General features: G+C 52.9%; 4 protein-coding genes across 15 annotated transcripts; 2 read left to right on the top strand and 2 right to left on the bottom strand.

Annotated features, from left to right (window-relative positions):
• Positions 1-34,477: 34,477 nt before the first annotated feature.
• On the bottom strand, positions 34,478-72,370 carry CLCF1 (cardiotrophin like cytokine factor 1). Its single transcript, XM_030562650.1, has 3 exons — positions 72,306-72,370; positions 41,880-42,046; positions 34,478-35,634 (listed from the first exon to the last, which is right to left on the bottom strand). The coding sequence occupies exons 1-3, from the start codon at positions 72,331-72,333 to the stop codon at positions 35,131-35,133; spliced, it is 699 nt and encodes a 232-aa protein (XP_030418510.1). The 5' UTR covers positions 72,334-72,370; the 3' UTR covers positions 34,478-35,130.
• Positions 72,371-85,408: 13,038 nt separating this feature from the next.
• RAD9A (RAD9 checkpoint clamp component A) lies at positions 85,409-92,331 on the top strand. 9 transcript variants are annotated; one of them, XM_030561016.1, is made up of 12 exons: positions 85,409-85,508; positions 87,478-87,681; positions 87,941-88,011; positions 88,321-88,455; positions 88,941-89,055; positions 89,534-89,633; positions 90,366-90,475; positions 90,744-90,850; positions 90,954-91,018; positions 91,281-91,403; positions 91,651-91,870; positions 92,038-92,331. In XM_030561016.1, the coding sequence occupies exons 2-12, from the start codon at positions 87,648-87,650 to the stop codon at positions 92,140-92,142; spliced, it is 1,185 nt and encodes a 394-aa protein (XP_030416876.1). In that variant the 5' UTR covers positions 85,409-85,508; positions 87,478-87,647; the 3' UTR covers positions 92,143-92,331. The 9 variants fall into 9 exon arrangements, with proteins under 9 accessions (XP_030416876.1, XP_030416885.1, XP_030416883.1 ...); XM_030561023.1 differs by having other exon boundaries at positions 85,468-85,487; XM_030561022.1 differs by lacking the exon at positions 85,409-85,508 and adding an exon at positions 85,516-85,540.
• A 1,212-nt stretch (positions 92,332-93,543) lies between these two features.
• PPP1CA (protein phosphatase 1 catalytic subunit alpha) lies at positions 93,544-100,531 on the bottom strand. Its single transcript, XM_030561026.1, has 7 exons — positions 100,373-100,531; positions 98,754-98,885; positions 98,252-98,482; positions 97,570-97,674; positions 95,414-95,637; positions 94,422-94,556; positions 93,544-93,972 (listed from the first exon to the last, which is right to left on the bottom strand). The coding sequence occupies exons 1-7, from the start codon at positions 100,425-100,427 to the stop codon at positions 93,862-93,864; spliced, it is 993 nt and encodes a 330-aa protein (XP_030416886.1). The 5' UTR covers positions 100,428-100,531; the 3' UTR covers positions 93,544-93,861.
• Positions 100,532-100,594: 63 nt separating this feature from the next.
• TBC1D10C (TBC1 domain family member 10C) lies at positions 100,595-117,737 on the top strand. 4 transcript variants are annotated; one of them, XM_030561014.1, is made up of 11 exons: positions 100,595-100,676; positions 101,638-101,814; positions 103,092-103,312; positions 108,712-108,811; positions 109,185-109,292; positions 110,768-110,874; positions 111,692-111,806; positions 112,393-112,458; positions 112,752-112,941; positions 115,930-116,084; positions 116,599-117,093. In XM_030561014.1, the coding sequence occupies exons 1-11, from the start codon at positions 100,674-100,676 to the stop codon at positions 117,091-117,093; spliced, it is 1,737 nt and encodes a 578-aa protein (XP_030416874.1). In that variant the 5' UTR covers positions 100,595-100,673. The 4 variants fall into 4 exon arrangements, with proteins under 4 accessions (XP_030416874.1, XP_030416875.1, XP_030416872.1 ...); XM_030561015.1 differs by lacking the exon at positions 100,595-100,676 and adding an exon at positions 100,825-100,836; XM_030561012.1 differs by lacking the exon at positions 100,595-100,676 and having other exon boundaries at positions 101,504-101,814; positions 116,599-117,737.
• Positions 117,738-120,423: the final 2,686 nt, after the last annotated feature.

Below are 120,423 nucleotides of genomic sequence, written 5' to 3'. Positions count from 1 at the left end.
CCACCCTATCCCAGACTCCCAAGCTGTGGGATTGCTTGGTGACAAATTGCTCACCCTCAGTTGGGTGGTACTGGCTAGACATGGGACATGGGTTCCAAAACCCAGAGAATTGAGAGAGGCCTGGGACAGGTATTTGTGCCTGGTGGGGTAGTCTCCTTGTGGAGCCAGAAGCACCAGTTGCACTCTCTCCACCATGGAATGTCAGAGTTGATTTTTTTTTATTCCCTTAAGGATTTAAATACAGGTTACTGAACTGAAATCACTTTGGGCCAATGGTGCACTTGCACTGGGGCTCCCCCACTAAGAGTTGAAATCACTAAAGAGCTGAAATAACTGAGCTGTGAGCACTGAGTACTGTGCTAACTAGTGGGGGAGCCTGAAGATATGCTGTGGAACAGAGCAGCTGGTGGAGTGGAGCAGTTGTGGGGTCAGCTGGAGCGGATCGCAGGACAACTGGTGGCAGCAGAGCGGCTGACAGAGCAGAGAAGCTGTGGGACGGGTGGAGCGGCCCACAGAGCGAGCAGAGCCAAGCAGTTTGCAGAGAGAACTGGAGCAGCTCATGGAGCAGAGCAGCTGGTGGAGCAGAGCAGTTTCTGAGGACAGCTGGAGGAGCAGCGTGGAGCGGCTGGTAAAGCGGAGCAGTTCGTGGAGAAGGCGGAAGCAGAACCCACGGAGAGGCAGGGCAGTTGGCCCTGGACCACGTAAGGTGCCCCTTTCTATCCAGGCTGGGGGGGGGGGAGGGACCTCTACAGATAAACACTCGAACTCTGGGGTGGCATTGACCAGAGACTTTTGGGTTGTTGGACTTTGGGGTGATTGGACTTAAAACCCTAAGGAGAAAAAGGACAGTGCCAAACATACTTGGAGGTGGGTTTTTGTTTATGGTTTGTGTTATAACCCTGTTTGTGGTGTTTCTCCAATGGGATGCCACATTAATTCCTTCCTTTATTAAAAAGATTTTGCTACACTCAGACTCCGTGCTTGCGAGAGGGGAAGTATTGCCTCCTAGAGGCGCCCAGGGGGGTGTGGTATGTGAGTGTCCCAGGTCACTGGGTGGGGGCTCGAGCCGGTTATACATTGTGTTACTGAAATGGAACCCCTGGATACTGAACCCGGCCCTTGTTGCTGCCAACTCAGAGGGGCAGAAGGGTTACATTTTTGGGGGCTCGTCCGGGATACCTGGGTCAGTACCCCTCGCAAGCACCTGTTGAGTGTTCCACTGTAATGGGAAATAATTGTGTTTATATTTTGAGGAAACTACTGTTTGTATAATGGCTAATATGTCGGGTTTGTTGGGCTCCAGTCCTGCAGCCTCTAGCTCAGGGGCGGCAGATTCAGCCTATGATTGGGCAAACGCACTGGGGCATATATTGGAAAAGATTGTGTTGGCCTATGCTACGTCGAACTCTTGTCGTAAGTTAAGGTTATTTGATGGGGAAGAGGAGTTTGAACTCTGGTCGGAGCATACTACTGAAATGCTGCGGGATTGGGCCGTACCCGATGTAGAAAAGCGACGATGTCTAATAGAGAGCCTTAGTGGCCCAGCATTAGATGTAATTCGCACCCTGAAGCTCATTGACCCTGAGGTCAGTGTGAAGGACTGCCTAGAGGCCCTTGATAATACCTTTGGTAGCGTAGAGGGCCCTGAGGACAGTTACTGTAAATTCATTAATTCCCAACAGCAAAGGGGTGAGAAAATTTCAGCCTATATACAGAGGCTGGAGAGACTACTTCAGAGAGCTGTTATGAGGGGAGCAGTGACTGCTGAGCAGATGGATCAGACCAGACTGGCTCAAGTTGTAAGAGGGACTCAGTATCAGAACCCGATCCTACTTCACCTCCGACTAAGAGAACAGCAGGAACATCCCCCAAGTTACTCCCAGCTGATAAAGGAGGTCAGGGAAGAAGAAGAAAGGCAGGCGGCCAGCGAGTGTTGGGAAGCCCAAACATTGGAACCAGCCAGCACGACGCCACCGCCAATGGCCAGTGTACTGATAGTGAGCACCACAGAGGAACTTGCCCAACAAATGCAGGTCCTGACAGAACGGATAGCTGAGCTGCAAAGCATCATTGACCAAGCTAAGATTTCCAGGAATAAGGAGCCTCAGACTGTGATGATAGAGAAGTCAGTATCTAGAGTCACCGTCCCACCTCGCCGAATGGGGAAAGGAAAATTCTTTTGCTACCGGTGTGGTCAGGATGGGCACAGTGCTGCTAACTGCCATAAGGAAGAGAACCCCTCCTTAGTGTATGAAAAGCTGAGGATTAGTTGGAAGAGATCCAGTAGCTGTCAGAAGGTCCGGGGACAGAGACCACCTAGGCCTAGAGGATTTGAAGATTCCCCCAGAAGAGACCATCCAGCTGGGATCCCTGCAGGACTGATAGGGCCTCGAGCAGAGGTCATGGTGAGGATTGAAGGGGCGGAGTGTAAAGCCGTGCTTGACACTGGATCTCAAGTGACTATTATATTTAAGTCATTCTACCAACAGATGCTTAGGCACCTGTCCATACAGCCACTGACTGGCATTGGTCTGTGTGGCCTCAGCATGGATGAATACCCCTATCAAGGGTATGTCATAGTGCACCTGGAATTCCCAGAGGAGGTTGCTGGGGTAAGGCAAGAGGTAGACACCGCTGCCTTAATATGCCCTGACCCGAAAGGGACCTCTGATGTGTCTGTGCTGATAGGGACCAACTCCAGCCTCTTTAGGATACTGGCCGATTACTGCAGACAGCAAGCAGGAGACCAATATTTCAACACCTTGGTGATACACACACACTGTGCCGCGGCTTACAGAAAAATTGAGGACACAAGAAAAGTGATGCCTGATTTGCCAGTAGGAGCACTGAGGTATGCAGGCCCGGTCCCTTTAGTGGTGCCTGCCATGTCAGAAAAGGAGGTGATTGTCAGGAGTACCTGCCTAAAAGGCAGTAAGGGAACATTAGCTGTGGTAGAGCAGCCAACCAAGGGAGGGCTCCCAGAAGGAGTGCTGGTTCTCAGTGGAGTCATAACCCTACCTGTTGAAGCCCAGGAGGAGGTGACGATACTGGTTGCTAATGAAACACGCCGTGATGTGTTTGTAAAACCAGGGCAGAAGATTGCAGACATCTTTGAGCCTGAAAGCGTTGTGAGACCCCAGTGTGAAGCTGAAGTTCCAATGATAGATCCTGTGAAGTTTGACTTCGGGGACTCACCGCTGTCTGAGGAGTGGAAGGATCGCCTGAGGAAGAAGCTTTGCGAGAGATCCAAGGTGTTCTCACTACATGAGTGGGACGTGGGATGTGCAAAGGGAGTGGAACACCATATCAGGCTACAAGATCCCCGACCCTTCAGGGAGAGGTCTAGGAGGATTGCCCTCTCTGAGATGGAAGACGTGCGCCATCATCTTCAAGAGCTGATCGCAAATGGTATCATCACAGAGTCACGAAGCCCCTATGCCTCACCCATTGTGGTCGTTCGTAAGAAGAGTGGAAAAATCCGGATGTGTATTGACTACCGCACCCTAAACAGGCGCACTACAGTTGATCAATACACCATGCCTCGAGTACAAGATGCCTTGGACTGTTTGCTGGGTAGTCAGTGGTTCTCTGTGTTGGATCTTCGGAGTGGATACTACCAGATCCCTCTGGGAGAAGAGGATAAGGAGAAGACAGCCTTCATCTGCCCGTTAGGGTTCTACCAGATCGAACGCATGCCACAAGGGATTTCTGGGGCCCCTGCCACATTTCAATGACTTATGGAAAAAGTCGTGGGAGACATGAATTTACTGCAGGTGTTAGTTTACTTGGATGACCTGATTGTGTTTGGAAGAACCCTAGAGGAACATGAAGAAAGACTTCTTAAAGTGCTCGATAGGTTGGAGGCATACGGTTTGAAGCTTTCAATCGATAAATGCCAGTTCTGCCAAACCTCAGTGAAGTATGTAGGTCACATCGTGTCCCAAGAGGGTGTGAGTACTGACCCCGATAAAATAGAAGCACTCACTACCTGGCCACGTCCCAGTAACTACAGAGAACTCAAGACGTTTCTTGGATTTAGTGGCTACTACCGCAGATTTGTGAAGAACTATGCTACGATTGTAAAACCTCTGAATGATCTTACCAGGGGATACCAGTCCAACAAGAACAAATCTAAGACCCAGAATAAGCGGAGGCCTCCAAAGCCTCCTTTGCAGAGACACTATGGCCCCTTCGAACCATTTGGGCCACGGTGGGATGAAAGATGTGAGAGGGCTTTTCGGGAAATCATTACTTGCCTAACTCATGCTCCCATCCTAGTCTTTGCTGACCCAAGCAAACCGTTTATCCTGCATACTGATGCCAGTTTGGAGGGTCTGGGAGCAGTACTGTATCAGGAAGTGGAAGGCAAAAGCAAACCGGTAGCCTTTGCCAGCCGAGGACTGTCTGACAGTGAAACTCGCTACCCCATCCACAAGCTGGAGTTCTTGGCCTTGAAATGGGCCATCACTGAGAAATTTCGAGACTACTTGTACGGTGCTCAGTTCCAGGTGTGGACAGACAACAACCCATTGACCTATGTGTTAACAAGTGCTAAATTGGATGCTACAGGCCAGAGATGGGTGGCCGCCTTGGCTAGCTATGAGTTCAGCATTCAATACCGATCAGGGAGGAGCAATGTAGATGCAGATGCCTTGTCCAGACGTCCGCAGGCACCTGATGTCGCTGTGATACCCACGGATGGCGTGAGAGCTATCTGCAGTGTGAGTTGCCGAGAGCCGGAGGCCCCTGAGAGCCTTCATGGATGTGTTGCTGAAGCTTTGGGCCTGCCCCCTGAATGCGTGCCTTCTGCTTCAGTGAACTATATTGCTTTGGACCATCTCCCTTGCCCATGCTCAATGCAGCTGACTGGCAGGAAGCCCAGCTGCAAGATGTTGACATTTGTGATACACTACTTGCCAAAAGAGAGGGGCGAGGCCCAGCTGCGGTTGTCCCACATACCCCAGAGGGTAAACTACTATTGAGAGAATGGACCAAACTGAAACTGATTCAGGGAGTGCTACACCGCGTGACCACAGACCCTCTACAAAAGCAACGGAATCAACTAGTGCTGCCAAAAGAGTACAGAGCCCTGGCCATGAGGGCCCTGCATGATGACTTTGGACATTTAGGGATGGAGAGGACCCTGGAACTTATCCGCAGTAGGTTCTATTGGCCTCGGATGGCCGAAGATGTTCGCAGAAAATGTGACACCTGCGCTCGATGTGTTCAAAGGAAAACTCTGCCCACAAGGGCCGCATATCTGAAGAACATCACCAGCAACAAACCTCTGGAGCTGGTTTGCATTGATTTCTTGTCCTTAGAAGTAGACAAGAGGAATATTGGGAACATTCTAGTAGTGACCGACCATTATACGCGATATGCACAGGCATACCCCACACGTGATCAGAAGGCCACTACCGTCGCTCGAGTACTGTGGGAAAAATATTTCTCAGTTTATGGATTCCCAGCCCGGATACACTCAGATCAGGGACGAGATTTTGAGAGTCACCTTCTGAAGGAGGTGCTGAGGATAGCAGGTATTAAAAAGTCGAGGACAACGCCTTACCACCCACAAGGTGACCCTCAGCCAGAGAGGTTCAACCGAACCCTATTGGATATGTTAGGAACTTTGCGGCCAGAGCAGAAGGCAACCTGGAGCCAACATGTTGCATTTCTGGTGCACGCCTACAATGCCACAAAGAACGATGCTACGGGAGTCACCCCATATCTTTTGATGTTTGGGCGAGAACCAAGACTACCCATAGATTTGTGCTTTGGTGTATCAGAGGATGGCGATAGCTATGAAACCCATCAGCAATATGTATCCCGACTACGAGAAAAGCTACGGGATGCTTATCACTTAGCTATGTCTGCAGCTCGGAAGAACGCAGACCGCAACAAACAGCGATATGATGCTAGGGTGCGTCTGCAAGAGCTCCAGCCAGGGGACAGAGTCCTGCTGCGAAATTTGGGTATTGCTGGCAAGCACAAGATAGCTGACAGATGGAAGGCAATACCTTACTTAGTGATGGAAAAGCTAGGAGATCTGCCGGTCTACAAGATCAAACCTGAAGAGGGTCCAGGGCAGACCGAAACCATGCATAGAAACCTTTTGCTTCCTGTGGGAGAATTGGTAGGCAGCCCTTATGAGATGGGCCACAACAGGGCAACTGGGCAGAACGAAGGTGCTGTACCAAAGCCGCCTTCCAACGTGGACAGCCGGCCTCCTGCAGCTAACCTACCCCTACTCAGCACATCTGACAGTGAGTCTGAGGAGGAAGACACAACCATGGTGTATCCTGGGATGAAGACAAGATTTCAGTCTCAATCCGCTGAATCAGAAGAGAGCACATCCTCTTCTGCCCTAAACCCTATGGCAGAAGTATTTAGGCCCAGTCCTGACATCCCTGAGCCACTGGTGGGACCCCCGTGTAATGACTTACACAGACTATTGGACAGTGGTGACATACAGATGGAGGATGTCCAGAGCACCTGCGACCCTCCACTGTTAGAACTAGAAATGCAGGGGCCTATGCCAGTACTCGAGGGGAACTCACAGGAAACCTCCCCATCCATCACTCAAGAGGATGTCCCCTCTACCATAGCAACAGAGATTCTCAATAGGCGAGACAGGGTAATAAGACCAATGAAACGGTTAACTTACGATGCACCTGGGGTGATTAGTGAGGAGCCTATACATTTAGCACACAGGTTTGTGAAAGCTAAAGTGGGCTATGTAATGCCTTTTGGAGGGGACCAATAAGTTGGTATAGTAGGGAATGTGATTTGTCGGGATGACAAATTCTTGGCTGGGGGGAGGATGTAAGCAGAGTCAGGATAAGCTCTACACTGACATCTGGTGGAAAGAAGTTCAGAGAGTGTATTTGCATAGGTACGCCCACCCTATCCCAGACTCCCAAGCTGTGGGATTGCTTGGTGACAAATTGCTCACCCTCATTTGGGTGGTACTGGCTAGACATGGGACATGGGTTCCAAAACCCAGAGAATTGAGAGAGGCTTGGGATAGGTATTTGTGCCTGGTGGTGCAGTCTCTTTGTGGAGCCAGAAGCACCAGTTGCACCTCCTCCTCTCTCCACTGTGGAATGTCAGAGTTGATTTTTTTTTATTTCCTTAAGGATTTAAATACAGGTTACTGAGCTGAAATCACTTTGGGCTAATGGTGCACTTGCACTGGGGCTCCCCCCACTAAGAGTTGAAATCACTAAAGAGCTGAAATAACTGAGCTGCGAGCACTGAGTACTGTGCTAACTAGTGGGGGAGCCTGAAGATATGCTGTGGAACAGAGCAGCTGGTGGAGTGGAGCAGTTGTGGGGACGGCTGGAGCGGATCGCGGGACAACTGGTGGCAGCAGAGCGGCTGACAGAGCAGAGAAGCTGTGGGACGGGTGGAGCGGCCCACAGAGTGAGCGGAGCCAAGCAGTTTGCAGAGAGAACTGGAGCAGCTCATGGAGCAGAGCAGCTGGTGGAGCAGAGCAGTTTCTGAAGACAGCTGGAGGAGCAGCGTGGAGCGGCTGGTAAAGCGGAGCAGTTCGTGGAGAAGGCGGAAGCAGAACCCACGGAGAGGCAGGGCAGTTGGCCCTGGACCACGTAAGGTGCCCCTTTCTATCCAGGCTGGGGGGGGAGGGACCTCTACAGATAAACACTCGAACTCTGGGGTGGCATTGACCAGAGACTTTTGGGTTGTTGGACTTTGGGGTGATTGGACTTAAAACCCTAAGGAGAAAAAGGACAGTGCCAAACGTACTTGGAGGTGGGTTTTTGTTTATGGTTTGTGTTATAACCCTGTTTGTGGTGTTTCTCCAATGGGATGCCGCATTAATTCCTTCCTTTATTAAAAAGATTTCGCTACACTCAGACTCCGTGCTTGCGAGAGGGGAAGTATTGCCTCCTAGAGGCGCCCAGGGGGGTGTGGTATGTGAGTGTCCCAGGTCACTGGGTGGGGGCTCGAGCCGGTTATACATTGTGTTACTGAAATGGAACCCCTGGATACTGAACCCAGCCCTTGTTGCTGCCAACTCAGAGGGGCAGAAGGATTACATAGACAACCCAGCAAAGTCCAAATACCAAGTTCTTTATTAATGTATGCACACAAGCAAAAAAGAACCAGCCAGTTTTCCACACAGAACCAGCCCCCCCTTCTGCAAATTCAAATTGCTTTTCTTAGCTGCTCCGTTGCATCATCACTTACTGTCAGGGTAGTTAAACACTGGAATAGATTGCCTAGGGAAGTTGTGGAATCTCCATCTCTGGAGATATTTAAGAGTAGGTTAGATAAATGTCTATCGGGGATGGTCTAGACAGTATTTGGTCCTGCCATGAGGGCAGGGGACTGGACTCGATGACCTCTCGAGGTCCCTTCCAGTCCTAGAGTCTATGAGTCTATTACGTTGCGTCATCACTGTACCTTCCCAGTTATACTTTCCCAGCATACAAGAGAAAAACAAAGAACAACTGTTATTTCTTGATAAGCTTTAAAAAGGTACAAGTTGTTTCACAAAGTGTCTGCAAGCATTTTTCCCATACTCTGCAAGCACTGTCTTATCTAGCAAGGTCATAAATTTGGCCTCTCTACCCCAGCCAGTAAATTTATCAGTAGGCCTTGCTGTATTATTGCTAAGCAAAACAGGCCATCAAGGCAAACTCATCAAGTCCCCCCTTTGTCCCTAGAGGACCCACCAAGGGGATTCGAGGAACACAACTTAGATTACATGATAAGGTCGCCTGACCTTAGGGGCTGTTCTGCACAGTTGAGCAGCTATACAGCACCCACATTTTATAATTAAATAAAGCAGTAGTAACCCACACATGAAAATAACAGCACTTTTAAGCAAGTTATGCAGCTATTCACCTACATCAGGCAACCAGCTAAATAAATCACTTTACCAGGAGTTTCAGCTTGGTCGTTTCCCTTCATGATTCCTTGCAATTTTTTCAAGATGTTTTGCTTTTTCCCATGTGGCGTTATAAACATCAGGAATATACACGCAACATTCTTGTCCTATTAAGGCACATGTCCCTCCTTGTGAGGCTAACAAAATATCCAGGGCCATTCTATTTTGAAGAACCATTTGCCTAAGCTGTTTTTGCTCGGTAGCCAGATCAATGAGGGCCTTACCAGTGGCATTATTTCTAACACTCCTTGTAATCTCATTATACCTTGCCCGATACGGTAAGTGGCACCTTTATATGCAAAGAAAAAGGCTCTACAGCTTTCTGTCCAATCATTAAGTGCTTTTCAGATAAGGGGTCGAGACCAGTCAACATTCTTTTTTGCACCTTGCACATTTCTTAAACGTCCAGAAGGAAGGTGATCTCGATATAAGACAGGGGTTCTAACCAGGCCAAATAGCATGACCCCTTCCAGGAGACAGGCAAGCTTAAATAAGCCTTTTCTCCACAAACCCAACAGACTCCAAAAAAGGGATTAGATATAATAGATGCAGTATATTGGGGTTTGTAATAACATCCAGTCCAGGCAGAGAGACCTCGAAAACTTTTAGTAGCATTATCAGTACACTGACACATAGAGTACTCAGTACCCGAAGAATTAAAAGAATGCTTTTTTATGCAGTGTATGCGAATGATTTCTGAATACTCCAGCACTGCGGTGCAATGAGTGTGCAATAGATCTGGTGCTATAAAGCAACCTGTTCTGGTAAATACATTAGGTTTATCCAATACCAACCGATTAATCAAGCTGCAAAAGTTAGCAGGGAAAATATACCAGGATTTTCCATGTCGGGGCAAACCTTGTACAAGAGTACAATCAGGTCCCCGTCTTTCACCAAAATGGGTTTCATTAAAATAGGCTTTACAATTGCTAATTCCTACAGGCACATTTCCTGAGCCCAGGAAGCACCACTCACCAAGTCACTTCCACACCGTAAGGTATCTATTAATCGGATTCCTGAATCTGCCCAGGTTAGGTTTTGCAAGCTTGAGGAGTCCTTTCATGAAGGAGTCCATGTCATATTCATAGGGTTAAGAGGTATGGGGATCATGGAAAGACCTCGGTGACTATCTACTGGCATTAAGGAGCATGCCCAACACGAAATGTTATTCAGTGCTGGCATACGGACTTCCATTTCATGAGCAAAGCGAATAAAGGCCTTATATTTATATCCCCTAGTTAGTCCAACCACCACAAAAGAAAAACAACAAACAATACACAAATGAGTCCACCAACTCCCCAGGGAACTGTTCATTGCCATTCCTTGGGGAATGGGCACCAATATACTTCTTCTTGAATTTTAGCCTCAGGTCGCCCAAAGGGGTAGCAGTCCATTTGTCCTGGGCATGGAGGTCATCTGCTTCTGGCTCACCCGGTTCATGGTGGAGTGAACGTGCGTGGCTCCCTCAAAGTCAGACGCCATCTGCTTCTGGGGAACCCTTTACGAGTTCAGGCTCCCTAGCGAGGCTCCGTTTGACTCTGGAATGATGAATCCAAGTGGGAAGTTCCTTGACCCGAACAGCAGTAGGGCTCACCAGGATAGTCTCGAATGGTCCCAGCCACTGGGGTTGAAGTGGAGTCTTTCGGTAAGCTTTGATTCACACTGGGTCACCTGGCAAAATATAATGAACAGCTTCCCACAATGGTGAAGATTGAGACTGTGCTGAGTACTGTTGTAATGTAGTTAAATGCTGCTGCAAAGCTTTTACATAAGTTTTTATTTCACAAGTCAGATCAGTGTCACTAGCTATTGAAACCAGAAAAGTAAATAAAAGGTGGTACATATCCAAAAAGTATTTTAAAGGGCGCTAGCTTAGTCCTAGAATTCGGAGTAGTCCGGACAATATACAAAGCCAAAGGAAAAACTTTAGTCCATTTCATCTTAAGTTTTTTACACAACTTAGGGTGATCTTTAGAGTTCCATTCATACGCTCCACCTGGCCTGAGCTCTGAGGAGGCCAGGGGGCATGAAAAACCCATTTTTTTCCAACTGCTTCAGTAAATTTCTTGCAAATTTTTGCTGTAAAATGCATTCCCTGGTCAGAATTAATTTTTCAGGAGGGCCAGATCTTGGCATGATCTCATTAAGAAGCACCTTGCAAACTGCTTTGGCAGTGGCTTTCCTTCTGAGGGGGGGTAATTCAGTAAAATCAATCTGAATGTTGCGCATGGGCCTATGAGCCCATCTGTGCCCACTAGGTGGCACCTGTTGGCGTGTTCCCTTAGGATTACATTGATGACAAAGAACACAACTTTCCAGTACTCTTCTGGCCATTTCACTTAATGCAGGAGATACAAACTGCCTAAGAATGATTTGAACCATTTTATTCACTCCTAGGTGGGTGTCGCTGTGAATCTTTTGTAGCACCTCACTTTTCCCTTGTTGCCTTTTCAGTATCTGAAGCTTGTAATTGCCATTGAGCTGGGGAGAGTATGTGTGTGTGGGGAAAATCAAGTCTAATTGGGCTCCCTGTAGGGCCGCTGCCCTGGCCACCCTGTCAGCCAAGCAACCTTCCATTGCGACAGGATCAGTCTGTCTGGTATGAGCCCTGCAGTGTATCACCGCAATTTCCCCAGGAGCCTGAATGGCTTGAAGCAGTTCAGCAATTTCCTTTTCATGGGCAATCTGAGCTCCAGATGAGGTAACGAAACCTCGTTCCTTCCAAATTGCACCCGTGGCATGGCACACCCCAAAAGCATATTTTAAGTCCATATAAATATTAGCCCTTTTCCCTTTAGCATGAAGGCAGGCTGCAGTTTGGGCTTTTAACTCTGCAGCTTGGGCACTCACAACGGGAGAAAGAGCTTCCCCTATTAATATAGTCTGCCTATCAGTAATTGCATATCCAGTGTCTGATTCCTTCACAAACAAATGCAGATCCATTCACAAACAACTTTTCTTTTCCAATGTCCTTCTGCACCACAATAATGACAACCACTACTTCTAACTTCTTCTTCACGTCCCCTGCCTCTTGCTGCTTTTTCTTTTTTCCATCCATTCCATCCACCTCTGTTCCCCCAGTCATTGTTGCTGCCAACAGTGACACTTGCTCCTTTATATCCTTCTGCCTTTCCTTCCTTTTCTCTTTTTCTTTCTTCTCCTCTCTCCTATTAAACATTCTAGTAGCAATGCTAACTACTTCAGACAAACTTATCCCTTGCATACCATCTGGATGCTCTCTAAATCTCTTTGCAATATCCTCTGCACATTGTGACATGAAAACCATTTTAACCATCTCCTTTCCATGATCAGTTTCAGGATTCAAATTACCATGCTTTCTAACTTCACAAATCAGTTGAGCACAAAAGTCAGAGGGGTGCTTGTCTGGACACTGAATACAAGCAGTCACCTTGCTCCAATTTGGAGTAGCCTCCCCTGCATCTCTAATGCCATTCAAAACAGCTTTCAAAAATCCATCCAACTTTGTCTTTTGAGCTGGATTGTTGGGATTCCAATTAGGGTCAGTAAATGGCCAAGGTGCATTCAAATGACCTGCAGATTTTTCTTTTACTTTTTGTCTTTCATCTTCTGTCATGAGAGTACCCAATAACTGATTTACATTTGCCCAAGTGGGCACATGAGTGAAAAAGATTGTACAGAACATTCTTTCTACTGCCTCAGGATTGTCTCATAAGTGAGGCATAGTACACTGCCAGTTAAACAAATCTGAAGCTGCAAACAGGGTATGGGTAAAAACCATCTCATGTCCCCCAGCAACCAGTGGAATCGGATAAGTTCTCAACGGGGCTTGTAATATCAGGAGTGTCTCAGAAATATCCTCCCTCATGGAGTTAAGTAACCTAGTGGGGGTCCACAAGGGCGAGGACGAGGGCTGCTGTAATATTGGGAATGTTTGAGAAGCAGCCCCTGGCCAAGTTTTCAAAAGGCTGGCTGGAGGCTGCACAGAGGGGGTGAGGCAGCGTGATTCCTCTGAAGATGAGGGAACATCACTCTGAGACCTCCCTTGATTCTCCTCTGTCCCTGAACTGTCCCTAACCTGCTTTTGAATCCTTGCACTCCGCCGGACAGGGGGAAGAACAGGAACAAAATTGTCCTCCTCCCAGTGCGGCTCTGGGGCATATGGTGGGGGATTTTTACAAGAGCTCTCCATACAAACAGCTTCAGAAGCTACCCAACCCTCCATGGGTTTATAATTATACCACACAAACAAACAATCCATTTGTCCCGGCCTAAGATCAACCAAAACATCTCATAAGGAGTTCATCCTATCTGTGGAAAAGGTTCCACCCTCCGGCCAATCTCTAGTTGGGGACAAATGAAAGGTAAATGACGGCCATTGGATCCAACACAAATTTCTCATCTTAGCCTTGGACAATACTGCCATCCCAGATATATCCTTCCAATCTCTCAGAATGAGTGATAATGGGGCGTCCCCCGGGCATTTACTGCCACCTTGTCCCATTTTCCTGTACTGAGAGCTCACTTAACTAGTTCCTGGGACTCCTGCTCAAAGGGCAGGTGAACGTTGCTGGATTTAAACGGGCTCAGGCTGGTTCATGAGACAACGTCTTATCGCCAACGTGAGATCTGACTCCTGGGCAAGGCTCCTCTCAATCGAAGGATGCGCGCTGCATTGCGTCGGAGACAGACCACCTCGCCGGAGAGTCAGACGGGTCCCATCTGGAGTGCCAAATCTGTCGGGGTTATCTCTATCCCAGACTTTTTAGGTTCGTTGTCTGACCGCAAAATACAGACAACCCAGCAAAGTCCAAATACCAAGTTCTTTATTGATGTATGCACACAAGCAACAAAGAACCAGGCCATTTTCCACACAGAACCACCCCCTCCTTCTGTAAATTCAAATTGTTTTTATTAGCTGCTTCGTCGCATCATCACTTACGTTGCGTCATCACTGTACCTCTTATACTTTCCCAGCATACAAGAGAAAAACAAAGAACAACTGTTATTTCTTGATAAGCTTCAAAAAGGTACAAGTTGCTTCACAAAGTGTCTGCAAGCATTTTTCCCAGACTCTGCAAGCACTGTCTTGTCTAGCAAGGTCACAAATTTGGCCTCTCTACCTCAACCAGTAAAGTTTTCAGTAGGCCTTGCTGTGTTATTGCTAAGCAAAACAGGCCATCAAGGCAAACTCATCACCAACATTGATGCTGAGATGGTGAGGGATCCCACGGATTCCCCTGCCTCCATCCAGAGCACAGCATCATGCCAGAGATCAGGTCAGCATCTGCTCCCACCACACATCTCCTGTAGGGTGGGAAGGAGCCCAGGGCAGCCTGAGAATCACCCAAGATCTGGCCAGCTGTCTCTGTCCTTCACCCCATGCCAGGGCCTATGCACAGGGGACTTTATGGCATCAGCAGAATCCCAGCAGGATTAGCACTTAGCCCTGCCTCCCTCAGGGAGCATAACCACTGGGGCAGAATCATGGGGTGCAAGATCCCTGCTTTGCCACCTGCACAGGAGCCCCCCATCCTCAACCAGGAAAAAGCTGATTCAAATGGATTCAGTGCCACCAAAGGGGCCCCTGGTGGACCGGGCACTCCTGCCATCAGCCATGGCAGGGCTTGGGCAGGGAGTGGCCATATTCTCCCCATCCCTGCACCACATCTCACCTGGCCCAGGATGGAGAGGAACCTTCCCTTGTCTAGAGCCCATGGAGAACAGATGGGCACGTGGAGACTAGGCAGATGTGGAGGTAGGAGCTCTAGCAGTGGGAGCCCAAATCACTGTAATACAGTTTGGAGTGTTGGTAGCCCTAGAAGTCTCACCTACACTTCTGGGGACTGGGCAGCTAGGGGTTTGACACTCCTCAGACAGACTGGAGCACACAGTGTCATCTGCTTTGTAAAGAATCTCAATATTTTGGGGCCTGACAGCCAACTGCTGACCATGGGGGCAGGGCCTTGCTGCCCGAGGCTGTACCCAGCATGAGGCTCTTGTTCCTGGACATCTCCCATTCTGACCTGCTGAACAAGATGTGGGGCTATAGGCATAACGAGCACAGTTAGTGGTTCCTCTCTGGCCTGATCCACCACTTTCCCTGCTCCTTCCTCCTGGATGGTGCCAGCCCATCAACTAGAACCTCATGGACCTATTCTTGTCCCAGGACAGGGGCCAAGGGAAGCCAATGGAGAGAGTTTGCATAGTTCTGGGGTCAGCATTGAGCCCAGTGGGATGCATAATATCTTCCAGCTCCATCACCATGGGGCCTGCCCTTCCCCTAGCCCCATAACCAGCCTTACAGGGTCTGTCCTACTCTCTCAAAGAGTTCTGGGTGTGTCATTCCTTCTGAAGATGTTGTCTGCAGCAATGAGGACAGGTTCAACTATCTAGCCCTTCCTTTAGAAAACTAGTGAATACCACAGGCTCAAGCCCCCACCCAGAATCTTTGAGGTCACTAATTATCTTCCCTGGGAGGCCTTAAAAGGCAAATATTTCCCCACTCCCAAGCCCTGAATCTATGTATGAAACAAAGAAGGCTTCCATGGTGGGAAAGGGAACCCAGCATCATCTTGGGAAAGCACAGCAACAGTAGGTATCCATGCCGTGAATAATAAGTAAACACCTGCTCCCACTGCATGGTATCTTCAGCTGTGTCCTCTGACTCATTCCTCCCCTACTGGTGTGAATGACCAAATACAAGTGTCCCGTCAAAAGTTCCTTCCCTCCTTTGCTATGTTATGGGCAGCTGGTAGTATTACCCCAGGGTCTTTGAGCACATTCTATAACAGAGGTCGGCAACCTTTCAGAAGTGGTGTGCGGAGTCTTCATTTATTCACTCTAATTTAAGGTTTCATGTGCCTGTAATACATTTTAATGTTTTTAGGTCTCTTTCTATTCGTCTATAATATATAACTAAACTATTGTTGTATGTAAAGTAAATAAGGTTTTTAAAATGTTTAAGAAGCTTCATTTAAAATTAAATTAAAATGCAGAGCCCCCCCAGACTGGTGGCCAGGACTCGGGCAGTGTGAGTGCCACTGAAAATCAGCTTGCGTGCCGCCTTCGGCATATGTGCCATAGATTGCCTACCCCTGCTCTATAAATTCCACCTCTGAAATCACCTCTGGTGATTGTAGCTTGTTAGCACAGGTATTAGGGCATCATTAGACTTCACTCTGCCATAGTGTCACTTCCTGTAACTACAGGAAATGATCACCACCTTTTCACTACCTCAGAACAAGGACATAGCCCACCTCTTTGCAAAATCTCCCAGAAAAAAAGATCCACACTACAGCACAAACTTGAGCAAAGTACTTACCACAAAGCATGTGGCCATAACAAAAAAGCACCATTTTTTTCTCTTTTTAGATTAAGTACCCCTGCCTCCCACAATGCCAAAACCAGTGATGCATGATTGTGTTTTGGTTAGGGTGACCAGCTCCCCCAGGGTATACTCAGCACAGCTCTGTTAACCAGCTGTTGCACAATAAGGAAAATAACAGTTTATTGAGCCCAAACCTAAAATATAAAAGAATTTTAAGCAAAATGACTCAAATGTTCATGCTGGGACAATGGGTAATAAAATGCAAATAAGTTTAGGCTCACTCTGTCTCTTCCCCCAGACACTAAAATATGGCAGCCGAGAGCCCCATGGAGCATCTGCCCCTCTGGTGTTCTCAAGCAGCTCTGGGCTGCTCTTCCCCATGCCCACCAACAGGTGGCAGCAGTGAGCTCCCCCTCTAGAGCATCAGGCCACAAGCCTAACAGGTTGATTGGCCAAACACTGTAATAGATTGAGTCAAAATGGTGCCATAATGCATCATGGAAGTTGTAGTTGGGTTGCCTTATGCTGCCATTCTCTTCTATGGCCTCTCTGGCTAGACTACATTTCCCATGAAGCATCATAGCCTGGGATATTTATTATAGGTTGTTCACACCAGTGGGCGGCACACTGAGTCAGAGCTGCCTATAGCATGAGATGGGGTAGTGGGTGTTTACTTAGGATGTGTATGGCTATATATAGTCAAGTTGGTATTGCCATGCTTTCCATGCTAATACTGGAATCCCCTTCCCTCTACAAAGCTCTCGTTTCATACACAGGGCTTGGCTACACTAAAAACTCCAAAGCGCTGCCGTGGGAGCGCTCCCGCGGCAGCGCTTTGAAGTGCGACTGTGGTTGCAGCACCAGCACTGGGAGAGAGCTCTCCCAGCACTGCACGTACTCCACCTCCCCATGGGGATTAGCTTGCAGCGCTGTTTACACTGGCGCTTTGCAGCGCTGTAACTTGCTGCACTCAGGGGGGTGTTTTTTTCACACTCCTGAGCGAGAAAGTGGCAGCGCTGTAAAGCGCCAGTGTAGCCAAGGCCACAGACTCAGTGCTCATGCAGCAGGAAGTATTTACCTATTAAGGATGCCTAATGGAGATGTTTAGTGATCCCAGAAATTCTGGGTGGGGGGCTAAAGCCAGGAGCATATGTTACTTTTCAGAAGGAGTCTCTAGATCAGGGATCAGCAACCTTTGGAATGCGGCTTGCCAGGGTAAGCCCCCTGGCAGGCCAGGCCGGTTTGTTTACCTGCCACATCCGCAGGTTTGACTGACAGCGGCCACCCTTCTTGCAACCTCCATCGGCCTGGAGCGGTGAACAGGGACAGATGCTCCTGGAGAGGAACAGATGCTCCATGGGGCTTTCTGCTGCCATCGTAGGTTTTCGGCCAGTAGGAGGTGCAATCAGCCGAACCTGCGGACGCGGCAGGTAAACAAACCGGCCTGGCCTGCTAGGGGGCTTACCTGGCGAGCTGCATGCCAAAGGTTGCCGATTCCTGCTCTAGATATTTGAATTTCAACTAAGTGCTTCAGCCAACACCCAGCAGCTGGGGTTATAAACTCTGTTTTTTCAGGGCTCCTGTATTCTGATCATATATCGATGCAGACCCTTTGTGTGGCAAAATTTCATATGTAACCTCAATTTTCTTGCCAAAACCAGAACACTTCTGAGCAGCCCTGATTGGACAGCTGCCATCCCCCTCACCCATGTGGTCCCAGCCATGCCAGGGAGCGATGCCACAAAGGAAGAAAACTCAAAGGTGTCTTCAACAATCAGTTTAATCACAGATGGGATCACAAACCCCAAAATACTTCCAGCAATCTGCTGATGATGGTGGATGCAGTTAAGTGGATTTGGGTGCTTTAGCAACACGTCCGCGTTGATTTTGATTGTAACCTCAGCTTGGGATTCCCTGGGGCTCCCACGGTGAAGAAAACTGAGTGAAAAGATCTAATGAAGGCAGGATGCAGTGGGGTGACAGGGAGTGTGATAAATGAAAAGCAGGGTAGCTCCCTTTTATGGACCCAGACAGCCAGTTATCTATAAAACTCCCCTTAGTAGTTGTTCTCTACTTGCTTCACCTGTAAAGGGTTTAATTGTGTCTCTGCATAGGTAAAAGGAGGGAGTGGGCACCTGACCAAAAGAGCCAATGGGAAGGCTAGAACTTTTTAAAACTGGGGGAAAAAATTCCCCTTTGCTTCACTCTGAGAACAACACAGACAGGCAGAGACAGGGCTGGAACTATGAAAAATCACCTGAATCATACCTAGAAACTACTCGCTTGAAACCCCTAGATATGCAGGACTCTGCACTTGTCCTTGTTGAACCTCATCAGGTTTCTTTTGGCCCAGTCCTCTAATTTGTCTAGGTCCCTCTGTATCCTATCCCTACCCTCCAGCATATCTACCACTCCTCCCAGTTTAGTATCATCTGCAAACTTGCTGAGAGTACAGTCCACGCCATCCTCCAGATCATTAACGAAGATATTGAACAAAACCGACCCCAGGATCGACCCTTGGGGCACTCCGCTTGAAACCGGCTGCCAACTAGATATGGAGCCGTTGATCACTACCCATTGAGCTCGACGATCTAGCCAGCTTTCTATCCACCTTATAGTCCATTCGTCCAGCCCACACTTCTTTAACTTGCTGGCAAGAATACTGTGGGAGACTGTATCAAAAGCTTTGCTAAAGTCAAGGAATAACACATCCACTGCTTTCCCCTCATCCACAGACCCAGTTCTCTCCTCATAGAAGGCAATTAGGTTAGTCAGGCATGACCTGCCCTTGGTGAATCCATGCTGCACTGTTCCTGATCACTTTCCTCTCCTCAAAGTGCTTCAAAATTGATTCCTTGAGGACCTGCTGCATGATTTCTCCAGGGATTGAGGTAACGCTGACAGGCTTGTAGTTTCCCAGACGATCTTCCTTCCCTTTTTTAAAGATGGGCACTACAGTAGCCTTTTTCCAGTCATCCGGGACTTTCGCCATGAGTTTTCAAAGATAATGGCCAATGGCTCTGCAGTCACATCCATCAACTCCTTTAGCACCCTTGGATGCAGCACAGCCGGCCCCATGGATTTGTGCTCATCCAGCTTTTCTAAATAGTCCCGAACCACTTCTTTCTCCACAGAGGGCTGGTCCCCACCTCCCCATGCTATGCTTCCCAGTGCAGCAGTCTGGGAGCTGACCTTGTTCATGAAGACAGGCAAAAAAAGCATTGAGTACCTTAGCTTTTTCCACATCCTCTGTCACTAGGTTGCCTCCCTCATTCAGTAAGGGGCCTACACTTTCCCTGACTTTCTTCTTCTTGAAAACATACCTGAAGAAACTCTTCTTGTTACTCTTAACATCTCTTGCTAGCTGCAACTCCAAGTGTTATTTGGCCTTCCTGATTTCACTCCTGCATGCCTGAGCAATATTTTTATACTCCTCCATGATCATTTGTCCAAGCTTCCGCTTCTTGTAAGCTTCTTTTTTGTGTTTAAGAACAGCAAGGATTTCACTGTTAAGCCAAACTGGTCACCTGCCATATTTCCTATTCTTTCCACACATTATGATGGTTTGTTCCTGCAATCTCAATAAGGATTCTTTAAAATACAGCCAGCTCTCCTGGCAGGGGCAGCTCCAGGCCCCAGCATGCCAAGCGCATGATTGGGGCAGCAAGCCGCAGGGGTGCTCTGCCGGTGCCACGAAGGCGGCAGGCAGGCTGCCTCCAGCGGTTTGCCTGCGGAGGGTCCGCTGGTCCCGCGGATTTGGAGGACCTTCTGCAGGCACACCTGCGGAGAGTCCACTGGTCCTGTGGCTTCGGTGGACACGGGAGGTCCTCCGAAGCCGTGGGACCAGAGGACCCTCCACAGGCAAACCACCAGAGGCAGCCTGCCTGCAGTGCTTGGGGCGACAAAATCCCTAGAGCTGCCCTTGTCTCCTGGACTCCTTTCCCCCTCATGTTATTTTCCCAGGGGATCCTGTCCATCAGTTCCCTGAGGGAGTCAAAGTCTGCTTTTCTGAAATCCAGGGTCTGTATTCTGCTGCTCTCCTTTCTTCCTTGTATCAGGATCCTGAACTCGACCATCTCATGGTCACCGCCGCCCAGGTTCCCAGCCACTGTTGCTTCCCCTACTAACTCTTCTCTGTTTGTGAGCAGCAGGTCAAGAAGAGCTCTGCCCCTAGTTAGTTCCTCCAGCACTTGCACCAGGAAATTGTCCCCTATACTTTCCAAAAACTTCCTGGATTGTCTGTGCACCGCTGTATTTCTCTCCCAGCAGATATCAGGGTGATTAAAGTCTCCCATGAGAACCAGGGAGCAATCAAAGCAAGCATATCTATCACACTGAAGAGATTTAAACTTCAAGACTCCTTATAAGAAATGGAAAGGGAGGTGGATATTTTTTGCTGGTTTTAGCATTAAATAGACAGCTAGTATTGTTTTTAAAATTATTGTGAAGAACAAGTTTAAGCTTTGTTGTAAGGTGCGTTGTTTGCCTGGACTGCTCAAGACCTGAACCTTGTGTAGGAGGAACTCTTTCAGTAGGCCTTTTAAATACCTTCATGCTGTTTCACATCTGATACGCCTTGATGAAACATAGGAGCCTTGACACAGGCTAGGAAGGTGAGATCTTGGAAGAGTGTTGCCATTTTCATAATGTAATAAAAATACTGTAATGATAAATAGTGTTTAATAAGCATGTCATAAAAACAAATTTTATATTCCCACAATCACCACTTTTATAATATATACTCAGGTAAAGGAGAAAAATCTCTGGAAATATTTGTTTTTAGGAGAGGGTTCACAAGACTTGACAATTTAGTCAAAGGGGTTCACAGGGTTGTTAGACTTTGGGAACCACTGCTCTAGGGGGCACAGGCTCAGAGCCAGCCTCAGGGCAGGGGACAGGCTAGCTTGGAGGTGGGGAAGGGAGGGAATGGGACACAGGGCCTTTCCCCACTAACCCACACGGTGGCAGTGCTGCCTACTGTCCCTTCTCATTACAATTGAGTATCTCATTTCCCTTCCTGATAGAGATCCCCGCCCCCATCCCAAAAATGCCCCAGGGTATCTAGTCTGCTCCTCCCTGAGTCCTCCATGAGGAGTGGAGGTCTGAACAGGCTGTGGACAGGGAAGGCTCCTCTCCATCCTGGTGAGACATGGTGCAAAGATGGGGAGAGCACAGCCTGTCGCTGCTCAAGTCCTGCCAGGGCTGATGGCTGATTGAAGGACTCCCTGGTCCTGAGAGGGCACAGAAGCCATTTGCATCAGGGTTTCCTGGCAGAGGCAGGTGGTCCTGTACAGGAGCTGAAGAGGCATTTCCCTCCCCATGGCTGACTCCACCTGATGGTTACGCTCCCTAGTCCCTGCAGGGTCCCTGAGAAAGGTTGGGCTGAGCGCCAATCCCACTGAGATTCTGCTGGTGGTAACAGGACCCCAGTGCCCCAGGACCTGCTTGGGGAATAGCAGGGCCAGGCCTTGGGAATCCCAGTGCCATGCTGGTCAATGCCCCCACCTCTCAGGCTGCCCCTTTCCCTGCCACACCCCCCATGGGGCCACTTGGCACAGGCACACACTGACCAGATCTCAGGGATTGAGGTAGGTGAAGTAGCAGGGTGCTTCCAGCTGGACCTCCTTAGCCTCCATGATGTTCCTGGAGGCCTCATACATCCCATTCTGGTGCCCTGCAGGGAGCAGCAACGGGGCGTGAGCAGTGTGGAAAGGGACTGAATGGTGGTGAGAAAAGGGCCTAGATAGATACAAAGAAGCCCAGCCTGGTACAGGGGATGGAAGGTGCAAGAGTCTGAGCTTCTAACCCCCCTCCCCGCCAATTCTTGGGGAAGAGAAAGTTGTCAACTTTCTAATTGCACAAAACCAAACACCCTAGCCGCTGCCCCTTCCCAGAGGCCCTGTCCATGCTCTGCCCCTACCCAAAGACCCCACCCCCGACTCACTACATTCCCCCTTCCGCCATGGCTCACTCTCCCATAGCCTCACTCACTTTCACTGGGCTGAGGCAGCAGGTTGGGGTGCGAGAGGGGGTGAGGGCTCTGGGTTAAGGGGTTTAGGGTGCAAGAGGGGGCTCCAGGCTTGCGTTGAGAGATTTGGAGTGTGGGAGGGGGCTGTGGGTGAGGCAGGGGGTTGGGGTGCAGGACAGGGTGAGGGCTCTGGGTTGGGGCCAGGGATGAGGGGTTCAGGGTGTGGGAGGATGCTCTGGCCTGGGGCATGGAGTTTTGGTGCAGGGGTGTGAGGGCTCTGGGCTGTGGGTGCAAGCTCTGGGGTGGGGCCAGAGATGAGGGGTTTGGGGTTCAGAAGGTGGCTCCAGGTTTGGGGGAGCCTCAGGGTTGGGGCACAGGCTTCCCTCTGGCAGCTCCCAGTCAGCAGCACAGCAGGGCTAATGCAGGGTCCCTGCCTGTCCTGGGTATGTGCTGTGCCCTGGAAGCGACCAGCAGGTCTGGGTCCTAGACGGGGAGGCCAGGAGGCTCAGCATGCTGCTCCTGTCCAGAGGCACCAACCCCCAGCTCCCAGCCAATGGAGCTAGTGCTCAGGACAGGGGCAGCATGTGGAGCCCCATGGCCCCCCACCTAGGACCCAGACCTGCTGGCAACTTCTGGGGTGCAGAGTGATGCCAGGACAGGTAGGGACTAGCCTGCCTTCACCCAGCAGCACTGCCAACTGGACTTTTAATGGCCTGGTCAGCAGTGCTGACCGGAGCTGCCAGGGTCCCTTTTTGACCAGGTGTTCCGGTCAAAAACTGGACACCCTAAGGGAAGAGGATATGGTCAGGTGAGCTGAACCCAGCCCAGCCCTGGCATATGTTCCTGCCCTTCATAGAGCTGGCAGCCTGAGAGGAGATGAAGGCTTTGGGGTAGCACAGTAGGGTGGAATCCTAGGGTTGGGCCCAGACAGGACATATATGCTCAGTCACTGTGGGGGGTCTCCCCAGAGTTGTGGGGCCCATGTTACCATAAATGCAGAAGACCTGGCCCCAATTGATGGCCCTGCTGAGCAGGGCCCAGTAGGCACCCAGGTCCCAGTAGAACGATGCATATGTGGTGGTATAGAAATCAGGGTCGTCTGCTCCATGTCTCCTCCAGCAGGTGGTATCAGAATGAGGAATTCCCAATGGAATGACAGATCTGCCTGTCCCACACCCTCACACTGAACCAGCCTGGCCCCTGCCTTGGGCCCCCTAAAAAGGAAGGGACCCAAATCCCAATTTTCCCTTCCGAGCCAACCTGGCCCTGGAGTCCCCACCCTCTCCCCACCCCCTGAAGAGAGCCAGGCTCCCCAGGTGCACCGTGGTGGCTGAGAGGCAGCACCTTTCTGTGTGGCTGGATAAGGACAGCTTTGAACTCACAACTTCGTCAGGAGCCTCCCAGTGTTTATTGGGGAGGTTTCCAGCATCTTATAGCTTTTGCACATTGGTAGAGATTTTTCTTCTTTCTCCAACATGTCAGCACCATTGGCAGTGATGGAAGAGGGTGGCCACCACAGGCTGCCCTTATTGTAAGATGGTAGTCATTTTGACTGAGTTCAGAGGACTAAGACCAGAGAAGATGGCTGCCCCAGGCTCTGAGGACCAGAGACAGTGGGCAGGGGAATGTGGGGAGTAGCAAGGAGAGGGGATGTGGGAGCACACTAGGGATCAGTGTGAGGGGCAGGGAGGGGGAAGGTATGTGGAGGGGGTGAGAGTTGAGGGGAGACACCGGGCCAGGCGTACATGTGGGAAAGCTGGGAGGCCTGCCTCCCCCACCCCCCAGGTTTACTCTCCTGATTTTGGGATCTGACCCCTGAGTTGTGTCCTCTGTCCTGGTATTGCAGGGGAGACCCTGAGCGCAGAGGAGGGGGGGAAAAAGGGGCTGGTGACCCCCACCCCACACACATACATTTGAGCCATGTGATGGCATGGAATCATGGAGGGAGCCAGAGCTACCCTGGTCTTGGCTGGCACGGAGCCTGCCCATGAAGTGACTTGCTGGCATACCACCCACCTGTGCTGTAATTGGCTGATATGGAGCCTACCTGCCCTATGATTGGCTGGGGAGGTCCCGCTGGCTTTGCTGGGTGAGCAGCAGGAATTGGGTTTGGACTTTGAGAGACAGAAGAAGCAAGTGGGGAGGGGGGAGAGCAGCCAGCACCTGGTGGGAGGTGCCTGCCTCCCTAGCCCAATCTTTAATCCATCTCGCAGGGAAGACAGACTTTCCCTGCTTTCTGTTCCATCCTGATGGGTCTTTCCCTTGGAGGCTGCTCCAGCCTCTTATCCCTGAGCAAATGAACCTTAACAGAGTCTGTGCCTGGCCCAGAGCTGGGTACAGCAAAGTTCCTGCAGCTGCAGGGCATGATCAGGCATTTTCCCTGGTCATAGATGGAGGGGCCCCCAGGGAAGTGCAAACACACTCAGAATACACCAGGGCTGGGGGCAGAGTGAAACTATGAGAGCAGGGCCCCCCTCCCCGAGCTCTGCTAATGCCCCTCAGCTCCAGCTCTGGGCTCCCCAGCTCCAGCTCCTACTAGTGTTGTGGGCACTAGTCTGGGTCTGGCTCCCTGACTGTGGCCTGGCCTTTGGCCTGTGTATTCTTCCTATCATCAATTGTTGTCGGTGCAGTACGTGGCCCTTCTGGTGCTAACTAGAACCTGACCTGTCACCCACTTGGATTCCCCCTCCAACTTCAACATCCCACCATGTCTGAGGCCCACCTGAATGTGATGGTGGTGGATTCAAGTGCTTCCTTTGAGCTCATGGACTTGGATTTTGTGCAGTCCTTCACATATGGTCCCCATGCAGCAAAAAAGCTCTCCAGACTTGGTAGAGTCTGTTGATGGATGACTCCTCTTCTCAGGCCTGGTTACTCACCAGACTGCCCCTGGGAGGTCACTACCCCTAGGATCACCAAGAAACCTCTAGTCTGGGCTTATCCAAACCACAAACTCTCCACTTATTCTCAGCATGCTGCCCACAAACAGCATATCCATTGCTACTGTCAGGAGTCTTGTTTCCCATAACCAACTCATGGGCCAGAAGCCATCTGCACCTCTGTCTACCTTCTCAGAGAATCCAAAAGCCATTAGCTTGCATAGAATCTCAGCACCCTCCACATCTCCTATCACCTCAGCAATATCTGCTAAATACCAAGAATTCATGAACATGTTCAATAAGAAGATTGTGGACACCTTTCTGCCCCATCATAGTTACAACTGCCCCATTGACCCTCAGCCAGGAGCAGAGATCCCTTTCTGCCACATCTACTCTGTCTCTGAGCCTGAGCTATAGGCACTCTAGAGCTACCTTCAAGAGAACCTTCAAAAGGGTTTCATCCATCCATCCACATCTCACCAATCTTCTTGGTAAAGAAGACGGATGGATCCCTGTCTGGACTACAAGGTGCTAAACAAGGTCACCATCCAGAATCAATAACCCCTTAACCTTGTCAATGAGCTTTCTGAATGACTTTGTTCCACCAAGGATTTCATGAAGTTGGACCTCTGGAGTTTATAATCTAGCTTAGTTTAGGAAGGAAGATGAGTGGAAGACCACCTTCTGTACCTGATACAGACATTAGTACCTAGTTATGCCATTTGGCCTGTGCAGTGCTCTGGTGACCTTTCAGCAATGATATCTTCAGGGACATGCTAGACCATTTTGTACTTATCTGCAATGACAATAACCTCATATTTTGGGGAGACCAGGCCCTTCACAATCATTGTGTATGCAGAGTCCTAGAGATAATCTGTCAGAATCATCTGTATGCTAAGCCTGAGAGGTGCAAGGTTGACCAAGATATAGTTGAATTCTTTGGGTATATCATCCCAAGGAGCAAACCATTGACTCGTGCAAGATGATAGCCATATCCAACTGGGTTGCACCAAAAGACACCATGGGATACAGCAATTCCTGGGCTTTGCCAATTTCTACAGTTGATTCATTAAGGTGTTTTCTAGCGTATGGCTGCCCTTCTGCATGAGGGAGCCCAGTTCACATGGTGTCCAGAAGCCCAATCCACCTTCAAGCAACTAAAATAGAGATTCACCTCAGTACTCATCCTGATCCCACAAAACTATTTACAGCACAGGCTGACACAGCAAAGTTTATACTGGGCATGGTGTGTTATCCCAGCAAGCAGGCCCTCCCCCCACCATGGCTGACTGCACCGCTGTGCCTTCTCACATAAAAGCAGGCAGAGAAGAAGTTGTTAGCCATCAAAGCAGCCATTGAGGAATAATGCCATTGACTAGAGGGGGCCGGACTCCTAGTCCAGTTCCTTATAGATCACAAGAACCTGGAATATACCCGGACAGCCAAGCACCTTAACCAACATCAGATCCAATGCCTCTTCTTTGAGCAGTTCAGTTTTATAGTCACCTATTGTCTGGGGGACAGAGACAGAAAGGCTAACACATTGTCCCGTAAGGAGGAATAACTTGACTCTGCCTGGGGAACACCTTCCACAGTTCTTAAGGCATCCAATTTTGTTAATGGGATAATAGACAGCAACCTGATATTTTCCATCTGTTTCTTGCTGCCTGCTGATCCATTCACCTCTCAAATCCGTCCTGCCTTGGCTGGTACCAGTACCCAACCCATTGCCAAGTTCAGATTACAGGAGGACATCCTCTACCACAAAAGCCATGTTTATGTTCCAGAGGAACAACTTCAGTTGCAGGTCCTGAGGTTACGCTGTGATAAATGTCTCGTTGGTCCCTTCTGCCACTTCAAGACCTGAAATTTGGTGTCAAAGACTTTCTAGTGGCTGGATGTGTCTATCTCTGTCAAAAAGGATATAAAATCTGTCCTCTGACTCTGACCCTCAGCTCCATTTCCTGGCTCCCGCTCCAACCACTGGGAATAACTCTTGCACCAACTACTAAGCCAGATCACCCCTATCCCAGCACAACTGGGCCCTCGATCTCAGTTACTCCATGTCTGTGCAGCACCTGGCACAATGGGGTCCCAACTTCAGTGACTCCGTGTCAGGGCCATGCCTGGCATGATGGGTCCCTGACCTCAGTGACTGTCTGAGCAGGGCGTGGCACAGACTCCTCCCCTTTGGCTTAGGGGATGGCATGGGGGGTGGGGGCAGTCTGACTTGACCCTAGAGGGATGTGCCCTCTGGAAGGGGACGCTCCCAGAATAGACAGCCCCTGCTCCCCTTCACTGTGAGCGTCCCTCTCCCCTGGTGCCAGAGCTACTCAATGACAACTGCAGCTTTGAGGGTGACAGACAAAGCTGATACTACCCAGGCACCCAGACCCACTCTTTCCCCAGCACCTCCTGGCCAACCCGCCTGGGGATCCCTACCTTCTGGGTCCTCCGAGACTCTCTGACCTATGGCTACATGAGAACTGTGCTGCTGGGCTGAGCCGAGCCATCCTGAGCCCCCTGCACTGCCTGGACTCCCCTGGGTCCTGTACACTGGTGATGATGGCACGGCCTCTCTGCCCCACAGGGACTAGATGACATGACCAACTCCAAGGGGGAGGGGAGACAGCAGCACTTGCACACCATGTAACATTGGTGAATGGAAGAAGGGGTGTCCTGTATCCAAAAGATGCTGTGCTTTGGGAAGAGGAGGGCTTAGCACCTGCTACTGAGCCCCTGCCCTCCCAACACAGCCCCCTTCCCTGCTTCTCGTAGCACAGCACCCCCTACTGAGCCTCTGCCTCACTCCCACAGCATAGCACCCGCTACTGAGCCCCTGCCCCCCACAGCATAGTGCCCCCTACTGAGCCCCTGCCCCGCTCCCTACAGCAAGAGGTGAAAGTAAGCCGGTATGGTATGGTATGGTACAGCGTACTGGCAAGAGCCAGAACGCCATGCCAAACTGGACCAGCTTCTCTGGTGGTGATTTAAAGACCCAGGGCTCTAGACACGTTTAAAGCACCACCCAAGCTGCTCCGCTGGAGCTCCAGCGGCACTTCAAAGGGCCCAGGGTCCCCACAGCAGCTGGAGCCCTGCTGCCGCTACCCTAGTGGCAGCAGGGCTCCAGCGGTGATTTAAAGGGCCTGGAGGGGTCCCGCAGTGTCAGGAACCCCAGGTCCTTTAAATCCCCACCCAAGTCCAGCTGCCAGAGCCCTGCCAGCCAGGCTTTGGCAGGGATTTACAGGGCTCGGGGCTCCCCGCAGCGGCCAGAGCCCTGCTACTGCTGCCTCAGTGGCGGCAGGGCTCCAGAGGTGATTTAAAGGGCCCAGAGCCCTGGGCTCTTTAATTTGCCCCAGGGCTCCTAGCCGCTTCTGCAGCTGGTAGCTCCAGGGTGATTTAAAGGCCTGAGGCTCCCAGCCATTGCTGGAGCCCTAGGGCCTTTAAATCTTGAAAGGCCCCGCCTCTTCCAGTTGAGGCCATGCCCCTGCTCAGAACTCCAGTGTACTGGTAAATCCTTTAAGTTACTTTCACTCCTGCCTACAGCATAGTGCCCCTCACTGAGCCCCCTGCCCCTCTCCCCACAGCACAGGGCCCCCCACTGAGCCCTCTGCCCCACTCCCAGCACAGGGTCCCCCACTGAGCCCTCTACCCCACACCCAGCACAGGGTCCCCCACTGAGCCCTCTGCCCCACACCCAGCACAGGGCCCCCCCACTGAGCCCCCTGTCCTGCTCCCCACAACACAGGGTCCCCCACTGAGCCCCCTGCCCTGCTCCCCACAACACAGGGTCCCCCCCACTGAGCCATTCCAACCCACCCCCTGCAGAGTGAAGTGTGTGTGAGCTGGACAGTTTAGCATCAGCTCTTTACAGTGCCCCCTACTGACCTGGTGCTGCTTCTCTTGCCCCAGAGGCGTCCCTCACATCCCACCCCCGCGGTGGGGCAGGGGCTCAGCTACACACTCGAGACTGTAAAGTCAGTGCTGGAAGGGCCCCACTGCCCCTGGGCAGGTGAGTGAGGGGAAGGATCAGAGCAAGTGCTACTGGGTCAGGGGCATATGGCAGCGCCTGGGGACAACCGGGGAGCATGCTGGGCTTTCTCTGTGCTAGGGAATCCCTTCCCTAGAGAGAATGGGGCACCAACAGAGCGCGGGGGGGAGGGAGCCCAGGGCTGGGCTAGCAGGGGATGGAGGGAGGGGCTGTAGGGCAGGACTGAGGGGCACAGGCAGAGCTGTGCGGGGAGTCCAGGGCTAGGCTAGCAGGGGACAGAGGGAGGGAGAGAGGGGCATCAGTAGAGCTGTGGGGGGAGCTCAGGGCTGGGCTAGTGGGGGATGGAGGGAGGGGCAGCAGCAGGGCGGGGAAGGGGCATCGGTAGAGCTTGGGGGTAGCCCAGGGCTGGGCTAGTAGGAGGCTGCAGGTCGGGGGCACAGGGCTGGGGGTTTCCTGGGGATATCTGCTCCGGCGAGGCGCATTATCCCATCTGGCCACTGGGTGTCACTGTTACTTCCAGGATTCGTAGCTCCCTGCCCGGGAGGAAGCGGACGGCTCGGAGTTAACCCACTCCCCGCCGAGGGCCTTGCCGCCGCCTCCATACTGGACACGCCGGGGGTGAGGGGGCGGGGCGCCAGGGTCTGATTAGCTGGATTGGCTCTGGGGTGGTGGTTTCTCTGACTCCTTGTCCGCATGTCTCTCCAAGGCCTGTTGGAAATACAAGAGCCCCTCACCCCCACAGGACAGGGGAAACTGAGGCACAGGTCTGGCAGTGATGCCCCAAGATCATATGGGGCCCTGCCAAACCTGGTCACCAGTCATGGGTTCTCCCTTGGCCCATGTAGCCTTCCCACCTCCCCCATATCAGTCAAGTATCGGGGGTAGCCATGTTAGTCGGTATCTGAAGTGGGTTTTTTTTTTTTACCCATGAAAGCTTATGCCCATATCGTCAGTGTTATTTTGGCTCCATGCCCTATTCTTTCACAGCTCTAGACTTTGCTGCATTGTTAACTCTGAAGCTTGGTGATTCCAGATTAAATGCCTGTATTGTTAACACTTTCATAGCTGATCATTTACAAGTCTAGCTGATGTGTGCCACATCCTCCCCATTACCAAACTACCCCCCCATCTTGGGCACTGAGAGGCCCAACTGCCCCCCCCCCATTCATGGCAAAGTCATGTGCTCATTTAAAAGATTGTTTATGTGAGCAGTTTAGGGATTTCAATATAAAGAGGATGGCCTGTTAGAGCAGCACCCAGAGTCCCCAGTCAGGAGCAGGGCCCAGCACTGCACAAACACACACAGACCCCATCCTGAAAAACAGTTTCACTCAGTGAAATCTATCCCAGTTCTAATCTCTCTGCTGCTCCTCACCCAGTGCTGAGATGCAGCCCCTTCTGGGGAGAGGTGCAAGAACTGTTTATACAGGAATCTTTTGCCAACCACTAGGATACAGTCCTCTGTGGGATGGGGCACAGAGGCTGTTTATACAGGTATCCCTTGCCCAGTGAGGAGATGCAGCTGCCTCTGGGGAGGGCCCCAGCATCTGTTCTACACCTGCAGATTATTTTAAGACCATAAGCAATGGTGCATGAGCGCAGCCAACTGAGGAAAGCAGGGCAACTGAAGGAGGCAGAATGGATGAACCAGAAGGGGTAGGGGAATGGGGCCCTGGGTCTGGGGCTGATGCCATAGAAGCTGGGTGGTCTACTTCCTAGAGTTAGCCTACCCTGAGCCTGCTTAGCTTCAGGGCTGTGCAGAGCTTGTGGTCTGGGGGGCACAGTGACTCACTTGGGATTTTAGTCTTCACCCCCGCTCCCCATTCCTGACCCAGGGCAGCTTCAGCTTTGTCCCCTGCCAGGAACAGGGAGGGAATCGGGGCTGAGTCAGTCGGATTCTGGGAGCCCTGGCTCCAAGAAGACAAAGGGAAGCAGCAGGGGGCACCGACCCCAACCCCAGTCTGGCTCTGTTGGGGGTGAGGCACCCAACATGGTGCTGAGTCACCACCAGCCCCTGGGGCCGCCTCACCCCCCCAGCTCTGCTGGTGCCCCCTCAATCCCAAACTAAGGGAGGGGCTGGGACAGAGACAAAAACTCCTAGGGGGAGCCATGAGAGGGTCACCCAGCTCAGCCAGGATTCCCCACTCTCCCCAGCTTTCACAGGAGTCTGATATCCCAGCATCCCTCCCCCTTCCCCCTTCCAGGGACATGCGGAGGGTGCCAGGCTGGAGCCCCACTCTGAGCCCATTGCTGACCAAGAGAAGTATGTCAGCCACAGATGAGGGGGCAGTGGGCATGAACAGCACACAGACACACCCAGCTATGCCAGCCCCTCAACCCTGACCCACAGCCCCTGCCAGCCCAGCCTTGAGCTCCCTGCACTAGGTGTGGATTATGCCAGGCTGCAGTGTGTGTATGTGCTGCATTCCCCCCTCCCATTGATTTGCTGCAGTTGCTGGGTGAATTTACAAGGCAAGAAGGCAGCCTTGAGGCTCCACAGGCAGAACGAACCCAGCTAGCAAGAAGGGGAGAGGCTGGGGACCTGCCCAACGCTAACTCAAGTGAAAATGAGCAAGAGCCACAATTCTGTACATCAACCTCATGGGACATGTCAGTGTATGGATGCAGGGATGTGTCACAGTGCAGGACTCACCTGTGTGGCGCCTCCTGCTGATCATCTCAGGGAATTAGCATTTCCAGCCTCCAGAGTGCCTTCTGCAGGCCGATGTCCCACTACTGCTAGCCCCTGTGTCCCTCCCAGGACCCCAGTGCCCCTTGCCTTTGGGGTGCTGCCCCCTGGCAATACCCCTGCAGTCTCAGGGTCTTCCCACCCAGGGGAACCCCCAACCTTCTATCCCCACCTTGCCTCAGTCATGGGCTACTGCCAATCACCATCTAACCTCACTCACCTGGGAAGACTGCAGTGTAAAAGCCACTCATCATAGGCAAGGGGCATTTGGATCTGCTATCTCTGCCTTCCTGTGGGCTACCCCCTGCAACCCCCATACCTAATTGGCCTTCCACTAGGCTGCAGCTTAGGGGGTTTCCAGGCCAGAGCTCCCTCAGCCTTCTCCTAGCCCTGCTCCACTCCAGATACCTTCTCTCAGCTCCTTGCAGCCAAGTCCTTCCTTCTCAGTTAGAATCTTTCTACCTCTGGCTTCCCTGGCCTTTATAGGGCCAGCTGGGTCTGTTTGGGGCGCAGCCCCAGCTGCGGCTGCTTCCCAATCAGCCCAGCTTTTCCCCCTGCCCCAGCCCTCTCCAGGGCTGTTTTAAGCCCTTCCAAGCAGGAGTGGGTGAACACCCCACTATAGGATGGATGGAGGGGTATATGGGGACAGATGAAGGGACGTATTGGGGGAGGGAGGGAGGGATGGATGTGTATGGGGACAGATGAAGGGATGTATTGGGGGAGGGATGGATGGATGGAGGGATGTGTATGGGGACAGATGAAGGGACGTACTGGGGGAGGGATGGATGGATGGATGGAGGGATGTTATGAGGACAGATGAAGGGACGTATTGGGGGAGGAATGGATGGATGGAGGGTTGTGTATGGGGACAGATGAAGGGATGTATTGGGGGAGGGATGGATGCATGGATGGAGGGATGTGTATGGGGACAGATGAAGGGACATATTGGGGGAGGGAGGGAGGGATGGATGTGTATGGGGACAGATGGAGGGATGTGTACGTGGATGAGTGGATGCCTAGATGGATGGGTGTGTAGGGACTGGCTAGAATAGATCCAGAAGCAGGGAGTTAGGGGGCTAGCAGGTGTTTTGTCCCCATAATCCCCATCATATTGAACTCTTTGGTGAGTTCTACACTGGTAGGAGATGCCCAATGGGCCTGAACCTCCCATTTATCCTCAGAGCAGGTGCAGCAGTGTCAGCTCCCCCAACTATGACATTTTAATTATGAAGCATAGGAGTGAGATCTAGTGGGTAGAGCTGCAGAGGCAGGGTGGGGTGTGGTGAGCGCCAGCACATCTGGGTTCCATTCTCAGCTTTGCTTTTAACTGGCTATGACAGTGCCCTATGCCCTCCCTGTTCCTCAGTTTCCCCCTTGGACATAAGGAGCCTGCTGTCAGACACACATGGGGAGGGCTTGTTCCCTGCCAGACATGTCATCTTGTACAGGTAGGAGCTGCCAGGATGGGCAAAGGGGCCTGGGACTCGCCTTTCCATCCAGCCCCACCCCTGCATCCATCTCAGAGCCACTCCCTACATTACTGTTCCATGCTGATAAGCCGTCTCCCCACCCCCCTGTCACATTCTCTTTCCCCACCCCTAGTGCCCCAGCCATGTTGTCGCTCTTTCCCCTCTCCCCTCCTGCATGCTCTCCTGCCTGCCCAGTTCTCCTTGACCCTACAAGTAATGCCCCTCCCTCAGGTCCCCATTTCTTTCCCTTCCTGCCAGGAAACCCCCATCTTTACTCCCAAAGCCTCAGGATGGCCAACCTTCCAGGAGAACGTGTGTGACACAGCACATGGTGCTGGTGTGGGGAGCAGATCAGGACCTGGATCAGGGGCAGAGACCTGGGGAATGGATGGGGTGGGGGTGGATTGGGGTTGTATTTACATGGGTTAGGGATCTGGGGTGACTGCTCAGTTTGTGGTAGAATCTGGGGCAGCTGATTGGGGTGCGGTGAACACTAGCAGGCCAGTGAGCTCTCAGCCAGTCCCAACTCAAGATGCCAGTGAGCCAAGCTCATGGAGGAAGCCTTTTATTTGTTAATACAAGAATAGAAATTCTGCAATAAATACCATCTAATAAATAACATTTCCAAATAAATAAATATTAATATAGATAAACCAAGAAAAACACAACCCAACAGGGGGAATGTGGGGGTGGTAAGAAGGGTGGGGTGACAGGCCCTTAACCCTGATTCCACACCTGGAGCATGGGCAAGGGGCTGGGCAGCAGGGCCTATGCCAGGTAAAGAGCCCCCGCATCTGCCACCATGTAAACTTTAAGGAAATGCTCCATGTGTCATGGTATGAAAGGGTGGAGGGATATTGCCCCACACCTTCCTGGTTTAGCTCCCCTGCTTTCCTGGCCCTCATGGGTGTTTTGTCAGGAGATGGGGCCACAAGGTGCAGCAGCATTGCAATTGGAGGTCCGCTTTCAAACCCTGCCCCTAGTTTGGACCCCAACCTTTCCTGTTCCAAATCCCGCCCCTTCCTGGTTTGGATCTCCAGACTTTCCTGTTCCCCCCTTATCCTTCCTATTTCTAATCTGTCTTGCCCCACGATGCTGCAGTGTCATGGGGTGAGATTGCTCCATTCATAGGTGTGACTGGAGGGCTGGCACTGGTGGCATTGCTCACCTCAGCTCCTGCCCCCAGGCATGAGGGAAGTGATGCATGTAGGGCAGAATTAGAAGCACCCAAGGAGACATGGAGGCCAGGCTGCATGCCAGTGTCAGGGGCTCTGAACCTGAGGAAAGGCTGGGTGAGTTCAGGTCTCTGTGCATGAGAGGAGGGGTGGCGGATCGCAGCAGGGGAGGGGGACGCAGAGGAAGAATTGGATCAAACCAGAGGTACAGAGTATGACGAGCAAGAGACAAAGCCAGACAAGGCTTAGGGCTGCCCCTGGTAAATAGACAGTGCTGACTGCTGCCCAGAGCACATGGGGATGGGGTTTATTGTTGCTCTGGGTGAAATGGGATGGGCTTATTGCTGTCCAGATCTGGGGGTGGGGCTTAGTGCTGCTCTGGGCTGTATTGGGAGAATGAGGGTCATTTCCCTGTTTTGGAAAGCAAATAGGTCCCTTGCTGGAGAATAAGGGAAAAGTGGGGGCAGGAGGGCACAGAAAGGGAGGGAGGAGGATGGGGACATGCTGCATGGCATCACAGATGGGGAGGAGGCTGGAAACCATGGAAGGGAGAGAGATGGGTGAGGGGTAAAAGGTGGGAGGCACAGTGGAGCCTGGGTTTGGAGGTGCGGAAGATCTGGGAGGAGGTGGAAGTCAGAGGCCCCTTATCTTGAGGCACAGCATGATGAGTGGGGTGGGAGTGGGCAGATGCCCCGCACCTTGAGGCACAGCGTGGTGATGGGATGTGGGGGGGCAGGGGTCAGAAACCCCGCATCTCGAGGCGCAGCATGAGGGCAGCAGGCGGCACCTTCTTCTTGAGGCGGTTGAAGTCCTTGGCGGAGCGCCACAGCCAGGTCTGCAGCTCCTTGAGCAGCCAGAAGTCATCCATCTTCTTGAGGAAGTCATTGTGGGGGCTCGTGGAGCCTGGCCCCTGGGCCCAGGTGGGGTTGGCACTGCCCAGCGGGCTGGGCAGCGGGTAGCCCAGAGAGGACATGACGCTGGCAATGCTCACCACCAGGCCCTGCAGGCTGGTGCAGAAGTGGCCCAGGTTCTTGCGCAGCTCGGCCTTGGCCACCTGCCCATCCATGCTGCGCAGGTAGCACAGCAGGTGCGTGTAGGCCCGATAATTGGCTGCCAGCCGGGCATTGTCATTCAGGCTGCGCCACAACTCAAAGTCCACAGTGGCACTGGGCACCATCTCGGCCCTTGTCATCCGGGGAGGGTTGAAGTCTGGCTCATTGAAGGGTGGGCCAAGGTAATTCAGCTGCAGTGGGCGAGAGAGTGGAGAGAGGGCATTAGATTCACCCAGACAGAACTCAATGTGACCCTCGGACACTTCTGCCAGGGTCAGGCCTGATCCAAGGATGGCCAGAGACTCTGAGGGATCAGCATGTGGACACCTCAGCTGCCACTCGGCCCTCCTAAGTGGCCCCAAGGAGATGTCCATGGGAACAAGTCCCTCCTAGGAGAGCCTGGGGGTAAAGGGGAGGCACTGGAAAGGGCCAGTGATACTCAAGAGCCCTACAGCTCAGCCCTATCCACTGCTGGAAGGAGACCTTCAGTCATGGGGCACAGTGCAGCTGGGTGATGCTGGGAGTGACTGGGGGCATGTGTAGCCCTTAGCCCAGGCCCTGCAGCTTCGGGATGGAGTGCTGCCTGGGGGGAGCACACGGTGAGCAGGGTCTGAATCGGTTTCTCTCCCAGGGCCAAGGGCTCCCTAAACCCCTCAGCTGCTGGTGGCTTCAAGCCCAGGAGGGCATGGCTCCTTCTGGCATAACTGGTTGCCAAGTAGGTGCCTCTAGTGAGGAAGGGAATAGGGGGCCTGTCCCGGGCCAGGGGCAGGGGACGGGAGGCCGGGGTCTCAGTGGACTATGGCTCTGAAGTGAATTCCATGAGGATCACAGGCTTTGGCCTATGCACCAAAGAGCCCAGCGCCAGTCCATGCATCAAAGAGGATGTGGGGGGGATAAAGGCCTTTGGGATTAGAGCCCCTGAGCCCCATAGCCAGAGGGTATGGCCAACCAAGGCAGGGGCACAGAGCCAGGGAATCCCTGTCGGGGCAGGGGTGGGAACACTGGCACCAAAATGCCATGAGGCGGGGGAAGCACTTCTGGGCCTTGGGGGTAGTAAGTCTCAGGGACTGTGCCCCCTGGGAAGGGCTGCTTCTGCCCCATCATGAGCTGTGGAATTTCCTGTGCCCCCTGGCGCAGGCGAGGACACTTCAGAGCACGGCAGGCGGCTCTCAGGAATTCCTCCAGGGATGATGGAGGGAGGGAGGCCCTGTCTCGCAGGTGAGGCCCTAATGACGGGGCTAGGAAGCAGGCGGAACCAGCTGTCAGCCCCAGGGATGAGATAATTTACGGGCTGCTGAGTGGGGAAGTGGAGGTGAACCAAGGCCATCGGAGTGCGGTGTTGCTGGAGACGGGGGTCCAGGTGTGCCCCCCACAGACAGTGAAAGTGGGGGGGGCAAGGGGTGTGTTCTCCACCTAAGTCTATGCACAGGATGGAGGACAATGCAGGGCTGGGGAAACTAGTCAGCCCCAGAACCCTCCCTCATCGCATGCAGACACACACTGACCCCACCCCCATCATGCAGACACATGGTGACTCCACTTCCCCCATGAAGACACACACTGACTCCTCACAGAAATGCTGACCTCCTCGCCACACAGACATATGCTACCCCCTCACCCCATGCAGACACACACTGACCCCTCACAGAAATGCTGATGCTCTACCCAACAGACACATGCTGACCCCGCTCATCCCTCATAGACATACACTGACTCTCCTCGCCCCACACAGACACATGCTAACCCCCCACCCCATGCAGACACACGCTGACCCCCCCTTGCCCCTCACAGACACACACTGACCCTCCACCCCACGCAGACACACACTGACCTCCACAAACACATTCTCACGTACATTTCACACATCTGCACATTCTCATGCCCAGGTACTCCCACACTCCATACATACATGCAGTGACACACCCTCCCACATGCATGCCCATTATCTCACACACATACATAACACACCAATTTCCACACCCATGCACATCCTGCATACCTGCGTATTATCACCCCCACATCTGAACAGTGACACACGCATACCCACATTCACCCTCATACAGACACCCCACACACACACTGACACACATACACCCCCCCACACACTGACACACATGCACACCAACACATACCCACATGCACCCCCCCACACACAGTCACACGTGCAGCCCCGATGAGCGCACACACCCCACACACGCCCATTTTCACCCTCAACACATGTACTCATTCTCTCACACATGCTTGCTAACATGCCTCCACACATGCAAATTCCCATACCCATCCTCCAAACTGCTGCTCCCCTGCCTCCCCACACCCAGGGATTCCCCGTCCCCCAGGACGGCATGGGGAGCAGCCCCCGCAGCAGGGGAGCCCTAGCAGGCGTTCAGGGAGAATCAAGGAGGTCTGTCAATGCCGCAGGTGGGGCGGTGTGGGCACCTGAACAATCTGACAAGCTCAGGAGATGAATTAATTTCCTCAGTGTTGCCCGGAGGCGAATGGAGATGTCTCTCCCCATCCGTTGCGCAAGCCTAAGCGGAAGCTGGTGGGGGCGCAGGGACAAGGTGAGCACCCTAGAGTGGGGGAGGGTACGGGAGTAGAGGGGGAGACATACACAGAGGTGGGGGGGCAGACAGAGTGAGCTGGAGTGAAAGTAGAGAGACTGAAGAGCACTAACATGCACTGACATGTGAACATGGAAGCAGGGAGCATGCCTCAGTCACACATGTGACCAGAGGGAGAGAGGTGAAACAGAGACACAAGCCGGATTTCCCCCTGCTGAGTGCCCTCCAACCTACCCCATGATCCTAGAAGAAAGGAGAGGTCTAGCAAAGGCCAAGGACATCTCCAGGGTGCAGGCAGCTGACAAGAGATGTCATAGGGTCAGGTCCTACACTGTAGCTGCCAAGAACTCAGATAGCCCTAGACTTTAAGGCCAGAAGGGGCCACTGAGATCATCTAGTCCAGAGCTGAGCAAACTACGGCCACATCCAGCCCACAGGACCCTCCTACCCAGCCCCTGAGCTGCTGCCTAGGGAGGATAGTCCCCGGCCCCTCTCCTGCTGTTCCCCCTCCCCCACAGCCTCAGCTCACTGCCTTGCTGGTGCAATGCTCTGGGTGGCAGGGCTATGAGCTCCTGGGGCAGCACAGCTGCAGAGTCGGGGCCTGACCCAGTGCTCTGCAGCTGTGCTGTGGCATGGCTGGCTCCAGCCAGGCGGCGCAGCTGTAGTGCTGCCAGCCACTGGTGCTCCAGGCAGCGTGATAAGGGGGCAGGGAAGTTTGGGGGTGGTGGTCAGGGGGCGGGAGTGTGGATAGGGGTCAGGGCAGTCAGAGGACAGGGAACAGGGGGGTTGGATGGGGCAGAGTCCCGGGGGGGTGAGGAGTCAGGAATGAGAGGAGGGGTTGCATGGGGCGGTGGGGGGCAGTCAGGGGAAGGGGTTCCGGGTGTGGTCAGGGGACAAGGAATGGGGGCGTGGATGGGGCAGGGGGCCTGGGGGGGCTGTCAGGGAATGGGGGGGTTGGATAGAGTAGGAGTCCTGGGGGGGCATCAGGGGGCCAGAAGCAATGGGGGTCGGATAGGGGGCAGGAGCTGGGCCATGCCAGGCTGTTTGGGGAGGCACAGCCTCCCCTAACTGGCCCTCCATACAATTTTGGAAACCTGATGTGGCCCTCAGGCCAAAAAGTGTGCCTGCCCCTGATCTAGTCGGATTTCCTGCATAACCCAGGCCAGAGAGCCATCCCCAGGGATTCCTGCCTCCAGCCCAGAACTGCTGCACTAGAGCAGATCCTTTAGAAAGAGTCCCACTGTGAGAAGAAAGAATCCAGGGAGAGGAAGCTGCTCGCCAGGCCCTGTGGGAAGCTGCCCAAAGGACGGCACATTGCTTAGTCTGGCGACATACTGAACAATTGTATCAGTGTCCAAAATGGCCTTTTGTCCCAGAGATGCATATTTTCACCCCCAATGTTCATTTTTTCAAAATTTTCCAGTTTTCATCACTCTCCCCACCCCCCCGAACATTTGAGGTTGGATTTTTAAAGGTTTTCCTCTCTCACCTGCATTTTCCATGTCAAAATGGAAACACCATGAAAGGAGGAGGAGGGAATCGAACATTTTCCAACCCAAACGTTTTTGAGAAAAATGTGTGAAGAATTTGGAATAAAAAATAAAAGTGCTGCTGTGTGACAGTTACTGTGAAATCATCAATAGTATTCACGGAACCTCGGACAAGGTTGCGCCTCGTTCCCAGTTTGCGCTTTGCTGACTTCATCCATCGGATCTCATTCTGCCTTTGCTAGTTTAAAGAGCTCTCCCGCACCAGAATCATCTTCTCATCTTGGTACTTATTGACCAGGGTCAATCACCCCTTAACCTTCTCTTTAACAACCCCAGGTAGATAAATACCATCACACAGACTTTCCCAGAGTTCGCCTCATTCTTTTCGCTCTTTCCTGAACCCTGACCAGTTTTTCTGATATGGTTACCAGAACCAGACATGCTGTTCCTGTAATGGCCTCACTAATGCCATACACAGAGGTAACACCATTTCCCTCCTCCCACTGGACATTCCCCTGCTTGTGCATCCAAGGATCACATGAGCTATAGCATTGAACGGGGAGCTCATGTTTGTTTGGTTATCTACCATGACCCCCTAGTGCTTTTTCATTCCAAGATATGGTCCCTCCTCCAGTATGCATGGCCTACACCTAGGAACGAAGAATGTATGTTCTTGTATTTGGCTCTGTTAAAATGCACCTTGTTCACATGAGCCCAGTTTACCAAGCAATCCAGATCAGTCAGTCTAACTAACCTGCCCACATCAGTATTTACCACTGCCAATTTTGGTATTATGTGCTAACTTTACCACCAGTATAATTTTGTATATTTTTCCAGATCAATGATAAAAATATCAAACAGCTTTGGGCCAAGAGGGGATCCCTGCAGGGCCCCAATAGAAACACCCCTATTGGATGAGGATTCTCCAATTATAATTACTTTTCAGCTCTATCAGTTAGCCAGTTTCTAATCCATTTAATATGGTCTACGCTGATTTTGCACCATACTGTTTAATCAGATTATCCTGCGGGACTAAGTCAACTGCTTCACAGATATCAATGTATGTTACATCAGCATAGTTGTCTTTACTATCAAATTTGTGATTTCATCAAAAAACAGGATATCAGGTTTGTCTGACGAGCCCTATTTTCCAAAACACGGCTCCCTGGCATTCATCATGGTACCACACTTTAATTCTTTGTTGTATTCCATTTAAACCTTTCCATGATTTTGCCCGGGATCGGTGTCAGGGTAACTGGCCTATAGTTACCCAGGGCTCCTTATAACCCATTGGCACAAAACTCTAGAGAGAAGTGGAATCCACAGGCCAGGCTGGACAATATCCATGGGAAGTTTTGGCATTGGGCATTGCCAGGGAGACGAGGCTAGAAGGGCCCGTAAGTCTGATCCAATATGGGGGGATACAAGGCTAGATGGGCCCAAGGGTGTGATCTGGCCCAGCAGGAGGAGGGAGATACAGATTGGATGGGCTTGTGGGTCTGGTCTGGCAGAGCAGCGGGGAGAGGGATACCAGGCTGGATAGGCTCGTGGGTCTAATGCGGGCGGTGTCCCCTGTTGCCATGGTTGGGTGCCTGTTCTGTGCGTGGTGGAGCGTGGCCCAGCCGGGGCGTCTCCCAGGCGAGTTCTGACACACGGGCCTCACCTCACCCCATGGAGAGACAGCACAACAGAGTGTAAACAGTGGGAGACTCCCCCGGTGCCCGAGGACAGGGAGGGGGCATGATGCAGGGCATCCTGCCAGGGCTAGAGCCACGCAGCGGGAAGGGTGTGAGCTGGGAGATATGCATGACAGAGCAGGGGCAGGTGGGTGCAGACAGGGAGAGTGGGAGCCCCAGACCCCAGAAGGGGATGTTGGCGGGGTGGGAGGGCAGAGAACTGGGCCCAGAATAGAGAGGGGGCTGGGGATGAGACAGAGACCCCAATCAGGGAGAGGCAGAGGATTTGCAGCTCTTCCCTGCACTCCAAGAGCTGCTTCCTGACTCAGCCCCCAGACCACATCAGGATGATACAGAGCCAGATCCTATAACAGAACATGCCTCAGCCATTTATCCTCCCTGCTCTCTCGTGTGCGGGGGGTGGAAATTGAGTTACAACCCACCGTCCCCAGGTCTCCTGGGTGGGAGAATCACTTTTGGGAGCCTATCATTTACCAAGACCTCCCCAAGGAGGACAGAAAGGAATCAACCCCCACCCCTCTGGAGAGACATCTAAGTTGGGGGAGGGGAGGAGAGCGACTGCACAGGAGGCATGGGTGGGAGAAAGGGGCAGGAGAGGGGGAGAGCTAAGGACAGGCAGGGATGGGCGAGGAAAGGGGAGATGGGGTCACAGGGTTGTGCCCTGCTCCATAGCCCTCCCTGTACTCACATAGGTCCCGGCGAGTGTGCGCAGCTGGTGTTCCAGATACCTGGTGAGGTCGTAGGTCTTCTGGATGGACTGGCCGGCACCCACCTCGTCTGTGCTGTTCAGGGCGGGGATCGCAGGCAGGTTCCAGAGTGCGGCACACAGGAAGGCAAAGATCCCCCAAGAATCTCCTGCAGGGAACACAATGACCAGCTCAGGGGGCTGCAAGGGGCGCTTTGACACAGGCAAGGGCAGAGCCTACCTCTGTTGAGCCCTGTCCGCCCCAGCAGGGGGCGCTGGGACATTGGGTAGGAGGAGGCCTGTGACTGCCCAGCCCTGCCCTCCCCAGCAGGGGGCACTGTGACACCAGAGAGAGGGTGGCACTTCCTCTGCCCAGCAGGGTTATTGTGACATTGGGTAGGAGGAAGAACCTGTGGCTGCCTAGCCCTGCCCTCTCCAGCAGGGGATGCTGTGACATGAATTTGTCTCTGAAGCTGTCACCCCACTGCTCTGCCCCAGGGCTGTGTTCAGGCTGGGTCTGAATGTGCTCTGGCTGGTGGTTGAGAAGAGACAGGTGGGGTGCACTCTCTGGGGCCATCCAGGCCAGTTCCCCAGCCCAGGGAGACAGGATGTCTCACATTCTCCTCCACACTGCCCTGAATGGCCTCCAGCCCCAGCTGCTCAGCCAGGTATTTTTATGGGTGTCTCACACACCTGTTTCAAATGAGTGATAAAGCCTGTAGTGCACTCAGGAAAGAGCTGGGAGCAAGAGGCAGATGCTGTGGGTGTTGGGGAGTTGAGGCCTAACTGGTCTAACAGGCCTTCTAATGTGTGCCTGGCCACCTCTACTCCTCCTCGGTCCAGGGCTGAGTATCTCTTCTGGGTCCCAAACCCCAAGGGAAAGGAGGGTCAGAGGGTTCACAGCTGGAGGTAGAGGACTCTCTTACTGCTTCAGAATGCGTGATTTGGTTTGATGCTCAGCTAAACATGGGGCCAGAGCCCACTGGAGGCATGGAGTAGTGGGTGCTGCAGGGCCCATCAGGAGCTCAGCAGCTGTCAGGGATTCAGTGTGGTTGGAGCTCTTGGGGCTTTAGCGTGTAGGGAGCCGACAAGGTTTGTAGGCTTAGAGGTTCAAGAGCATGGTGGTTTCAGGCTCCAGAACCATGCAGTGTTCCAGTGTCTCACTGCAGCTCCGCTGGGATTGGCAGGAAGGAGATGTAAAGGGAGACATGCCTGCGTAGGCTGCTGGCTCTTGGCCATGGAGGGGACGTGCCCATTACTCGTGCTGGTGCGTGAATCCTGCTCAGGAAGGTGATTCTCACCTGCGATGAATCACCTATGAGACACAAAGCCCAGGCCCTGGCCACTTGCACGCTTCATTAAAGAGCATCTTGCAGCACTTTGCCTCAGTCAGGTGTTCACGCCATGCCCTGGACCAATCCCAACCTGGGCAATTCCATTCTGCCTCCCTATACCTCTTGCACTTCTTCTGGAGATGGCCTCTCCTAGACAGCATCACAGTTGAAAAACAGCTGATAAACAGCACCATGCCCCACTCTAGAGGAGGTTGCATCTTAGCACTGCATGAGTAATCCCTGTTTATACAGCTGCTGGGCCCCAACCCAGAGGTGGCTACATCTTGGCACCAGACAAGGGATCCTTGTATAAACAGCTGCTACATCCCCCCAGAGGCAGCTGCATCTCAGCTATTTTAACTAAGCCAGGACTAGCCAGCACTCCATGGACAATATGACTACTCTCAACGTCACAGCATCAGTGGGTATAGCACTTGGATCCTCCTACTGATGAAGCCCATGTGTGGGCCACTGAACTAATGGAGAATCCCCATTTGCTATCAGAAGTACAGAACCTATGACATACAGCTGAACACTTTCAGTTCAGCTCAGCAGATGGCAATAGTCTCTGTCATACACCCCAACGGAAATAAAGTCAAATGAATCAGAGATGACATCATGCTGTGACTTCATAGCATGAGATCTCTCCTTGCCCCAATGCCCCTGCAAAGCAATCAATAGGCTGACAGCTTGCTAATGAGTTATGGTAAGCTCCATGCTGACTGGCTGAGGTCTCTCTGATATCACAGCCTCTCACACGTTAACAAAAGAAACATCCCAGACATGTTGTAGAACAGCAACTGGAATTTAACTAATCGGAGGGGGTGAAGGGTGAGGGCAGGGAGAGCTGGGGGTGGCAGGCAGCAAGCAGGCTTCTTCCCTCCTGCCCTGCTGCCTCAACTCCCTTTCATCCCCTCTGCACCCTGCCAACAGTTTGAGGGCCGGAATGCACTCCTGCCAACTCTTAATCGAAAAAGTGTGTCACGCTCGCAGAGCTATTTTCCAGAGCTGGGGTTGGCAGAGCCCCGTGATTTCTAACCCAGTGTGGGGAGGGGCTAGACAGCAGGGCCAGGCCAAGAGCCAGATCAAGGAGTCACCTGCCAGAGGGTTCTGTTTCCACAACCCCCCTTCTTCTCTGGCCCACTTCTCCCTTCACCCTCTGCTCCCTGCATAATCCCTCTCCTGCCTCCTTCCCTGGTTTCCTCTCCCGCTTGCCCCCTCCCCTGTCCCCCATCACCCTCCTCCCCCCATCCTTCCCTCCCCCCCAACCCCCTGCAGTGAACCTTCTGGCAGCCCCTCCCTGCCTGTTTGGCAGGGCAGAGCGAGGCTGGAACATGGGCCCAGAGTGGAGCTGGCCTCAGTTCAGGGGAGGAAACAGGCAGCCCATTAAAGCGAGGTGTCACATGTTCCTTCACCTGGGTCACTTGGCCTGTGCAGTCGCTGTGCTTTCCCTTTAAGAGCCCAGTCTGCTTAGCTGCCTGGGAGGCACAGACCCAAAGGCTGCAGCCAGCAGCTTCCTCAGTGTTGTGCATGCGTGTACTGGGGGTTGGGGGACATGCGCTCCTACCTTGGTGCTGACCAGCTAGGGAACCGCCTGGAGAGCCAACCAAATGGCCCAGCTATCCTTACGTTGCCCCCCACCGCCCCAGACACTGTAAGAGACCAATGTGCCCATCTACTCTGCTATCCCTCAACCCCTTGCTGCACCCGATCACACCAGGGCTGGTCTAGCCCCCATCCCTCTCCATGCCATGCTGGATCAGAACAATAAGCCCCCTAGCCCAGTACCCAATGCCCATTCCTTGTTACACTAAATCAGACAATCCCCTTTCCTACCAAGCCCAGATCAGCCCAACCAGCCCACCCAGCATGATATTCCCTCTCTCCCTCCAGCCCAGCTACTACCTTGCAGACCAAAGGGTCCATCTAAGCTGGTATCTATCCTCACAGACACCAGGTTGGATCAGACCAATGGGCCCTTCTAGCCCAGTAAGTACCATTTCCCATCCTGCTGTGCTGGATCAGACCAATGGGCCCTAGACTGATATTCTGCCTCCCTCCATCTGTTTCTTACAGATGGTGCAAATCACCCAATGCACCTCACTGCACCGTCCTGTGCCATGGTGCCTAATTCTTTCCTGTTCCCCAGCTGGGGATCAGCTCAGGCCCAGAAGCCTGAGAGTGCAGAGCCCACCTATCTCCCCTCTCTGCAATCTCTCCCTATTCCCATGAGCCTATACTCCCTCTTCTAGGAGTGCAGAGAGCTCTCCACCTCAGGACCAAACTGCAGCAGTGAGTCCTGCAGGTGGAGGCTCAGTTAGGAACATTTGTCTGAGTGCTCCTTAATCATGGGTGAGAGTTCCATCCCAGCCCCTCGCTCACATCTCCCCACACCAGCCTGAGTCTCTCTCCTCTCCTGGCACATCTCCATGCTGGTGAGCAGGCCCTGTCTCTTCCCTATTCTGGCAGCCAAACACTTTTGGGCCTCCCCACAGACCCCATTGCATGGTGCCTGGCTCTTTTCTATGCTGATCAGGGCCTGTCAGTGCCTACAGGTAACTTCTTTGCAGCATGGAATTCTGGCTGCGAGAGCGTCCCCCCTGCACCTGCCCTGCAGCAGCTGAATTCGAGGAAAGGTCTGGAGGAAATATGCCTCAGATTGTCCCCGTGTCCTAATTAAACTGACATCACTGGCTGGTGTTAACACGTTCCCCAAACCTTGGAAGACCAGGTGCCCCCTTCAGGCAAATACAAGTAATAGCATCTGCCTTGTGGTTAAGGGCCCATATAATCTTACGCCTGAAAAATATGCTCCCCTCCAAACTCTTTCTGACATGCTCTGACCAGCAGTGAAAGAGTTAACAACGTTGACACTTAAAGTGGCATCTTGGGCATGTAAGTGAGTGCCCAGTGAAAGCAGCAGGGCAGTTCACACCTCAGCACCTTTCTCTGGGGCTCTCTGCAAACTCAGGCTGCGTCAGTTACACTTGGTTCATATTTACAAGGTTTTGTTCCCTGTCGGAACAGCTGGAGTCTTACTCTTTTTAAATGAAAGCTGGCACCCTTGGGAACAATTGGGAGGCCTGCCTATCTGCCCAGAGCCCCCTGTTATTCCAGTCCTTGGCTTTCTTCCCTCCCCCAGATCTGCTAATGCCTCTCAATCTGGATCAGCGGCCCCCTGTTGTCGCAGTTCTGGGCTCCCTCCACAGTTGTGCCAGTGCCCATCAATCCAGATGCATAGCCCCTCTGTTATCCCACTCTTAGGCTCCCCTCTCCACAGCTCAGCTCATGCCCCTTGATTCCAAACTAGTTTTTCAGCCCCCCACACTCAATACATTAGGAAACACTGTGTTAAGACTGGTCAAACCTCAGCATTTATGCATCCTCCTCCTCCTTTATATGTTGCTTCTATCTGTAATACTATGATGATAGCAGCACCTAGTGGCACGAACCAAGATCAGGCCCCCATTGTGCTGGGCACTGCACAGATACACAGCGAGTGACAGTCCCTGCCCCAAAGAACTGAGTCTTAAAAGACCAGACACACAAAAAAGGATCATTATCTTCATTTTCCTGGTAACTGAGAGGTGAAGAGCCTTGCCCATGCACCCACAGGAAGTCGGTAGTAGAGTGAGGAACTGAACTCACCTCTGGTGGGTTTCAGCCTATGAGTGCAATCACAAGCCCAACCTTCCTCCTTAAATCACAGAACCAAATCCAGTTTTTTCAGGCAGTCTGCTCTTCCCAGCCAGTGATATACCCTTCCTTCCTATTCCCTGATCCTCTTCTCTTAGCAACTTCTGCACAGAGGAACAGCTTTTCACACCATGCACACTTAGCCTGTGGAACTCACTGCTGCAAGATGTTACTGGAACTAAGAGCTCAGCAGGATTCATAAAAAGCTCGTGCATTTCTAGGGAGAATGAGAACATTCAATTAGAACAGCAATGATGTAAAATAGGCAAGAGCTTTGGGAAGGACCAAACCCCTCCTTCCGCAGGGCAAAGCCAACCCCCAGCTGATGGGAGCTAGAGACTACATGGATGGGCATGTTATCCTGTAACTCCCCACCCCAGGGTTTCCTGCAGCTCCCTTAAAAGCAGGTGGTATGGAGCACTGTCAAAGATGGGATACGAAGCTAGATGTGCCCCTGCTCTGATAACTGCTCTGTCTTTACCCATCTCGGCGGCACCCCAGGATTCCACACAAGATCCAGAGAGGGAGCTTTATTGTTAAGCCTTTCCAAGGACTCAGTGAAGCTAGAGAGGGCCCCATTATCCTACCCACCCCCAACAGCCAGGCTGCTGTGTCCCTCTCCTACTCCCAAGCAGGGGTCTCTTCTCTTTGCCATGGTAGTACTAAGAGTAAGAGGGTTCCTGCTCTGGGGTGATGCAGACCCCCTCACTGACACTGTTTTGTGAGTGGTTCAGCCTTGTCACTCTTGGTGAGGTCATCAGCTCCCAGGGATTTATTGCCCTCAACAACTCCAGCTGTTCTACTGCCTACTGTCTCTGGAGCAGGGCCCCTCCCTTGCTCCCCAGACTCCACATTTAACAACACCTTGCCTTTCAACAGCGCCGTCCAGACTGCAAGAGCCCCATGGGCAGGGGTGGAGGCTGTGAGAGGCTTCTTTAGAAAGGAATGTAGCTTCACAAATCTCATGAGTCAGCCAGTCAGGATCACTTATGCCCCCCTCTTACAAACAGGGAAACTGAGGCACACAGAGGGGAAGGGACTTGCCCCAGGTCACACAGTGGCAGAACTTGGAGAGAATCCAGGAGTCCTGCTGCCTAGTTTGGTGCCCTATCCTTTCTCTCCTTCTGCCTACGTAGTAACATCCTACAGTAGGTGGATTGCCTTCAATTGTCCTCTATCCTGAGTGGGACCTCATGGTCTTGACTCTGCCTTTATGTCTCTTTACCTTCTTATTTTAGAAAACTGGGGACTCACACTGAACACTGAGGGTCCATCTATACTGCATTTAAAAACACGGGGCAGCAAGTCTCAGAGCCCAGGTCTATAGACTTGGGCTTGCACTACAGTGCTAAAAAGTGCAATGTAGACATTGTAGCTCAGGCTCTGAAGCACAGGGAGGGGGGTGGACCTTAGAACCTGAGCTCTGTAAGGATGGCCCCTCAGCTTTGTTAGGATAAGACTGAGCTCCCATAAAGGTGGGGGCTCCTCATGGGAGGAAATGATTTACCATGCCCTTAAGGAACGTTGGAGACTGTTCAGGGAGAGAAGATAGATATTGTGCCATAGGGAGGTGAAGTCCTGGGAATTAGGGGGTAGAAGATGCTCTAGGACTGTAAGGACCCCAGCTCATGATGGAGTGAGCACTTTACCTGCAGTCAGATGGCAATAGTTTTCATTTGAGGACAGAGCCCTTTCTGGATTGTAAGAGAACGGCTTGGGCCCTCCAAGAGTCGAAACAATCTACATTGGTCAGCAGGTCATCTACCCTTCACACTGCTAGGGGAGTGTCTGTGGGTTGGGATGCAGACTCCTCCCTTGCAGTTGACTCAGGAGGCCTGAGAACAGAGGCAAGCAGATAAGGTTACTCCTTGGTCAGCTGCAATGCGATCTGGACAATAGTGCTGATGAGGCCACAAAAAGGCTCTTAGTAAAACATTGGCTTTGTCCAGTCTGCTCTTCCTTATGACTCTGGAGATCAGAGGAGGATCTAGACTGTTCTCAGTGGTAGCAGATGACAGAACAAGGAGCAATGGTCTCAAGTTGCATTGGGGGAGGTTTAGGTTGGATATTAGGAAAAACTTTTTCACTCGGAAGGTGGTGAAGCACTGGAATGGGTTACCTAGGAAGGTGGTGGAATCTCCTTCCTTAGAGGTTTTTAAGGTCAGGCTTGATTTAGTTGGGGATTAGGTCCTGCTTTGAGCAGGGGTTTGGACTAGATGACCTCCTGGGGTCCCTTTCAACCCTGATATTCTATGATGGGTCTCAGGTCGTTGCTCTTCTTGGAGAACAGAATATCCACTGGAGATCTGCGGAACCTCTATGGCTCCCTTCCTGAAAAGGGAATCCAGCTCTTCCAATGAGACTCTCTGGTGAGACGAGTGCCTGAAGAGGCAGGAAAGAGAGGGAGGTGGCCTGGTGCAGAACTGGGTGGAATATCTGTTGTAGATGATATCTAGTACCCAGAGAGTGGAAGTAATCATGCATCAGGCACTATGGAAGGAGGAGAGACAAGGTCAGGAGAGAAAGAGAATGAGGGACAAAGGACTGGTGATGTGATGTATGCAGCTCTTGACTGCACCATCAGAGTTGCTGTTTAGAGGCTGATGCTGGGGGCTGAGGATGTGTGGTGAGGAATCCTGCTCCAGTCCTGCTGAGGTTGTTGGCCAGAGCAGGTTTTGGAGGCAGGTGATATTACCTGTGAGACTGTGTCCCTTGGTGCTGTGAGGGAGCCTGTCTTTGGAAGAGGCCAGGGCCTTGTCAGGTCTGTCACTCAAGAGGTCCATGCCTTCAAAGGCAGGTCTTTAATTTTCCCTGGGGAGGCAGGTGTTACGCCATTGTACTTCAGCAAGGAGTACCTCCTGAGAACCATTCCTGTGGCCATTGTTCTTGCTTTGGTGTCTGAGATATCATGACCTCTCCAAGTGAAAAAGGAGCAACTATATGACCCTCGGGGTGAGTTTGCTCTTAGTTTGTTGTGTCAGATGATAGGTCTGGGGTCGACAATGAGGGTAATGGTGCCTGGTGTGGAGTAGGTATTGAGGCTGGTGCCTTCTGCCATAGTGCCAAGGCTACTGAGGCCTTAGTAGGCAGTGCCAAGTTTGTCACTTTAGAGTGAACTGCCCCCAGTGACACTGAGTGAGGGATCCGCACCATGCAGCAGGCTGAGAAGATTCCCATCTTGAGCCTGTGATTCAAGGCAGTGCTGAAGCTGAAGTGGTAATGTGTGCAGCACAGAGGCTGGTTTCGATACTCCAAGGGGTCCATCAAGGGTATCACAGGCTGCAGACACTGAAAAGCCAGAGGAGCCTCCAGTATCTCTGCTGTCTGTCATGGGGGATGAAGACATGACAGACTGTACCTAAAGTTACCCAATGGGTTTCACCATGGCATAAGAGGCACCAGATGTGGGTGTTTGTCTCCGGTATAATTGCTGGACAAGAGGCACGTCTCTTGAAGTTGTTGTGGGGCCTGACGTGGCCCCAGTGAGGGATAAGGGAAGGACTATCACCAATGGAATCACCTATACTACCCTAAATGCTATCTTTTACAAGGAAAGATCAAGCTAGAGTTAGAGAGCCTCTAGCCTGAGTTCCTTTAGCTCATTGCCTCAGTCCTTCGCCGCCATCACAGAGAAGGGTATATGCCTTTACATAGAGTAAATGACATCACTCTCACACGAGATATCGCATGCACCCTCCTGTAGACATGGCTTTTCTGGGCAGTTCCACAGCTGGACACCAAGGGCACTAGGCCCCACAAATAGGAAGCACAGAGGCCCTCAAAGACCTGCCCAAGGAGAAATTTAGGTTTGGTTATGTCTAGATTTATAAAGGAAGCGGGGCAGGGTTAGCTGGAAGTAGCTCACTAGTCCTGACCTAACCATGACTCTTTCCCCCTTATCTAGACAAATCCTTAGTGGTTTGCAGGTGGGCTTAGGTCCCTTAAACACATTCAGACGGCCTAATGCAGCAGCAGAATCTCTTACGACCCCAGAGATATCTTATCCTTTGGTGTGAGCTCTCAGCCTTGCTGCCATCCAGTTCCATAGGCTAACTGCATTGTTTAATAGAGTCATCACTCTGTAGTGATGCAGGGGTAGGAAATGACCTCTGGAAATGACTCCTCGGGCCCCGCTGCCCTCCCCTTGCTCTCCTGATCCCTAAGGACATGGGTTGGGCCCAGGGCTGTTGCAAGGATGTTTTGCGCCATAGGCGAAACTTCCACCTTGCACCCTCCCCTCACTCCGCCCTGAGGTGCCCCCCCACGGCAGCTCTCTGCACTCCGCCCTGAAGCACCCCCCCACCCCAGTTCACCCCTGCTCTGCGCATGAGCACGAGCACCAATCGGCTTAGGCGCTGCAAGCCTGGGAGGCGGGAGAAGTGAAGCAGCCACGATGTGCTCGGGGAGGAGGTGGGGCAGGGGTGAGCTGGGGCAGAGAGTTCCCCTGCGTGCCGCCCCCCCCTTACTTGCTGCAGGCGGCCCTCCCCGTACTCCCCTGCCCCAGCTCTTTCCGCCTAAATGTCGGCAGCGACTGGGGCGGCCGAAGATCCGGCTGCCGCGGTCGCTGCAGAAGAAAATGGTGCCCCCCAAATCCTAGTGCCCTAGGCGACCGCCTAGGTCGCCTAAATGGTTGCACCGGCCCTGGTTGGGCCTTGCTGTGTTCTTGTATCTACCCACTGGCTGCTACTGTAGTTGCTCCTGCTTCTCCTTCAGGGCAGTGACTCTAGCAGTGGAGCCCTCAGCAGCCTCCCTGCTGCTTTGAAGGATTCGTTCCCTCCTGCTCCCCTTTGGGCTGCTTCTTGCAAACATTGACAGTTTGTTCTGCTCCCCTCCTGGCCATTTGCTTTCACCAGGCCACTGCGGACAACACTATTCCTGCCAGCACATCAGACTCAATTACACAGCAGCGCAGTCAGTGAACCAGCGACTCCCTAACCTGACCCAGCTGGGTTGCTCAGAACTCAGTCCAGAGCAGCCTCTCTTCTCAACTGCTCCAAAATGAGAGACACAGAAACAATCCTTTATATGGTCTTGAGAAAGCATTTCTCCAAGGCCATTCCCGACGGGACGCCTGGATGGGTTATATTTGGGTACTCCGAGTCACCTACTATTAATGCTGTAGCAGACTTTATTGCCTTCCTAATCGCAACATCCCTGCATTCCTCATCTGTGGTGAGGAAGGCTCTAGGTTCTTTCATTAGCACCTTGCGAGGCTTTGCAGATATGTCAGTCTCAGCAAACCACCCTCGGCTACCCCAGCCCTGGGCTCCGCCTCTCCCCACAGCTTTGCCAGTGCCCCTCAACCCTGACCCACAGCCATCTGCTACCCCAGCCCTGGGTTCCCCCCTACCCCTAGCTCTGCCAGTGCATCTCAACCCTGACATGCAGCCTCCTGCTGTCCTAGTCCTGAGCTCCCCACTCCCAGCTCTGCTGGCTCCCCTCAACCCTGATACAGCCCTCTCTTTTCCTATAAACAATGTTCACTTTCATTAAAAGGCAAAGGCCCCTCTGCAGGATGTTCTTGGGGGCAAGGTGGGGGAAAACAGCCTTGGTTATGGAGCTGCCATTTTAGGCCACAGTCAGACAAAGGAAACAAGATCTGAGCAGAGGGAAGCACCAAAGCCCTTTCCCTGTGACCAACCACTATAGGTGGTGACCTCAAGTCCTGTTCTAAAGTGTGTGTGTGGTGGGGGAAGAGCTGTACAGAGGGGAATCTCTGGGGGGATATACACTGGGGCTGGGGGATCCCCACTACAGGGTTTCACTGGAGTAGGGAGAGGGATAGCTCAGTGGTTTGAGCATTGGCCTGCTAAACCCAGTGTTGTGAGCTCAGTCCTTGAGGGGGGCCATTTAGGGATCTGGCACTAAAATCTGTCTGGGGATTGGTCCTGCTCTGAGCAGGTGGTTGGACTAGATGACCTCCTGAGGTCCCTTCCAACCCTGATTATTCTATGACGGTGACACTGGTCAGCTCCAGAAAGAGAAGGCTCTGGGGAATACTGGCTGGAGGGTGGAGGCAGAGCTCCCTTTGGCGCCTGCTCTCTGCATGTCAGCCCAGGGTAGGGCTGACTGTGCGGGATGTGGATGGTAGAGGGGGTGATGGATGGGGGAGGCCAGGACCTGGCTGGGCTCATGAATGGATTGATCCCGACAGATGTTTACAGAGGCAGAGAGAGAGCAGCCCAGTTCGAGGTGATTAGGGAGCCACAGACTAAACAGACCTCACTAATGTGACAGACCCGGAGGGTGGGGGGGAGAATCTCCTGCAATGCCCTTGAACCTGATCCTATAGTGTGCAGGGAGGGAGGGTCTCTCTGGGGCATGGTGGGGGGTCTCATGAGGGGAACAGTGTGGGGGAAGGGGATCTCTCTGGGTCAAGGTCCAACAGAGGGAATAATGTGTGGGGAGGTGGCAGGCTCTGGGGCAGGGTTGGGGTTCCTATGAGGGGAGCAGTGTGTGAGGAGGTGGGGTCTCTCTGAGGCAGGTTGTGGGGATGGTGGAGGGCCTTGGCAGGGAAGACAGGTGTCAGTAGGGTCAGGCAAATTCTATGCATCCCAAACCCTGGCCTCAGCCCCCTGCTACTCCCTTCAAGGGGAGGCATCCAGGCCAGGCTGAGATGAGCCCCAGCGGAGTGTGATGGGCTGGGGTGACACATGAAATGCTCACAGGAGTCTGAGATGGGTAGGAGGCAGGGAAAGGTCCCTTGGTAAGCAATGTGGACATCATGTGAAGACCTCTCAGCTAGTATACCAATGCTAGCAGGGGTAAGAAGTGGTACTTGATAGTCAGGGGCCAGGCCTGACTTGGAGAGGGGCCAGAAGTCATACTGGGTGTGACATGGAGAGCCCCAGCTCAGAGAGGGGTCTGAGTCATATTGGGAATGATGAGGGAGCCCAACTTGGGAGGGAGGCGTCATGCTGAGGCACAAGGAGAGACCCTGACTTGGGGGAAGAGCTGTGAGTTGTATTGGGAGGTAGGAGGGAACTCCAACATGGAGAGAACCCAGGAGGAATAGTGAGAAGTAAAGGGGGAGAGTCCAACTCAAGGCAGGTCTGGGAGCTATACCAGACTGCTAGGGGTGGGGAATCCCTTATTCAGGGATGGCCAGAGAGCCCTGTCAGGGAATGAGGGGAATCCTGACTTGGAGAGGGTTTGGGAGGCTTACCAGGGTGTGAGGGGGGAGACCCCAACTCAGGGATGGGCTGAGAGCTATCCTAGAGATGAGGGGGGACCCCAACTTGGGGAGGGACTAGGAGATGTCCTGAAGTCAAAGGGGGCACCCAGACTCAGGAAGAGGCTGGGAGCCACTCCAGAAGTGAGGGGGGACCCCTACTTGAAAAGGAGTTAAGAGCTGTCCCCAGGAGTTATGGGGGGAGACCCCAACTTGGGATGGAGCTGAGAGCTGTTCTGGGTGAGGGGGGAGACCCTAATATAGGGAGGGGCCGGGAGTGGCCCACAATGACCTTTGCAGAGGCCTGCAGGAAACCGCAGGCTGGGTTCCCGTCATCTTCCCTGACGTCAGGGGCAGGTTATGAAAGACAAACCAATTAGCCTGTTATTTTATAAAGGTCACATCTCGTTTCCAAGACTTTTCCTGTCCAACTGGCACCTCGCTCAGCAGCCGAGGGAGCTGCCTTCCCCAGACTCCACTTCCCATCACAGCTCCAGGAATCTCCCCGTCATATCTCCCGTGGTGGGGGTGACAATGATGATGCCCCTAAACCCTGACTCACAGCCTGCCTTTGCTCCCCTCCCCCACAGCTCTGCTGATGCCCCTTAATTATGACTCACAGCCACCCAACTATTCCAGGCCCAGACTCCCCCTCCCCCGCACTCCACTAATACCTCTAAATTCTGCTTCACAGCCCCTCAGCTATCCCAGACCTAGACTACCCCCCCACAAAAAAAAAAACAGCTCTGCCAAAGCCCCTCAATCCTGACCCACAGGCCCACAGCCATACCAGCTCTAGGCTCGCCCCTACATAGCTCAATAGATGCCCATAATCCTGACTCACAGCCCCCCGCTACTGCGATTCTTCTGTATCCCAGCAGCTGGGAGTATTTGGCTGCCCTGCTGGCGGAAGTACCGGGATGGTTATTACAGGTGGAAGCTACGTGATGCCCTTTCACATCAGATTTCACAGTCAAAGATGCAAAGAGATTAAGAAACAAACTACTAGTCAAGCTCCAATGACATGGGCATCTGGGAAGGAACTCTCCCTGCTGGCACCAGTCCATCTGGCTGTGCCTGCTCTGTAATGGGACCCCTTCACACTGCTCCCCCCATGGGACCCTGCCCCCAAAAGACCCCTCACTCTGCCCCTCACATGGGTCTCCCCATGGGACCCTGCCCCCAAATGTGGGAGGCAGGATCCTGCGCTGGAAGCTGCAAGGAAAGTAAAGCTCCCTCTACACTAAGCACATTGGGCCGGGAGTGAGCACATCCATCTAGCCACTTTGGTTGGCTGGGCTCTTCTCCAGTGCTGACAGGTTGAGGTGCTTTATGCAAAGACTGCTCCCCCGAGGTGAATGGGAGAGCTCCTCTGGGTGTGCGTGGGCCTGGGAGCGCACAGGCAGGTTGTGTATGTGTGTACCCCTGCCTCTACAAGCGTATACGGGGGAGCTGTTCACTGGTGTGGGTCGGGGGGTGCTAATGTATAACTCCGCCTGCCTCCTGTGTTTGCACTGGCCCAGTCCATAGTGGCGTGAGCCCCAGCACAGAACTTTTATGGCCCATTTTGACATGTTTTCCTGCTCGCTGCATGAGGGAGGGCTGCGCAGACAGGGCTGGGACAAAACCCTGCGTCCATTGCAGGATCAGGTTTCTAGAGCTTGCCTTGCACAGTGAGACCTACATTTACGCCTGCTGCGTTCCAACCCGAATACAAACACAGTGAAATGGAAGGGACAGAACTGGTGAGGGGGATGGAGAGAGGGGGAACAGCAGAGAAAAAGAAAGAGCCAAGGCAGTAAAACAGAAGAGTGAGAAAGAGGGACTGGGGAGACGCTCCTGCACTGGGGGCCACAGCTCCCATCCAAAGCACTTCTAGGTATGTCTACAGTGCAATTGGACCCCTGCAGCTGGCCCATACTGACTTCGGATCGGGCTAAGGGGCTGTTTAATTGCAGTGTAGATGTTCTGGTTCAGGCTGCAGCATGAGCTCTGGGACCCTCCCATCTTGCAGGGTTCTAGATGCCGGACTCCAGACCAAGCCTGAAAGTCTACACCTTAAACAGCCCCTTAGCCTGAGCCCGGAAAGCCCAAGTCAGCTGGCACAGGACAAGCACAGGTTTTAATTGCAGTGTAGACGTACCCCTCCAGACCTCCTGGGGCCACGCTGCAGGTCTATGCCAAAGGGAAAAGGGGTAGGCCTAGGACTAGTGGGAGGGATGGCATTATGCTTGGGGCTGGGCCTGGTGCTGGCATTGAGAATAGGTTTGGGATTAGAAATGGAATTGAGGGGGAATGAGAGTGAATGTGGTTAGGGATGGGGTCAGAGGAGGGCTGAGGTGAGAGCAAGGAGGAAATCATTGGGAGTAGGGTGGAGGTGACATTGTGTTTAAGGTTGGATTATAGGTGAGTGTTAGGGCGCAGATAAAGCTGTTGCTAGGGTTTAGGGAAGCACTGGAGGAGGGCCCAGGTGTAGGTGAGTATTAGGATGCAGATAAAGCTGTTTGCTGGGTTTAGGGTATAGGGAAGCATTGGGGAAGGGTCAGAGTGATTAGGGTTGGGTTTCAGTGAAAGTGTGGGTTGGATTTCTTTTCTAGTTAAGGGACAGGATGTCGGCTGGGGCAAGAGTTAATATGTTGGTGGTGGGAGGGAGTTGGAGGTGGGCTTAAGGGAATGTGCGGGTTAGATCATGAGTGGGATTGGCTGCAGGTTAGCATATTGGTTGGGGTGGGATTGAGGTCGGAGTTAGGGTGAGATTAGGGTTGTGTTCGCACAATTAGGGTGAGGGTTAGGACACTGGCTGCAGTTAGGATGTGGACTGGACGGAATCAGGGTGAGGCTTAGGGTTAGCAGGGCTGGTGCAACCCATTGGGTGACCTAGACGGTCGCCTAGAGCACTAGCATTTAGGGGGTGGCATTTCAGGTCCTTCGGCGGCGACCGTGGAGGCCAGATCTTCGGCTGCCCTGGTCGTCGTTGGCATTTAGGCGGAGGGACCTGGGGCAGGGGGGCGCCAGGAGGACCGCCTGCAGCAAGTAAGGGCTGGCGCGGCATTCAGGGGAACCACTCCCCACTGTAGCTCATCTCTGCTCTGCCTCCTCCCCTGAGCATGCCACCGCGCTCTGCTTCTTTCCCTCCCAGCCTTGCAGCGCCAAACAGCTGATTTGCTCCGCAAGCCTGGGAGGTGGGAGAAGTGGAGCGGCGATGGCGTGCTCGGGGAGGAGGCGGAGCAGAGGTGAGCTGGGCCAGGGAGCTGCCACACAGCTCCCTGGGCCAAGGGGAGCTGCTGCGGGGGGGGGGGAGTGGCAGCGCTTTAGGGCAGAGGGCTGCCGCAGGGCTCGAGGGGGGCGGGGCGCAAGGTGGAAGTTTTGCCTAGGGTGCGAAACATCCTTGCACCCACCCTGAGGGTTAGGCTTCAGTAGAGGGTTTGAAAGACATCAAGGCATGATCTTGGCTCAGGAGTAGATTAGCATTAGGCTGTGGGTTGGGGTTGGCTGAGAGTTAAGTGTGAGCTGGGGTGACAGCTAGAGCTGGAGTGTTGTGGTTATGAATTTAGGTATTGATAAGCATCAAGGGACATTAGGGCAGTGGTTGGGGTTAGGATGGGCGGGTTAAGTTAGGTTGTAGGCAGGGGCTGGACTGTCAGATGAGTTTAGGATGAAGGTCCATGATCAGCTGGGGTGGAGTTAGGGGGTTGCTTGGGGTTAGGTTTACACAACATGGTTGTCTCTGCATCTGCTTGTTAACCCGGAGCATATTTTGGGCTGAGAGAGCAGGAAAGGCTGGAAGTGACCGTGTGTGTGTGTGGGCCCCTGGAGTCTCTTGCTCTTAGAAATGGGAGGCTCATTTGTATAAATAATAAAGGGTTCCCGGCTGTGCAGAAAACAGCATGTGAAATTAACCAGACAATGACTGTGCTTTCCGGGGATTTTTTAGTTCTGAGGTAAGCTATGTCACGACAGGCAAGAGGAAGAGAGATGGGAGAGGTGGGGTCAGACATAGAGGGATGGGGAACAGAGAGAGGATTGACATAGAAGAGGAATGGACATACAGAGGGGAGAAAGAATGAGAGCTAGGCCTTGTCCAAACAGGAAAGTCACACCAAAGTAACTTTCCATAGATCAGGGAGATTGAGAAGCAACACACAGCTGGAGGACAAAACCATGATCACAAGAACATAAGAATGGCCATATTGGCCATTCGTCCATCTAGTCCAGTATACTGTCTGCTGACAACGGCCAGTGCCAGGTGCTTCAGAGGGAAAGAACAAAACAGGGCAATTATTAAGTGAGCCATCCCCTGTTGTCCAGTGCCAGCTTCAGGCAGTCAGAGGTTTGGGGACAACCAGACCATGGGGCTGCATCCCTGACCATCTTGGCTAATAGCCATTGATATACCTATCTTCCAATTTAGCTTATCTAATTCTTTTTTTAATCCTGTTATACTTTTGGCCTTCACAACATCCCATGGCAACAAGTTCCACACATTGACTGAGTTGTGTGAACAAATATTTCCTTATGTTTGTTTTAAACCTGCTGCCAATTAATTTCATTGGGTGACCCTTGGTTCTTGTGTTACATGAAGAGGTTGGTAACACTTCCTTATTCACTTTCTCCACACCAGTCATGATTTTATAGATGTCTATCATATCCCTCCTTAGTGATCCCTCTTCTAAACTGAACAGTCCCAATCTTTATAATCTCTCTTTGTATAGAAGGTTTTCCAGCCCCCTAATAATTTTTTTTGCCCTTCTCTGTATCTTTTCCATTTCTAATATTTCTTTTTTTTAGATGGGACAACCAGACCTGCACACTGTATTCAAGGTTGGGGGTACTATGGATTTATATTGTCGCATTATGATATTTTCTGCCTTATTATCTATCCCTTTTCTTATGATTCCTAATATTATGTTGGTTTTTTTGACTGCTGCTGCAGATTGAGCAGATGTTTTCACAGAACTATCCACGATGACTTCAAGATCTCTTTCTTGAGTGGTAACAGTTAATTTAGACCCCATCATTTTGTATGTATATAGTTGGGATTATGTTTTCCAGTGTGCGTTACTTTGCATTTATTAACATTTAATTTCTTCAGCCATTTTGTTGCCCAGTCAGCCAGTTTTGTGAGATCCTTTTGTAACTCTTCACAGTCTGCTTTGGACTTAACTATCTTGAGCAATGTTGTATTGTCTGCACACTTTGCCTCCTCACTGTTTATCCTTTTTCCCAGATCATTTGTGAATATGTTGCGGGGGAGAGATAGTTCAGTGGTTTGAGCATTGGCCTGCTAAACCCAGGGTTGTGAGCTCAGTCCTTGAGGGGGGCCATTTGGAGGTTGGTCCTGCTTTGAGCAGGGGGTTGGACTAAATGATCTCTTGAGGTCCCTTCCAATTATGATTCTATGAACAGCACTGGTTCCAGTAGATCCATGGGAATCCCCACTATTTACCTCTCTCCACTGTGAAAACTGATAATTTATTCCTACCCTTTGGTTCTTATCTTTTAATCAGTTACTGAACTATGAGAGGACCTTTCCTCTTATTGCATGACTGCTTACTTTGCTTAAGAACCTTTGGTGAGGGATCTTGTCAAAGGCTTTCCAAAAGTCCAAGTACACTATATCCATTGGATCACCCTTATCCACATGTTTGTTTACACCCTGAAAGAATTTTAATAGATTAGTGAGGCATGATTTCCCTCTACAAAAACCATATTGACATATAGTGTTCATCTATGTGTCTGATAATTCTGTTCTTTACTATAGTTTCAACCAATTTGCCTGGTAGAGAAGTTAGGCTTACCAGCCTGTAACTGCCAGGATTGCCTCTGGAGCCCTTTTTTAAAATTGCCATTACATTAGCTAAGCGATAGCTTACATACCACAGTTAGTAGCTGTGCAATTTTATATTTGAGTTCCTTCAGAACTCTTGGGTGAATACCATCTGGTCCTGGTGACTTATTACTGTTTAATTTATCAGTTTGACTATTTGATGATTTAGTAGCAAGAGTTTTTGTTGAGTCTCTTAATATATTTATAAAGCAAGATTCTACAGCAGATTGCCCTGCAACATTAGAAATACAGGAACAAGTGAATTTCAAAATTGACCCTGGAGCGGAGCCAAGATAATCACAGATCACATATGAAAAATAATTAGTGACTGTCCAATGTTAATATAGAAAAATACAACTTAATAAAGCAGGAGCAAAATGAAGCAGGCAAAGCCCCACTGGCATTGTTAAGAATAGATAGCGCTCAGAAATAATGGGACAGGAAGCCTCATGCGTGCTTAGGTTAAGGAGACGGCTGCATATACAGATGATCAAACAGGTGTATAACTTGTCTACAGAACAGGATGCAAAAGATATTAAAGAGTTTCATGAGCTGTTTAATGGACTGGGAACCATTTAAGGATATTATACGTCATGCTGATATAGATCCCAGTCTACCACCAAAAATATGTGCACCAAATCAAGTCACATTAGCACTGAGAGATAACATAAAAACTGAACTTGGCCAGATGGTTAAGTTAGGCACTGTTGGGCTAACAGTGTGGTCACCATGTTACATTCTACATTTAAACATATTCAGGATTTCTACAGATCCAAAAGTTTTGGATAAGGCCACCAAACATGAATGCTTCCCCAGGAGGACAGTTGAGGAGCTCATGTCTAGACTTCAAAATGTAATAATAATTCACTTTTGGAAGCAAGCCAAGCATTTTGGCAGGTCCAACTCGGCAGTGTAACTGCAAAACTCTGAACGTCCGACTTCCATTTTGGTAGACATATGTTCAAACAATGTCCTTTCAGCCTTGCCTTGTGTCCTGGATCTTGGGGGAACTGGATAGCGTGGAAGTATTAATCAATGATCTGCTAAGTTGGGTTGAAAATGATCAACAAAATGTCAGGATGGGACATTCTGCAGTGGGCCACAGTATTGGAGAGGAGAAATGCCAAATTGGGCTGAATGACTTGTTTTATTTAGGACACATACTCAGGGACAAAGGAATTCAACCAGACCCAGGAAAGATGGAATGGACTGGAAAAATAGAAAGAGACAAGGAGGTCTTACATAGACTGATTGTTGGATTAGCATAGCTAAGCAAATTGATCCTTCATTTGTCGCAGTTAGGGGCTCTACTCAGAATGCTTATGGAGGGCAGTTCAGAGTGGCACTGGGGTATAACTGGTGTAACTGGCAAGAGAAAAACCTTTGGGGAATTAAAAAATGTCACAGAAGCACCAATACTGAAATATTTTCAAATTAATAAAGGGCCTAAGATCTCAACTGTCACCAACACTCCTGGGACAGGAGCTGCCCTTCTGCCAGATGATCACCCAGTAGCAGATGCATACAAAGCATGGGCTAAAACCCAACAAAATTATGCTCAGTTGAAGTGGAAATGCTGCAATTGTGCATGATTGTGAGCTGTTTCATGAGTATGTTTATGGACCGAAACCTACTGAGGTTGAGAAAGACCATAAGCCATTAAAAGCGACTTTACTGAAACCATTGTGCAAAGCAATGTCCAGGCTTCAGACAGTGATTGTGACATTGCAAAGGAATTCATTGAGTGTGAAATGCAGACCCAGCGAGGAGCTTTTTATATTAGGCACACTTTTAAACTCCTATCAACAGTGAAAACAAGGAGCTACAGGAAAAGAAGTTTGAAGTAATATGACCCATTCATTTCCAAAACAAAAGTTGACAAGTTCCAAAGAGAAACACCAAATGACCCAACCTCATGAGAACAGAAGAGAAGAATTCTAGACGGATAGTTAGTGGAAAAAGCCCAACCACCTCCAAGTATAAAAACTTATTGCAGCTAGAGATGGAATTGTTGCATCAGATGGCATTCTGTCCAAATGACATCATATCATAAGCATGAAATCACAAATGTAAAGCATCTTCCACAGTACTTATTTGGCTATTGAACCATGTAAGAACAGAGACCAAGACGCCCTATTGAAGCCAGGCATGAATGCTGCCATTAAAGAGAACATATCTGAGCTTGAAGGCTGCAATCATTACAGGAAACAGAATGCAAAAGAACTAAAACCATATGAGATTCCTGAACTTCCTTGTCCAAAGTTGGTGCAGTTCTAGCTGAACTTAACAGGGAAGTTAATTATTAATTAACTCTTATTAATCGACTTCTACTTAATTATCTTTTAAATTGAACTGTTGCACAAAACATCAATTGTAAATTGCACACCATAGGTTTCTAGATGAGTTAACAACAGAGGATGGACCCAATCATGAGTGACTTCTTTCAGGAATTGTCTTGGATTCTCAGTTCAAGCCCTTACCTTAGTCAAAGGGGTTAGCTGAAAAGTCAGTACAATAGCAAAGGATGTGATTTAAGAAATCTTCTGACAGATCTGAGGGATTTGTACTTAGCACTGTTAGGATACCCCAACACACCTCTCAAAGTTTCATTAGAATTACTAGGTCAGAGACTCACGGGCAGGACGACAGATGCTTCAGTGGCAGCACCTAAGGAGCTTTCTGAGCCAGACAGAAAATACTATGACAGGCTTCCCAACAGTGACCCCTATTGCAAGTGGGAGTGAACATTAGACTCCAAACAGAAAGTAGCCAGTAACATACCAAAGCAACAGTTGCACCATCCACATCAACGTCATAACCACTCTAAGGGCCAATCTGACAGGAGGCATTTAAACAAAACCAAAGAGACACTGGCTCGCTGCTGATGTCCTCCCTTTAGCACATCCAGAATGCTGTCAGCTCTTGAGTGCTGACAGAAGTAATGCATGCCCACTCAGTCACTGACAATGAAAAACACCAGGAGTAGCAAACACAGCTTTCCGGGGCAGATCTCCAGAGGGCTGGCTAAACAGGCCACCACGGACCAAGCCGTTCTGAGAGCAAGAACACACACAAAAATCAAACAAAAAATGAATTCCCAACCATCCCTCCTCTATCACATTCTCCTTTCTCTTTCCCACTCTGAGCCCCAGAGACCTCATTCCACCCAGTCTCCTGACCCCCCTTGAAACTACTTGCACGCCTGCCCTCAATCTCTCACTCTCCCCAGCTCCTTCTCCTCACAATACAAACATGCATTGGTCTCCCCTACTATAAAAGCCCCAGCCTTGACCCCACCTCTCCCTTCTCCCCTTATATCCAAATACACTAGGCATGCAGATTACACCCACAGTTTTAAGCTCTTTTCCTTCTTCTCCATTTTAAACCCCCTCCCACTGAAATAGCTCTCCTCAATATCTCTAACAACCTCTTTATCACCAAACTTCAGGACCTCCACTCCAGCTTCCTCTTCCTAGATCTATGCAGGTCCGGCTTTAGGCCTATTCCACCAAATCACCCGAATTGGACCCCGTGCCTAAGAGGGTCCCGTGCCCAGTGAGAATCCCTTCCCTGGCTAGAGGCGCCTTTTTAATTTTTACTCACCTGGCGGCACTCCGGGTCTTCGGTGGCACTTCGATGGCGGGTACTTCGCTTGCTCCGGGTCTTTGGCAGCACTTCGGCAGCGGGTCCTTCAGTGCTTCCAAAGACCTGGAGTGAGTGAAGGACCCGCTGTCGAAGTGCCGCCGAAGACTCGGAGCACTGCCTGGTGAGTAAAAGCCACACGTGTTTTGTTTGTTTGTTTGTTTATTTGTTTAAGCCATCCCTGCCGGGGCCCCATCAAAACTGTTCAAATTGGGCCCCGCACTTCCTAAAGCTGACCCTGGATCTATCAGCTGCCTTTGATATTGTCAGCTATTCTCTTCTTCTTTTCTTATCATTCCTTAGCTTTTCTGACTCTGTCTTCTCCTGGTTCTCCTCCAACATTCAGATCACCCTGTCAGTGTCTCATTCAGTGGCTTCTCCCCCTCCTCTCTCTCTCTTGCAGTGTCCTGGTTTTGTCCTTGATTCCCTCCTCTTCTCCCTTACCCCCTATCTCTGGATGATCTTAGCTACAAACAAGGCTTTTACAACCTTCTTGATCATGATGACTCACGACTTCTCTCTCTAACCCAGACCTGTCTCCAACCATCCTATCTTTCCAACATCTCCTTGTGGTTGACCAGCCAGCAACTCAAACTTAACATGGCCTGATCAGGGCTCCTCATCTCCTTTCCTCACCCTTCCTTCTTTTTCTATCATGGTGGACAACACATTGTTGTCATTCATATTCATATTCATATTCATCTGTCATTCATATTCATAACTCCAGATTCTTCCAGGACTCAGGTTTCACCCTAGACCCACTTGTCTAGGCCATGTCTTAATCTTGGCACTTCTTCCCTTACAACATCTCAAAGATCCAGCCTTTTCTCTCTGTACAGGCTGCCAAAGTTCTTGTTCAGACTTTTGTCCTCCTATACCTTGGTTACTGTAATATACTTTTGGACTCAATGCCTCCTGCCTTGCTCACCATCACATTAATCCAGAACGTTGCCAGTAGGCTCATCTTCCTTGCCACTCATTCTGACCTTCCTGCCCACTTCTGTGTCCATCACTGGCTCCCCTTTCTTCAAACACTAGGTTCTTGTCCTTACTGTTGTCCATCAATCAGCCCCACTCCACCTCTCCTATTGAATTTTTTATCACAAGGCTTATTCCTGCCTTTGCTCCGCCAGTGATACCAGTCTTGATTGTCTGAAAATCCATCCAACTCGAGTACATACCTAGGACCTGGGATAGGGCTGTACTTGGGTAGCTATGTGGACATACTCTTTGTGTTACTTGTCTGTACAGCACCTAGCACAATGGGGCCCTGTAAGCTGACTGGAGTCCTGACTGGTGGTACTGCAACAGAAATAATAAAGAGATGGCCATGTAAGAATGTAAGAATGGCCCTACTAAGTCAGACCAAAGGTCCATTTAGCCCAGTATCCTGTCTTCCGACAGTGGCCAGTGCCAGGTGCCCCAGAGGGAACAGGTAATCATCAAGTGATCCATCCCTTGTCCTTCATTCCCAGCTTCTGGCAAACAGAGGCTAGGGACTTCATCCCTGCCCATCCTGGCGAATAGCCATTGATGGATCTATCCTCCATGAATTTATCTAGCTCTTTTTTGAACCCTGTTATGGTCTTGGCCTTCACAACATCCTCTGGCAAGGAGTTCCACAAGTTGACTATGTGTTGTGTGAAAAAATGTGTGAAATGTAGTAAACAACACTTCCCTATCTACTTTCTCTACATCAGTCATGATTTTATAGACCTCAGCCATATCTCCCCTTTAGCCACCTCTTTTCCAAGCTGAATAGTCCCAGTCTTATTAATCTTTCCTCATATGGAAGCTGTTCCATTTTTGTTACCCTTTTCTGAACCTTTTCCAATTCCGATACATCTTTTTTGAGATGGGGCAACCACATCTGCACACAGTATTCAAGATACAGGTGTACCATGGATTTACATAGCGGCAACATGATATTTTCTGTCCTATTATCTATCCCTTTCTTAATTATTCCCAGCATTGTTCCCTTTTTTGACTGCCGCTGCACATTGAGTGGATGTTTTCAGAGAACTATCCACAATGACTCCAAGATCTCCTTCTTGAGTGGTAACAGCTAATTTAGACCCCATCATTTTATATGTATAGTTGGGATTATGCTTTCCAATGCGCGATACTTTGCATTTACCAACATTAAATTTCATCTGTCATTTTGTTGCCCAGTCACCCAGTTTTGAGAGATCCTTTTGTAGCTCTTCACAGTCTGCCTGGGTCTTAACTATCTTTAGTAATTTTGTATCATCTGCACATTTTGCCACCTCACTGTTTACCCCTTTTTCCAGATCATTTATGAATATGTTGAATAGGACTGGTCCCAGAACAGACCTCTGGGGGACACCACTATTTACCTCTCTCCATTCTGAAAACTGACCATTTATATCTACCTTTTGTTTCTATCTTTTAACCAGTTACCAATCGATGAGAGCACCTTCCCTCTTATCCCATGGCAGCTTACTTTGCGTAAGAGCCTTTGGTGAGGGACCTTGAGGCTTTCTGAAAATCTAAGTACACTATACCCACTGGATCTCCTTGGTCCACATGCTCGTTGACCCCCTCAAAGAATTCTAGTAGATTGATGAGGCATGATTTCCCTTTATTAAAACAATGTTGACTCTTCCTCAACAAATTATGTTCATCTATATGTCTGACAATATTGTTCTTTATTATAGTTTCAACCAGTTTGCCCAGTACTGAAGTCAGGCTTACAGGCTTGTAATTAGAAGCCAGGTAGGCTCAGAGAAGGCATTTACTGATAGAAGGCTGAGTAGTCCTCTCATCTGTCTGGGGCTGAGCTATCAAACCTGACCTCCAGGCCAGGTGTTTCTATATGGAATGTTATAAATGGGCTAAATGTCTCTGTGATTGTTATTTTTGGCTGACATTTTACTTAATTTTCAACAAACAAAACATGGACTCACAGCCAGATGTAACAGCCACCACTGCAGTAACTGGCTACTGACCCTGTCATGTGATGGGGAATTAACTCTTTGGAACCTTCACACAGGTCACACCACTCTGCTGTTCACCAACACCACACACACACAGGGAATCCCCACAGATATCCCTCTGTTTCCTGTAGCTATGACACTCTTTGTAGGGAATCCCCTGTCCACACCCCATAGCTCTTAATTTCCTGGCCGTATGATGGGATTGAGAAGTATTGGCAGAGCTGTGTGTAAGGAGAACCCAAGACTAGATTAGCTGGGGCCTACAGATTGGAACTGCTGGGCACCAACACAGCTGGGCTGTATGTGTGCAGGGGTTAGAAGTCCAGGGATAGGACAGCCTAGCAGGGGGCCTGGTAGTTGAAATACACAGGCATCAGCAGAGTTGTGTGTGTAGGGAATCCAGGGCTGGGATAGCAGAGGATTGCTCAGATGAGGACTGAAGGCAGTGATAGAATCATAGAATAATCAGGGTTGGAAGGGACCTCAGGAGGTCATCCAGTCCAACCCCCTGCTCAAAGCAGGACCAATCCCCAGACAGATTTTTCCCCCAGATCCCTCAATGGCCCCCTCAAGGATTGAACTCACAACCCTGGGTTTAGAAGGCCAATGCTCAAACCACTGAGCTACCCCTCCTCCCCAGCCACATGTTCTGTTTGCAATTGCCCAGTATTACATGATCATGCAGGGAGAGATTCTGGAAGAACCTGTGCATCTGCAGAGGCCACATTCATCTCTCATATATCTGGCCTTTGTAGTTCAGATTGGGTGTAGTGAGGGTTGGGTTGGTTTTTTTGGTTTGGTTTGGGTTTTTTTGCATTTTCTAGTTCCTATCATCATATACAGTACATTCCTCTGTGCATGTGTGAGCGAGTGTGCGAGACTAAGTGAATGAATGTGTGGGTGTGAATTAGTGTCTGAGTGTGAGGTTACTCCATGCCTCTCCTTTCCCTCTTCCCCCCTGTGCCTCATGTCCCCCCCTCTGTCTCGCACACACGCCAGTCGATACATTTGGAGCCCGCTCACACTGATTGTTTACATCCTGTCTCCTCTATATGTTTATAAATATATCAGATCACGGGAGACTCCAGTGAGGCCTGTAATTAGCTGGGCCTGGATTTCCCATCACCGGCTCCAGCCAGGAGCATGATGGAAACAAACTTGTTTAACATGGGTGTGCAGGCCCCTAATTCCATCCAGACCTGTGAGCCTGGGAAAAGGCACTTCTCAGCTCTCTCTCTCTCTCTCTCCTCACTCACCACACACACAGTGAGACACAAAGACACAAACACACACAAACTGTGATTGAGACATATTCAAGTGGCAGAGAGAGACCCACACACAAACTGATTGAGAGACACACCAAGTCACAGATGCATATACACACATTCATGCGCCTTGCCTACACTAGAATAATAACCCATTGCTGGCAATATTTATCTTCCTCTGCAGCCTGTGCCCCAACATTCAGTGACTTTGCCCTCATTCCCTTTCTCAGCATGGCCCATGCTCAATCCAAGCTGCTCATGTTTAACCTGCCCCTTGGGCAGATCCCAGGCCAGTGCCTGCAGCATCCCTTGATGGCCCTGAAACATATGGGCCAGGCCTGAACCCAGACAGCGCTGCAGTAGATTCCCCTGCAAAGGTCAGAATGGAGGGGAAAAGACAGTAATGATGGCAAGGGAAAGGGAGCCGAGCAACCAGACCAGCCCAGATCATGCCCCCATGCCATGAACCAATGAGATCCTCCTGAAAAAGGCTACCAGACTTCCCTAGCTAAGACTCACCAACTCTCTACCTGTACCTAGCACCTGAGGAACTCAATTTGCTCACAAACAGGGCCAAAGCCTCCATGTGCCAAGTTCACTATCTTCACAGGGTGACACTGAGGCCCAGAGAGGGGAGGAGACCTGCTCTAGGGCACAGTGAATAAAGAGAACACAACCTAGCTGTCCTGACTCAAACATTAGGGCATATTCCCTGCTTTACATGCCAGCCTGAGCTAAGGAGGGGAGAAAACCATGCAAAGGAATTTAGCAAACAAGCCAACCACAGAAACTATTGTGCCCCCCTACCTCCTCTGCCACAAGTAAACTAACCTGGCTATGTTTTCACTGCAGAATTAACCACAGTTATCTACTCTGGAGTGAACTCCTCTTGAGTTAGCCTAGTTCAAGTGAGAACAGCTAGGTTGCGAAATAACATCCCAGTTGCACAGAGTGGTCATGTTAGCAGCTGACGAGTTGGACTAACTCGAGTGTAACCTATACTCCCTAACTGGTCAGGCTGCTTAAGCTGAAAGCACCACCAAACTCAGTGAAGCGGTTTTGTGTGTGGATGGGACTTGCGTTAACTCTGCAGTGAAGACAGGATCCTCCTATATATGAAGAGAAGCTCACAATACACCACAAACCAATTCCTAAAGTGGCTCAAATTAATGAGGCACAAAAAACCCTGTGATGTATCCTGGAAATCCTAGTGCCAAACATGTGTAACTGCTGTGCCAATGTGGACATGGCTACCCAGGAATGAGGCGAGTGCAGCTCTGCGGTGTGGACAAACGCAAGCGGGCTTGGCAAACCCAGACCCAGGTACACTCTGCAGTGCAGACATAACCCTAGTATCCCCTAATCTCCATGCTCTAGCGGCAAAGCTAAGCCAAGTGTTTCAGACAGTAAGTACAGGAAATGTTTGCCTCTGTGTGTGTGTGCATAAACATGTCAGTGTATGTGAATGTGTGCTTGTGTGAGCATGCGAGTATGCAGATGTGAAGACGTACATCCATGAGCAGAGGAGTGTGTCTGGGCATTCAGGTGTGTGTGCGTGCTTATGTGTGCATGCATGCAAGCATCTGCACTCAAATGAATACATGTGCACATGCATGAGAATGCAAATGTGAGTGTGTGTGCTCATGTTAGTGTGTGCACATGCATGAGTGGGGAGACATCAGCCCATGTGGTCATGTGAGCGTGTGTGTACATACATAAGTGTATGAGTGGGAACTTGCCAATATGTGTGCATGGATAAGAATGTAAGTGGGAGCATGTTAGCATGTATGCACATGCATGAGTATATGAGTGGGAGTATGTCAGCATGTGCGCATGAATGAGCATGCAAATGTGAGCATGTGAGCACAAGCATGTGCATTGTGAATTGGGACCATGTGCGTATTGCAAGCAGGTATATGTGGGCATGGACATGTCAGCATGTGTGCTTATGTGAGTGTCTCTGCAGGCCTGAGCTTGCAAGTGGCAGCATGTCAGTGTGTATGCTCATGTGAGTGTGTGTGTATGTGCATGAGCGTGCGAGTGAGAGCATGTCAGCATGTGTGCTCAGACAAGTATGTTGTGCAGACATATAAGATGTGCCTGTCTGGATTAGCCCACCTGCCCGCGCGGCTGGAACCCAGACTCTAACAGTGGTCAGGATCTGTGCACTCTAAGCTATTTCTCAAGCATCTCCCCTAGTTAGACCCTTCACACAATGTCCTTTGTCTCTTTGATGGCTCATCGGGCTGTCCCTGTCCCTGTCGTGTGCCTCTACTCACTCACCCATGGCCAGTTTGCAGACCAGTCTTGCTGTTGATTTCAGTGGGGTCAGGTCAGGCCTGGGATGGGTAGGTTCCTCCTTGAGCAAACTTAGTGTCTGGTTGTCAACCTCAGTGCAGCTGCCCTGGGGATAGCAAGGGAGCAACACTAGTGTGGTCAGGGCTCCAGCTTCTCCAGGTCAGTGTCCTGAAGCCATGCACCTGCACGTGTGCACACGGCATGCACACACACAGACCTTGGTGACATAGTGCTAAAATGTCAGAGCCCTGCCTATCCTAGCACTTGCATAGGTGCTGAATAACTGCAGATGCAACCTGTAGTTTCTGTTTGTGCTGTTGCAGATCCCGCCTCGCATGTGGATTGGAGTTGGTGTGTTTCCATCTGTTTGCCTGTGTTTATGTTGGCATAGGTGTATGTGTGAGTGAGAGAGTTTGCCAGTGCATGCACCTCTGTGGGTACGTGTATGTGAAAGAGTTTTCCTGTGTGTGTATATAGAGGATGTGTGAGGGGAGTTTGCATGTGTGTGTGTGTGAGTTTGCCTGAGTGTATGTGTGTGTGTGTGTGCCAGTGTGTATGTCTGCAGCTCTCTGTGTGTGTGCATGTGTGTATGAGAGAAAAATTGCCTTGTGAGTGTAGGTGCAGGTACAGTGGGGAAGGGTTTTAATTTACGGAAAAATGTGCCACTTAGCAGGGAATAAATCCTCCCCAAAGCCAGTCCCGCAAGGAGAGCCCTTTGCATTTCCCTTTAGAGGCTTTTTTTGGTTTGTGGCTAATGAAGCCCAGATGTGCGCAGGGGCTGTGCCCTTGCTGTGCCTGCCAAATAGGAGCTGGGTACATCGGTTCCTGTCAGGATCCAAGTGTTTCTGATGAGTGACAAAGCCGAGGGCTTTGAAGCTCCGAGCTTCACAGCTCATTCTAGGACTCATTCCCTTCCCTTCTCCCCAAAGACAGAAAATCCAACTTCACCCAGCATCATGTACTTGGGGAGACCGAATGGGAGGGGGACAAGGCTGGATTTTGCTAGACACTTGCCCTTCTCCATCTCCCCTTCCTCTGTACATTGTTCTTCTCCCTTTTCTCAGCTTGTCTTTCCCTCCTTAATCCGCCCAGAGATTTTGGTTGTTCCTCACTCTTGGCTAAGAAACAGCCCTTGCCAGCTACAGACCAGACAGACAGACAGCATGTTTCTGGGGATTGTGCATGGAGAGTTCAGATTTCTAGTCCTCAGAGATCTGAAGGGCAAATCCTGCCCTGGGTTTAATTCTGTGTCTGTCTGTCCATAGATAGATAGATTTGTTAAGTCTTTCTGTCCTCACACTTTCTGGCCCTTCTCCCCCACTTTCCCCACTATGCCCTTCCTGACTCACTCCAGCACCTCCAGTCTGGAACAAAAAACAAACACTGATTTTTTTGTTTTTCAAAGAACTGACTCTGTCCAAAGGAGGAGAATCTCATTTAATCCCGTGCGCCAAACCTAACAGCATAATTGTCAAAAGAGCAAGTCTAGGAAAGTCAAGATTTTGACCTTTTAAGGGCTGTTTTTACAATTTTATTTTATTTTAATGGCAACCTCTTTCCCAGAAAGCTTGCAATGTAGTCTGCAAAACACAAAACCCCTACTGCTTATACAAATTACACCCTCCATGCTCTGGGACTGTTCCTTTCCTTGAAAACATTTTTTGCTCCTCCACAAAGGGACTTTTCTAACTAGGTTTCAAATGTTAAAACTCCAAAGATTAACAACAAAAAGAAGAGTCATTCACAACCAAGAAAAGCTCTGGAGAATTTTGAAGGGGGAGTGCATGCCTTCCAAAGAGTGGTATTTCCTCAGTGTCCCTGAAACCTAGCTTCAAGATCCATTAAAAAATGCAGTCTATTTTAGCAACCAAACCCTTTCTCTTTTTTTGGTGTAAGTGCTTAAATGAAGCCATAGGAAGAAAAAAAAATCTTTCTGCTCTAAGTCCTGGTGACTTTCATTTTCCTCTTCTCTCTGTCAGTCCTGGATTTTAATTCTCCGTGCTAAGCGGCATTTCCCCCACAGTAATCACAAACATGCATGGAAAAGAGAGAACAAGAGAAAGCAAAGAAAAAAAAAGGGGGGGAAGTCTTAAATCAATCACAAAGCCAGACAGACGTTTTAATCAAATCAAATTAGAATCAGCAGCAGTTCAGAAAAGAAAAACATGACACGCACAGCAAGACCCCCGCCCCTACACCCCCAGCCCCTGCCAAAATAGTAGAGACACTTCGGTCTTACCTGAAATCTCCCCAGAAACATATAGCATAGTAGACTCAGATTGTGGGGTTGGGGTGGGGGAAGGAAGGCTGCAGAATTTGTTCAATAGAAAACAAACTTTTTGGTTAGTTATTACTCTAAACCCAAAGCCCCAAGCGAATGGCGAAGCCTCACTTTTTCCCTGTTCGTTCTGCCCTCTCTCTCTCTCTCTCTCTGTCTTTTTCCTCTTCCCTATTTGTTTTGGTTTGTGTTTGCTTGGGTGTTAGGTGGAAAAAGCTGTCTCGGATATTTTTTTTGGTGTGTGTGTGCGCAAAGTTTTAAACATGCTCTCTCGCTCTCTCCCCCTTTCCACCTCCCTTGATTTGCTCTTTTGATTGGTGTCCAGGAATGCAAGAATAAAAAAAATTGCATACACCCTCTCTCCAAGCTGCTTGCTTTTTTTTTTTTTTTTTTTTTTTTTTTAAATTCAAGTGTTAAGCAGAACCAGGTTGCTTTCAAGAATGTATTTGATGCAATTGTACACAAGAGCAGGCTCCATTCATTTTTCTCTTTTTCCCCTCCTCCCCCTCCCTTGGCTCTTCAGCTTTGGGCAAAGGTAGGGAACTATGGAACTAAAGGGCGACGTGCTTTTCTGAAAGCAAGAGGAGGAGGAAAAAAAGAGACATTTTAAAAATATATCTTAGAGGGTAGGGGGGAATGCCACCCCATCCACATACACCCCAGATCTTTGGATGTTGCAAAGCTTTTGTTAGTGGCATTTTGGAAAGAAATTGCGAAAAATTAAACAGTGTTTCCCAAAGAGTTGTGGGTGGAGGGCGCGCTGGGTGGGGAGGGGAGATGGGACGCAGCAGGCAAGGAGGAGGGGGAGGGCTGGCTTCCCTTTGGAGAAGGGGAGGTTGGGAAAGGTGCAGAGGTCTCCCTACCTGCTCTGAAATCCATTTGGTAAAGCCAAAGCTACACTCAGGACTTGCAGCCCTTCAAGGTAGGTTTGTGATTTAGTGCTTCCTTTCTCCAAGGGGGCTGCACAGAGTCTGCGGTCCTTTATTTTTGGCCAGGATTAATAATCCCATTTGCCAATCCCACTCATTTAGGGTTTGGTTTGGGTTGGTGTGTGGTTTTCTTTCTTTCTTTCTTTTTTTTTAAATGAGGATATTCTTTAGCCCTCTTTTTTTTCCTGACGTGTAAAGCTTTAACCACAAGCTGAAACACCAGTCCCTGGGGGGGGGGCATAAAGGGGGGGAGAGGAGGAGAGGTAGAGGGAGATTGGTTATTCTCTCTTCTACAAAAGAAAGTTTTAGTAGGAGGGGGTGAGGTAAGCATGCGGTGCCACCCTGTGTCAGAAATGTCAGAGTGTCAGAGAGACGGGGGGTGGTGAGTGAGAGAGAAGGGTACAGTCAGAGAAAGATGGAGAGAGAGAAAGATAGAGATAGACAGACAGATTAGATAGATGACACAAGCTGTCTCAGTCTCTCCTCTCCTTTCTATAATGTTCAGCCCCTCTCCTCTTTCTCTCTCTTCCTCACATTCCATTTTTTTTTTTAAAGTTTTGCCCATAAGAAGAAACCCTACAAGCCCAAAGGCAGCCCTCTGCCCTTGCCCCAGCCCAAATGCTGGACTTGGAAAAGTGATACTGGTTCATTCATTTTTTTTCTCCCCTTTCTACTGACCTTTCATGGGAAACCAAATACAGTTGATTGTTGTTTTTTTTAATTGTTTTCTCTAAACAAGAGAGAAAGGAAGCCGCGTGCAGTGGTTTAGTCATCAGCAGGTGACTAACCCTGCTAAGCATTTCACCAGGCGACAGACACCAGAATGGGATGGATGGGGGTGAGTGCAAATATTCTGATGAAAGGAGAGTTGTGGGGGAGTTGAATTCTGAGCCCCCCCCAAAGTTCACACATTTTCTATTTTTCATTCATTCTTTCTTTCTCCCTTTGTTTGTGCGTGGGGGGTGTGTGTGTTAGATTTGTGATTCATTAATCAGCAAAAGGCATCATAGCCCCATTTCAACACAAGACCTTTCAACTGCATATTGTGACTCAGCACTAGGCTCCAACTTTTTAGAAAGTTAGATGCAAAGGTAGCTTTCCCATCTGCTTGGTGGTATTTTTCAAAATAAATGTCTCTGCATTCAAAATCTGAAATATTTAATAATTAAAAATATTTTGCTAAATCTGAATGCAGCAGAATAAATATTTCCTCCCTAAAACAGGTGACCAATGTCCAAAAAGACATCATCCCTCCCTTCTTCCAGGAATATTTTATGTACAATAAATACTTATGTAATATATACACACCCAATGCAAATTTAAATATATTTAAAAGTCTAATAGGTTCAGCAGACATTTATAGTAATCATTCTGTTTCTCCCTTGTTTTGCATCTACACATATATTTGTGCAGGCACAAGAACTACATAATAATATTGGCCCAATCTTCAGTTCTTCCTCTGGCAAAATTCCCATTCACCAGTTTGCAAAATACAAACAAAACTCATTGCAGTATTGTGTAGCACTGGTGTCCAAGTTCAGTGAGTTTTCCCTCTCTGAATAACTGCTCTAGTGAATGACATAAAAAGCTTCAAGATCAGTGTAAAAACTCAGTTTTGTTTGGTTTTAGCGGTCTGGTTTAATACAGATGCGTGACTTTTTTTCTTAAAAAATTTGCAAACAAGAATATTTATTTTTTTCATAGTGCAACAGCTAAAAAAGAGTTTGTTTTTAATTAGCCTCATTTATGGGACAAGCTTTGCTCTTGGTGTCTCTCTAAACTAGATGAGAACTTTGGAAATAAACTTTGCATTTAAAATAAACTATCAAATATTATTAAACTTGGTATGTTGGGGATATGGGAAAAGCGAAAAAAGCAAAAATAAAAAACAGACAAAAAATCCCAAACCCTGTTTATTCACATTAGTAAATATTTACATTTTTTTCAAACAAGAAAAGCAGGGAGAGCTTTTTGTTCTGTAGAACAAAATACAATCAATGGATTCAAAATTATTTTCATTTGTGAACCATACTTGTTGCTGTTGTTGTTAAAACTTTACTAGTATTTAAACTTTGTGGGAAAAAAACCTATTACAATCCTTTTAACTTGGGGGCAGGGGGAAGAAATGCATTCATTTTTCTAAGTTTTCTCTTAATGCTTTGTGTAAAACAAAGGCACTTAGGGACACAACTTGTCTCAGATTTTTAAACAGTGCCTGAAGCTCCCCAAAAGTAGTTTAAAACACAACCAGGGTTTTAAAACCTCCCAATATCGCAACATTTTTGTTTGAAAGTTCTTCAACTACTTTTTCACTTTGGTGATACTCACCACAAGAGTGTGAATAACTCAAGTTTTTTGCCATTTCTTAAACAGCAGTTCTGCTATCATTTACAACTTATGTATAATCATTTATATACATGTGTGTATACGGATTTATGTAACAAATACACAGATTTAAGTGAGCCTATATTGCAATACATACAATGATATTAATATCTACAACACAAATACTGACATATTTATGTACATTTCTGTATTTCTTTTTAGATAAACACAATTCTAAGTGTGTAACGTGTACACATATGCCCCCAATATCCTTATTCCACCCCATGTTTTTATTAGATAAACAATATCTGACTGTAGGGAAATGTAGATTACAGGCTGGTTAAAATGGGGGACTGTTTCCTTTGCAACATTAACAGGCAAAATGTGAGCCCAGAATGCACGTCTCAAATTGTGTTTGTTTCGTTCTCAATCCAAGGGAATGCTTTTTAAAAAAAAAACTGCTCAGAGCTGGCAGGCGGGAATGGGGCAGTGCGATATGCCACTAGGAAAGCTTTGGAGACCCCCTGATATTGCTGAGCAATTAGAGACAAGGAAATTCTTTTCTTGGCTTCGGAAAACTGGGGGTTTACCTTTCCGCACAGGGACATTGCACAACACCAGCTTTCAGCATACATGCCTGCCAGCCACAGGTAACAAGAGACAGAGGGAGGGGAATGGGAAGAAAAGAAAAGAAAAGAAAAGAAAAGGTGCCGCTTTGTAAGGTTCCCCAATTCCACTCTTTTCTTCAGGACTGAGTCACACTCTATACCCCTGTAATACCCGGGGAGGGGGTGGAATCCCCAGTAACCTAGAATAAGATCTCTGAATGTGGGACAGACTCTGGGAGCGGGGAAGAAATCCCTTTATTTCTCATTTTCTGTCATTCAGATGAAGGGGCAGAGGGACAGACAGAGCAAGGGCTGAAGAACAAACTTCGAAAGCTAGAAGCAATTCCTTTCTCAGGCACAGACTGACTGAATTGGGGTCTTTTGGCTTTTACCAAAAGGAACTGCTTCCCAGTTCCAGTCAAACAAACCCTGCCATGATTGCAGCCCTGACACAAAGCAAGAGAAGCTCACTGGATTAGCTTAATAAAATATCTTCTCATCCCAATAAAGCTACTGAAACTGATAGTAACTTTGTCCTTCCTGGAGCCTCTTCCCCTCCTTCACTCAACATAGGGAAAAGTCCCTCCCTGGGAGATGTGGTATCACAGTACCAGAGCTTGGGAAGTGGGGTCACCCTCAGCCCCTCTCACTTTTACTCTGCCTACTATAACCTGCTCTGAGGATGTCCCAGTTTATATTCAAGCGGAGGCGGCCAGGGGGGAGGGGAGGCAGAGAAGAGGCTCAGTCCCAAGTCTCTAGGTGAGGGGCAGCACTGGGGGAGAAGCTCTCTCAACTCCTACCCCTGCCTGGCTATTTCCTTTATACCCCAACCTTCACTGCATCAGGGACCCCATCCCACCCCAGACATTTCCCCCACCTTGGGAACCATCTCCCCGGATGCTGCCATCTCCACTATTTAAGCACCATGGATGCTCAACCAGTCCTGTGTAGTTCCTTGTGCATGTCAATATGGGACAGTCCCCCCAACAGTGTATTTCTCCCTGGCCTTCTCAATGGTGCTGCAGGGTATTTGGCCTCCCCTTCCAGCAGGCTGGTAGGGAAGCCCCCGACAGCTAACGGCTGGGGAAAGAAGCACTTAAGTCTCCTGTGTCCAGAGGTCACCATGGTGGAGCCGTAATCTTAGGGAGCTGAAACACCTGAGCCAAAGGTCAGGTAGCTGTCTGAAGTCTTGGTGCTTTGGGTGCAAGAGCTAGGCTGGAGACTAAGGAAATAGATACTCTGCAACTGGGAGCGTGCTTGCCAGTGCGGGCAGATAGAGGTTCTAGCTCTGCTCAAGCTAATCCACTGAAAATACTAACGTGGCCATGGCAACACAGGTGGAAGCTCAGGCTAGCCACCCCTGAGAATGTACCCAGGGGTTCGGGCAGGTTTGTACTCCGGTGGCTAGCCCGAGCTACCACTCATGACTCCATGGTCACACTACTATATTTAATGTAATAGCTCGAGCAGAGCTAGTGCGTGACTGTCTACCCGCGCTGGAAAGCACGCTCCCAGTTACAGTGTAGCTATACCCTAAAAGGGGTCCTCCCTAGCCTTCCTTGGCACCACATGGGGCTGATGCTGCTGTGTTTTGCAGCGAAAGGGCTCTAGGCTGGAGAAGCTGGGGCTCACAATAAACTGCCTCCCCTTGGCTGGGTGGGAAGTGGTGGCTGATGGGGCAGCCATGGTGGGAACTCGGTTCCCTGAACCCAATCAAGTGTCATCCTGACTCTTGTCTGTGTGGCTGCCTGGAGCAGTGGTGGGGCTGTTAGAGTGGAGGGGAGAGGAAAGTCCTTCCTCACCCAGGGAGAGAGCTTCCCACTCCTCCCAAAGCAGTCCCAAATGCTGTCTGGATCCTCCCCATTTTGGGGATGTTAACAAGGAAAGCTGGGTTTGGGCAGGTTCCAGCCAGGACATGGCTATTGGCACTGAGGCTTTGCTTGGCAGGGTATGGGATGAGCAACAGGTTTGAGATGGGGGCCTACTGGCCCCATCTGTCATGCTAGGCATCTCAGCAACCTTGGAGCTGGTGGGCTGGAGCTGCCCTGCAGACAAGAGCTGATGGAAGAGTCACCCTTCCAGAGCCCTGCCCATCTTCTGGGCTCTTTGTGTATCCCAAAGGGCTCTTGGGCAGATTATATCTAAGAATAGGGTAGAACATCCTGCTTTGTGGCTCACGTGGGTGATACCTGGATGCCTCATGGCCCTGGCTGCTTCAGACTCTGTCTGGGAGAGACTGTTGGGTAGCACTGCTGGAGGTAGGTTTCAAGGCTGCTCCTTCCCCTTCCACCAGATCAGAGGCAGGAAGCTGGGTTTAGAACCTTGGTGTCACTTCTCACTGAACTTTTTCCACAGAGAGCCCTTGGAGCTAGTCAGCTAACTCGGAGTCCGTAAAGCGCGTTCCCTGTCGTTCCCTCCCAGCTGGCAGACAGCACTCCCCCCATACTGGTGCAGCAGCAGGTTCCCCCTGCTGCCCTGGGCTCCTTACAATTCCCCCTCAGGAGGCATCACAATGGAACTCTCCATTTCAACTGAGGCCATTTCAATCCTTCCCCTTTGGGACCATTACAGAGCTCATGGAGTGTAAGCCAGGATTGCTGTTGCAGCCCACCCCATTGGGATGCCAACCCATAGTCATGGCTCCCATTCTAGTCCCAGCCACTGGAGTGCCAGCCCAGAGTCAGAGCTGCCATCCCATCCTATCTGTTGGGGCATCAGCCCGGAGTCATGGCCACTGTTCCAGTCCAGCCCGATTGTGGTGCCAGCCCAGGATTTTGGCCACCATTCCAATCCTGCCCATCTGGCACTAGCCTGGAGTCACAGCTGCTGTTCCACTCCCACCTCTTGGGGTGCCAGTGGAAGAGGCCATTGTTTACAGAAGGCTTCCCTGTCCTGTCTGCTCAATGACAATGGGCTGAGTCATTTCCTGGGGGCTGCTCTCCTCTTTCCTATCCAGTGCTCAGCCCATGGAGCAACTCACAACATCTAGTGAAGGGTGTTTTTAGGAAAGGAGGAAGAGATGCCCCATGCCAACAAGGGCAACTGAACCCGCAAGGCTGGTTCCCTAAGGCACTGATACCTAGTAATGTCCCAAGAGTGTACCGATCCAGCAGGCCCAGGAATGGCAGCAGACACTGAATGATGATTACAGACCAGACTTGTGAGTGGGTGACTCCAAGTGTCCTGACATAGCCCTGTCACCAGATTTCTCACACTGTCTCCAGACTCCACTCTGCATGCAATTCAATCCCATTTTTAAAGCTTCCCACGGGCTCACTCCAAGCAACTATCCACTCATCTGGAACCAGTCTCCTCTTGGTCTCTTCATAGTACTCAGACAAGTCTTCTCCTTTTTTGCCTCCTACCTAAAATCCCATGTTCCTTGTGTAGAAGCCTCCCTTGATCACTCTTCCTGACTCTCTCCTCACTTGGGAACATCACAGATAGATTCTTTAATTGTGAAGCACTTTGGGGAAAAATTTGTACACAAAACACTACACAAAACACAGGTAAGTTCAATGGCTCAGGGATAGCCTCAGGCCCTGCCCACAAATTCCAGGCCAGCCATGAAGATAGAGCTTATATGCCATGCAGGGCTGGCGCTTCCATAAGGCGACCCTAGGCAGTAGCCTAGGGTGCCAGGATTCAGGGGGCAGCATTTTGTGCGCTCCCCACGGGGCGCACGGGAGCTTCCAGTTCCGCTCCCATCGTGCCGCTGAAGAAGCACCTTCTGCCGATGTGCCACGGAAAATAGTGGCAGGCAACTGAGCAGCTCAATGACTGCCGCTGTCGCCTGCAGCATTTCGGCGGAGGGTCCTTCTTCAGCGGCGCGATGGGAGTGGAACCAGAAGCTCCCGTGCACCCTGTGGGGCGCACACAAAATGCCACCCCCTGAATTCTGCCTAGAGCACCAGAAACTCTGGCGCCGCTCTTGATACCACGCTGACAGTTGTTCTAGAGATAGACAGCACAAGAACCAGGAGCGCAATGGCTATATCAGGCCCTGCCTGTGGGTTCTAGGCCAGCCATGAGCTGCTCTTCATGCAGATGGACTGTCCACAGGCCCTCCATGGAGTGGCTCAGTCCAGCCATGGTGATGGGGCTCACAGAATCAGGGATGAGAGCCTTGTGACAGCAGGCAGTCCCCAGAGGATGTGTGTCTGAGCAGCCTGCTCCCAGTCCAGCCTGCCTCCTCAGCTAGGCGGCCGCATTGTTTAGGACATTGGTCGTCTCCATGGCACTGGGATGGGACGTCCTCTGCGTGGGAGGAGATACTCACAGAGTGAAGTGCTCCACCTGGCCAGCTTGGCTCAGTGGGTAACTCACGCCCTGGCAGGCTGCCAAGCTCTCCTATCCCTTGGCAGGCGAGCTGAGCTCCTCTTGCCCACCCCCCAGGCGCCCCACTCCTGGGCGACGTCACAGGAAGCATTGTGGGAGGCTGACCTCACTTTCTGCAGAGCGTGAGTTGCACATTCGCCCTCCAGCAGCGCCACCAGCCAGCCAATCCTCCCACTTGCTGACCTTTCCATTGGACTCGCTCCCATCCCTGCTCACTCCACCTTCCCTCCCTTTCCCACTAACCCCTCCACTCTCCTGTCTAGACTGCACCCATTTCTCCTTCTGTCTCATCAATTCCCCGTGCCACCTACCCATCTCTAATGCCTTCTCATCAGCCCCTCTCTCTTCTCTGCTTTGGGCGATAGTTGAATACCCCCGAGCTCCCTCCATGCCGTCATCCCACCCCTGAAGGAGTGAAAGTTGAGTCTATAGGTCCCCTTGGATATGAGAATCAGAGAAAGAAGAGTAGCCTCACAGTGAGACACGTAGGGACATGTGGGACAGCAGTCCCCTACCCCTGAGACCAGACAGCCAGACATTGGAACCGCTGCAGAGGGGAGATTTGGAACTCTGGTGACTCTTCAACTTCCTACTTTAAATCCTCCCCAAGCCTCTAAAATGCTCCCTCCCCAAAGTGAGAATCTGGGGCTGGGATCTCAGGGGCCCAGCCTGCAGCTCTGTTCCCTCCCACTTCCAAGGGGATTCCAGGTGACTCAGCTGGGAGCCAGCCAGGGGATTTCTTCAGACACACAGCAGACACTTGGCTTCCCCATTTCTCAGTGCTGTTATAAGCACCTGTCACCCTCTGCTGGACAGAACATGAAATGCAAGAGTTTGTCAGGACTGAAAGACCAGCTGTGTCTGTCTGTCTCTCAAAACAAAGCTCACAGAAAATAAATAAAGATTTATATGGATTGGCTGCTGTGTTGGTCAGGACAATCTCTGCAGGGAGCCAATGGTTCTGGAGTGTATGTGACTTGACCCTGAGTGAGTGTGTTTATGTGGGGGGGGAACATGATGGACAGTGATGGCTGAGTCTGTGAGAGGGTGGGGCAGGGGAGCAGTACTGGAGAGCGAGGGGTGACCTTGTTTGAGTGTGGAGATGCAGTACTGGGGAGCAGTAGTACAGGGGCTGTCCTGTGAGAGTATGGTCAATGGTGCTTGGGGGGAGCTGAATGTGGGGGGATCAGTGCTGTGGAGCAGCAGGAGCTGACCCTGTGTGAGAGGTGGGGAAGCAGTGCTGAGAAGCAGGGGGTGCTGACCCTGCATGAATGTGGGATAGGGGAGCAGTTCTGGGAAGCAGGGAGTGCTGACCCTGTGTGATTGCAGGGGTGGGGCTGAGGGCCGTGCTGGGGAATAGGCAGGACTGACCCTGTGTGAATGAGGAGTAGGGGAGAAGTTGATGGTGGCGCTTGGGAGAGCTGACCCAGTGTGAGTAGGTTGGTTGGTTGGGAGGGTCACACTACGATGAGACTGACCTTGTGTGGGTGTGGGAGTCTCCCCCAGAGGGGGTTATAGACTCTCTCTGACCTAATTTAAAGACTCCACAGACTCAAGCCCCCACCACTCCTCACCTAGTGTTAACCTCCCTTGTGTCTAGTCAGTGCAGGATCTGGGAAGGGAGGGGTACACATAGCTTTGGACACTGCAGAGGTGTGTGCATCACGCTCTCAGCCAGCTGTGTCCTATCCACAGCTCCATAAAACTCTGAGTCCCGAGGCCAGGGATCCTCATGGGGATGCTCGCTTCATAGGAGCCCAGTTGCTGTTCAAGAGCTGGAACGGACACTCTAAACACCAAATCTGGTTCTTCTCTTCCTCTTGGGAGGAAAAGGGGCTGTGCCAAGAGCCTCTTCCAGGGGCCACTAATGTCCAGTTCCAGTTCTTCTCCTCCTTATGAAGGCTAAACCCAGATCCCACTGCAGGAGCACAGGGATGCAGTTCTGGTTCTTCACCTCTCTGCAGGACTGCATCCAGAGCCCATTCTATGGTGGGCATAGAAATCCCATATGTAACACGTTTGGTGCATCTGAACCCAGTTCTCACATCCACAATCCTAATGGGAACCACCTAATGGGCTCCCAGCAGAGAAGCCAAGGAGTTACAGTGCCAGAGAGTTAACAAGCTAATTCAGGGACGGTGGGGACTTGGTCCTCCAGCTTCCCTGGCTGTACCTGTTCTAGGGGATTCAGAGAGGGCCCTGGACTTAAGGGTTCTTACCTCAATCTGTCACCCCCTCCATCCCCCCTACTCCCCAAACTAAGTAACATACCCTGAACATATTAACCAGAGAGAGATGGGGAAAAGAAAGGAAGAGAGGTGGGAGAGAAAGGAGGGGCAATGCCTCAGACACAGGTTTAGGCCTCAAGGGGCCGTGAGATTTATTCCAAGCGAAGAGTGGTAGTATTAAGCATAAGGCTGCTAGGTTGTCTTAAATTAAAATAATCTCAGCATCTCTCCTCTGGCTCTGGAAGGGATTAACCCTGTGGTTCTCTTGCTTAAATCAGGATCAGGGCTCCATTTCATGAGAGTGCACAGACATCCCAAACACAGAATAAAGGACGGTCCCTACTTCAAAGAGCTCCAATCATTTTTAAAAACCAACACAAGTGAACATGATGGATGCGAGGAGGGCAGTAATGAGGGATTCTTGCAGTTACCTAGCCTGACAACAGGCAGGTCCCACATAAGGTATTATTTTTTATTAAAATTCCCTATCAAACCAGATCCCTTGGACTCCCTCAAGGCTCCATCCCAGGAACACGTGATCCTGGGCTTGCTGCCCATTATTTTTAGTGCATTTTATTTTCCCTTTCTATACAGACCCTCTACACCATGGCCCTTTACCCAGCATCATTAGTTTCCATCTCTTTAGCCCCCCTCAAACCGTGGGCCAGTCCCTCAAGGTGTGTAATTCCCACATCTTTGCTGCTACACAGGGGGCCAGGATGGGTTCCGGAAGCATACGGAAGCCACTGATCTGTTATGGAATGCCTGCTTTGATGTCCCCACCTGTGAGGGTACCAATGGGACCTAACTCCCTACTTAGGCTGCCTGTCACTGGGAACGTCCTTATTGCTATTGATCTTTTGTGTGGAAGGTGCTCAGATAGGACAACAGTGATGGACAGCATCAGCAGGGCAAAACTCCAATATGGCAAACTAGACATCTCCCCCATTCAGGAGTCAATCTCCCAAACCTACAGAAGCACTTCCAGAGTCTGGAAATGCTGAAAGCCAAGGGGCTGCTCAGCTAAAGGGAATCTTCATGTAGAGCTGCTGAGAGGGGGTATGGGATTACCAGGGCCCCAGAAGCCTGGCATCACAGAAAGGAGGGAAGAGATGTCAGCTCCATTTACCAGCTGCAGTTAGCAAAAGTACCTCTGGCATAACAGTCCCTTTGTGCTGCACAGAATGCCCGTTGGAGGTAACAGTCAGAGCTCCTGTTTCTCAGGGAAACAAAACTTCCTGTTAGCCCCATAGACTCAGCCCAGTGACAGGAGAAGGAACCAGAGGCTAGTCTGGCTCACACATCACCAGTAGGATGGTTAGATGAGCCAAGTGCTCTTGGTTATGCTTGAGCAATCTAATGAAGGCAATGGGGTTAGGGCTTTGTGGCTCACCTGGGGGCAGAACCAAAAGGTGAGGAGGAGAAGGGGAATGTGGCTGCACATTACTCACCTGAGGGTGTGACCCAAAGGTCACAGGACAGTTTGGGTGGGGACCGCACAGAAGTCAGGATATGGCCTGCCGAATCATTCTTGCTGGTGATGCTACAAGGCGGGGAAGACCTTAGCATGGGTCCTAGCTTCTGGGGAGTTTGAGGCATTTGTGTCACTGAGATGATGAGTACAGGGCCTCCCAAGGTGGGTTTGACAGTCACTCACCAGAACAAAGCTGCGCAGTGAGTCATCATTCCCCTGTGCTGTGATGGGGAGGCTGCGAGGTTCTGCTCAGCTGGGGCACAGGGATGGCACTTCAGCCCCTGACCTGACAGAGGATCCTGAGTTGGGAAGAGGCTAGGAAAGCCCTTGCAAAGGCTCCTCCTGGCCCCTTTGCTTCTTTTCCTCATCCTCGGCACGAGCAGCTTGTACCCAGATGAGGTGCCAGATGGGCTGCCACCTGGATCGTGTGCCACGAAGAGGCAGACTGTGGTTGCCCATGGAGACCACAGCTTCCAGCAAACCTGGGGTAGCAAGTTTGGAACCTGGGGAGGGAACTTGAGCCCAAAGTCTGCAAGAAGAGAATGATGGCAGCCCAGGGGGAGGGAAAGAGTTTGGACTCAGGGGAGGAGACTCAGGGGGTGGGGGGAGGTGTATGTTTGAATGGGGGCCAGAGAGACAGCCTTGGCCTCAAGGGATGGGATATCTCTGAGATGGGGCAGAGAAAGGAGCCTGCGCCTAGTGAGGTGTGTTTCCGGGCTTGGGAGTGGGTCTCCGGGAAGAGAGTGGGTGACTGAGCTCGGGTGGGGGCTGTCTGGGCCCCAGGGAAGGTCTGTGAGGGCAGGACCTGAGCTGGGGAGAGGCCAGGAGCCTGCGCTGGGGCGGTTCTAAGGGGCACTCTGGGGAGTAGAGGAAGGAGCCTAAGTCGGGGTGAGGCTCTGGGCAGACCCCGACATTCTACCGCCTACATTCGAGGCCCGATTGTCTGGTAGTTCTATCCCTCTGCCGTCCCAGCCAATCAGCGTCATTCGGCTCCTCCAACGGCAGGAGGAGACGAGCCCACCCGGCGAAGAGGTCTGGCTGACGCGAAGACGGCCAGACAAGGCTCCACCCAAGAAGCTCACGTGCTCGCTAGCCGGGCCAGCGCGGCTCCTCTCCGGAGACTTTGTCACGTGAAGAGGAGGCGACCCCCCCCCCCACGTGATCCATGAGCCAATAGGACGGGCTAAGAGGCGGCACCGAGGCAGGGCTCGGCCAATGGGAAGACGGCCGGGGCAGGGGAGGTGGGTTGTTCCAGAAGCAGGGTAAGAAGTGGGGTCGGGCGCGGCCATTGGGGGTGAGTGGCGGGGGTGCTGGACGAGACCATCAGGAAGAGGTGCTGTCTCTCCAGCAGCCCCGGCGCCCCGTGTCCGGGAGGGCGGGACGCCCCGCTTTGCGCTGGTAACCGGGCAGCACCAAGCAGCACCGAGCATGGACGGGGAGCGCTGCCCGAGAACATGTGTGATGGGGCGGGACTAAAATGGGCAGGGCGCGGTGGATGGGCGGGGCTAAGAGAGGTTGGGAGGGCGCTGGCAGGCATGGTGGCCCATGCATGGGGTGGCTTGGGATAGGATTGGGCAGGGCAGGGCGTGATGCGGGGCCGGCAGGGTGGAGGGAAGGAGAGGGGAGGGGTATGACTGGGTGCAGCTGGATAGTGTGTGGTATGGGGATCGGATGGGTAAGGACTAGGGGAGCAGCATGGAATATGGGAGGTGGGATGTGTGGGAGTGTGACAGGAAAGGGGTGGGGGATGGGGTAGGGTGCTGGAGATGGTGTGGAGGTCTGGTAGTGTGTAGTACGTGGGTGGGGCAGGACAGGTTGCTGGGGGACAGCATGTGGTCGGCAGGGACAGGACAGGTACCAAGGGGGGGCAATGTGTGGTGGGAAGGACTGGGTGCTGCAGAGTCTGTTGATGCCCCCAGCAGTGGCACAACTGCATTGACAACAGCATCTGCCCCTTCAGCTTCTGTTTCCTTGGCTGAAAGGCTGCTCTTGTGCTGGCATGATCAATAGGCCCTTCAGACCCATTTGGATGGGGATACAGATGGAGAGTAGCAAAAACTGACAGTAGGGCTGCAGGTTCCGTGCTAACAAAGAGAGCTGTAGGGAGGGTTGGGCTGGGACCCTCATCACCTGTCTCCAATCCCAACCTCAGGCATCCCAGTTGAGTATGGCCTTGGTGACCAGTGTGGTTAGTGACCATGTCCAGTCTAGGATTTAGGAGAAGGATGGTTTAAACAGCATTAGATTAGCTCAGTCTCACAAACCCAGGCATTACGTTGACTGGCTCAGCGCATGCTAAACATCTAAAGTACAGTTTATTTGCTCTTGGCTGGGTGTTTAGATGGCTAAATAACAGTGACTAAACCATCTCCCTACCCTGGTGTGGCCAGAGCCCAGGAGGAGGGCGCACCCAGCTCACTAAGGAGACCTGTGGCTGCTGTGAAAATGGCAGGAGTTGCAATCAGCACAGGACAGAAAGGCTCCCCGGGGAAGAAGGGGGCTGACTAAAAGAAGGGGAGAGGTTAGGAATGTGGGCAGTGACTTGCAAAATGAGGCGCTGAATGGGCAGGTGCAGCTGTGACACCTGGGAGGGGTGATCTGCCAGCCAGAACCTGGCTGGGAGATGGGACAGCCAGAGTGGCCAGAAGGGGCAGATGGCAAAGGAGACCACCTGGGTCTGTGATAGGATGTGGCTGCAGGAAAGGCTGGTGCAGGTTGATGCTATGTATGTGTCTACAACAGCAGGAATGAGCCTTGTTCTGTGCAGAGCTGAGGCAGTTGGGATGTTGTGTTTAGGAGCTGGGCCTCGGTACCAGAAACGAATTGACAAACCCCAGGGCATGTGCAGGGGGCTGGAGGGGGAGACTCCAGGGAAGGTGATTGGAGGAGGTAATTGGCCTAAGGGCAAGGGAATGAGGGAGGAAGAGGGGTAACGTGCAGGGCAGGGGCAAGATTAGGAGCTCCAGCAGGGGACTAAGAAAGTGAATCTACTTCCCTTGATTCTTCTTGGAGCTTCAGTCTGACAGGGTTTCTCCTTCATTTTCTGCTAAGCACTCCTGTGTGGCTGTTCAACAGCTGCCCAGCCCCACCCCAGCAATGGCTGCATGTTAGTGCTGGGTGAGGGATCCCTGTGCATACAGGGGAAGTGCTTTGGGATCCTTCAGGGGAAAGGAGTTGGAGATGTGTTGAGTTGATTATCTAGGGTGTGGTCTCTCTCCCGTTTCTTCCTAGCATGTTGTACTGATTAGACCGTTGCAGAGGACCCAGTGCAGCACCGAAGGCACAGACTCTCCCCACCACAGGGCTGGATTATCTCGGGGTTCACAGTGCTCTGACCAGGGTTGGGATTTGACACACACCCCCCAAGAGTGGGGAGAGCCCAGCTGCATTACTCTGTGGCCATGAGGTGCCTTGTTACCGGGGGCAATGTCAAAGGTGTGTGCCAGGCTACCATCTGGGCATGGGGGTGGGGAATAGGATGTGAGGCCTCTCCTCCAAGGGTCATTGGCTCCCATCTGGTCCCAGGGCAGAGGGACTGGGTTCAGCAGGGTGGGGAATGGGACACAGGACCGTTCGCCTCTAGGGGGCGCAGCCTCCAAATGGCTGTTTTTTCTGCCTCAGAGAGCAGGAGTTGAGGGGAGTGGGGGTGGAATGGGTCTGGCCCTGGATCACTGTCTTTTTCCTTCCCCCCTAGTCATAGGGAAGGCCGTGCACTCTCTGTCCCGCATCGGAGACGAGCTCTACGTAGAGCCCACAGAGGATGGGGTAAGGGGGGGTGTTGTTTTAACTGGTGAGGGGCACCCTTCTGATCTGAGGGGGGGGAGAATTGAAGGGGGTTGTCAGCAGAGAAAGGGGGGGTGGGTTTCCAAACAGGGTTTTGGAGCTATCATTGAGCTCCAAGAGGAGCAAGTTGGGTCACACCCTCGTTGGTGACGGGGCTGGCTCTCCCATGGGGGAGGCAGAGGGACTGGCTCTCCTGCCAGGGGGCTGGTCAATGATGGGTCTGGCTCTCCTGGGCGGGGGGGGGGGGGCAGAGGGGCTGGTTAGTGATGGGGCTGGCTTTCCTCTCCACAGCTCTCCCTGCGTGCTGTGAACTCTTCCCGCTCAGCCTATGCCTGCTTCCTATTCGCCCCGCTCTTCTTCCAGCTTTATGAGGAGGGAAGCCTGGACCCCGATGGGGAGACCTTCCGCTGCAAGGTCCTCATGAAGGTGAGATTGCTGTGCCGGGGCGTCAAGGGCGGGCCTCAGAGGGATGCCCCAGGGCCCAGGGATATCTGGGATATGGGAAGCCAAGCAGAAGGCCCTGGCGCTATGGTGTGGGGTGGAGGGTGAAGAGGGGAGAGCTGGGCTCAGGGATGTGTCCCTGGCTACACCCTGGCCTGTGCTGTCTCCTCGCAGCCTATGTGCCCAGTCCCTGTGTCCCAGGGGCTCCCCTGCAGGAGGCAGGAGCTTGTGGCTTTCTTTGCCCTGGACAGTGAGTGTAGATGGCATTTGGGCGGGGGGATCAGGGCTTGGGACCACTCTGTTCCATGAGAAAGAATCTTGGTGTGAATCTGCAGGACTCTTGGGTTCCCTCCCTGGCTCTGGGAGGGGAATAGGCGTCTTGTGGTTACAGCAGGGGAGCTGGGAGCCATTTTCCTAGCTGCGTGATAGGAGGTGCAGGTGGTGACGAGGTGGTGTCTGTGGCCCCCTAGTCCTTCCTGGGTGTGTTCCGCTCGCTGCCCTCCCTGGAAAAGATGGTGGAGAAGTGTCTGATTTCCCTGAACCCCCGGGCCAGCCGGCTGGTCGTGCAGCTGCACTGCAAGTACGGTGAGTGCACTGCTGCTGGGGAGCCCCCTAGTGGGGCGGGAGGCGAGGATCTGGGTGGTCCTGCTGGGGCAAGAAGGGGCATCAAGGGAGCCCTATTAGCAGGGTGGAGGAGGGAGATTGGAGGGCTCCCTAATGGCAGGAAGCACCTCAGGGGTCCAGCAAAGGTAGCAGGGGCCTTGGATGGAGTGAGTTGGGTTGGAGGGCTGGGGCAGAGCTGGGAGCCAGGTGGGCAGAGGGGGCCCTGCAGTGAATGGTACTGGAAAGCAGAAGAGGGGGAGGCGAGGGATGAGTGAAGCTGGGGGGGGGTGTGCAGTTTCCAAGGGTCAGACCCCCAGCCTGGTTCCCTATTGAACACAGGGCCAGGCTGGTGAGGTGTACTGGGGAGGATCTGCAGGGGTGGGTCCTGGGCTGGTGATGGTCCTGATGCAGGGGCAAAGGCGGCCCTGGCCCTGAGCTGCTGTCCTGATGTCCTTGGCAGGAGTCACCAAGACCCACAACTTGTCATTCCAAGAGTGTGAGTTGCTGCAGGCTGTTTTCGACAAGGAGCTGTGTGCCAACACGCTGCGTGCCCCTGCCCGGTGAGTGAGCTTTGCAGAGTTGGGGGAGAGGAAGCAAAGCATGAAGTATAGCTGAGGAGTTCTCAGCTCATTTCTTCCTGAGGCCTCCCTGCATGCTATAAAAACTCCAGGGCCCAGTGGGGAGGCCTCCAGTCTTCAGCTGCCTGAGCAGGGGCTTCTTGTGGGTGGGAGAAACATTAGCCCTGTGGGGCTGGAGCTCAGGGGCTTCAGCTGCAGTGTGTGTGGGATCTTGGGACTCTGGGCTTCAGCCACTGGATGGGAAGAGGGGTTCAGCCTCATGAGGTGCCGGGGCTTGGGGTGCCAGGGCTTGGGGCATCAGGCTTCAGTCCTGCAGCCTCGCTTCTGGCTTCAGCCCCGTAGGGGAAAGGGACTTGAGGTTCCGGGCTTCAGCTGCAGGGCCCCATGGACCCTTGTAGACCCTTAGTTGAGAACCATAGGTATAGATGAGGGGAGTGTGGACATACGCTGGCTCCCTTGGTTGCTAGTTTGGCATGGAGGGGGTGGGAAGATCAATGGGGCAGAAGCTGTCTCTCTGGGGTGCTAGGTTGGCACAGAAGAGGTGGGAGGATCGGGGGCACAGCTGGCTCTCTGGGGAACTAGGTTGGTGCACAGGGGGTGGGAGGATCGAGGGCACAGCTAGCTCTCTGGGGCACTGGGTTGGCACAGAGGGGGTGGGAGGATGCAGCTGTATCTGTAGGGTGGGGCTTACAGCTCTCTCACCTCTGGTGGCAGGGTACTGGTGGACGCTGTGGTCCATTTCCCGGTGACGCTGGCTGAGGTGACGCTGGGGGTCAGCCCTGCCGGGAAGGTGAGCTTCCGCAATTACCTGGATGAGGAGACAGGTGAGCCAGCTCCATCCTCCATGGGTCTCATCCCAAAGAGACACAGCATGGGTCAGTCCCCCTGCCATGGGGCTGGATTGGAGCTGACACCCCCTAGAGGGGAAGGGCCCCATATCCCACTCGACAAGCTTTGGGGTCTGGTTTGGCTGGCATCTCTGAGGCGGGAGGTTTTCGCAGCAGTTTATAGAGTGGCCAGTAGGTCCTAGGGAATGGCTTGGCAGTGTGGGGACACCGGGGAGCTGATGCTTAGATCCCTCTCTGTCCCCAGAACCCAGCAGGACAATGGTGACCGAGCTGTGCCTCTCCGAGGACGAGTTCCAGGACATCCAGGTGCAGCAGCAGTCCCATGTCACCTTCTGCCTCAAGGAGTTCAGGGTGAGCGAACAGAGCCAACCTGCCCCCCCACCTGTCCCCCCCAGCTCTTCTGCTCTAGGCTGAGGGTGGGGCTGCCTCACTGACCCTGTTTGTCTGCCCCTAGGGTCTCCTGAGCTTCGCCGAGTCCTCCAACCTGCCTCTCAACATCCACTTTGATTCCCCTGGCAGGTATGTCCAGGCCAGCCCCTTGTGAGGTGGGGATGCTCCCTTTACCTCAGTGTCCTGAGCTGGCTCTCCCCAGATGAGATCATGTGCTCACACTCCCTGGCCCTGACCCTCTGGATTGGTTGGGGTCCCATGTGGACTCCCTAGCCCTCTGCTGCAACTCACTCTCTCTCTCTCTCAATCTCTGTACACACCCTGTGCTGTCCTTGTAGAGTCCTGGACCTCCCCTCCCCATCTGTCTCAGTCTCCTGTTATATCCCTGCAGGCCAGCCATCTTCACTCTGTCAGACCCCCTGCTGGAAGTGCACCTGGTCCTCGCCACCCTGTCAGACCCCAACAGCAGCTCACAAGTCCACTCCACAACCTTGCAGGCCCGTCCAGCCAATGGGTAAGCAGAGGCCTGAGAGTTTGACAGTGGCACTCACAGTTGTCATCAGAGGTCAGAGTGAACAGCTCCATTGGACTGGCTGGCTGCCACCTCCCTCATGGGCTGCTGTTGCAGGCTGTCTGCAGACTCAGGCAGCAGCAGCAGCTTCTGTGGGATACTGGGCTGGCCACAGTGGGGAGGGGTAAGGACCCCATCTCCAGAGGCAGGGTTTGACTCTGGTCCCAGCCCTGCTCCCTTCTTCCCACAGTGCCTTTCCCACGGCTACCCCTGATGATGACTTCACAGGTGATGACATTGACTCCTACATGATTGCCATGGAGACCACATGTGAAGAGGGGCTAGGGCTGCCCTCCAGCCCCACCTTTCCCCAGAGACACCCCCATCCAGGCGCTGGACTGGAGTCACAGAGCAGTGCCATGGAGAGTGACCTGGAGGGGGCTGTGCCAGGGACCCCCCCACAGAAAAAGGTATGTACCGGGTGGGGGGGGGGGGGGAGAGGAGCTGTGTGGATTCCCAGCTGATGGTGGGGGATGGCAGGGCCTGTATTGAAGCCTGGAGGGAATGGGACCATGTGGGTGGAGAGAGAAGCTGGGGAATTCTCCCCTCCTCCTACATCCTGCTGCATTTCTTTTAGTTCCGCTCCTTGTTCTTTGGGTCGGTGCTGACCCCATCTCAGGCTGGGACCCATCCAGGGCCCAGCCAGGATGTGCTGGCTGAGGACAGTGAGGGAGAGTCCTGAGAGGTCACCTTCTGCAGCCTGGCTCCAAGCCCCCTGCCCCCCAAAAAGCCCCCAAGAGCCTGTGTGGAGAAGCTGGACTTTACAACCCTCTCAACTCTGCTGGAGCAGGGCAGGAAGAATAGGTGGGGCTGCTGCTTCTGAGCCACTGTGAATAAACATGGCCTGGTAAATAAAGCTTTTATAAGTCTGCTGCCTGCAGAGCTGCTGCTGGGGCTGGAGAAGCAGCTCAGCTCCCACCTCTCCTTGGGCAGAACACCCCCAGCCAGTTTGGGGGGGGGGGGGGTGCTGCAGGCAGGATCCTTTCCCTCATGCACCTTGCAGAGGCAGGGCCAGGAGTGGGAGGCAGGCTATTCCATCCCCCAAATGCCTCTTACTATAACCAAGTTCCCGGGCTGGTGGGTTTTAGCCTGGGGCAGGGGGTGTATCTATCTCCCCCAGCTTGCCCTGTGGGGACTGTCCTCGCTCAGAGTGAATTCCTGGGAACTGCTGGAGCTGGCTGTGAGGGGGCTGGCTATGGAGCTGAACTAGCAATGGCTGCAGGCTGAGTGGCTGGGGCACACAGTAACCCTCTTACTGCCCCAGGAGCACAATCCCACCCAGCCCTGAGGCCCAGTAACCAGTCATCTCCCCCTCACCCCTTTTCCTTGGCTAGAAGCCAGGAAATCTGCAGCTGCCAGTGCTCAGGGCACCTACCACAGCTGAGGGAAGCTGCCAGATTGTCCCCCTCTGCTGGGGTGCACAAACTAGGCAGAGTGGGGGGCTGGGTTCCGCTCCTGGGCACCTGGCTGGTATCAGCCCTGCTGCTTCCCAGCCACACTGGAGGCAGGAAGAGCAACCCCCCCCCTATTGTAATGGCTGTGATACCCCCTCCCAGGCAGCTGAGTTCACCCCCTGAGGTCCTCTGCTACAGTGACCCCCACATTGCTGCCTCCTTCTCCCACCTTAAAGAGGGGGCAGTCTGGGCTCAGCTGCCTCTGACACCCTCAACATCCCCTTCCTGTCAAGGGCCCCTTAGCTCCTGGAGCCATCAAGGTCCCTGCGGGGGCTGTGGCCCCCTGCTCTCCTCCATCATACCAGGAAGGTAGATCACAGCATAGTTCAGGGCCCCACCATAACACTCCTCACTCATGGTATAGGGGAAGTACAGCTCTCCCCAGAAGTGGCTGCACATCAGCACTGTGCCCCAGGTGGGGTCAGGAGATGCTGGGGGCTGGAAGGCATGTGCCCAGGGCTAGGTCCCTGCTCACAGGTCAGGCAGGAGTCTCCTGTGGCATTGGCTGCTGCAGGCAGGGGCTATGGGGAAATACCATTCTCCACTCCCAGGAGTATTAGAGCCTCAGCATAGGGCAGGACAGGGTATTCTCTGCATAGCCACAGGCTGGGGACAGGGAGGCAGCAGGGTAAGAATTTCTGGTAAATATTTATTCAAAAAGAAATCATCTCAGCATTAGGGGGGAGGGGTGGGGGGCTCAACTGGCAAAATAGACTTGATCCAAAAAGATTAAACCCACTCCCCCAAAATCAAGAGCCCTCCCTGGCCCCCTCTCTCCAGAGCAGGATTTTTGGTATCAAACTCCAGGAGTTTAAAAATAATAATTCAGCTCTGCCCCAGGCAGGCAGGGCAGGCACTGGACAGCAGAGACCCTCTGTGCAGAGAGCCAGGGGCAGGGCAGTGAGGGGGACCCCCAGTCCACGGGGTGGGGCAGGGGGAGTAGCCAGTTACTTCTTGGCCTTGGCCGAGTTGCGCGGGGGTGTGACAGGGCGGCCGCCAGGGTTCAGGCCGCTGAACTGCCCATACTTGCCCTTGTTCTTATCAGCCGGTTTCAGGATCTGCAGGAGGAGAGGCAGGTTGGATGTGCCGAAGGGGGACCCAGCCTGCTGTGCCCTGCCCTGACAAGAGGTGGGCCAGGGCCCATGCCAGCCCCCATAGCCCAGGGGCTGCTCTACTGCTCTTGAAATCAGAGCCCCGCCCCCTGTCTGAAGAAATGGCTGCCATGGGGACACCCCCCAGCTCCCCACACTCCTTCAGCCCCACAGCTCCTCTAAGGCCCAGACCCTTCCCCATCTGGGCCGTTACTGGAATGGGGGTTGTCCTCTGCAGGAGGTTTCCTCCCCCACTTGCCATTATCCCATCTGAGGTCTAACACCCCTCTTAGCTCCCCCCACGTTCCCCCTGGCAGGCAGCTCAGGCTGCAGGGCCAGGGCTGCCCCATGGTGCTGGCTCCGCATGCCCTCTGCCCCAGCAGGCTGGGCACAGCACTGCCCTGCCCTGGGCTCACCTGGAAGGAGCACATGAGCGTCTCGTCCACACTCATCATGGCTCCTGCGTTGTCAAACTCGCCGCAGTAGTTGGGGGCTGAGAAAAGCGTCACCAGCTGGCGCTTGGCAAAAAACTCGTAACCATCCTCCACCACCTGGGGCAGGGAGACAGGAGGTAGAGTCTGGCCCTACCCACCCCAGGCACCCCACTCCATGCCCCCAGCTCTGCCAGACACTGCCATCCCCAAACAGGCACAGCCTGGTACCACAGACTAACCCCTCTCTGTCACCCACATGGGACGCACGGGTGTGGGAGGGGGTGCGGTCAGGGGCGGCTCCAGGCACCAGGATGCCAAGGGCATGCCTACGGCGGCAAGCCACAGGGGGGCGCACTGCCAGTCGCTGTGAGGGCAGCAGGCAGGTTGCCTTCGACGGCCTGCCTGCCGAGGGTCTGCTGGTCCCATGGCTTCGGCGAACCTCCTGAAGGCATGCCACTGAATCCACGGGACCGGGGACCTCCCACAGGCAAGCCGCCGAAGGCAGCCTGCCTGCCGTGCTTGGGGCAGCAAAATACCTAGAGCTGCTCCTGCGTGCGGTGTGCAGGAAGGGGCTCAGGGCAAGAGGGTGGGGTGAAGGAGGGGATGCAGAGTATGGGAGGGGTGCAGCAGGGGGTTGGGGTACAGGATGGGTGCGGCAGCGGGCTCAGGGCAAGGGGTTGGGGCACAGGAGGGTTGTGGGATGTACAAAGGGGCTCAGGGCAGGGGTGTGGGCTGGAGTGCAGGAAAGACTGACCTAAACAATGCAAACTACCCCCAGCCAGCAGGTTCCTGTACCTAAGCCAGGGGAACCCGACCAGCAGAGCACCCCACACAGCTCTGACGATGCCCTCCATCCAGACCCACAACCCCACCCATCCACTCTGACGATGCTTTAACATGACCAACCCCCAGCTATCCTAGCCCTTCTGATGCCTCTCAATCCCCCTAGTGCTGGGCTCCCCCCAGGCTGGTACCTGGTGTGCCCGACAGATAAGGTCCAGGTCGTGTTTGTGCAGGAATTTGGCGACCACCTCAGAGCCAAAGGTGAAGGAGACGCCGCGATCATTCTCGCCCCAGCCCTGGACATCCTTGTCGGGGTCGGACCAGAGGAGGTCGCACAGCAGGCCCTGATCTGGCACGTCCGTGGGGCGCATGATCCTGCGGATCTGCTCCATCGACTGCAGGTCTGGTGAGAGTCCTGAGGGGAGGGAGGAAATCAGTCTGTTAGATTCCGCCCCTCATAGAAGCTCCAGCCGCTGTGGTAGCATATTAATAGGGCCCTTCGTTTTCAGTTTTTATTTTATTTAATTTTCACCAGGAATTTATCAGTGTTTATTACCACAACAACGAAACCAGGTGAAAATCAGTGCAAAAATAATTTTTCTGGGTAAATATCAGTTTTATTTTGGTGGACGGAAGGATGGGGGGAAAGTATTAGTAGATTAATGCTGTGAATTCCATTTATCAATGTGGTTTGCTGTAGAACTAAAACAGAACTCAAAACACGCCACCTCTGAGTTTAAGAAAACAATTCTCTCTAATCCCCAAATAAAGCTTTTCATTCTAACAAACAGTTTACTGGTGTAGACTTGGAACTATTAGCCTATAAATATTTATTTTTAATAATTGGGCCACGCAATTTGCAGCGCATACACTCAACTTCATCCTTTTCTCCTATTTTTACTTTTGAAAACTTTTGAATACTTCTTTGTGTTCCAAAATGTATTCTGATACAGATTTTCATTTTCTTCCCATTTTACCGTCTCAGATCTTTAAACCGTTATCTGCTAACATCTTGAAACGTATACATGGTGAGCATGAGATTCATCAGTATGTTCAGATGTGCACGCACTTCAGAGCTTGCACGCTGCCTGTTCGTTTCTTGTGTGTATCTTCTAGACCAGGGGTGGGCAAACTTTTTGGCCTGAGGGCCACATCTGGCTGGGGAAATTACATGCAGGGCCATGAATGTAGGGCTGGGACAGGTGGTTGGGGTGCGGGGCGGAATTCAGGGGGCTCATCAGGGGGTTGGGGCGCAGGAGGGAGTGCGGAGTGTGGGAGGGGGCTCAGGTCAGGGACTGGGGTGCAGGAGGGGGTGCGGCAGGGGGTTGGAGCGCAGGATGTACAAGGGGGCTCAGGACAGGGGGTTGCGGTGCAGGCTCCGTCCTGGCACTGTTTACCTGGAGCAGCTCCGGGATGGCACCAGTGCACAGTGAGGCTCAGGCAGGCTCCCTGCCTGCCCTGGCCCCATGCCGCACCGCTCCCAGAAGTGGCCGGCACCACATCCCAGCAGCCCGGGGGGGGGGGGGTGTCTTGTGGGGGGGGGGGGGGGGCTCTGTGCACTGCCCTCCCCTGCAGGTACCTCCCCCGAAGCTCCCATTGGCCATGGTTCCCTGTTCCCAGCCAATGGGAGCTGTGGAGGGCGGTGCCTGGAGGCAAGGGCAGCGCACAGAGCCCTCTGCCCCTGCCCCCCCTCCCCCAGGCTGCAGGGACATGGTGCCAGACGCTTCCAGCAATGGCATGGGGCCTGTGGCGTCACGGGGGTGGCAATCTCGCGGGCCAGATCCAGCCCACGAGCCATAGTTTGCCCATCCCTGTTGTAGACCAAGAAATAGCCTTAGTTCAACAGGCAGCTTTGCATATACACACAGACTAATGTATTATTGTGATACATATAGCTCATGCAAAGCTTTGTATTTTACTAATCAAACAAGTTTTGTTATATATATTTGAATGATACAAAAAGTAGGGTGAAAATCTGAAAAAGAATACTTTTTGTAAAACCTAGGGATTTTTTGGTAAATCCCACCATACACAGCCCCTATAGCAACTCCCTGCCCCACCAATTTCTGCCTTGCAGCACCCCACCCCAGATGTGTCCTCCACAGCCCTCCCAGCATCCATTAGCCCTGCCCCAACACCCCCCCATCCAACCCCCAGGACAACACCCTGTCCTGATCAAGTGCCCACAGCCCCATGGTGCCTAGCACCCTCTGCCTTCTGCAGCAGCGCCCTCTACTGGACAAAGCCCACACTGGAATTCCTGAAACACCCCACTATGCTGTCTCCCTCCTTCCTGGGGACAGGGTCACAGAGCACTGGCCACCACACCCTGCGGCTCCTCCCAAACCTCCATGGCCGCAGAAGATCTTCTCGTCCACAATAGCGGCAATGGGCAGGCAGTTGAAGCAGTCAGTGAACGTCTTCCACAGCTTGATGTTGTAGCGCCTCTTGCCTGTGGGACACAATGGTGGGGGATGGGGGCCCAGCCACTGAGGGAGACACGTGAGAGGGGCCCGCCTCCAAGGCTGGGCCCTGACCTGCTGGAAGAGACCCAGGCCATATAGGGAGCCAAGTGAACTGTGCAGCAACAGCACACACAGCCTTCCTTTGTAGGGGGCGCCAGTCTGACTTTAGGGTTAGCTACTGGGCACATGGGATATGGAGCAGAGGCTGCTCTCTGCCATGGACACTGGCGCACTCATGGTTGGGGTGTAGGGGATACAGTGGTCAGGGCAGAGGGGGTACAAGAGTATAGATGTGGGGCAGTGGAGGACATGAAGAGTACGCGGCAGAGCAATGCAGGCACATTCATCATAGAAGCCATAGATGTGGTTGATGCTGGCGCATTCGTGGTAGGGGTGAGAAGCAGGGTGGAGGGAGATTCGGGGGGCCAGGCGGTGGGCATTCGGGCAGGACCACACTCACTCTCATTGTAGAAGCTGTAGATGCGGTTGATGCTGGCACCCTCATGGTAAGGGTGAGGGGAGCAGGGTTGGGGGGGACTCAGGGCCGGGCGGGGGCATACTCACACTCATCATAGAAGCCGTAGATGCGGTTGATGCTGGCACACTCATGATTGCCGCGCAGCAGGAAGAAGTTCTCGGGATACTTGATCTTGTAGGCCAGCAGGAGGCAGATGGTCTCCAGCGACTGCTTCCCCCGGTCCACATAGTCGCCCAGGAAGAGGTAGTTGCTCTCAGGTGGGAAGCCGCCGTACTCGAAGAGCCGCAGCAGGTCATAGTACTGCCCATGGATGTCACCTGGAGAGGGTGGGAGGTGAGTACAGTAGCTACCACAGCCAAGCCTAACCCACCTCCCCCACAGAGCCAGGGTCCTCCCCGCACAGGCCCAGAGATCCCTCCCACCTCCGGAAACAGCCAGCAAGGGGGCCACAGAACCACCCCTGGCCTCTCCACCCAGTCTGAGCCAACGAACCCCCCCAGAGTGAACAAGGGGTACAGGGAATTCCCCCAGCCTCTCCCCCACGGCCACTGGGAGGAAGGTTCCAACCCCCTGACCTTTCTCACTCACCGCAAATCTTCAGTGGTGCTTCCAGTTCCAGCAGGATAGGCTGGCTCAGAAAGATCTCCCGTGACTTGAGGCAGAGGCCCCTGATCTCACTCTCTGTCAACTGCACATTCTTGCCAGGTCGGGACCCTTGCACTGCAACACAGAACAGTGGGCATCTCTGCCGGGCTGTGGTCATAGCCCCTGCACTGCTCAGAGACCCACCCACAGCTCAGGGCAAGGCCCCGGCTCCAGCTAGAATACTCCAAGGGGCTACAGGGCTGAACTGCCTGAGGCTTTTCTGGGCAGCCTGTGTACTACCACCACCCCTCCACCCACAAGGGCAGGTTAACAGGTGACTCAAGACCAGCAAAGGGGGAGGAGGCACCAAGCAGCCCTGGCCCAGCCTAGGTCCTCACCCGCTCTGTGCAGCCGGCTCAAGAGGCGCAGTGAGGCTGGACCTAGACCCAGCACAGACATTTCACACAGGACCTTTGGCTAGAACCCAGATGGGATCTTCAGACACTTTGCCAGTCAGAGGAGAGGTGGCACCCCCTACAGAGGAAAGGCCCCGCGTCCCATTCCCTCACCCCTCTCAGACAGCCAGTCCCCGCACCTTGGGGCAGGATTGGACCCACCACCCCCAGTGGAGAAAGACACCATATCCCATTCCCTCATCCCTCTGAGCCAGCCAGTTCTCCCACCCTGGGGCAGGATCAGAGCTGGTGCCCACAAGGGGGAAAGGTCCTGTATCCCATTCCCCACCCCCTGGCTCCTGGTCATACTAGAGTCCTTTTCAACATTGCAGGATGCAGAATACACATGCTTTAAGAAGCAGCGTGGCCTAACAGCTGATACTGGACTGTTAGATCGGGCACCTGGGTTCTTTCCCCAGCTCTGAACTGTTCTGTAATCTTGGACCACTCCCTTCCTCTGTGCCTCAATTTCCCCACAGAACTGATGCATTTGCTTTCTCTTTGTGATACACTGGGATGTGAGACCAGATAATCTGCCGCTCAGCAACTGCTCCCGTCCAGGGTTCAGCCCCAGGGGTCAACTACTCCCTAGAGAGCATAGCTAGGGTCGCCCCCCCAAACACCCCTAGTATTAGAAGTGTGCAGGGAAGTAACAGTTAATCTCCCCCTTTCTTTTGTTAACAGCACTGGGAGAGCAGAGTTCACACTAGGACGACCGGGTCTCCCCTTCCAGCTGAGATCAAGTCCCCACCACGCCCCCGGGAATGGGAGAGTCCCTAGCTCCTCCCTGGGGCCTACGAACAGCGCGTCCCACCCGGGTTTGCCATGAAATGTACAAGCCATGGGCCCGGCCGGCGTGGGGCAAGCAGCAAGCGGCCGGGCCGCTACCAGAGCCCGGGTCCCCCCGACCGCATAGGGCCAGCCCCGACCCCCGCCCAGGAGCGCACTGCAGGCAGGGAGACCCGAGCGAAAACAAAGGAACCCAGAAAGTCAACACGGAACTTCCCGGAGCGCCCGGCCAGGGCCCTTCCAGCCGCAGCGCTCGCCCCCCGCCCCAGCCCAGCCTGTGCGGGAGGAGGGAGTAGGAGCCAACCGGACAAACGCCCAGCACCACCCCGCGCCCTCAGTTGTTCCCGCTCGGGCCCCTCCCGGCCCGGCCCCCCGCACCTTCCAGCAGCCGCCCGATGATGGAGTCCAAGTTGAGTTTCTCGCCCTCCGACATGGCGGCTCTGCAGGGGGGAGACCCGGACTCCTGGGCTCCTCACGCTGCACTCTCCCCCCGCCCGCCTGCTTGGCTCCGCGAGGTCCGGCCTGAGAGCCTGGCTCTGACTGACTGCCGCTTTCAGCCAGGAGGCGGGTCGGGAGCGCAGGCCCTCTACAGGAGTGGAGGGATCATTGGCAGCCACCCGCCTAGAGCCCCGAGGGAGGGCGCGGCTCCGCAGCGCGGCATCTGCCAGCAGGCGGCGCTATGGTGAGCAGGGTGGGGGCACTGGCAGTGGGGGGAGCTCCCGGCTACTCCAGCCCCAGCCTCTCCCAGCAGGCGGCGCTATGGTGAGCAGGGTGGGGGCACTGGCTGTGGGGGGAGCTCCCGGCTACTCCAGCCCCAGCCTCTCCCAGCAGGGGGCGCTATGGTGAGCAGGGTGGGGGCACTGGCTGTGGGGGGAGCTCCCGGCTACTCCAGCCCCAGCCTCTCCCAGCAGGCGGCGCTATGGTGAGCAGGGTGGGGGCACTGGCTGTGGGGGGAGCTCCCGGCTACTCCAGCCTCAGCCTCTCCCAGCAGGCGGCACTATGGTGAGCAGGGTGGGGACACTGGCTGTGGGGGGAGCTCCCGGCTACTCCAGCCCCAGCCTCTCCCAGCAGGGGGCGCTATGGTGAGCAGGGTGGGGGCACTGGCTGTGGGGGGAGCTCCCGGCTACTCCAGCCCTAGCCTCTCCCAGCAGGGGGCGCTATGGTGAGCAGGGTGGGGGCACTGGCTGTGGGGGGAGCTCCCGGCTACTCCAGCCCCAGCCTCTCCCAGCAGGGGGCGCTATGGTGAGCAGGGTGGGGGCACTGGCTGTGGGGGGAGCTCCCGGCTACTCCAGCCCTAGCCTCTCCCAGCAGGGGGCGCTATGGTGAGCAGGGTGGGGGCACTGGCTGTGGGGGGAGCTCCTGGCTACTCCAGCCCCAGCCTCTCCCAGCAGGGGGCGCTATGGTGAGCAGGGTGGGGGCACTGGCTGTGGGGGGAGCTCCCGGCTACTCCAGCCCCAGCCTCTCCCAGCAGGGGGCACTATGGTGAGCAGGGTGGGGGCACTGGCTGTGGGGGGAGCTCCCGGCTACTCCGGCCCCAGCCTCTCCTAGCAGGGGGGGCTGCAGGGAGCAGGGTGTCAGCACTGCCCCACAAACACTCCCCATGGCCTCAGGCTGCCTTCCCCTCCCCCCGCATGCTGCCTCAGCCATCAGGTGCAAAAGGAAATGACAGCAAAGAGGAAATAAGTTTGCAGCGCCCATGGGGAGCGCGCTGGACTGAGGTGTTGGCAAGGGACGAATGCGCGACTGTACCACTTGGGCACTGCTCCATTGGGAATGGCCCCAGCACAGTACACAAGCTAAGAGGATTGGGCACATTGAAGGTGAGTGGGAACAAGGGAACGGAGCACAGGGAGGGCTGCTTGGGGGCCATGTGGGGAAATTCCCTAGGAACCCCCCTGAGCTATGCCGAGGGGCCAGGCTTAGAGACAAGGGCTGCACAAAGTTACCCCCAGGATGGACACAAGAGAATTGGGGTGGGAGGTTCTGTGTGAGGGTGTTACGTTCCCTGACCAGAAACCAGGTCCCTATGGATTCCTCTCCCTAGTACACCTGGGGATGGAGGAGCCCCGGGGCAGGGGAATGGAGGTGTGGTTCCCTGGGCTAGAGGTGGGGGGCCCTGGACTGGAAGCAAAGATGGTGGGGAGGAGCCCTGGGCAGGGCAGACCCTGGGGGGATGGAGATGTGGGGCACTAGTGGTACAGTTCCTGAGGGGATGTGAGTGTGGGGTTTTGGGTGGGGCAGATCCTGGGGAAGATGGGGGTGAGGGGCCTGGGCTCGGCAGACCCTATGGGGATTGAGGTGCAGGGCCCTGGCCTGTGCAGACACTAGTGGGAAGGGCTGGGGGGGGGCAAACCCTGGGAGGGATGGGGGTGAGGGGCCTTGAAGCCTTGGCCTGGGCAGACTGGAGGGAATGGGGGTTTGTAGCCCTGGCTGGGGAGAGCCTGGGTGAGAATGGGTTTGTGGCCCTGGGCAGGTCAGCCCCTGGGGTGGATGGGGTTGTGGGCCCTGGGCTGGGCAGACCCTGGCGGGATGGAAGTGCGGAGATTGGGTAGAGGCAGACCCTGGGGGGAATGGAGGTGAGGGGCCCTGGGCTGGGTAGACCGGGGGAGGGGGAGTGGAGGGATGAGGGGCCCTGGGTGGAGCAAACCCTAGGAGGAGATGAGAATGTGGAGCTCTGGTAGAGGCAGACCCTGGGGGTAGTGGGGATGAGGGGCCCTGGGCGGGGCAGACCCTGGGGGGATGAGGTTGTGGGGCCCTGGGCGGGGCAGACTCTGGGGCAATGGGGGTTAGGGGCCCTGGGCGGGTCAGACATTGGGGCGATGGGGGTTAGGGACCCTGGGAGGGTCAGCCCCAGGGGGGATGAGGTTGTGGGGCCCTGGGCAGGGAAGACCTTGGAGTGATAGGGGTTAGGGCCCTGGGCTGAACAGACTCTAGGGGGGAGGGGATGAGGGGCCCCGGGGGGCAGGTCCTAGGGGAAATGGGGATGCGGGGCCCAGGGCAGGTCAGACTCTGAGGTTGTCTCCTGGAGTGTTCAGTTCTGGCCTGACCATGCTGGGCACTCACTGAGGGCAACCTCTCCCTGCCCTCCCTCCCCCAGCAGGGTGCTGGACTTGTGGGCATGGCGTCCGGCCCCATGTCCTCCGCCGACTCCTCCAGCCTCAGTACCCTGGAGGAGCTGTCCGACGCCTTCGATTCAGCCCTGGGGTGCCCTCATGATGACTCCAGCTCACTGGGCTCCGACTCTGAGCTGAACGGGGCCGCCCCCTATCGTCAGACCGACCGCTATGGCTTCCTCGGGGCCGGTGGCACCCAGGATGGGTGAGTGGGGCAGGCCTGGGCATGGGAGTGCTCAAAGGGGGCATTGCAGAGGGAGTGGGGGTGCCGCAAAGGGTGTTTCTGTGTCCCCTAGGGGTGAGTACCCTGCACGGCTGACCCGGGTGCCTGGCTTCCATTCCTTGTCCTGATCTCTTGCTCCCTGGAGCCATTGTGGGTGCTGGGCTGATACCCACATTCCGAGTCCTGCAGGGCAATCCCCTGGGCTCTGAGCCTGGATCCAGCATCTCCCCACTCTGTGAGCTGAGGATATATGGTGCTCAGGCCCATAGAATGGACATACACAGAGAAGCTGAGCTCCTGGACTGGGGACTGGGGAATCAACCCACACCCAAGTGTAGCAGTTTGTGGTTGTGGCCCTGCCCCCCCACCTCTCTCCTAGTCCTGCTGCCCCTCGGGGGTGGGGAAGATGCAGGGAAGAGGCAGAGTTTGGGGAAGGAGGATCTCAGGCGCTGGGGGGGAGGACTGTTTGGGACTCTTGCATCAGGGCCCTGTGCACCAGCCCCATCTCTCTAACAGCCTGATGTAGGGGGTCCTCCGACCCAGGGAATATCGTGGGTGCCCTCTAGAGTCTCTACAACCAAGATGTTAGTGAGGACAAGCCCTCTGCTGGGGAGGCACAATGGCCCCTGGTCACCCCGGTTCACTCTCTGTACCTTCCCTCAGCTGGGGAATCGCGACTGGGTGTACAGCCCCAAAGCTGTATCCAGGCAGGGCCGGCTCAGGCCATCAGCCTCATGGCTGGGTCAGCTGAGGTTGCTGGAGCTTTCAGGGCGGGGTTCAGAAGAGCCCATGCCACCCTGGTGTCAGTGTGCCATGCTGCCGCCACGCTCCCTGCAGCACAGTGTCCTGTGTGCCCTCCTCCCTAGGGGCAGCCACAGCCCCATAACTGTCTGTCTAGGATCACAATAACACCTAGCTCTTCCAGAGCACCTGCCATCCCATCTCCTATTGGATGGGAGAGGTGCATTGTTGGTGTCCTACTCCCCATTGAACAGATGGGGAAACTGAGGCACCAAGCAGGGCAGGTGACCTGCCCCAGCTCACACAACCAGCATTGACTGCAAAGTGCTGCAGGATGAAAGATGCTATGTTACTATAACATCCTCTTCTGCTTCCTTGGGACCTGGCTTATTGGGATGTCTCCCTGGACACTGGGCTAGCTGATGGTGATAACAAATGTGAGGGCTAAGCTTAGCTAGTGCCAAGGGATATCCAGCATGGTGGTTATCCAGCATGGCAAGGCTAAGGTTTGTGTGGTTGTTGTTGTTTAAATGCACATTGTGCTGAAGGTAGATGACAGGGTGGGGTTTTCTAACTACTGGCTCAGTCAGGGTCCCAGGGTCCTCCCTTGGAGCGGGGGCATGTTTAGGTAGGGTCTAACCAAACAGATCTCAGTTCTAAAATCTGCAAGGTGCATCTGCAAAGGAGCAGAGCTCGAGAACACCAGAGATGGAAGCTCTGTCTTTGGAGGGGATTTTCCTTCCCTTTTCTTACTGTTTGTTACAAAAATTGTAGGAAATTAAATACAAACTATGACGTCAATGCAATGCACAGAGGCATGGGAAGGCTCCTGAATTCCTGGTTGGAAAGCCAGAAGGGGCTGTTCTGATCATCTGGTCTAGTGGTTTTGAACCTTTTTTCATTTGCAGACCTCCCAAAAATTTCAAATGGAGGTGCGGGCCCCTTTGGAAATCTTAAACATGATCTGCAGACCTCACAGGGGTCTGTGGACCACAGATTGAAACCACTGGTCTAGTCTGATCTCCTGCGGAGCCCTGGGGTGACTCCTGCACTGATCCCAGAACTTGTGATGAGCTAGAGCAGGTCTTTAGGGATGTCCCCTCAGGGCTGCCAGGCACTGAGGCCTGGAGAATGCTCCAGCTCTGGGGGAAGCTGGGGAGCTCTGCCGCAGTATCATGCAGAGATCCTGCAAAGGACATGAGCTCAGAAGCTATGGTTTCCTTCTGGGCTGCTCACACCTGTCCATGGCTCTAGCCTTTCTTGGGGTTCTGAGGGGGACGTGTGGTAATGAGGGATGTGAGGCCCACGTCAGCCAGAGCCCCTCACACCTCTGGGAAGGTCTCCGAGCACTGTTGGTGCTGGGCCAAGGGAGGGGAGCACCCTGCACCCCTCCACCCGCATGAACTAACACTTCCTGTTTCAGCAGCTCATGGCTTGGCCACATCCTGTCCCCGTCTCCATGGCGATGTGCACACCGTGCTTGCAGCAGTGTGTGGTCAGGGATGTCAGCGCCCCAGCCTCCCCCACCTCACCCCACCTCACGGCTCAGGGTATGAACAGGCCCAGGAGAGAAGAGAGAACAGTCCTGTTCAGCCCCAACCCTGTTTTCCCTGGGATCCTTTCTTACAGCCTCATCCCAGGGATCTGCTCTGTGCTGCTGGGAAGATCACTTGTAATGGGGCTGCCAACCTGCCCCCGAAGGCACTTCCCCTGCCCAACAGACCCCTCGCTGCCCACACCCATCTCCTGATAAGAGTATGAGAGGGAAGCTCTGTAGGTTAAAACACTGATAGTATTATTCCATCTTTATTCAGTGTTTATTTGCTCATTATTCAGTATCTGCTCGCTTATTACTCAGTGTTTACATGCTCATTACTCAGTGTTTATTCACTCATTACTCAGTGTTTTCATAGACATTTCTCAGTGTTTATTCACTCATTGCTCGGTGTTTATATGTGGACATTACTCAATGTTTACTCACACATTACTCAGTGTTTACTTATTGGTTACTCAGTGTTGACTTGCTCTTTACTCAGTGTTTACACACTCATTACCCAGTGTTTAGGTTCTCATTACTCATTACAACAAAAATGATTAGGGGTATGGAACAGCTTTTACATGTGGAGAGATTAAAAAGACTGGGACCGTTCAGCTTGAAAAAGAGACGACTAAGGGGGGCTATGGTAGTGGTCTATAAAATCATGACTGGTGTGAAGAAAGCAAATAAAGAAGTGTTATTTACCCCTTCACATAACACAAGAACCCGGGGTCACCTGATGAAATTAACAGGCAGCAGGTTTAAAACAAACAAAAGGAAGTATTTCTTCACACAACACACAGTCAGCCTGTGGAACTCGTTTCCAGGGGATGTTGTGATGGTGAAAAGTATAGTTGATTTCAAGAAAGAATTAGATAAGTTCATGGAGAATAGGTCCATCAATGACTATTAGTCAAGATGGTCAGGGACACAACCCCATGCTCTGGATGTCCCTGCATCTCTGATTGCCAGATGCTGGGAGTGAATGACATGGGATGGATCACTCAAACTTGCCCTGTTCTGTTCATTCCCTCTGAAATACCTAGCATTGGTCACTGTCAGAAGACAGAATACTGGACTAGAGGGATCATTGGTCTGAGCCAGTATGGCCTCTCTTATGTTCTTAGTATTTACTCGCTCGTTACTCCATGTTGTTTACTCACTCATTACTTTGCTTTTGCATGTTCATTACTCAATATTTATCTGTTCCTCAATGTTTACTTGCTCGTTACTCAACGTTTACTCACTCATTGCTCAGCGTATGTCTACACAAGAAGCACCACAGCAGCACCGCTGCAGCAGCACCACTGTAGTGTAGACACTTGCTATGGTGAGGGAAGGCATTTTTCCGTCACCGTAGTAAATCCACCCCCCTTGAGAGGCAGTAGCTAGGCCAATAGAAGAATTCTTCCACCAACCTAGCTGCATCTGCAGTCAGGGTTATGTTGCACAGGGCATGATGTTTTTCACAGTCCTGAGTGAGGTAGCTAGGTTGACCTAAGTTTTATGTGTAGACCAGGCCACAGTGTTTACTCACTCATTACTCAGTTGTTACATAGGCCCAGATGGAGGGCAGGCAGTCTGTAGTAGGTGCCAGTTCTGCCCTCCTCACAGGCTACAACAACCCTTGGGGCTGCTTCAACTAGTGCCTCTGCTGCGGTGGACCGATGGAGCTTTGCACACAACAGTCAGAGAACAGTCAGAGACAGTGCAGCACCTCCCCCCAGTGTGTCCTCGTGAGGTTATTAAATGGGGGGTTGCGAGCTGTCAGCCCCCACTCCAAAACTCATTTTGCCTCAAGCATTTATAATGATGTTAAATATATAAAAACGTGTTTTTAATTTATAAGGGCATCGCACTCAGAGGCTTGCTAGGTGAAAGGGGTCACCAGTACAAAAATTTGAGAACCACTGCCCTAGGACAACAGGGAGTTGAGCTCTTGGTATTTGTTAGGTCATTACTCAGCCATGACTTCGTGTTTAGTTGCTTATTATTCAAATGCCACTCGGTGTTTGCTTAGCCATTGCTCAGTTTTTAGTCAGTATTTACTCAGTCATTAGTCAGGGTTTACTCCGTGGTTGTGAAGGCATTGTGTGGTGGTCATTTAGTCATTACTCGGTAGTCAGGGTTTACTAAATTGTTACTAAGTGTTTATTGAGTCATTATTTGGTGTTTACCTGGCCATTACTCATGGTTTACTCAGTTGTTACTTGATCACTCCTTTGCCGTTACTCAGGTTTATGTAGTCATTATCCAGGCATTACTTGATACTTACTCAGATGCTACTCAGTGATTACTTGCTCATCTCAGTGTTTATTCACTTGTTACTCAGGGATTACTAAGTATTTACTCAGACATTACTCACTTGTTAGTTGTTAATTATTATTCCTTGCTTACTTGGTGTTACTCAAACTCGTGGTCTCCATGGCAGAAGGAATACATCCAGGTGTGGTTGCTCAGAATGTGCCCCATGAATTTACAAACCCAGTAAACAAGAGATCTGTGCTTCTGGTGGGAGGGTGGGATTGTGAGGTGTCTCCGGAGCACATGGAGGGTGAAAAGCTATGTTCTGGGTCTCTAAACAATAACAGACGGTTAAGCCAGTGCTCCCTCAGCATGCAGAATGTGAGGGTGATGCCGGAGGGCAGCTCTGTGGCTCATCTGGGGATAGAGTTGGCAGGGTGATGGTGCCAGCAGCCTGTAGCTCGGGTTAAGCAGGAGAGAGGTCAGAGTTAAGGTGGTGTTGGAACATCCTGATTTGCCCAGTGTTTAGTTCTCACATTCCCAGGTCCTGCCTCCCCTTGCCTAGTCCCAGGGTAGGGCAGGGGTACAGGAAGCTGAGGCAGCAGTACCTGGAGAAGAAGGAGCGGACAGGGGATGTGCAATGAGGAGGCTGTGCTCTCTTCTCAGAGCAGTGCCCCAGGAGGGGAGCCTCATGTGGCTACTGAAAGAGGAAGCAGAGAAGGCACAAGGAGGAGGTAAGAGGGAATGAAAGAGACATAGAAGGAGTGCACCAGGGGGACAAAGAGATGGGAGGAATGCAGGCACTGGGCGAGGAAGAGATGGCCTTTGGCCTGATACCCATTCTCTTCCCCTCATCCAGCCTGGGCCAGCCCCCAGTAGAGCTCATCCGGCACCGGGAAGCCAGATGGCTGGAGATGACATTGCACTGGGAGAAGGCCATGGCCAGGAGGTACAAGAAGGTGAGGAGGAGCCATAGAAAAATCCCAACCCCTCTATGGGGCCATGCTGATTGCCCAATAGGCCACTCAGCCCTCCCATGGGGCACCCCAAAGGGCCATGCTAATCCTCCCAGGGAGCAACCGGTTTCCCCATAGGGCACCCCAGTGTGCTCCACTCCCCCAAGGAATCAGCTGCTGCCAGGGCTTCCCCCATTATGTCTCCTGACAGTGTAATGCCACACAGCTGAGCCCCCTGGAGCTAGGATCTCCCTGCCCTTGAAGCCCATGTCCCAGGGCCCTGGCTCTCTCTAGTGTGGCACCATGCTGGGCCCCCTCTCCCTGGCCCTGCCCTGTGGTGGGTTGTGCTGTGATTGATGCAGTTCTCTGGCTCCAGGTGAAGGTACTGTGCCGTAAAGGGATCCCCTCATCCATGCGTGCCCGCTGCTGGCCCCTGCTGTGTGGAGGGCAGACCAGCATGGACCGCAACCATGGCAAGTACAAGGTAATCAGCTCCTCCTGCCTCCCTCGCGGCTCCCACTCTCCCTCGACATCCTCTGCCCCCGACCCACCCACTGTGCCCCACCCGCATCCATGCCGATGCCCCCAAGCTCTGAGTCAGCTGCCTCCCAGACTTTTGCATTCCTGGCTCTAGGCGCTGGATATGCACAAGGCTACCCTGTATTGGCTAGTGTGCAGAGAGGATAACATCCCAGATACCACTTCTGCTAGAGGAGCACTCCTTTAGCTCTTGCAGCAGACGCCTGCATTCAGGGGTAGCTCCAGGCTCCAGCACACCAAGCACATGCTTGGGGCAGCATGCTGCAGGGGGCGCTCTGCCGGTCGCCGGGAGGGCGGCAGGCAGCTCCGGTGGACCTCCTGCAGGCGTGCGTGCAGAGGGTCCGCTGGTCCTGCGGCTCTGGTGGGAGGTGCACTGGAGCCGCCTGCCACGCTCCCGGCGACCGACAGAGCGCCCCGTGGCATGCCGCCCTGCTTGGGGCAGCGAAATGTCTAGAGCCGCCTCTGCCTGCATTGCTGCAGAGGCAAGAGGGAGCTCTCAGCTCCCCAGGGCCAGAGGACAGGGGGTTAACATACAGGGTGAAAGAGCCCAATCTTGTTCTCCCTGACCCTGCTGACTGCCATGGGGTGATTGGCAGGAGAACAGCATCTGGCCCCATGGTGAGTCATCATCAGTGGCAGAATAGAACATCTTGAGGCACGGATCCACTGGATATGTGCTATGACCCAGCTTATAAACGGTGTGTGGTGGTACTCTTCAATGTACCAGTCTCCCAAGGGCTGGCCACAAGGCCTCAATGCCCCCGAGACACAGCCGCTGGACTCCAGCCCTCTTGCTTTGTGCCATGAGCTCTGCCCTGTGAGTCCCAACTGAGCCAGACGCCTGGTCAGAGATATTCACCCTCTCTAGGGCCCTGGGCACCCCAGCCAGTGTTTGCAGTGACACAGGAAAGCTTTTCCAACCAGAGCAGGGTTTGTTAGCCCGCTGGCACATGGCACGGGGAGTCCTGAGTGGAGGAACAGAGGGACAAAGGTTAAGACACCATCCATCCTGACCTGCACCAGGGCTCCGTGAGCCATGCTGCTGCTTTGAGAGCTGTGCAGTTTCCTTTCTCTGTCCCTGTCCCTTTGTCCCTCAGTCCCAGGTGAGAGACCACAACTGAGTTCACACGCTCAGCGTGCTGGGAGCCCTTGCTGATAGGTGATAGTCACTGGGGTTTCCATTGCTCTGGGTTGATCCCAGCCAGAGCCAAAGGACCCACATCCAGTTGGGCTGAGTCCAGCATGCTCTGGCACTCCTCCTGGCCCACACTACACCTGCAAACACAACCACCATGCAGGGAGCTGCTAACACCCACCCCAGGCCCTGATCTCTTGCTGCTAACCCTAAACCCCTGCCCCAGGGATAGAGTGGTGTGGCCCACTTCGTTGCCATGGTCACCCGTTGCCATGTCACTGTAGGAACTGGAACAGTCACCTGGTGACCCGCAGTGGTTGGAGACCATTGAGAAGGACATCCACCGCCAGTTTCCCTTCCACGAGATGTTCCTGTCGCCTGAGGGACATGGGTAAGGGAGCGGCGGGGGCACTGCCAAATGCTGGGGGAGCAGAGAGGAAGCCCTGCTGGGGCTGATGCCTGAGTTGTCCCTGCAGCCGGAGCAGGATGCTGTGTCCTGCACCCGGCCCAGGACATTCCTCCCAGCTGGGCAGCGCTGCTGTAGTGGGCCTGTGATTCCCATTCCAGGCACTCGCCACTGAGTGGTGCTGTCTTCCCACTGACACCAGCTCCCAGCGGCTCCAGTTAGAGAGCAGGGATTGTCCAAGGGGCAGGGGGAACGCGGCTGGGGTCCATGACATTGAGTCGCACTGTCCAGGGCACCACTTGGGCATGTGAGCCAGAGTCATTCCCCCACACTGGTGCAACCTGCAACTGAATGACTGAACGGTGCCCCCTGGGGAGTGCCCATCTGGGCAGTAGAGTTACCCCCAAACCCCTGGGAAGGGGGGAGTGTGTGACTCATCTATCGATCCCCATCCACACTCCTTCTTTCTTCTGTCTATCCCTCCCTCCCTCCATCCCCATCCACACCTATCCCTCCCTCCATCCCTATCCATACTCCTCTCTCCCTCTCTCTACCCATCCACCCAGTAGACTCCCCGCTAGGTATCTATTTAGAGAATTCTATATATATGTAGCCTCGTGGACTCAGGACACCTGGGTTCTCTTCCCAAAGGTCTGATCTGACACGGGATGGGGTATGGGTGGGGTCAGAGGATGATACTGGGCTAGTTGGGCCCAGTGTTCTGGTCCTGTATGGGGAGGGAGCTCTGCACCGTGCGCCCCATATCCTGGCCGAACTCTAACACTCAGCCCCATCCGTGCAGGCAGCGAGGGCTCATGCAGCTCCTGAAGGCCTACACCGTATATCGGCCCCATGAGGGCTACTGCCAGGCCCAGGGCCCTGTGGCTGCAGTGCTGCTCATGCACATGCCTGCTGAGGTGAGTCATGCCCAGTAGCTACTGGGAACTATGCCCTCCCCCATGGGGCACCCCCCCAACTGCACTACCCCCACCTCACTGCCGTGGCACCGGACCTCACTGCCCTGCCCCTGCCCCACTGCCTAGCACCTGTCTTCACTGCCCTCCCCGTCCCTGCAGGTCACCCGCCCTCACTGTCCTGCCCCACCCCCATTGCCCTGTCCCTGTCCCCACTATCCTGAACCCACACCAGGCACCTGCCCTCTCTGTCCTGCTCTACCCTGTCGAGCACTCACCCCCACTGTTCTGCTGCCCTGTAATATAACCCCATCCTCTCATGGGCACTGACCCCCACTGGCCTCCCGCATGGAGCAGCCAGCTCCCATCCCTTCACAGGCCACCGTCACCAACCTCACTCCCAGCCCTCATTAACCACCACCCTCAGGCCCCTTTGCATGCCAGGGCAGCCAGTTCCCCTCCTCCCCACACAAGATACACACCTTTCCCCTCGCATAAACCCTGTGCCCCTCCTCTATTCACTCCCCCTTGCCATGTGCTCCAGGGACCCCGATATCTCCCCTGGCTAATGTTTCCCCGTCCTCTACAGCAAGCCTTCTGGTGCCTGGTGCAGATCAGTGAGCGGTACCTGCCTGGTTACTACAGCCCTGAGATGGTGAGAACCCCCCTGCACCCTTTTCACAGGTTGGGAATTCTACAGGGTCATGGACCCTTATGAGATGCAACCAGGAGTCAGCAAGGCAGGGGGAAGAGCCTGCAGCTGCCTGGCCACACCCTCCCCAGCAGGGGGTGCTGGGACACCAGGGAGGGGGAGGAGCCTGGACTGCCCAGCCCTGCCCTCCCCAGCAGGGAAGTAGGAGAGGGCTGTGGGGCTGGAGCCTGCATGCTTGGCAGCGGCGTGGTGCTGTGCAATGGGCAGATTTGATGGGCTCTCGGTTGCCCCTGCAGGAGGCAGTGCTGCTGGATGGTGAGGTCTTCGTGGCACTGCTGCGGCGCATCTGTCCCAAGGCCTACAAGCACCTGCAGAAGCACAGTGTGGGGCCGCTGCTCTACGTCACCGAGTGGTTCCTGTGCCTCTACAGCCGCACCCTGCCTTTCCCCACCGTGCTGCGCATCTGGGATACCTTCCTCAGCGAGGGTGCGTGATGTACTGGCTCAGCCCAGAGCTCCACCAGCCGCCAGCCTGCAGCCAGGGCCAGGGCCGTCCTTAGCTATAGGCAGAACAGGCAGCCACCTAGAGCACCACTAGGTCTGGGGACACCACTCTGCTGGGAGCCCGGACAGACGGGAAGCAGTGGAGCATGTAAGAGCAGGGCTGCTGGGTTCTAGAGAGAGATGAATGCAGCACAGTCTGAGGGAGAGGATTGGCTGCTGGGGTCTCTGGGAAGGGGTGGGAGAAGGAACTCGACCTGTAGGGTGACCAGATGTCCTGATTTTTTAGGGACAGTCCTGATTTTTGGGTCTTTTTCTTATATAGGCTCCTATCCCCCCCGCCCCCCGGTCCGGGTTTTTCACACGTGCTGTCTGGACACCCTAGGTGGGGGTAATTGGTACCTATATAAGACAAAGCCCCAAATATTGGGACTGGCCCTATAAAATCAGGACATATGGATCTGGTCACCCTAGCTGGGTAACGCGTCTCTCCCCCAGGCTGGCAGTGATCCATCTCATCTGGGGGGAGCTGCACAGGGCAGGATGAGCTGCTGTGGCTTCAGGGTGCCCCGTCCCTGAGATCAGATGCTGTGCTAACTTCACCATGGTCCTTTGGGCTGGCGTGTGATCGGACCTGAGGGTTTGCTGCTGCTGTTGCCACTCTGCATCCCAAGTGGTGGATTTTGGGGTCCTGCAGTTTTCCACCTATCTCCTCCTCTACTGCAGCTGTCGGACCAGCAGGCTGTGGAGTGAGCCAAGCATGAAAGCAGTGCTGTGTTGCCATTTAGATTGTCATTTAACAAATTTGGTCCCCAAAAATGCTTGCTAACAATCCTGAATTCAATTTCAATATATTTTTTTAAATCAATATCTTAGCCAAAAACAGAAAATTAAGTTGTTGACAATTGTTTGTGACAAGTTTGGTATGGGGAAGGGAGTGGGCCAGTTTTCATCAGAGAAACAAAAAATGTTGACTGACTTTCCTATAGCCCTGTTACTGCTAAATAGAGCCCTCCAACAACTGTAATATGCTCATCTCCTTACTAATGTATAGAGAAGGGGTCGGCAACCTACAGCACACGTGCCAAAGGTAGCATGCGAGCTGATTTTTGATGGCACGCAGTGGCGGGCTGAGTGGCTCAGCCCGCCGCTGCTCTGGAGTTCTGGCTGCTGCCCCGTTGCCACCTGGGGTCCTGGCCGCTGGCCCCACTCAGCACCCACTGCTGGCCTGGGGACCCCCAAGGAACCCCAGGCTGGCAGCGGGCTGAGCAGGCCGGCAGCTGATACCCTGGCTAAGCCACTCAATCCGCTGTCTGCCTGGGGTTCCATTCACTCAGCTGGTAGTGGGCTGAGCAGGACTAAATTCAACGAAATAGGAAAACAAGAGCAACTAATGACAAAGTGCAAGAACCTAGAGCAGTGGTCCCTGGCCTTTTTCGTCTGGCGCCCACCAGACAAAGGACCGTGGCAGTGGACGAGCATCCGCCAAAATGCCGCCGAAATTTGGCGGCATTTCAGCAGCGACGCTTCTGGATGACACTGCTTATCAGCAGCAAGTGGCGTCATCCAGAGGCATCACTGCCGAAATGCTGCTGAATTTTGCTGGCATTTCAGCAAATGCTTGTCTGCCAGCCAATACGCAGGTGCACTGAGAGGCCCCTGCGGGCACTATGGCACCCACGGGCACCGCGTTGGGGACCTCTGACCTAGAGAGCCTCCTGAAGCATGGCGATCGTTTTGATTTAAATGGACTTGAACTGTATGAAGAATTGAGTACACTGTCATCAATGTTGCCACATGCAAAATCGATAATGGACATTGTACAGTTTACTCATAACAGCAAACTTGTTGACATATATCCTAACATGTACATTGCCACTCATATTCTACTGACAATTCCTGTAATAGTAGCATCAGAAGAAAGGAGTTTTTCAAAACTAAATCTCATTAAAAACTATCTCCGCTCTACAATGAGTCAGGAACACTTGACTGGTCTTGCTATTTTTGCAATCAAACAAGACATCACTTTGTCTTTGTCATACGATGACATTATTCCTGATTTTGCAGCCAAAAAGGCCAGAAAGATTGCTTTTAATTAAAAACAAATCCTTGTTTCAATACCTCTTCATATAAATTTCCAATAAAATGTTGACAAATTAAAAAACTATATTATTTGCATCATTCTGTCAAATCAGAATATTTTCTATAGTGCTACTTCTTTAGTGCTAGTCCATCAGCATTACAGTGTGCTTAACTATGTTAAACTGGTTTTAATAACATGCATGTGGCAAGTTTTCCAATAGTGTAAGCTTGTGTTCGTGTTGCTAAAAGCAAGACAGGCACAGGGGCACCAGTTTAATAATCCCGCCTAGGGCATCATAAATCCTAAGGACGGCCCTGGCCAGGGCTGTACTGGGGGCATGGTCCTGCACGATTTATGGCTCCCCCAGGGCTGAGACATCCTGGCTGCCCTGGACTAGGAGGGGTGGGGCCAGGTCATGTTGTCTTGGTGGTTTCACAGCTCCCCACAAGCCTGCTGCCTATTTCATGGCTCCACCTTCCCCAGCTCCACTAGCAGCTTCATTCCTCCCCTTGCAGGTCCCCTGGCTGTTTCATGGCTCACCCACCCATCTCTTGGCTCCTCCTTCCAGGGGCCTTTGACTGTTTCAAGGCTCCTGCCGCCAGCTCACCTGGCTGTTTCATGGTGTCCCCCCCACACAGCTCCCCTGGCTGGTTCATGTCTCCCTGCATAGGTCCCCCTGGTTGTTTCACATTCTCTCTCTCTCACTCACACAGAGCTCCCCTGACAGTTTCATGGCTCCCCCTCTCAGGTGCCTTTGACTGTTTCATGGCTCCCTCCTAGGTACCCCTGGCTGTTTCAGCTCCTCCACCCCCCGGTCTCCTGGCTGTTTCAGGGCTGCCCCAGCACCCCCTCCTGCTGGCTTGAGGTCTGACAGCTGCTGTCTCCCTGCAGGGGTGAAGGTGCTGTTCCGGGTGGGGCTAGTGCTGGTGCGCCTGGCACTGGGCTCCTCGGAGAATCTGCGGGACTGCACAGGCGTGGTGGAAACACTGGAAAAGCTGCGCAGCATCCCAGCCCGCCTGCTGCAGGAGGACACGTTCATGGCTGAGGTGAGGTGCAGGGTGGGGACTAGGCTGGGCTTCTGCTGCAGAGATAGGAACCTTCACCAGCCTCAAGCAGGGCTGGGCCCCCGTCCCCTATTCAGCCCCCACCGGGACAGGCCTCCCCAGCTCCTTCCTCCCCCAGTCTCCTGCCTCTCCCCAGCTCATTCCCTTGGGGACAGGACTCCCTAGCTCTGTCCTGCTCCCTTCTTCTGCCCCCGGTCCCCAACTCAGCTCCTGAGGGCCATGCCTCCCCAGCTCTGATCTCTCCCCTTGCCCTGTCCTGCCCCCTCCCCAGTTCAGCCCCCTGAGGGGCTTACAGTACAGTGCTCCCTGCTGGGAAGGGCAGGGCTGGGCAGCTGCAGGCTCCTCCCACCCAATGTCATGGTGCCCTCTGCTGTTTCTCTTCTCTGCACACACCAAGCTGAGGCGTCTCACACCAGTGCACGTGGGATCCCTTTGCACAGGGGGCTCCCCACAAGACACAGACCCCATGATGTCCCTCCACCCCCATCTCCTGCAGGTTCACAACGTGGCCGTCTCGGACCGCGACGTGGAGCGTGAGTGCCGGACCCAGCTAGCCAAGCTGCGCAAGGTCCAGCCTGATTTCGGGTACCACCCGGAGCAGCGCCTGCCCAATGCCAAAGCCGTCTTTGATGCCCAGCAGCTGGAGGATGCACAGCAGCCCAGGAAGGGCAGGCACCCAGCACCCGCCTTCCTCATCCCTGAGATTGTGGTGGACCCTCCCCCACTCCTCCCCAAGGAGCAGCGCCGGCTGGAGAGGGAGCAGCTGAAGGAGCAGCGCCGGCAGGAGCAGGAGCGGCGCCGGCAGGAGGAGGCGGCCGAGAAGCAGGCTTGGAAGAAGAAGCCCCCAGGCAGGAAGAAACCAGACACACGTGGCAAGACTTTCCACGTGGCCCAGCGCCCCTTGCTCAGCCTAGCGCAAGAGGGTGGGGAGGGGGAGGAGCCTGGCCCCGCCAAGAGAAACTCTGCCCCCTACCTGGAGACCTATTTCTGAATGGGTGGGGCGGAGCCTGTCCTAGCAAGAGAGACTCCGCCCCTTGCTGGAGACCTGTTTTGAATGGCAGGGGCAGAGCCTGCCCCACCAAGAGAGACTCCACCCCCTACCTGCTCAGTGGAGGAGAGGAGACAGTGTGGGGCATCGCGTTGAAGAGGGAAGGGGTCTTGGGCTTAGAGGGTTGAGACTCCCCTGCATCCTGTAGTGCCGATCAGCAAGGCCTGATTCTCCCACAGCCCCCGTCAGTATTCACACTGGAGCCCAGTAAGTGGAGAACCTGCTCACTGCGATCTGGCCACTGGTGTCAGCAACACGGACAGTCCGGCCCCTGCCTGGGCCTTGCTCACTCCTTTGGAGCCCTGACAGTGTAGTCAGTGCCCAGGTTCCATGGGCACACAACCCACTGCCTGAGATCCAGGCCCCTGGGTACCTCAGCAGCCGCCCTGTGAATACTGCAGCCTATGATCCGAGTAGGGAGGGGGGGCAGATTGAAAACATAAAGGGAAATGAAACTTCCTTCTGGGGTCCCTCCCCCAACCCCGAGCTGTGGCCAGGCTGGGGCATGGGGTTGATGAGCCACTGCTTGGCAGCTTGTCTGTGTAGATGGTATTAAAAGTTCATCTGGGGGCAAAGGCCGATCACAAGTGTTGAATCAGGAGCCTGTTTGTTCTGGAGACCACGCTGGGAGAAGGAAATAGCCCTAGCCCTCTATGCAGCTCTCACCTGGCAAACAACAGGAATCATTGTGGGAAGGAAATATGCCCCAGGGAAGGAAATATGCCCCAGGGCAGGAATGGCAGGAGACTGCTCTGGCCTGGGTCATGCTGTGGGTCCGGTGAGAGGATCCCCCAGTGGCTTTCTACCTGGAAGCCAGCTGGGCTAGAAACCTGGACCGCCAGCAGCAAAGGCGCCCTACCCCCAGTGGTGGTCAGATTGGGGTGGGACTAAGGACCTTCCCCATCGCCCAGAGGGGTTAGCCTCCCGGTGGGGTCAGTGCTAGGTAGCAGCCCAAGGCTGTATGATCCAGTCACAGCAGGGCTGGTAATTTTTCCACAAAGGGATTACACTGCCATATATAGACAGGCAGCCACACACCTGCACGGCCCTCCCCCATGCTAATCTGGGCCCGCAGGCTGGCTCTCGACACCTGCGTCCCCAGACAGCATAAACTCTCCACTGGGATTAGGCCCTGGCCCTGCCAGGTGCAGGAGGCTCACGGAACTGGAAGCAGTGGCCCCCTGCAGAGCCTGAGCTGTGTGCTGGGGAAGTGGGAGGAAGTGCCCCACTCCAGGGGGAAAGGAACAGAAACCTTGGGCAAGTCCAGCTGAGATCCCTTATTGTTTTGGAGCTTGGAACCAGATTGGAGTCCGTGCCCCCTAGAAGGGAAAGGCTCCATGTCCCATTCCCAACCCCCGCTGGCCTGGAGCAGCTGGCTGCCCTATGGGTCCATGTTCCCTGTGTGCTTTGCCGAGGCTGTGGGGATTTTGGTTGCTCCTCGGGCACCTGGCACTGAACTCCTGGCACTTCCCCCTGCAGCACACACACACTCAGGGTGCAACCTGCCACCTCCCTCCCCAGCGATAAGATTAGACTTTATCATCCCAGCTATGTTAATCTAAGGTGGAGGCACTGATATGTGGGGCCACATTACTCCATGTGGGCCCATGACCTCTCATCCAGAACTTATGCCAGCCCAGGGGAGAGATGAGGCAATGGGGCAGGGGAAACTTTGGATGCTGCTGCCTCCATCTCTGCGCTGCCCACAGGGCTGGAGTGGAGCCCTGAGCCAGGCAGGGGGGCTGTTATAGCAGCCTCATGAGAGCTACTGCCAGGCCCAGGGCCCTGTGGCTGCCAGTGAGTCAGAGGGGGAGCCCACAGCAGGGTCTGGTAAGGTGAGCAGGTGGCTAAGATTGAGAAACTGAGACACAGAGAGGGAAAGCCTCCTGCCTGGGGTCATGGCCCCATTCTTGTCTCATCCTTGGTTTGCCCCCAACTCTGGAATCAGCCATGCCTTATAGAACAAGCCCCTAAGTCCTGATATCCCTTGGATAGCAGCTCAGAGGCTGAGGGCTCACTCCCCCTCTCTTAGGGCATAACCCTATAGAATTCTCTGTCTCCTATAGAATCCCATAGGCTGGATCCAGAAGTCTCCAGAAAAATTCATTCTCCAGTCTGGTGTCCTTGTATAGGCCCCCTATGCCATGTCTGGCTGGTTTCACCTCCTGTGGAATTCCGTAGAGACTAAGGAGGAATAAACGAGATCTTCCCCTGAACGAGCCCAGAGATTTCTGATAAATCCGGCTTGCTGCTGTGTCAGTGGGGATCCTGACCACAACACACTGACATGGGTTCTGGCTGAGCTGCAGCCAGACCAGGGCTGACTGCCCCCGGGCTACTTCCGGACTCCCCCTTGTAGGTACCTGGGTTAGGGCAGTGTCCTCGGAGGTTTCCAGCACATCAGTTCCGGTAGCGGGTGAGAGGTAGGCTTGGCTGCTCCTCGGGGTAGCTGGCCATGGGTAGGCTGGCCTGGCCTGGCCTGGCCAGTCTTCATGTCAACGGCAGCCTGCTGGCACATCCCAACCCGGAGCTAGGCCATCGGCATCTGACTGGCTTCCAAGTGAGCCCTGCAGTTGCTCTTTTCTACTTCCTGTCCTGTGCCCTGCCCTCTGGGGGTAGGCGCAGGACACGCTGGCTCCGCCCACATTGGTGCTAGGGGAGCTCATCCCTCCGTGGGGCTGTGGGGGATCCCACCACCTTGCTACAGGGTGAAACAAGGTAAAGCACTGGTGCTGCCGGGTGCAGAGTTCACCCAGTGGTTGAGGGGGAGAGCCGGGCCTCATCCTCAGCACCACAGCATTGCTCTGGGTGCAAGGCAGTAACTGGGGGAAGTGGCAGCTGATCCCTGCCAGCATCACAGGGAATGTGCTACATCTAGGTGCAGAGCTCTAGTGAGCTGGGAGACAGCTAAAAAACTGAGTGTGGGGGGACCCCCAGAGACCCGGGTGCCTGATTAACCATGGCCTCTTTCACCTCTCCAATTGTCTGTTGGTTAAACAACTGGTTGATGGTACCAGTTAACATCTGCCAGCATAACACAAGCCCCTCTCCCATGTTGACAATGTTTCCCTGCCAAAGGGTTGGAAGAAGAGGAGTGTATGGGGGGAACATGGGGGTGTGCATATCACCCTGGCATGGGGGAAAATGGGGGACCCTGGTACAGGGGAGGGGAGAAGGAGATACACAGGGTCCCTCAATGGAGAGAAGCTGGGGAAGGGGGGCAGACAGAGTCCCTGGCATGGGGCAAACTTGGGGCCCTGATATGGGGGGAGT

The sequence above is a fragment of the Gopherus evgoodei genome, chromosome 4, assembly GCF_007399415.2.
Source record: "Gopherus evgoodei ecotype Sinaloan lineage chromosome 4, rGopEvg1_v1.p, whole genome shotgun sequence".
Lineage (NCBI taxonomy): Eukaryota > Metazoa > Chordata > Testudines > Testudinidae > Gopherus > Gopherus evgoodei.
Note: the sequence above shows the minus strand (reverse complement) of the source record. Positions and strands in the feature narration are given on the sequence as shown.

Coding starts and splice junctions, on each gene's coding strand:
- RAD9A (XM_030561016.1), top strand. CDS start 87,648: ATGAGGTGCCTTGTTACCGGGGGCAATGTCAAAG. Junction 87,682..87,940: donor TACCGGGGGCAATGTCAAAG/GTGTGTGCCAGG, acceptor CTTCCCCCCTAG/TCATAGGGAAGGCCGTGCAC. Junction 88,012..88,320: donor TAGAGCCCACAGAGGATGGG/GTAAGGGGGGGT, acceptor TCCTCTCCACAG/CTCTCCCTGCGTGCTGTGAA.
- CLCF1 (XM_030562650.1), bottom strand. CDS start 72,333: ATGCTATATGTTTCTGGGGAGATTTCAG. Junction 42,047..72,305: donor TGTTTCTGGGGAGATTTCAG/GTAAGACCGAAG, acceptor TGTTCCCTGCAG/GAGATTCTTGGGGGATCTTT. Junction 35,635..41,879: donor GCACACTCGCCGGGACCTAT/GTGAGTACAGGG, acceptor CGCCCACTGCAG/CTGAATTACCTTGGCCCACC.
- TBC1D10C (XM_030561012.1), top strand. CDS start 101,626: ATGCTGCCTCAGCCATCAGGTGCAAAAGGAAATGACAGCAAAGAGGAA. Junction 108,812..109,184: donor TGGCCAGGAGGTACAAGAAG/GTGAGGAGGAGC, acceptor CTCTGGCTCCAG/GTGAAGGTACTGTGCCGTAA. Junction 109,293..110,767: donor GCAACCATGGCAAGTACAAG/GTAATCAGCTCC, acceptor ATGTCACTGTAG/GAACTGGAACAGTCACCTGG.
- PPP1CA (XM_030561026.1), bottom strand. CDS start 100,427: ATGTCGGAGGGCGAGAAACTCAACTTGGACTCCATCATCGGGCGGCTG. Junction 97,675..98,251: donor CTACGGCTTCTATGATGAGT/GTGAGTATGCCC, acceptor TGTGTCCCACAG/GCAAGAGGCGCTACAACATC. Junction 94,557..95,413: donor TTATCTGTCGGGCACACCAG/GTACCAGCCTGG, acceptor TCCCTGCCCCAG/GTGGTGGAGGATGGTTACGA.